The sequence below is a fragment of the Amblyomma americanum genome, chromosome 2, assembly GCF_052857255.1.
Source record: "Amblyomma americanum isolate KBUSLIRL-KWMA chromosome 2, ASM5285725v1, whole genome shotgun sequence".
In the NCBI taxonomy this organism is placed as follows: Eukaryota; Metazoa; Arthropoda; class Arachnida; order Ixodida; family Ixodidae; genus Amblyomma; species Amblyomma americanum.
Window position 1 is genome coordinate 27,672,931 of NC_135498.1, and position 143,172 is coordinate 27,816,102.

At 47.3% G+C, this 143,172-nt stretch overlaps 6 protein-coding genes and 2 long non-coding RNA genes across 11 annotated transcripts in view; 4 read left to right on the forward strand and 4 right to left on the reverse strand.

Annotated features, from left to right (window-relative positions):
- Window positions 1-3,378: 3,378 nt before the first annotated feature.
- LOC144118411 (protein D1-like) lies at window positions 3,379-4,735 on the forward strand. The gene has a single exon (XM_077651355.1). It carries the CDS (start codon window positions 3,597-3,599, stop codon window positions 4,236-4,238), a length of 642 nt encoding a protein of 213 aa, XP_077507481.1. The 5' UTR covers window positions 3,379-3,596; the 3' UTR covers window positions 4,239-4,735.
- A 9,834-nt stretch (window positions 4,736-14,569) lies between these two features.
- LOC144118412 (protein D3-like) lies at window positions 14,570-15,796 on the forward strand. Its single transcript, XM_077651356.1, has one exon. The coding sequence runs from the start codon at window positions 14,813-14,815 to the stop codon at window positions 15,440-15,442; it is 630 nt and encodes a 209-aa protein (XP_077507482.1). The 5' UTR covers window positions 14,570-14,812; the 3' UTR covers window positions 15,443-15,796.
- Window positions 15,797-19,956: 4,160 nt separating this feature from the next.
- On the reverse strand, window positions 19,957-63,025 carry l(2)gl (LLGL domain-containing protein l(2)gl). 3 transcript variants are annotated; one of them, XM_077653603.1, is made up of 23 exons: window positions 62,707-63,025; window positions 59,502-59,600; window positions 55,632-55,729; window positions 53,614-53,695; window positions 53,047-53,156; window positions 52,036-52,176; window positions 48,930-49,086; window positions 48,324-48,447; window positions 46,279-46,333; window positions 45,377-45,531; window positions 44,021-44,238; window positions 42,797-43,027; window positions 41,660-41,812; window positions 40,769-40,944; window positions 37,971-38,059; window positions 37,270-37,417; window positions 36,106-36,299; window positions 34,435-34,551; window positions 31,513-31,664; window positions 29,651-29,877; window positions 25,445-25,843; window positions 23,996-24,205; window positions 19,957-22,362 (listed from the first exon to the last, which is right to left on the reverse strand). In XM_077653603.1, exons 2-23 carry the CDS (start codon window positions 59,583-59,585, stop codon window positions 22,344-22,346), a joined length of 3,339 nt encoding a protein of 1,112 aa, XP_077509729.1. In that variant the 5' UTR covers window positions 59,586-59,600; window positions 62,707-63,025; the 3' UTR covers window positions 19,957-22,343. The 3 variants fall into 3 exon arrangements, with proteins under 3 accessions (XP_077509729.1, XP_077509730.1, XP_077509731.1); XM_077653604.1 differs by lacking the exon at window positions 62,707-63,025 and adding an exon at window positions 61,794-62,129; XM_077653605.1 differs by lacking the exon at window positions 62,707-63,025 and adding an exon at window positions 61,807-61,937.
- A 35,964-nt stretch (window positions 63,026-98,989) lies between these two features.
- On the forward strand, window positions 98,990-110,862 carry LOC144118414 (uncharacterized). Its single transcript, XR_013312019.1, has 4 exons — window positions 98,990-99,052; window positions 99,565-99,639; window positions 109,591-109,675; window positions 110,704-110,862. It is a non-coding gene; the product is annotated as an uncharacterized LOC144118414 (long non-coding RNA).
- LOC144118413 (uncharacterized) lies at window positions 105,435-108,689 on the reverse strand. 2 transcript variants are annotated; one of them, XR_013312017.1, is made up of 6 exons: window positions 108,494-108,689; window positions 107,915-108,400; window positions 106,243-106,580; window positions 106,000-106,173; window positions 105,757-105,923; window positions 105,435-105,694 (listed from the first exon to the last, which is right to left on the reverse strand). It is a non-coding gene; the product is annotated as an uncharacterized LOC144118413 (long non-coding RNA). The 2 variants fall into 2 exon arrangements; XR_013312018.1 differs by lacking the exons at window positions 107,915-108,400; window positions 108,494-108,689 and adding an exon at window positions 107,088-107,427 and having other exon boundaries at window positions 106,000-107,002.
- Window positions 110,863-122,191: 11,329 nt separating the features above from the next.
- Window positions 122,192-134,848, forward strand: LOC144120849 (monocarboxylate transporter 9-like). Its single transcript, XM_077653606.1, has 4 exons — window positions 122,192-122,618; window positions 126,220-126,363; window positions 126,949-128,085; window positions 131,845-134,848. Exons 1-4 carry the CDS (start codon window positions 122,360-122,362, stop codon window positions 132,042-132,044), a joined length of 1,740 nt encoding a protein of 579 aa, XP_077509732.1. The 5' UTR covers window positions 122,192-122,359; the 3' UTR covers window positions 132,045-134,848.
- A 2,083-nt stretch (window positions 134,849-136,931) lies between these two features.
- LOC144118415 (uncharacterized) lies at window positions 136,932-139,742 on the reverse strand. Its single transcript, XM_077651357.1, has 4 exons — window positions 139,619-139,742; window positions 139,239-139,456; window positions 138,705-138,906; window positions 136,932-138,183 (listed from the first exon to the last, which is right to left on the reverse strand). Exons 1-4 carry the CDS (start codon window positions 139,698-139,700, stop codon window positions 137,057-137,059), a joined length of 1,629 nt encoding a protein of 542 aa, XP_077507483.1. The 5' UTR covers window positions 139,701-139,742; the 3' UTR covers window positions 136,932-137,056.
- Window positions 139,743-139,828: 86 nt separating this feature from the next.
- Window positions 139,829-143,172, reverse strand: part of LOC144119591 (high-affinity choline transporter 1-like) — a 5,842-nt gene continuing 2,498 nt past the window's right edge. The window contains exons 2-6 of the mRNA XM_077652167.1: window positions 142,663-142,770; window positions 141,731-141,886; window positions 140,852-141,000; window positions 140,189-140,335; window positions 139,829-139,858 (exon numbers count right to left, since the gene is read on the reverse strand). Of these exons, the coding sequence (XP_077508293.1) occupies window positions 139,829-139,858; window positions 140,189-140,335; window positions 140,852-141,000; window positions 141,731-141,886; window positions 142,663-142,770 (590 nt within the window). The remainder of the gene's footprint in view (window positions 139,859-140,188; window positions 140,336-140,851; window positions 141,001-141,730; window positions 141,887-142,662; window positions 142,771-143,172) is intronic.

Here is a 143,172-nt window from a genome sequence, read left to right on the forward strand (position 1 = left end):
ACGGAAAGAACAGCAGGCACACGGAAGAAAGCAGAGGCATCGAACGCAGAGGCATCATGGTATCGATAAGATACAAGCCAGTACGCGATTCGATTGGAACAAATCCAACAAAGCGTTCGTGCGCTTTTCCTTTTAAATAGTATCGTAAAACAACTGACAGCTGATCAACGTGAGTAAGGCCTGGAGTCGAATCAACAATTAAAGAGGAGTATTTTGCACGTTTCACTTCGTCAACGAGACGTTCCTTGACAGCCTTTGCCATATGTTCGATAAATTCGTCACAAATTGTTCTTGACAGATACGATGGGTGACCTTTTCCTTTGTTCCCGTAGCGTTTGATGTGCTCCTCTAGAAAAGGATCAAACTTGGCAATGGCCTCAAGCAGTCCCATATAGTTGCCATTTCTCGGTGAACCAAAAATCTCCTCACTGCCCCTAAACGCTAGGTTTCGCTCAGCTAGAAGCTTAACTACAACGACTACGCGCTTCAACACCTCTTTCCAGTAAGCGGTCTCAGTGACAAGATGCTTAACCAGCTCCTTGCCAATTGTGTTGCTCGAGTTAGAGTGGGCGAGGCATGCTGCCACGCAGTTCCGGTGCTTGACGCTATTTTCATGTGCGCAAACCTTTTCTGCTGCTCTTTTCCAATCAGAAAAGCCATGCGTGGTGAAAGCACTGGGGTTGCTTGAAATCGAAAATGGTTTGCACATGAAACAGTAAACGGAACCTTTGGACTCCGAGTACATTAACCAGTGTCGCTCGTACGCCTCCCGATTTACAGCCTTTCGCACGATAAGATGAGGTGACATATAGCGTTTCTGAGTTTTGTATTGCCTTTCGGAAGACGGAAAATTTTCTGCCCGATTTTGAAAATACAATGGCTCTTTCTCAAGGCATACACTCCGAAAGCTGTCAGTAATAACGTCCGGCCACTTAGCTGGGTCACTTCGGAGAATCTCGCAACGTACCTCTTGCTGCGGGGTGTCTGTACTTCTCTGTTGCCTCAACGAGAAGCCGTCTCATTCGTCCTCTCGAGGCACGCTTTGTGGGTGGGAACATGATTATTGAAGCCAAACTAACAGGAAACAAGTGAGTCGGTTCTTGGAGTGTTGTTTCCTGGCGCTCGTCAGTAGAAGGAAGCTCATCGCGGAGGTTTGGCACCTGTTGATCAGCAGTAGTAGAAATCGGGCGTGGCGGACCGGACACCTGTAGCTCTGTGGCAGGGGCCCGGCCTAGTAGCATAGACGTTGCTGACTCAGGAACAGGACAGGGCTCGGTTAGCTTCGGCTTCTTGGCCCTACGGTGCTGGGATCTACGGGGCCCTATATGGGGCTTGGAATGTGGCGAGGGCTCCTTGCCACCGGTGACATCGGTTGCTAAAGCCGTCGTTATTTCGGCGAAAGCGGTTGCTGTTTTCCACCCATCACGAGCATAATTTTTAAGGCCTTTTAATGGAGGAAGAATCCTGTTGCAGGGAACAGTTTTTAGACCAAAACTTTGTTTACCATCCTTTGAACAATATAATTTTGTTCAGAAAAAAAGTCCGACTTGATGCTTGCATGACAAAGGCACTGACTGAACGCTGTCGTCGAGCACAGTAAGGCGCCCAGGTATACCTCCCGAGAGGAAGACAAACGTCACCGGTCGATTATTTAAAAGGCAAAGCGCAGGGCAGTGTGCTATCCTCCGGAAACCCCGCTCTCGTGCATGCCATGTGGTGCAGCACTTCATTTTCCGATTCGCGAGCCCGTAGCCGCAACTCTCGATGGTGGTCAGCTCACTGGTTTTATGCAAGACATAAGAGTTTTACACAGCCATACTGCTAATACGGTCACAACAGTAACGCACTGCCGCTGCTATACAGTTTCTATGCTTGCCCGGCCGCATTTGCCGTGCGACGGTGCTGAAAATCTTAATACTAAGCGCGCGCTTTTGCAGAGTGCCGGCTGTCGATTCTACACTCTTAACGTCGTACCTTTAACGGTCTTTAACATTTACCTTCGAGGTACACACGGTTGTACGTTTTTATGTTTTCTTTCTTTGGTAAGTAAGCTTCAAAGGTTACGTACTTGTTCGCAAAGGTCACAACTCACATTTAAAGGTACATAGTTCCTGTGTACCTCAGGCGGTGACCTCTATAGCTGACCGAGTGGGCGCCCTATATATATACGGAAACAGCACGTTAACTGACGTGACAAGTGCGAGACGCTGTCGCTCTAAAATGTTGCGATGTTCGGCGTAAGATTATTTCATGCTTTCACCTAAACCACGCACTCCACCTCACACTGCAACATGTTGTTCCATAACACAGTACCTTCGACCAACAATGGTGGCTTTGCTGCAAAATTTTTGCAAAACCTGGAGCCAGCTGTAGGAAGTTATGGTCAAAATAACACTGCATCTAATATAGCAGAGGGAAATAAAACGATACACCACATTTACCTCATCAAGCAAAAGCAACAACCAGCCCGCCATGTTCGACCACCAAAGCAATTTTCAAACACTTTATTTCAGAACTGGCCCTGTAAAAAAAGATGCTTCAAAAAGTTTGAAAGCGTTAAAAAAAAAAGCACCGTGTTGTACCACCATCACCAATATGGACATATTTCCGTGACATAATTCGAGGCATACTGTGGAAGTATGTATAAATGTGGCTGAATTCCTCGCAATAAATCAGTTGTAAGTCCAGCGGTGTTGTTTGTGTGCCTACTTGTTCTTCTGTGGGCGTTTCGCTGGTCCCACCATTCGCACTGTGGAAGGATTCTCGGTAAATTGCTGCCCTCATACACGCATACACACGTGCCGAAAAAACGTGCCCCGTGCAAAAATATGCGAATAAAACTTGTGGTGACGACCAAAATGAACAAGAACACAAAAAAGAGCCTTAAATACGTTATTATATCTATAATATGTATATACCTTTAAAATATGCAAAGACCGCCATTTGCTGCTTAAAAAAAACTTTTTTGTTTACTGGAAGGCTGAAAAGGGGCACTTTTTTGTTATGAAATTATTTACCCTCGTTTCCCTACCCACAGATAAAGTGACGATAGGACATGAATGAGAAGAGTTGCTGATTGGCTGAGGAGCAGGATGGGGGAAGGAGTCACAAGGAACATACACACACGCACGGACACTACCCCTAGATGCCGCGTCTGTGCCCAGGGAGAGAGAGAGAAGTAAACGTGGAATCTCTCGTTTGAGCAGAAAATGAAGGAATGCAAAAGTAAAGAAAACGCGGTGCCGCAGCTTCCACACAGCATGACACAGAAAATCATGATCATGATGCAAGATGCCGGAGATCATGATTCAAGGTAGATATGCAGAACCGCTCTTCTTTCGCATGACATTCCTCAACACAAAAGAAACGGGAGCTGTGCGCGCCGACGGGTACAAAGGCACACGTGAGCGGGAATCGCCTTTCCGGCACCGACGGTACATGGAAACTGAGCGACGGAAAGAACCGCAGACAGACATAAGAGCGCAGAGGCATCGCCATTGTCTCGCCGGCACCTGCCATACACGCATCAGGCAGTGGTCTCCCAGCAGGAGAGCAGGCCAGATCTTGCTGCCCGACTTCGCCGAAGGCAAGTGACGATGACACTCATCGGTCTTGCGACCATACTCCTGTTGATTCTGTTCGGCAACAACCTGGGAGAGGAGAGCTCCGCCGCCAAAAAGGCGGTCCCGGAACCGGCGAGCCTTTCGGAGGCCGACCTCAACATATGGAGGACCTCTGGCCTGGTGGACGACCTCACGCTGGACGGCGCTCCGCGCCTTCTTCTCGAGGTGAAGTACGACAGCAAGACCCTAACGAAACCGGGCGAAACGTTGACACCAAAGGAGGCCGCGAAGGCCCCGTCGTTGACGTTGAAGGGCACCCTCCACTGCAAGTCGCCGTACGCCCTGCTCATGGTCGACCCGGACGCCCGCAGCAGAGCGTGTCCAATGTACCGCAGCTGGCTCCACTGGATGGTGGTCAACATCGGCAACACAGCCACCTTCCAAGATGGCCAGGAGGCGTCGCCCTACTTGGGACCCGGACCACCCAACGGAACGGGGCCCCACCGCTACGCGTTTCTCGTCTACTGTCAGGGTGGCACGAGGCTTAACGCCGCTGAAGTGGCACCCAAGGATAAGAAGAACTTCGACGTCGACAAGTTTGCTCTGACAATGGCCTCAACAGTTCCCGATGCGGGCAATTTCTTCTACAGCGAATTTACCGCACGACGTGCCTAGGACAGTGCTTTCGAGCTTCTTCAGCTGGAAGGTCTGCAAATTCGTTACAAACAGATGGATCGACATCTAATCGAAGACTGACCAACCACTGATCTACAGCTTACCGGCGGCGGACGGACACGTGAGAACTACAAGGGATCGTATGTGGCCAGCCCAGCAGCATTCGTGTCATAGCGTCGCCGTCTTGGGCGTGTAACATCCAATGCCGTTGTGGCCGGTATGAGCATGTGCACTTTGATACATGCGACGTGGCGTATACTACGCAATGCTTCTCTTACGTAGTTTAACCTGTCAAAGTGCTGAGACTTATACGAAGTTAATATTGAGCTTTGAGCAAAGCTGCAAAAGCCATCAGCCATTGCCAGTAAAGTATGAAACGATGCTTTCGCTTGTTTTTTGTATACTTGCTTCAAGCTTGAGCCAAATAAACGGTAGAGCTTCAAAACTCGTACAGGGATGTTCCTGAACTTTGGGTACAGCTGCAAAATGCAATCAACAGTTGCCGGGAAAGTATGAAATGATGCTTTTGCTTGTTTTTATGTTCGCTTCATGCTTGAACAAGAAAAAAGTTGTGCGCATGTCTTTTTTAAGCTATGCTGCGCCTGACTGTATCCGCTCGCGCGGCCGCTCACATCACCCACCTGCGCCCCCATGGTGCATGCACACAAGTGCAGAACTTGCATCACTCTGTACACCACGGCAGCATGAGTGTGCGCAAAAGGTAAGGTAGGAGGTACAAACAGGACGGAGCCAGATATCCGCTGGTGCTGTGTTATGAAGTCAATGACGTCCGACATACGATCTCGCATTTTGCAAGCAAAAAAAAAAAAACATTGAGCAGGAGGGGACGGCAACACAAGGCTAGGAACGCCGAACTTAGCATTAACAGAACGTTTGTAGGCCTCCCAGACTCCCGATCTACATTTAAAGCACACCCTATCCTAAGTGCTACATCTAATGTAAGATATAAATTAAGCTTTGATATTGTAACCGAGGTAGAACGGAAGCTAGAATCACGAAAGAAGCGCTATATGCAGTACGAGGGCATTCGACAACGAGTTTGCTGAATAATGACACAATAAGCCACAATGAACCGGTGCAGCCTTAAGTAGGACGTCGATGCTCGGTGTTAAACCGTAAATTTTTCGGGGCGATGCAAAAGAATCAAACCTTGCAACTCGGAGCGCCATTAGGTTCTTTCCTGTAGCATACACTGCACTCGCCAAATACGACGTCAAAGACGAGGCGCAGTGCCATCGCATGCACCATATATGTAGGCACCCAAGAAATCCACATAAATCGCCTTAAACTATGTATGCACTATTATACTATGCAATAGTAATATCCTCTCATTGAAACGGCTACCGGACTGAGACTTTCCTTCTTCCTCTGGTTTATTTCGTACGCTTTCAAGAATTCAATCTTCCCTGCTTTCTGCAAACAGCGGAATATCGAAGGTAAGTTGAGCCTCCATGTTTCACGTAAGTCTTTCCTTTTTACTGCGAAAGCTGCTACGTTTAGCCATATATATAGTCCTGCATTCCACCGTGCCTTCTACAGCGTCAGACGTAACACCTTAATTACTTTGAGGGCTAATTTGATTCATCTTAATTAATGGAATTTAATTTAATTCAGTTAAATTCAACTGCCACCTGACACGGTTGGAAGATGGCAGTGTGAAGGGAGGTAAGTCTCTCTCTCCCCGTTTTCGGAAAAGCAGGGATGGGGAAAGTGCGAGAGGGCAGAGAGGAGGGAATAGTGACGGGTGACATAAGAGAGTTATAGCATATCGTTACCGTGTTTACGTTTCCGTTTACCGTGTTACCGGACTCCGGATTTTCCGGTTAGCGCGGCGCACGCCAGAAGACGTTTTAGCGTACCGTCTCTCACGTAACAAGTTACCGTAGGGTTAAAACGAGTGATGATGATGCCAGATGCCCAGCTTTTAATGATAAAAAAACGGATGCATTGCAATCATTTCTATGAAGTGAAATGCTACACTTTAATATTTTTCTCTGCATATAAAGACGTACCGACTACACTTCAGCTAACAGCCGACACAGCGGCTTTTCAAATGTTCCCGAGAAGCTAGACACCTTCGCCTACCCTGGCCAGTAGACAATTTCACTACGTAGACCTCAGTAAGCTTGCATACACAGTGCACGTTGCGTTGCGAGCGCTGTAAAAAAAAAAAAGCACAACTACGACACCTGTTCGCCGTACCGCAACGTCGCTTCTTTATGCGTTTGGATGTGAACACTGTGGCGCCATCTAGTGGCAGTAAGTTAAAGCGCGCCAACACCGGGCCAGAGAAACTTTTTTATTTTCTGAAATTACTGATGAATATACCAAGAGAATTACCAGTCTTTTTTTCGAGGAAAAAATCATGAAAATATAGAAAAATGTTAAATCGGGCACGAAACTGAAGAGCTGCAGTGTAGTCGTTGCTATTTGGCTATGTACACGACACATAGTCAGGCTTAACCGCTCAAAAATCGACAAATAATCTCAAAAACATGGCCTAGTTGTTACTCAAACCTCAACGTATGAGTGAGAGTTTTCAAATTAAAAGCGAATGCCTTCATGTATAGCGACAAATGGCGCCGAAGAACGCGGCGGCGGTGCTGTATTTGGTCCGAAGCGGCCGTGCAGGGCGCCGCCATGTTTGTTTACGAGCGGACCGGTAAGTGGCGGCGCATGCGCAGACGTCGTTTGCCGGGCCCGGTAAACGGTAAGACGGTAACGTAAACACGGTAACGATATGCTATAACTCTCTATAGTGGCCTGGGAGGTTACGGTGAGTGCAGAGTAACGAACAACCGCCGGAAAGTGGCTATCCCGGGGAGAAGCCAGAGGGTTGGGCTTCCGCGGAAGGAGGAGCTAGGTTATGACGAGGGTCGAGGAATGCGCAACCTGAGAGTGGTTCCACGGTAGAATGTGGGCTGTAGATGAACAAAAGTTATAACAGCTTTCGCCTATCATGCTATTAGCCGGTAAGTCTAGCTGTACAATTTTTTTTGCACGTTTTTTCGCTTCTCACACGGTTGTCTTTCATAAGCAACACTACGCCCCTGCGACTGCGCTTTGGACTGCCCTTGCGACTGCGCACTTGCGACACGACGGCCCTTGCGACTGCACCTAAAGACTGCGCTTTCATGTCGCAAGAGCGAGTGAAGTGCCATTGTGGTCATTTACGCGGTCCAGGAGAAGTCATTTTCTATCCGCACCAAGTCACATTGGAGGGTCAGGACGGAATAGGCCAACGCCGCCACCGTTATGCTGCGAGCGACCTCAATCTGGCCACCACAGGGAACACGTGGTCAGCTCTGTGTGGCTAATGAAGGTATCGCTTCCGGGAAGGTGTCCATCCCCGGTTCGTTTCAGTAGGTCAACCGCGAAAGCATCCCAGAACGTACACGCTGAGCACAGCAATGATCATGTATAGGGTAGCTGTGATTAGGTGGAGTGAAGCAAACGCTACCTAAGAGTTCAATGGCGGGGCTCCTGATCAAAAGTTTCAGCGAACGCTTTCAAAAACTTTCCGTCAAAAACATAATCAGCCATACAAGGCAGGCACATTTTCTGTGTCCCCACATATAACATATATGGTTGACTGGTCAAACTGCGCCTCAAAAGGTATAGCTGAGACTTGCGCTTATCGACTGTGAAAGACATACACCAAAACAATCTTGAAGCCCCAGCCTGTTACACTTGGGCATTGTATAGTTCTGGTCGCCCTCATTGTCGCTGTTGGAAAGCTCAGTGCCAACATTGAAGGCTTTGATAAAGAAATAGCTTGACAGGTCACTGAGGCCGTCGCCGTAGCTCAGTTGGTAGAGAAAAAATTCGGTGTTGGGGAAAGGAAATGGCGGGGTATCTGCCTCACATCTCGGCGGACACCTGAACCGCGCCGTAAGGGAAGGTATAAAGGAGGGAATGAAAGAAGAAAGGGGAGCCGTAGTGGAGGGCTCCGGAATAATTTCGACCACCTGGGGATCTTTAACATGCACTGACGTCGCACAGTACACGGGCCTCTAGGATTTCGGCTCAATCGAAATTCGATCACCGCGGCCGGGATCGAACCCGCGTCTTTCGGGTCAGCAGCCGAGCGCCATATTCACTAAACCACCGCGGCGGCGCCTTATAGCTGGAGTACTGCATGTCGTTACCATTATGTTAAATATCTGTGTAACGCTATTTGAATACCTTTGTACGCTGATAGTAGTAATATTCCCACATAACTTATTAAATGTCAACACTTGGCGAAGTTTTATTTTATTTCATTTTTTTCGGCCCCCTTGTCGTAAGTATGCCGGCAATCATTCGAATTTTCGTTGCTTGGAGTTCTACATCGCTATACACACACACTAACGTCTGGGAGAAGCCATCGGATGCACATATAATTACCTCATTGGAGCACGAGCTCTCGCAGATCTCAGTGCAGTGCCTATGATCTGGCAGTGTAATTTATTTTTTCTGCATCGTTACCGCATGCAGTCAGAACTCATCTGCATTAGTTATAGGGTAATAAGTCAGTAGTTCTAACCCGACACATCTTGTTGAATTTTGTCGAATCGCGTTGAATGTTTGATACGCCAGTGTATAGTTACCGATTCCACCGAACATACCCGACATGACTGACAACCTACAAAGAAACTTGTTTTCGAAACATGACACTTTTTGTGCCCAGTTTCGCGTGTATTTTTATGACAGGAAAGTGAGTACCTAGATCAAGAGCACGAATTAAACTGACGCGTCGAAGGTCGCAGTTTATAAATGTACAAGTCTACTGTGCGAGGCCAAGACAAGTGGGCGACCCACCAGCTGATCAATATGCACGGACGACAGTCGATCCGAATCGCCGTGCGCCAGCCCTGCATCATCAAATAGAGCAGCTCGAGTAGGCGCCGACCTCCACAATGGAGAGGGTAGACGCTAACAACACTCGCCAGGTTGCTCGGCCCAAAAAATCTGCCAGCACACCCAGCTCCACTGCGCCTCATCTCTACTGTCCTTGTAGATCGTCATCTCGGACGGAAACGTGAAAATTGGCCCAGAAAGCAGGAAGAACTCAGCGCCGACTGAAAAACTACGTGCTCTGTTTCCCAGAGGTATATAAACTATACACTAGGAACACTTTTTGGTCGTTTATTGCTTTCCGTAGATGTGGGCTTAGTACTTCTTGCTCTCTTCACTCTGTTGCATTCGTGATAGGGGCTTACCGATCAGGCCGAGACAACGGTTGCTATCGATGAAAAAAAAATTAGTCTAGCCCGCACTAAAGGAAGTTTCCAAGACTTATCTCTACGCCTCAAGGAAATGGTGGATGTTTACCGAGTTGCCGTGCATGTACACCTGAGCGTGCGCAGGCACGTCCAAATAGCATCGCCTATACTTACCTTCTTAGCAGAATAATAATAATAATAATAATAATTGGTTCTTGGGGAAAGGAAATGGCGCAGTATCTGTCTCATATATCGTTTGACACCTGAACCGCGCCGTAAGGGAAGGGATATAGGAGGGAGTGAAAGAAGAAAGGAAGAATTGGAGGTGCCGTAGTGGAGGGCTCCGGAATAATTTCGACCACATGGGGATCTTTAACGTGCACTGACATCGCACAGCACACGGGCGCCTTAGCAGAAAATTTAATGGTTTTTGGGGAAAGGATATAACGCAATATCAGTCTCACATATCGGCCGACACCTGAACCGCGCCGTAAGGGAAGGAGTAAAGGAGGGAGTGAAAGAAAGAAAGAGGTGCCGTAGTGGAGGGCTCCGGAATAATTTCGACCACCTGTGGCCTTCAGTGTTGTTTCATGCGGACCACGCAGATGACCGAACGGGCTGGAAAGCCAATTTGCTGAAATATGGACAATACACAACTTACGTCATCACCTATTCGATGGGCCGGACACATACCAGTCGTCTCCCGAAAAATATTCCTGGGCTTACCGGTGCTCCGAACCATATCTGACAAGAAAACTGTGCATGGCGAAATGCGGTCTGAAAATTCAAATATTAACTTGCGTGCATGATATAACCACCAGGAAAAAAAGAAAGAATCCGATATTATAGGCAAGAAATGCACGTTCAGTCTTCATGGAATTTCATGGAACATAAAAATTTAATATGTATCAGCCAACTGGGATCCAGACCAAGCCTATATCAAAACCGTGCTGAGCATTTCATTTTCTAAAATAATAATAATAATTGGTTTTTGTGGAAAGGAAATGGCGCAATATCTGTCTCATATGTCGGCGGACACCTGAACCGCGCCGTAAGGGAAGACATAAAGGAGGGAGTGAAAGAAGAGAGGAACAAATAGGTCCGTAGTGGAGGGCTCCGGAATAATTTCAACCACCTGGTGATCTTTAACGTGCACTGACATCGCACAGCACACGGGCGCCTTAGCGTTTTTATGGAGCCTACTCGCATGCAGCTTCACTGCCTTTAAAAACCGTACTGACTGATTTAAGTTCTTTCCGCGCTCTTTAGAAGTTTGCAATTCCGTTCCTGGCCCTACTCGTGCTCTGCCTTTAAAAGAAATTTTAATACTGCGATTTGTAGCTGAGATGTTTTAGAGCGGTAGCTCTACTCAACGCAAAAGTCGCTCACCATTCCGTGCTTTATTTTACCTTGGTTTAACCTTCAGGAGCACAGAGTAGCAACAGACTGACTCTGACAGCTTGACAGATTGACCTTGGCCAATTGGACCAAAGTCGATGTCCAACCATACTTGGCCGTGCCCGACGCGATTGTGACCTCCAAACTTGGCCCGGGTCATTTCCAAAAATTTGGCCCGGGCCACCCCCGAAATATGACCTCGGCCGATTTGGACCAAAATCTATGTCCAACCATAAGTGGCCGTGCCCGACACTATGGCGACCTCCAAATTTGGCCCCGGTCATTTACAAAAATTGGGCCTGGGCCACCCCCGAGATTTTACCTTGGCCGATTTGGAACAAAATCGATGTCCAACCATACTTGACAGTGCCGGACACTATGGCGACCTCCAAATTTGGCCTGTATCATTTCCAAAACCACCCCCGAAATTTGACCCGGCCGATTTGGAACAAAATCGACGTCCAGCCGTAACTGACCGCGCCCGACGCGACGGCGACCTCCAAATTTGGCTCGGGTCATTGCCAAAATGTGGACCTGGACCACACCCAAAATTTTACCTCGGCCGATTTGAACCAAAATCGATGTCCAACCATACTTGAAAGTGTCAGACACGATGGCTACCTCCAAATTTGGCCCGTGTCATTTCCAAAAATTTGGGTTGCGCCATCCTCAAATTTGACCTTGGCCGATTTGGTCCAAACGCGATGTCCAACCGTAACTGACCATGCAGACGCGACGGCGACCTTTAAATTGGGCCCGGGCCAACCCCGAAATTTAACCTGGCCGATTTGAACCAAAAGCGATGTCCAACCATAATAGACCGTGCCCGACACAATGGCGACCTCCAAATTTGGTCCGGGCCATTGCAAAAATGCTATCGCTCGACCTTTGGTTACAACTGTGTTAAAACCCTGCCTTTTTTACATTGCATTTCTGTACTTTCATATAGTGTCTCCTACACTGCTCATAGCTACCATTTGTTTTTACATTTTTTTTATCTCCTCGAGCCATTGCGTTATGCAAGACTGTAGTACAAATAAATAAATGACCGATTATTTAGCGTGTTTAGGCGAAATGCGAATTAGGTGCGCCAGCACTTCGGTCTTCACTACGGTTTCGGTTCGAGGCTCGGTTTCCAAGCTCAAGCAGTCTTCAGAGAAAGATAGGCGAAATCGGACTTCAGCTCCGCCTTAAGCATAAGACAAGATAGCGTCAATGGGTTAATGTCCATATATGCGCAATAGGTCATTCCCTACTTTACATTCATAGACCCCTGTGAGCCCTCATACCACTCCTGGGCCCTAGCGCAGTGGTACAGCGGTTAAGCGATGGCCCTGCGATGCAGGTGCTGCCACCTGTAGGGCTTGTGAGACACAGGTTGCACTTCCCGAGCAACCTCTCGCGACCAATAATTAAACTGCCACCTGCCACGGTGGGTAGTCTGCCAGACAGAGAACATTAGCCAGACAGCGGCGGAACCGGCGAGTGGGGATCTTAGTGCTGTGCACTATTGCTGTTTCTGTTCGTGCATTTGTGGTTTATGTAACATGGCTAGCGTTGGTTGCACCAAACCGCACACCATTCGGAGCTGCGTGGGTTGATGCCCATATATGGAGAAATGGTCATTCTCTACTTGGCATTCATTCATGGCGGCGAGTCCTCATAGCATTACCAGCGCAGCGGTTAAGTGATTCGCAACTGCACTGACAGGCGGCTGTTCCTGTCACATCCACCCGTATCCGGATTGAGCGACCCATGTTGCCCTTCCCGAGCAACTTCTCCAACAAGTTTCCTCCCATTTGTACAGCAAAACATATTTTCCTTCCTTTCTATTATTATTTGTAATGAACCACCACTCCACTACTACTACTACTGCTCCCATTGGCTGCAGCTTGCGCGGCGCTCCTCCGAGCTTACCGGAGTTACTACCAAGTTAACGATTAACTCGGGTAAGTGTTAACGCTTCCTGTTAACGCCACGCATGAGCCAAGTAATGCGTATGCATTAAAAAATAAAAATTGGCAGTGGCTTAGCTGAGCTATGCCAGCTGGGATATACATATTGGCGGTTTACATGATCCCGACAAAAGTCGGGTTAAGTCGGCTGTTGGGCAGAAAACCGCTTGTCGGGCTCATGTGTACGCTAGCGGGTCGAGCTAAGCAATCGTCGAGTCGAGCTGGGCCAGCCCGATTGCAGGGGGTGGGTTTACTCGTCCTGACTTTGGCCCGACCCTGTTGGAGGGAGCATGTATACGCTGCCGCGTCGGCTTAGCACCTCCTCTCCTGCCTCCTCTCTAGTCTGGCGGCACTGCGCAAGCCTTCTTCTTCTTCTCCTCAAGTAATATGGCAAGCCTGGGCGCTCCTCCTCCTCCTCCTCTTCTAGAATCCGCACGTGGTTTGCTTGCTCGACGCTAGGGTTAGCGGCGATCTCTGCCCGACAGAAAACGGGTCCATGTAAACGCGGTCGCGTCAGGCTGGTCAGCCCATCTGGCGCACTCCTACTCGACCTGCAACGTCGGGCTCATGTAAACAAGGCTATAGCGAGAGCTGCAGTTCTCCCCTGGTCTAATCACGTGGTCAGTTATACGACGAGCCTTTTCTCCCTCATCTTAAATTGTTGCTGACGATGTTGTTGCCATTGCTTCATCTTGATTTTCTTGCGAAGGAACCATGCGAGCTGCTATGCGCCGCTTGTTACACTCCGCCTCTTGGCGTCTCTGCTTGGCAGGACGTTCTTCTCTTTGCTCAGGCGTATGCGCCGCTCGTTTAGCCTTCTGATGTTCATTCTTTCTCTGCAGAGCGGCCAAGTGCCAGGCGACGTCCTCTGGGTCCGAAGAATTTATCTTCTCCTGACGATACCGCCGTATAGCGGCGGCTGGAGTCTCCTTTACGTCAGCCATACGAAGCGATTGTGATACACCGAGTCGTATCACCTCAACTTTTATACACACAGGCGCACATACGCAGTGTATCCACACGACCCCACACGCGGCCGCGGCCGAGCTCTGACGTCATGTGCCGCGCACCTACTGCCCTTCTATACGGTTGCCGCGCATGCGCATTCACGCGCGGCTGTGGCGAACTCTGACGTAATGCGTCGGCAAATGCTGCTTCTTTCTGGTTTCGCGCATGCGCACTATCGGTCTACCAGGCTCACGGCGAAATGCTCGGCTGGGTAGCGTAGTGTAGCTATCGCTACAAAAAACTCAGGCGATCGTCAACGGTAGCAGCCAAATGTTCGTTATATCCTAGGTTGACACACTAAAGTTCATTTTATCCGAGGAGATACACTTAGGTTCGTTATATCCGAGGTCAACATATTAAGTTCGTTACATCACAGGTGGCATACTAAGGTTTGTCATACCCTATGTTATATACTAAGTTCGTTCAAAGCCCGGTGGGCAGGTTGCCACCTGCCACTGACAGACAGCGTCGCCATTTCCGCTTTCTGTGGTTTTTCTAATACTAACGCATTAATAAATATCCAACTCAAACTACTGTTCACATTGCGCAGTAACAACTGCTATTAATACTCCACGCAGCTGGATGGCATTCCAAGTTGCTGAACTTCGGCAGCGTACAGCTTTGGGCAGCCGACAAAAGGAAGACAGCGTACGTGTGCGTACAGGACGCTCGCGTCCGGAGATCACGCTTACATGGCGCAGGATGGATATGCGATCCGCGCTGCTCTTTGGAGGAATCTGGTGACACGCAGTGCCGCACAAAAGAACCAGAACAGAAGCGGTACGTTAATGGTATGTGGAAACCCGATAGATCCATCTTTCCAGTGCCTGTCGTCGGCGAAAACTGAGCCGCCAATAGAAACCCAGACCCGCAGCACAAACCGGAGAGACATCGCCACTGTCTAGCTCGCTCCACCTACAAGCAGGCAGTGGTCTCTATAGGCAGCAGCTCAGATCAGGTCCATCCACCTTCACCGAAGGACGCGATTATGGCGCTCGTCTGGCATACGACGTTGCTTCTGCTGACTCTATGCAGCCACAGCCCAGCAGAGGAACGTCCCTCCGAGACTGACGAAGTTCCGAAACTGACGAAACTGTCGGCGGAGGACATCAACATGTGGAGGACGTCCGGCCTCGTGGATGACCTGTCTCTGGTAGACGCCCCGCACGCCCTGATCGACGTGAAGTTCGGAAGCACCACAGTGATGAAGTTGGGCGAAACGCTTGCGCCTGCACAGGCAGCCAGTGCCCCTATGGTGAGCCTCGACGGCTTCCTACACTGCGGCCCGCCGTATACACTCGTCATGGTCGACCCGGACGCGCCCAACAAGGGAAATCCCACGGCCCGAAGCTGGCTCCACTGGATGGTGATCAACGCCGAGCACAAGTCCCGCTTCCAAGATGGCGAGGTCGCGATGCCGTACAACGGACCCACCCCGCCCAAAGGTTCTGGACCTCACCGCTACGCCCTCCTGGTCTACTGTCAGGACGGCAAGCGACTGAATAGCGCAGACGTAGCTCCCCAGCAAAGGAACAACTTCCAGGTGACAAGTATCGCTCAGAAGGTGCCCTCGAGCATACCCGCTGCAGGAACCTTCTTTTACGCGGAAAACGCCTGAAAACGTTGCCTTCGAGCATGTTCCACAAGAACGTCCTCCATGGCTTAGTCATGAATGGGCCGGCGAGCAGACAACCTCGGTCACCGTCAGTGAAGAACTGAAGGTGTCCGTGTACACAGCCGCCTTGCCATTCCTCCTATGATCGATTCGACACAGAGCTTATCACCTTCAAGGCATTTGTCGAACTGGAAAACGCGTATTGTGATATGTGCGACGTTGTCTGTACCACGATTGTTTATGGCAGGCAACCAGTTAAATCACGCATTTTTTTATACTATAAAAGAAAAGGTTTAGGAACATGATTATAACCGCAAATATTGACCACTTAGAGGCAATAAAGTATATGGAATCACATCTTTGTATCATTTTTTTCACATTTGCACGAAGAAAAAAAAAGCTACAAGCACGCTTTCTGGATATATCAGAGTAACTTGGTTCTACCCTGTGTAGGAGCTTGCATGGCCAACCATAACCTTCATGTCATTTTCCTTTAAATCCATAAAAACTTTTTTTCACTTCACCTCGATGCCATAAATTGGTATTTTCCCTGATCAATAATTTAAATTTTGTAAAATGCAGAAGACAAAGAGAACTCAGAAGGGAGAGGGGAGGAGTATGCCGGTTTGAACTTCACCATGTTTTGTCAAAAAGAAAAAAGAACATTTCAAGTTAAGCATCCAGCAATTTTCTCGTGTTCGGAGCTGAAAGCGGCCATATCGCTGTCTCAATTAATTTAATAACTGCCTAAAATGAACAGGAGGTTTAACTAGGATGAAAAGAAGCAGTACCACCACAGTGTGCAAGGAAAGTCCATCCTGACAATTATTCCTTGTATTAAATGCGCTTTAAATCCAATTACTGTAAAGAAACAGCAAATTTTCAAGTTGCCAATATGTGCTAATTCAAGAACATATGCCTTTTCTTGTCAGAGTGCATCCTAGACACTGCATTTTGACTGCCGATTTCTGCGATTCCGTGAGAGAGCCGTGCACAAATCAAGGTTTAAAGAGAGGGCTATACATGCTGAAGAAAAACTTGGCGGATACGTAATTACCATAAGCTGTGGCAATGCGATAGCATAAGAAGCTCATTGCGAGCTGCCATGCACCACCACACAAGTGGAGAGATTTCCCTCTGTTCACTTGCCACCTGCCAACCGTGGCAGGTCGCAGCTGGCTCTTCCGTGTACCAAGCTTGACGGGTTTCTTTCCATGGCAGCCACTTTCCGGCATCTCCTAGACGTTCGGGATTTCCCTCTATCTACTTTGCCACCTGTGGCGGCAGCAGCTGGCTTTCATGTACCAAGCTTGACAGGGGACAGATTTATTTCCTTGGCAGCCACCTTTCAATTTCTCTCCCCTATATGTGAGGGGTACTACCCTCTACATTGCCACCTGTTAACTGTGGCAGATAGCAGCTGGCTCTTTCATTTACCAAGCTTGACAGGTGACAGATCTTTCCCTGACAGCCACCTTTAGGTCTCTCCCCACCTAGGTGAGGGGGATTTTCCCACTCTCTACTTTGCCGCCTGCCAACCGTGGCAGGTAGAAACTGGCTTTTTCATGTACCAAGCTTGACAGGTGACAATTTCCATGCCAGCCACCTTTTAGTCTCTCCTCCCCCTAGGTGAGGGGGTCTTCCCACTCTCTACTTTGCCACCTGACAACTGTGGCAGGTAGCAGTTGGCTCTTCCATGTACCAAGCTTGGCAGGTTTCTTTCCATGGCAACAACCCTCCAGTCTCTCCTCTCCCTAAAAGAGGTGAGGGGTATTTCCCACTCTCTACTTTGCCACCTGCCAACCGTGGCAGGTCAAAGTCATGGCGTTTACCATGACTGACTGCTTCATGTTTGTGCCATCAACCTCACAGGTAACCTAGGACCCATTCCCTTGCGACTCTCAGAAATACCACTTCAGGAGAACTCCATATCCCCTTGCCTATCCCCACCGAGGGGATTTCGAATCTTTTACACACTCGGTGGGGATGCTCCACAACCCAAGAATCCTGCACAAAATACACTGCTCAGCGCAATACATCCAAACCTTCATTCTACCTCCCTCCATGACTGGCTTGCTCCCTGTAACCAATCTTGCATCAACATTCCAGCATGTCCATAATGTGCTGGGCGAGATTAGAGGTGACATAGTAGGCAGCCACAGTACTGAAGAGCTCCTGACAGGGGGCTAAAAGTGCAATAAAATATATTCTCTCACAGTCACAGGTAACCTTCGTAAGAACTAGAACAATCGAATTTGACTACTTTTCAAATATCTTCCTCCCATACACGAGTACCACTTCAAGAACAGTATGCAGTTTCATTCACAGTAAATTCTGCGGGCCACAACATAAAAGTTAAAAACAAGAGGAGAGAGGTTTTTAGTTGTGAAGCTCATAAGGAGAACCGATTGCAAATGAAAATTTCTCAATTAGCAGTAAGGGCAGTTTAAAACAAAAACAAGCACTTTTCCATAAAGTGCAACAGCGAAAAGAGACATTGCAAAACAAATTTTTTTACCCATCATGAACACAATTCTTAAGGCCTAGCAGGCATTAATGGAGGAAGAATCATGTAGCAAGGAACAGTTTTCAGACCAATAACTTGTTTGCAATTCTTTGAACAATATAATTTTGTTCAGCAAAAAGGTCCGACTTAATGCTTGCACGACAAAGGCACTGACTGAACTCTGTCATTAAACATAGTAAGGTGCCCATATACATCCAGACAGGAAGGTTGATGTCAGCGATCGATTACTGAAGAAACAAAGCACGGGGCAATGCTAGTGAAATGAAAGAGGTCTCGCTAAACGAAAACAGCAACTTGAGCCACAAAGAGCGAAACTAAACCTCCACTCCCCCACTACAATGCCTGAATGCAGCGCGTTGGCCATGTTTGCTATCGTGTGTCATTTCGCTGGACTGCATTCCTGCAAAACCCCATGATAGTCCCTCACACGCTGTCTCGAACCAGAAGCTCAAAAACGAAACCACACCGCATGGTGGTTGGAGTCATTTCCCCTCCTGCGGGTTGCACTGTAGTTCGGCATGTTGGATTCAAGGGTTCCGATTTAGTCGTAATTTTTCTTGTCCTCTGTGGCCAAAGATACATTTCTTACTTTCTCATAGAAGACAATTGCGGATGGTGACAACGGTCACTGAGAAACAGTGTTGGCGGTAACGCGTTACATTTTTCGGTAACTTAGTTACGTACACATTACCATTTCGGAGCTGTAATGTGCTTACGTTAACATTTTTCGGTAACGTGACGTCTCACGTTACTAGTTACTTTTTGTTCCAATTGTGAGCCACTCCGGCTCCTTTTTTGGAAAAAAAGGCGCAGAGCACCTAAAGTGATGTTGTAAATAAACAAAATGTACAGGTGCTCTCGACGACCCTTGTTGCAGCTCGCATGCATGTCAACTCACACACACACTTCTCTTAAGAGTGGAAGCATTTCGGATTATCACATTTTTCAGTTACCTTAAATTTGTTGAGTTCAGCGATGTTTTCTTTGTGAAGTTAGAATTGATGATGAAATGACATCTTGTGTTTAATGTCACATCCAGAAAATGGCCTCACAATGTGCTACAGATTTAGAAGCCATCATGTGTAACTCTACAGGCAACTTTAGGCCACTATAACATTGCTAAGCTCCTCCACATTTATGTAAAGTATTCACATTAAATCAAGATTTCGCATAAAATCTTGTTTGGGTTAGAAGTTTTGTGAAATGCGAGCTTTATAAAAAATTATTGTGAAGACTAATTAAAATTAATGGCCATGAAGTAACAGCAAAGTAATGTGCAGTACTTTTTTTCGGTAACAATAACGCGTTACCTTCTTTAGTAGGTAACGTAGGGTGGTAACGAGTTCCTTTTTCTTTAGCGTAATGAGTAACATATTTATTCATTTTTTTTGGTTACGCCTACAACAATGCTGAGAAACAACCACAGAAGCACAAGTAGGCTGCAGTATGGCCCGTTCCGCTATCCTCTGGAAACTCCGCTGCCGTGCACACCGCATGGTGCTGCACTTCGTTTTCCGATTCACAAGCCGGTAGCAGCCACTCTCGATAACGGTCAGCTGACTGGTTTTATGCAAGGCATAGGAGTTTTACACAGCCATACAGCTACTGATGTCCAAAAACGTGGGTGATTTTGCAGAGTGCCAGTTGTCAATTTTGTGCAGAAAAGGCAAGTTAACCGATGTGACAAGTGCGAGATACTGACGCTTTAAAATGGTGCGATGTTCGGCGTACCATTATTTCTTGCTTTCACCTAAACCACACGTTCTACCTCACCTCGCAACATATTGTTCCCTAACTTAGCACCTTCACCCAACAGAGGTGGTTTTACTGCAAAGTTTTGCGAACCCTGGAGCCAGCTTTAGGAAGTTATGGCCAATATATTAACACAGCATCGAAAATAGCAATGGGAAATAAAACAATACACCATATTTACCTCATCAAGTAGAACCAACAACCTACCTATCACACTCAACAAATGAAACCACCAAGGCAATTTTCAAACATTTTATTTCAAAACTGGCCCTGTAAAAAAAAAAAATGCTTGAAAAAGTTTTAAAGCGTTAAAAAAAAAAAAACACCGTGTTGTAGTATAGCTGTTGTACCACCATCACCAATATGAACATTTTTCCGTGACATATTTCGAGGCATACTGCGGAAGGATTCTCGGTAAATTGCTGCCCTCATACACACATACACACGTGCAGCAAAAAGCTGCCCTGTATAAACATGCGAAGAAGACTTGTGGTGACGAGCACAATAAACAAGACAAAAAAAAAAGAGCCTTAAATACGTTATAATATATATAATATGTATAGACCTTTAAAAAAAATGCAAACACCGCCACTTGCTGCACTAAGAAAAAGCCAGGCAAAAAAAAAAAACTGCTGTGAAGTGCTCGCTCTTCCTCTCCCCATTTTACTTTTTTTTTTTTTACTGGAAGGCTGAAAAAATGGCACTTTTTGATTATGAGATGATTTACCCTCGTCTCCCTCCCCACAGAGAAAGTGACAATAAGACATGGACAAGTGTTGCTGATTGGCTGGGGAGCAGGATGGGGGAAGGAGTTGCAGGGAACATACACACACATACTCCCCCTAGATGCCGTGTCTGTGCCCAGTGAGAGAGAAGTTAGGACAACGTGGAACCTCTCGTTTGAGCAGAAAATGAAGGAATGCAGATAAGACGTTACGCACAGCAAAGAAAACGCGGTGCTGCAACTTCCACACAGCACAGCAAAGAAGTGCGCTGCATGGTCCATGTATGGTGCATGCAAGTGCAGTCACTCCTAGCCTGGTAAAAAAACGTGGGCAGGTGGTTTTACTCGCAGCAAAAATTGTGTGCACATCGCAGCAGCATGCCTTCTGTGCTAGTAGGGTCGCTACAACTAAGGCTATAATCTTACAAGGAGTAGACAGCAAGCTGCACGGCAAACACTTATCACTGTAGACAGTCTCTCACTTCCTACAATGGCAACAATGCACTGCAGAAAAGGCTGCAACTGCCCAGGCAACTAAAGAACGAAAATACGAAGGAAAAAAAAACACCCACAAAAATAAAAGCAGCCAGCCAAAACAGCAGTTCAGTCTGCACGCTGCTCGAGCCTCAAACACTGCACCAAAGTCCTTGACGGTAAAATCGCAGCACATATTCACACATAAATCAGTGCTGACCGCGGTTACAAAAGATACAAGAAACGGCTAGGGCCCACGGTTGGCAGCCAAATTACAAGGTGGGAATGCCCTGCTCTGGAAGTCATCTCTGCTCCGTTGACCCAAAATCTTAATTGTGGCATTGATATTTGTGCTAATCATGGAGCAGTACACATAGTGTGCATCATGGTACAGCAGCAGCGAGCTGCTCGCATGCTTGGGCAAAAAGGCACTTACGGTGCTCTAGAAGTACACACACAGCCCACCCTGGAATGATCTAATACTGATCAAAGTTACAAAAAAAAAACTGAGACCAAAGGCAGAGACAGAGAAAGAGAGGGGGGCAACCCCACCTAGTAACTTGGCACCGTAAAACAGTGAGATGAAATGGGATCAAGTGCTTGTAGACTTGCACAAGACAAAAAAATAAACAGCAGCAGTCAGACACAAGACTGAAGCGCGGCAAGCAGGTGCCCTTCCCTTCCAGCTACGTCCTTACGTGACTGTCCACATGAGACATGCCACTTCATTTGTTTCACGGCAGCTGACTTGGTAGAGATTGCATATCGGATGCAGAGGTGCAGTCATAGCCTACTTCTCCTTGCTTTACAAAACGTGGATACCGTGCAATTCCACCACTGCACTACAAAGGGGGAGGAGGATTGTCCGGAGCAGTGCTTCATGATGCAGTCCGCCACTCGCTGCCATCAGATGGCACTTTGTGGAAAGCCAGTAAAAAAAAAAAAAAAAGGAACACCTCCTTTCCTTCCACCCCTTCCTTTTTGCCAGGAAGGGAAAAGAAACAAAATACAAACAAATGCAGCTGCACTTTCCTGCTCTCCCACCTTCCTTTCCTCCCTCCCAAAATGTGTCCCTTAACCACAGTGCAGAGAAAATGCACATCCACATGCTGGGACGCACGAACTGAAAGCCAACATGCACGTGCACACACATCTGTGCTCCGCTATGCAACTGTGCTTTGTTCCTTGAACCGGAAAAATAAAAAAAAAGAACAGAGGACACGAGAGAAAAAAAATATGAAACAAAGAGACCAACAAGTAACAGGAAGACTTAAAAACCACCTGCTGCTATGAGGAACTAGCTGCAAAAATAAAACAACAGTGTGGAGGGAACGAAAAATATAAAAGAGGGGGGTGGGGTTGTAAATGCGCGTGGTGTGAAAACGATACAGTTCCAAGCGGCGGCTGCTAGCTGATGACGGCTGTCTTCAATTTGTTGGAGAGCTCCTGTTTTGAAAAAAAAAAAATGAAAAAAATGAAAACAGTGTCAAATGGCTATTGGTGCTTTCACAAGTAAGTCAACATCCGAGAAAGAAAATGACCCAGAATCACACAAACTGGCAGTGGCTAGCATTAAGTAGCACCTTCATAATATGAATTACATGGGGTTAAAAAAGATATCAACATCCCAAAATTTGTATCATCCGAAACGAGCAAAATCCACGTGCAGAAGCATGGGAAATGCATTCAACTAGACCTGTGTAAGGCTGACAGGATTTATTTACTGCCGCGCACACACTGTCGCTTGCAACTACTGCTCTGTGCAGGCTGTGCACCACCGCTCACTGCGCCAACTGCATCACGGCATCGGCGATGTGCAGGGGCGATGTGATGTTCAAGGGCGCAATCGCTGCTCGCACATTCGCATCATCCATAGCGGCACAGAAGAGCATTTGGAACACCTGCAATTCTGCACGTTTTACACAATCTAATGCAGCCAGTGTATTTCACGAATTCGTACCATCCCAAAATTCGCATAAACCGTGTTGGTATCACCGAGATTCTACTTATTATTATGCATGGGTGTTGCACGGACAGGAAAAGTGCTCTCCCCAAGTCCCTCTTGCCTGTCGAAAATGTTATCACGAATAACGTTAACGATCTGTACACATACAGCAGCTTACTATTTTTGTTTTTTACACTAGGCATCAGCACAGCTTTCAGAGCAGCTTGCTCCAATGCAGACAGCCCGAAAAGAAAAGGATTACATCAGGCGATTATAATTGTTCTAGTTCACTGCAAGCCAAGATGTCATAACATCCCTAGCATTCTCCTGATTTGCTTTTAGGCGAGAACTTGTCCCTGGCTGTTGTAATTTCTTTCTTTTCCAATTTCATGAATAAGGTTATAGCAGCGCCACACCACCATCACCATTGCTGCGTCTCATATAGCCTGTGGCACATGCCAGCGCCAGCTTCTGGAGCCTTGCGCCATACAGAATTAAGTCAGCTGGAATCTAGCACACGGCCTATTTGCATTGTCTACTGACGTGTCCTGTAGCTTGTAGGAAGCAAGTCCTGCTTTGTACAGGCATGCTAGTCTATGAAATAAAAACTAGTCAATTATCGAAAAAAAACATTCAAGAGTCACGTAGACAAACATTCACTGCTGAACGTATGAAAGGCAGGAATAACAGGAAAAAGACAACGAAGCAGGGACATTCCAAAGACAAACCTCCCCACTAGCGTAAGGACGGAGAGACGATCAGCTAGCGTCACGCAAAAAAGGGACACATGGAGGACCACATGTACAGTGGCACCTGATGACACAAAATACAAGCTTCATGAGGGATGGTCGAAAGGGCCACCAAGCACACTTCAAAGTGAATGAATATGCTCTAGAATAGGCTGCTAGGTGCCTCGCTGTGAATCACTGGTGGCACAAGAAATGCAACGAGTGGCTTCTCTGTCCGCCAGATGCCTCCGGGGTGCCAACAGCTCAAGAGCCCCGTGAAAATGCTTTCGACACAAATCGCACCATGCCAGGCAGCAGGAGTTTCCGTTCTCGACATTCCTGCTACACCAGTGAGTCAAACAAACAGCAGTAGCAGCGGGCTTGGTAACGAGAAGTAAAAGCTCACCCATTGACGAGGGTCTCCTCCCGGACGACGACGACAGTGCGCTTCTCGCGCACCACCTCGATCTTGCACTCAGAGCGCAGCTTTTCGGCCAGCGCTTCGTGGTCAGCAGGCAGCAGGTCCTCAAGCTCGAGCGACTTGAGGTCGCCCACTGTGCTTGTGGTGGTGGTGAAGTTGGACTCGTTTTTGGTGATCACCAGGCTGCTGATGCCACTGATGTGCAGCAATGAAAGCAGGCAGAGAAAAGAGGGTGGGAACATTTTGGTTACTCGGCATATGCACCTAGCTGCAAACACAAACTAGCGTTATGCAGATTAATGCATTGATTAGGCAACAGTGGCTCTTCTCACTCTTGAAATTTTCACAGAAAGACAAAAAGATAGCCTGTGCAACACTAGCTCAAAAGCAGAGGATGCTTGATACCCTTGGCAGTGTGTGAGCAGCTGAATCTATAATAAGAGATGCTTGCATGGTTTTCCATGGTTTCTTCACTGAACCCACTCGCAAAACTTAACCCCGAATGCTAGATGCAACATATGCTCCAAGGTGTAAGGCAACACAGTGCTCTACTGTTGACTGTATTTTGTGAGGCAGAAAAAGCGCAGTTCTGTACCATTTGGTTTCGTCACTGAATTCACTTGCAAAACTTAACCACGAATGCTAGATGCAACATATGCTGCAAGGTGTAAGGCAACACACTGCTCTACTGTTGCCTGTATTTTGTGAGGCAGAAAAAGCGCAGTTCTGTACCATTTGGTTTCGTCACTGAATTCACTTGCAAAACTTAACCACGAATGCTAGATGCAACATATGCTCCAAGGTGTAAGGCAACACAGTGCTCTACTGTTGACTGTATTTTGTGAGGCAGAAAAAGCGCAGTTCTGTACCATTTGGTTTCGTCACTGAATTCACTTGCAAAACTTAACCACGAATGCTAGATGCAACATATGCTGCAAGGTGTAAAGCAACACACTGCTCTACTGTTGCCTGTATTTTGCGAGGCAGAAAAAGTGCATTTCTGTACCATTTGGTTTCGTCACTGAATTCACTTGCAAAACTTAACCACGAATGCTAGATGTAACGTATGCTGCAAGGTGTAAAGCAACACAGTGCTCTATTGTTGCCTCTATTTTTCGACACTAAAAAAAAAGCGTATTTCCGTACCATTTTGTGGTTTAAATCTCTGACTACCAATACACCAGGGATCCAGCTGCAGAGAGAACCATCGATTGTCGACCCGTCATTAACCACAACACTGATGTTAAAAGGAAGCTATAACACTACTTTTGAATGCTCTAGGCGAAAGCCGCCAACAGTGACTCGAGCCATTTCACCATAAAAAGCATTCAGTAAAGAATGAGAAACCACTCTGACTGAGAAGATGGAGCAGAAGGCAATTAATGAAAAGGTGGAAGAACGAAGAAAAGAACCAAAATGAAAAGGAGAGCTCACCTGTCTGGCGGAGAGTCCAAGCCGCCCTTGTCGTCATCACCACCTTCCGAGGATTCTTCCTTGGGCGAGGTTGGGGATGTGGCAGGGGAAGAGGAAAGTTCAGGCTTCTTCTCCACCGACTCGACTGTTTCCTCAGCCTTGGCTTGGCTGGCTTCTACGTCTACGGCGACTTCCTTCTGGTCCCCTTCTGCGGCTACCTCGGTGGGGGCTCCTTCCTCCTCCTTTCCACCCTGGGGTTCCTGGGGCTGAGGTGGCTGCGGCCGCACGCCCTCTGGCAGGTCCACCTGGCAGTGGGGGGCCACCATCCGCTTGGCCGACAGGGAGAAGCGCTCAAACTCACACGGTGAGCTCAGGTAGAAACCCTCACCATCCTTGGTGAACACCAAGCTGCAGATGCCACTGCAAAGGACACACAAATAAAGGCACATCTGTGAGTGACAAGGACATGACTCAATGCCGTAACGGTGGCTAGAAAGAATAATGAATTTTTACACATTGCCGGGAAATTCTAACTAGCCAATAAAAAGCGTCAAATTCGTCACGTGGTACAAGGCAGCCAATCGTGAGGCCACGTCTCCCGTTGTTTGTTTTTGGCGTTTTTCTTGGCTTTGAATAGGCGCGAAAGAAAGCCGGCGAGCTGCATCATCAAACGAGACCAAACAGAGAGCATTATCGCAACCGGTTTTGAATTGCACAGGCACAGAAAACGGGCATGTTTCTGTGTATCCTCGCAAGTTCCTGCGCATGGGCGCGTCTTAAGGGGGGACGCGGGTCTTTCGGGCCGAAAAATCGCGAAAAAATCAGTTTTTAGAAAATGTTATTTTCGAAATCAGCAGCCATTTATCTACCTCTCTGTTAAATTTCTCGCCTCTAAGGTCAGTATTTTACTCACAATACCAATTTATATAATCCATGTCGCCCGAATTTGAGCTATCGGCGCCGAAACAGCAGTATTTCGCAAAGCGTAGCTCCCGTTTCATGCGCGGCACCGCAGCCATCTTGGTCTCATTTGAAAAAGCCGCCTTTCGCCTTCAATTTACCGCCACTACGGCTTCCGTTCGCCCATTGGTTGCCGAGAAAATAGCAAAAAAGAAAAGGTAGTATTCAAAATCCTATTTGCTGCCGCGGATCACGTGACACCAGGTCGTCATCCGATTGGTGGAGCTGGTTGGCAGCGTCTGCTTGATGCGCCCGAGCCGCGGGGAGACGCGACTCTCTGTGCCGGACCGTGCAGTGCAAGAAACGCGCAGCGATGCCTGGTTCAGCGCGCAAGGTGCACTCAAGGCATAAATTCGGCAAGAAAAGGAAGAAGTCGCTGGTCGATAACCTCAAGAGACGCCCTGCTGTGCGCCCCGACAATGATGAAACTCCTGCGCTGAACGATCGTGTCGGCGAGGCCGCGCAGTTAGGCCTAACGCGCTCCGCAGCACGGGAAGCTGTAAGCGGCAGCGCCCGCATCCGCCGTGATACAGTGATGCTGGAGCCCTCAGATGTGCTCCAAAATAAGACGAAGACTGAACAAAAACTGCGAGAACTCGCCTCAACTCCAGCAACGGAGCAGAAGTCTCGTTGTTTACGTGACGGCAGCGCGTCGGACTGTCTGCTCGACGAGGCAAGCTTCACGATCGTTTGTTTGGAATCGCTCAACAGTTTGTTGAAACTTGTGAAGTGTAAAGCGTGTGGCGGCAATGACTTGAGCTTCGTAAAAGATGAGCGAGATTACGGCCTTGCCGTTAAACTTTCTCTTCAATGTGCGAGCTGTGGAGACGCATCGTCTGCATTGGAGTTCGCCGCGGGTACGTGGCGATCAGAAGATCAACCCTTTTGTGGTGAATGTGCTCGCTGCTCGTGCAATGCAGAGCACTGGCAACCAGCAGACAGCTCTAAATGACATTTTTTCATCGCTGAACGTTTCGCACCGCGGTCTCCACAATAAAACGTGGCAAGACTATGTGAAAAAAAAGTTGACACCTGCAGCAGCTCGTGCAGCCGAAGAAGTTACACAAGAGTGTGCGCGGTTGGTTCGAGAACTTTATAATGAATTGGACCTTGGGAACCCCGGCAATATTGCAGTATCATACGACGGCACTTGGATGACACGCGGCCACACATCCCACATTGGTGTGGGAACCGTCATCGAACTGTTTACCGGGCTTGTGCTGGACTATGTTGTGCAACTTCTGTGCCGGCTGCGAGCGAGGCCCAAAAGAAGGTGACCCATCATACCAGTCCTGGAGGGCTGGGCACCTATGCCAAAAAAACTCAGAAAAAAAGGCTGGAGAGATGGAAGTTGAGGCAGCCCTTATTCTTTTTGAAAGGTCGTTGAAGAAGTGTGGCCTTCGCTATACCACAATGCTTTCGGACGGTGATAGTCGGGCTTTTCTAGCTGTGCAAGAGGCAGATGTGTATGGATACATCAAAGTAAAAAAAGAAGACTGCATAAACCACGTGCAGAAACGTATGGGAACAGCGTTGCGGACTTTGTTGTCCAAACACAAAGGTGCCGAAAACCTTGGAGGAAAAGGCAAACTGACAGGCAGCCTCATAACAAAGTTAAGCTCCTATTATGCCTGGGCTTTAAAATCCCATAATGGGGATGTAGAGGCTACGCAGAAGGCTGTGATGGCCACCTACCACCACATTACTTCTACTGATGAGGCATCAAACCATAGCTTCTGCCCATCGGGACTGGACTCTTGGTGCCAGCAAAATGCGGCAGCAGCCCGAGGCGAATCTGCTCCAAAGCATCGGTACAACATTCCACCCCATGTTGCTAAAGCATTGCTCCCTGTCTATGAGCAACTGTCGGATAGGAAGCTCTTAGAGCGGTGCCATAGGGGTAAAACCCAAAACAGTAATGAAAGCCTACACTCTTTGATATGGGCCTTGGCACCCAAAGAGCGCCACGCATCATTGTTTACTGTTGAGGCTGCCGTGGCTGAGGCAGTAATGCGGTTCAACGCAGGCAGCAAAAGAACTTCTGCAGCAATATTACCGGAACTGGGCCTCAATACGAATGCTATGAGCGCAAAAAGAATGCGAGAGAAGGATGAGCGCCGAGAGCAAAAGTGCGCTCGAAAGCATTCCATTGCGGAAAATATTCAAGGAGTGCTCAAGGAGCGGCACCTGGATACTACTGGCAATCAAAAGGACTACATTCCTGGTGGCTACTAGCCATTTCCTATTGTAAATATATTACTGCACTTGTAAATATTTATTAAACTGTCCCCTGCTTGTTTTTGGGGCTTTTCTCAAAATGCATATGGTTGACTGCTAGCAGTCTTGAGGCCTTGATATCTCAGCAACCAAGTCACATAGAGCTGAAATTTCGGTTGCAATGGAAAGCCTAATGTATGCTGTGTGAAATGTTGGGAGCAGATTTTTTCATTTTACCTTAAAAAAATAATTATTTTCGTTAATTTACCATTACTTGGTACACACATTTTTTATACTGAAATTCAGAAGGTTGTAAAATGAGTAATAATTGACATATCAAAAATCTGCTCTCAACATTTCATAATTCACTATTCTGGCTATCTAACCATGCCTTAAAATTAATTTTAGATGAAATCATTATTTTGCTATTTGGGCCTCAAACAATGGGCATTAATTGTTAATTATCTTGAAAACTAATTGGCCTACACTTAAAATAAATGCATATTTGAAATCAGCATAAAAATTTGAATAAGTCTATGCATTTTTATTAAGATTGGTCAAAAAACAACAAAAACTGCTTTAAGACCAGTGTCCCCCCTTAAACAGGCCATGGTGTCTTGGTCAAAAAAAAAGAAAAGCAACAAAATAAAGGAAAAAAAGAAAAGGTAACAGCAGCGGACAGCATTAAGTTACACAGAAGCACCTACCATCTCTAAATGAGCACAGTTGCCTGTTTCCTATTTTGAGTTCCCTGACAAACTGCAAGCATCATAGCTGTAACATTCACTCCTGCACTACAGTTATTGATCCAATGGCAACTGCAGTTTCAGACAATCTGATGCAACACGGAAGACGGATCAGTTGTCGTCACACAGTCATCCCTTCCACTTATGGGGTGCCAGACAACAACAGCGTGGACTGAAGCAAATACCCCAAAGGTATGGGCCTAGGAGTCTCAGTGGCGACAAAGTCAACACGTTACAAGTTTCCAGCATCTCCTTGGCCTCAAGCAACAATGGAAACTGAGGCGCCGTCTGCCCCGGGACTCACTTGATGTCCTCACGTCGGAGGCAGCTCTCGAGCATCTGGCGGCGCAGGTCAGGCAGTGAATGCAGGGCCACCTCGCCCAGATTGGACAACACCGCCAGGCAGTACTCAACGCGGGCAGGGTCGCTGCGGCTGTGGAAGCGTGCCACGGCAGACTTGCGCAGGCGGGCCCCCTCATGCGCCGTCAGTTTTAGCTTGCCAAAAGGCTTCAGGCTGGGCAGTGTGAAAACCTGCAGCGTGGGGATCACAGCACAGCACAGCGACAGTGTGAAAATGAATAGGCTTGCACAAATAGTTGATCATTTTAATTATTTCAGCAAATGTCAGAATGTTCAACAATTAATTCGGCCAGAAAACTTGCAAGTCCAAATCTTGTATTTGTCAAGGGCGAAGAACATGTATGGAACGCTTAAACTCAGTGCTTTCTTCAGAGTACTCTTTCCTTCTGTATGCAATGGCCTTGTGCGTCACAGAAATGGTTCTAAAAATGTTGAATTCTGCCAGTCATACCCTTTTGAGCACCAAGATTATTTGACATATTCAACCTGAAATAGTGTGAAGGGAATTATCATTGCTCATTTCAAGACGAAAAATCCATTTGCACAAAACTAAAAGACCAAGGCTTAGAGAGAGCTAGTTTACTGTGTGCTGCGTTACGCTGCTTTGCTTTTTATTTGCTTAGAGCAGAGCAGCTACACTAAGCACAGGCACATATGCTGTGCCAAATATGTACAATAAAAATAGGCCACACTTTTAAAACTTTTTTCCTTCCCTTTTTTTTGTTTGTAAGCACAGCAAGGGCTTCTCTGCAGTGACGACTTTTAGGCTGTTGAGTGCAACAGCAGGCGAGAAGTTCTTCACCTACCCCTACAGCAGAACTACAGCAGGTACACACACCACCATCTGCCTCTCCTCTCCTTACCTTAGGCCGCATTACAGCTCCTGCATCATGCTGTGCAAGAATTTTGGTGTCCTATCAAGTCTGGCTCCCACCACCTGCTTCTGCATGGTTCTAGCCCACCTTACAACACCCGATTCTCTTTAGTTCTATGTTAGAGAGTTTTAGTTTCACGTACGTAGAGCTCTTACGGGTGACTAATGCGCATGCGCAGAACGCAAAGTGTATGCGCGGATCTCACGTACGTACGTGAGATTCGGATTTTTACGTTGCAGTCTTTGCGTTGCTTGCGTACGTAGCATTGACAAACATGGCGGCGCACTGCCCGGCCGCTTCACAGCGATAACAGCTTCGTCGCTAATCCCTCGACGCGACATCATGTTCTAAACTGTTGTATTCGCCCATTCTTACCTCACATAAAGTTTCAAGCAACAAATAGCTTTTGTTTTTCAGATATAAGGGCGATTTCCCAGCAGTTAAACCTAACGAAGTAGCGCTCCGACGCAGTTCGACTGGCTTGGCTTTGACTCGTCTTGTCTTAGAGTTGCTGCAGCAGTGGCTGCATCTGTCAGTAGATGGCGCTAGGAAGAACATGCGGCGCCTGTCGCGTACGTGCAACTAAAAGGGTTTGAAACGACATGCACGTATGCTACGCAGACTTCTCACGTTTGCATACGTGAACTCTGTACGTACGTGAAACTAAAACTCTCTCCATTATCTTAGGCTGTGTGAGGGCTCTGGCATTGAGCCAACTGTACCATGGGATTACACTTAGGCTTGGCTCAGGGGGCTCCATAAAATGGCTCTCACCGCGAAATGATTCAAGCAACTGAAAAGCTACAATGTGCACCCAGCAAGTGCAAATAAGTAAGGTGGGTGCATGGCATTGAGCCATACATGCTGGCAGAGAAGAAACAGTTGCCCCCGAAGGGGTGCAGAGAGTACGCTTGCACTTGGCTGCTCGCACCTTCAGCTGCTCCTCGGAGCAAATGAGCACTCTCTGTGGCGGCACCAGGCCCTTGGGGTCTTCCTCAAAGGGGTCCGAGATGGGGTAGCCGCGGGCATCTATAATGTGGATGGATATCACAGGGGCCTTGTGCTTCAGGTGGATCTCCTTGCCTGCAAACACACCAGCAAATGAAAAACTGTCCGCTGTCTCTATCATACGTTTGATCTCAGCACATCAATGCAGACGTGGGTTGAGGGTAGTCCACACCATTCTTCTAAGTGCTTGTGTAAAAAGAAACCTCATATCGCACTTTTGTTTCCCTGTTTACTACATATGGCTGCAGCACGACTGGTGCTTTGATACAGCAGACACTCCCTTTTTAAGGCGAACTTGAAAAGACCAGAAAATTTGTTTCTCTGAACCAAAGTGCCTTAGGAAAAGGCTAGGTGTTCATATACATGTCACAAGAAAACAATGAATAAAATCACCTTTCAGAGAGAGGATAATTGCAAATATACTATTTATAGCACCATGCATAAAGTGTGCTGAACAGACAGCATAAAAAAGCTCACATTGTTGTACTTGAAAATGGCACTGGTCTAGTTTTTTTTTCCTCACCGCATCCCACAGCAGCTGCTGTTTGTGCATGCTTTTTTTCTGATTTTATACTTTTCATTTTTCTGATTTTATACTTTCCATCCCACTCTGAGAACTTAGAAAGTGCCCAGCACAGTAGCCGGTTTCCTTTTATCTAGCTCCTTCTGCAGCACAGCATCTACGAACTCCAAAGCAGGCACACCCCGCCAGTACACAGTTTTAGCTGTGCATACGCAAAGCGCTACGGCGCTGCGTGCATTACGCTGTCCACTCCGAAGTATAGTTTTAGCTGGCCGAGCCATAGCACCCCTCAAGCGCGCACGTAAACAGTAGCGCCACCTACTGTAAAGACGTCAAAGCACATCAACGCTCGGTTGAAGAAAATTTCATCCGTGATTACTGGTAACTAGGGTGAGTGCATTGGGAGCCTTTTTTCGTTCCAAGAAGAAAAACTATGCAAACCAAAGAAAATGTAAGAATTACCGTAAAAACCGGACTATAGGTCGGACCGGAATATAGGTCGACCCCCTAACTAACCAATTCTAAAAATGAAAAAGATCTTTTTCAATGGGAAAAGTACCGAAAGACATCCTTACTTTGAAACAAATGCGACTCGAGAGGTTGCACAATGGTGACAGTATTTAATTTCATTTAAATGCTGCTTGTATGTACACCCGGCAAATTTTTTAACAATATCGCGCACCAATCGGCCCGCGTGTTTGTTTCTGGCACAGGCAAGTACGGCGCCGTAGAGCAAAGCCCTCCTCTTCATGAATCGCCGCAACCAGGATGGCGAGCCTTTGAATTGCGCCCTCGTGAGTCTAGAGGCACGCGCGATCTCTGCCGCTTTCACGCAGATGCATTCGGCAGTCACAGGCAGCGATCTTGCTCGCAGCGCAACGTTTCCTTCCTATTCTCGATACACTACGGTCTGCCCACGAAATGATGTTTTCTTCTGGTTGCTGCAAGTTGTAATACACAGCTTCTGCCTCCGCCAGTACTGAATGCTCTTTTCGGATACTCCAAATTCGCGCTGTACCGCCAGGTTCCCGTGAGCTTCCTCGTACTCAATCGTGTTTTTCTTGAAGGCGACGGTAAATTGCCGTTAGCTTCCGCTTTGCATCTACTGAAACGCAAAATGGCGGCACTGCTGCTGATGGCGATGGTGATGGAGGCTGTTGACTTCAGCCACCCATTGTTGCAAGACTTCCGTATTTTTTCCGCCAATGACCGGTATATAAGACGGGGGTCGACTTTTCACCATGGTTTTTTGAAAAAAAGTTCGTCCTATATTCCGGTTTTTACGGTAACTAAAAGCTAGAAAACTGCTTCACCAGGTGTCGTTGCTACGAGGAAAACACACTGCATTTAGTTAGGCCTACGAGCTTGAAAATCACCAAATTATCTGAAAAACGGGCTAGTTATCGCATTTACCACTATGTGTGGGCAAGAGTAGGTGAAATAAAAGCGAACCGCTACCATTTGAGCGAGCTATTGCGTCGGAGAATCCAGCGGCGACATGTATTTATTCCGAAGTGGGCGAGCAGGGCGCCACCATCTTGTCAACATTAACGTACGCAAGCCACGCAAGCACCGCAACGCAAAGTCCGCAAACTCCTTGCGTATGCTAAACCGTTGTGTATGCACAGCTAAAACTGTATTATCTGGTCATCTCTGCACCACGATAACGTATGTTGAGATGCTGTGTCAATCTGAGGGTGGTGTGATGGTGACTCGCATTTTCTTCGCTGCAAGGAAGCTTCCCCCCAAGGAAGTACACTCCTGCAAGACAGCTTACCCGGAGTTTAGTGCGAAAGTGCACAGAAGTCATATTTCTGGGGTTGCATTTTCTTGTGTAGAAGCATTTTATGTTTTCTTTCCCCGATACAGCTGTGCGGATGTCCCGCAAGCGGCACTGCACAGGATCGCTCTCGTTCGCGGTCGCTGCGAAAGTTCGCCTTAACCGGGCTTTTTTCACACTGATTGCCATGGGAAAAACCAACCAATGGCACCATATTGATCATCTTATCCGAGAATTTGTTTTAACCAGAGTCTACTGTATCCAGTTTACCATCTGCACAAATAAGGCAGCACATTCTAAACAAAAGTTGACAAACCTGCCCAGAAAGGTACCCAGAACACTAGAACAAAGAGAATAAAAATTCGACTTTCAAACTGATTTTCAGTCCCAAGCAGCTGAGTCCCCATCACGGATATGCAAGATTAATGACAGAAACATTTGACCTTGACACACCACGTGATGACCAGAGAAGAAGTGAGTTAAACTAAGCTTCCCTGAAAGTACTAACTCGAGCAGGAATAACCACGGTGCCAAGTGCTTACCAAGCGTGCACTGCACTGGATCAGAGTCCCGCTTGTCACTGGGAGGGAAGGCAAGGGTGTAAACAAAGATGGCGCCAGCATTGGTGCCTGCCCAGAGGGTCGGTGTGGTCGCGGCACCTGATAAGGGAAGAAAAGCAGAGAGAGACAGAGAGAGAAGGAAGCTTTAGGGCTCAGGCAGGTAAAGTGACAAATGAAGTCGCCGTTAGCGACCACACCATGAAGCAAAATTTTCCAGCCAACTCAAGCTACAATGGCAGGCTTCCCAGAACAGTACAGAAAGCCAAAACTGCATGTTGCTGACTTTGTTCTCGCTACCTGCAAGAATAGTGAGCACATTCGAATCAGGGGCAGATGAAAATGCAGTAAATGCCACAAGCTCAACAAAAATAAAACTGCTTCTTGTATGTTCCCCTCACCGTTGCTTCACATTTTCCCAAATTCCCCATACGTCTGCGAAGCTACAAGGCTTGTTTTCAACTCCCTTCTGTTACAAAAGCATTAAAACACTAAATCACACTTCACTACAAATACAGTAATATCTCGTTACAAGAGACACGGTTACAAGAGACACTCAGTTACAAAGGACAACTTTTTAGGTCCCTAGAGTAAATTCTTCACTATTTAGAAGAGAGACAACCCAGATATGCTCATGCACTGCAGCCAACGTCGTACCAACTCGTATGCGCTGCACTTTTCATTCCCTTGGCTCGATTCGGTTCTGTTCCTCAGCTGGATGTCACACATAACATGGTTGCGATTACTGCCTCCCTGCACCAAAATTTCCGTCATTCTGTTTCTATAATAGCAGTCGTGCTGCTGCGCTGGCTGTTGAGTTGAATTTACATTGGGTTGGATTTCAGTCCCAGCTTCCGCAGTGCCGGTTGCTTTGTACGCGGTAATCTGACCCGTCGGACTCTGGAGCTGTTGCCATGTATACACGGGACAGTTCTGTTCGACGATTTATCTGCTATAGTTTCGCATCAGACACAAACTCAAATGTCTAAATGTCATGTTGAAGTGCAGTCATGCAAAGTCACATAAACAATTTCCTGTTAATGTGTGTGAACATGTTTAAACGCGCTAATATCCTGATATGCAATACACTGACCTAGTCCGACTCCTCAGTGTTTTTAGTTTTTGGTTGCAAAAGGCCTTGGTTACAACAGACATCTTTCTCTGGTCCCTTGAGTGTCTCTCATAACGAGGTTCTACTGCACCACATTTGGACTGATAAAAGTCACTTCAATACACTTCAAGGCACAACCCCCACCTGCTGCTCCCTCCTGCTCTTTGCTTTCTTCATGCAAGACTCAAGGACAAGATGAGAGAGGGAAAATAATTACAACTTTTCCAACAGTTACCACGCTTGTGTAACGCAACATTTTGTGACAGCAGTTTGCAGCAAGCCCTAGTTCGCACCGTTATACACCGGGCGCCACAAATCTGTGATGCGGAGCACAGTCCAAGCGCTAGTTTGCACCACTGCGCAACGAGGGCACCTCGGATCCGTGAAGCCCCGCTCTGTGCAGCACCCCTCATCATTCTCCCTCCCCATCCTGCTCAGTACTACGCCAACAGCGATACAGAACAGGGAAACGTGCTCTTAATTGCTGTCGCAATAAAAACAAAAATCTGAAGGGAGACACAACAAGCTCCTCGCCATGCACTCACTGTGGAGGATGAAGCTGCTGGAGAAGCAGAGGCAACGGACCATGGACGAGAGGGCATCGTCGGAGGAACGCGCCTCCACTTGGCGCTCCACGGGCTTGGCTTCCGAGAGGGGCGAGCCCGGGTCGATGGCCGACTCGTTGTGACGGGAAGCGGGGCTCGCCACAGCGGACGAGGGGCCCTCCTCCTCCCCTCTCCTGCAGCGGGAAAACCCAGCAAAAAAACAAACGAGCGCTTACCACCTAAAAATGCCAAGGACAGCACAGGGCACCAGTTAACGAAGTGCCGACAAAAAAACATTGGAAGACAAAATAATTGTAGCGAAGACTGAATTAAATTGAAGCTTTATTCCCCCCAAAATTAAGAACAAGCCACAGATAAAAAGCTCAAATATTGGCTTGAGGGAGTCCCTGGCCTTATACAAAATGCAAAAAAAAAGTAGAGGAAAGGAAGCTCACACACAAGCAATGAGTAACACAATTTCAAAGGTAAAAATAAAACAAACTCCACAGCACGATGGCACAGATGTTTTGCATAGTCCAGTGATAGCACACGCAGCAGATAACATGTTTAAATTTTATTCATCTTCATTTTCAGGACTGTGTCCAAACCTGAGGTACAGCAAACTTGTGGCATGGACATCAATGCAATAAAACTCGGCTGCTTGACAATCAGCTGCAGTAATCCCCCCTGGCACACGCTTCAGTCTGGTGCCTTGACTGAGCAAAATTAAATTTTTGTAGCATCACCAATTGCGATAAAATACAGTGCCCTAAACTGCTGAAGAGCTTCAGGTCGCTGCAATGTCTAAGTACCAGTGTTCCTGTGTTCTAGCCTTTGAAATGTACCACGAGCGACCTTAGTATTTTGACTCCGTATAGGCCACACAATGCATAGTAATGCAATAAGGAGCATGAGTGGTCACAACACTGCTTTGGCCAACAGCTACGACATATTGCTGCTGCTGTTCTCACCTGACCAGCTTGTCGGACTGCTTTGCTGCTGAAGGTGTTGAGGAAATGACTTCGCATACAGTACACCTAATAGAATTGTGTTACACCTTTCGCGATAGGCAGTGGCTTTACCTAAAGCGCTTCCCTCAGGAGGCAAATGTGAGAACATTTGTTTTTCCATCCCTGACGTGTGAAGCCAAGATGCACGACTTACCTGGGTCTCCGACTATCAGGTGATTTAGTCATCGACTTGTCCTTCCTGCCCCGCTGGGAACGGCCCTTGCGCAGACGTCGGAAGGACTCGCGCAGGGATTTCTTGAAGGACTTGCGGCGCGACATCATGTCACCCGAAGCAGCCAGGTCTGCGTATGCATGCCGAAGTGTCTTACAAGTTCTTACAAAAAGTTCTTAAAAGTTCTTACAACGGAAAAATACGGCTTGGGGTCACACACACTCCACTCCCAACAGCCTGCATGGGCATCATGAGCACAGCTAAGAAGCAGACTGAAAAATGTGAGTGTCATTCAGTGGTGCAAAACTTTTAAATGAGCGTTATCTGCTCTTTCCAGTGTTTCCATTGGCCTTCCTTTGAATCATATGCAAAGTTGTTAAAAATAATAATAATAATGTGGCACTAATGGCCAGCATCCTCACCCCAGAGGTAAAGGAAATCCGTTCTGGGAAAAATACGGGGGGTGGCGGGGGCTAACAAAGAGGCAGCAGCATGCGGTTTCAAGCACATCACAACAACACCAAAAAGAGAGAGAGAGAGAACCTTGGAGACTAATAAACAGCAGCTATGATAAGAAGAGGTTAAAGGGCAGTCCTTTGTTTTTTGAGGCGCTCAATTTCACAGATGCGCCGTTTCAGTGCCGGATCAACAAGCACACTTCCTCATAGCAGAGTGGGGCTTACCGTGAGGGTTCAGCGTGCACTTTGACACGACAACTTTCTTCTGTACAAAGTCCAGGACGCCAAATCCATGGGCAGTTCCAGCTGCAATGCTGTGGAGAGAAAACCAGTCAAAATGCCCACTCAGCACACCTTCAAGTCAAGCAGCTCTCCAAAAAACAGAGGCAGCACAATGCCTCGATGAGGCCATTTATAAAAAGAATAGACAATGCTACGTTCAACACATACATGATTTCATAAAAGTCTAATCTGTAGATGCTCTCTCATGCGCTGGTGATGGGGGAGAGAAAACACCTGCCTAACTGGCATGTCTCAAGGAGTTGCAATTGCTCACTATTTATAGGGACTGTGGGAAAGAGCAACTGTTGGATGGGAATTAATATACTGGTGCGGGCAGAAGTGAACGGAGTGCACTATGGCCTTCTAAACATATTTACATGCTGCCTTATCAAAATTTGAATATATGACGTCTGCCCACTGTTAGTGACAGCTGGTGTGGTATTTCCCGGGAACACAATATTACTCGATTACCACTAGGGCAGGCGTGACTACTATTAGAAAAAAAATGCCAAGCTCTGCTTACTTATGTCCACACTTTAAACTCAGCATATCCCGTCAGGGCATCAATTCTTATCTACAACAGGGAGAGGGGGGGGGGGGGGGGGGGTAAAATTTTTAAATTTTTGTGATAAGCATAGCAAGAATACCCAGAAAAAAAATTTCCACCGCTTCCAATGATTGATTACGCAATTTCTGCCGAGCCTTCATACATCCATGCAGTGAGTCAAAACTGCTTTCAAGGCCTCGAACTTTTCATTACAGTAGAATCTCGATAAACGGAAGTCGGTTAAACGGAACCAACGCTTAAACGGAACAAACGCCTCGCAGTTAGTTGGTTTTGTATTAAGGCAATGTAAAAAAATTCTCATTAACCGTAACAAAAATTTTCCGACCACCGTATAATCGGAACCGAAAACTGCAACCGCATCGCTTGCTTTCTGTCACGGTGTGCTTGCAGTTGTGTTCAGCTAGGCTTAAGCTTTACATGCGCTGATGAACTTCGTCTGCGACATTTCGTCGCGAAGTCAGCATCCGATGGCAGCGCAGAAGCGACCTCACAATTCCCTTACGTTAGAAAGGAAGGTGGAGATAACGACTTCGAGGGTGGTCGCTTCACAAAAACAGCGCTTTGCGATGAACAACGCTGTCCCCAAGAGCAGCCTCACAAGCATACTTCAGGACAAGGATAAGCTGCGGCAGGCTTTCGGGACGTCACGCTTGGCCCTCAAAGAAGACAACTGCGGGTGACCAACCACGAACATCTGGAGAAGTTCCTGGTGGTTTGGCTGCGGAGAGCCCGCAGTGAAAACATTCCGATCAGCGGGCTGCTCATTCACGCGCAAGCAGAAGAATTTGTTCTGCAGCTCGGCATCGAAGGTTTCTCGTGCAGCGAAGGGTGGTTGACGAGACTTAAAGATCGAAATGGCATAGTGTGTCGTGCCGTTTCAGGGGAGGCTGCCACTGCAGACACGACATCATGCGGGGACTGGCGAGCAAGACGGCTCCCCAAGATTCTGCAGAAGTGAGCAGCCTTTCTAGTATGAGTGGCGCCATCCAAGGAAAACGGTTGCGAGAGCTACAACAAGCAAACATGAAGTCCTTTTTTATAAATTGCAGTTCCCACTGATTTCCACGGAATAAGTGGACTATGGACATTTTTTTTAAACTTCAGTAGTGCTTTGAAAAAAAAAAAAACAATTCACTGTTTACTGCTTTTGTGCAATAAAGTTTGTGCCGATAGTGTACCGTTCTCTTTATTACCTAGATTTTGCATTTGAGATCCGCTTCCGCGGAGACTGCCAACTGCACGCACACCTGCCTCGTCGGGACCAAGCAGCGCGGAACGGACTGCGAAATCCTGAACCTTCTCTCGCTAAACGGAACTCCTGATAAACGGAACATATTTTCCCGGTTCCTTGAGGTCCCGTTTAACGAGTGTCCACTAATTCCAGTCATGTGAAGTCGTTATGCAAACAAATCAGGACATTTTACAGGCTTTAAAACACTTGCACCCGTAAAACAAACACACGAAAACCCACTCACTTGGGCCATATCAGAGGTACCATAAAACATGGAGGTGTCCATTTTAAAAACAATTTTCTGCGTTCACAGGCCTGGCGTAATGTGTTTCTGCACGATTTTTCAGATCTCGCCCCATTTTACTGCGACCACGTTAGAGGATATTGTTTTCGGGTTGTACCCACAAATGTGGATGCAACACCTGAAGAGGACATACAGAAGAGCCCAGATATATCAAACCTGCATATATCGAATTTTTCTTTATACCGAACAGCCCAAACATCTCTGAAAATCTCACGCAAAAGTAACGAACTCATGCTCAACGTCACTAGCATGGGTGCAACATACTCTTGCTACTACGTTACTGATGAGGTTGTTTATTGCCATTTTCTACATACCAAATTATGATATATTGAACTATTTCACGATCCCCTTTGAGTTTGATAAGCAGGCTTCGACAGTATAAGAAGATATTTGCATCTAAGAACGAACAGAAGCTCCCACAGAAGTGCCAATGCATTCTATTGACACCTCCTTTTTTTTTTCTTCTTTCCGGCACATTTGGACAACACTGTATTCTATCTCCTGTCCTTACCCACCTTTTGCAGCCACCCAGACAACATTGCATTCTATAAAGGCTACACCTAATACCAGCAAAGAGCCAAGGGTTGGCCCTGCAAATGCTCTGCATTTAAAAAAGTGACATGCTGCCTTCCACTTACAGGCCCCACTTAGAGTGCAATGCCAGGGCAGTGACTCCTGCAGGCGGCGAGAGCTGCAGCACCAGGTCAGGGTGGAAGCCAGCTTCAGACTTGAAGGAACAGCTCTTCACTTGCAAAGGGTCGTGGCCCTTCCACACGAAACTGTCACGGTCGCCCACAAAATTCAACTGCACAGCCTGCAATGGGACAAGGCAGAAAAAAAAGAGTACGTCAAACAAGCAGCTTCAGACTCAGCAGCACCAGGAGGCAAAAGCTGGCACTGAAAATTTGACAAAGCTCATGGCTTCAATAAAGCAAGCAGTCGCGCTTTCTGCAAGAGCCCCTCGAGTTTTACTCATGGCACAACTGAACACGGTAAGTGAAGCACCTGGATTAGGTATACGCAGCATGTTGTGAACCTGCTTCTTTACAGCAATGACTTCCTTTTCTGGGTCAAGACACTTGATAATTCCTCACATGGATTTCCGTTACATATTCTTTTTTTTATCTCATTTTCAGGTGCAAGTACTAAAATTAGTCAACTGTTGCATGCTGCTTTTGTCTGAAGTCGGGCCCTAGGCTAGACATAGCAGTAACGGCTAGTGACCCATTTACGTAGTAGTTGCAACTCGCATTGAAATTTGCAATGGTGATCAAACCTGCCCAAGTGCAGAAAAGCAGGCGAGGACAATAGTAAAAAAAAAAAATCAGGCTCCGCTGTTATAATGCCATTCACGCCGGTGACAACACCAAGTCGCAGTGCTTTCCTGTGTCACCCATCAGCAATGTTCAGGCACTGGTTCTGGTAAGCAGTGCTCAAGTGAAATCAAGCTGCCACGGTGCGCCACAAGTTAATTTTGGTCTGTGCTCGAAAGCATCCTGCCTTAATCAGTCTTGACGAGAGAAGCCCACCTCAGGAGTGTTCTCGGACTCTTCGGGGTCGAAGGCGAAGCAGACCACTTGACCTGCGGTGCCGGCCACCACGAGGCGCCCCGTTTGCAGGCAGAAGAGCACCTTCTTCACGGCCAGGCGGGGGTCGTCACTGTACGGGTCAAATGTGCCTACCTGCACGTGGCACACACAAAATACCCACCTACGATCATGTACCAGAGAAGGGGAAAACAAAACAAAACTGACACACGCTGCTTCCAACAACATGTGACATCAAGCTGGACTGTTTGCACAGCACTGAAAGACAAAAAAATTCGGACAGAATTTGCAACATTACAGCAACTACTTCACATTCATAGCTACTGCAGCACATCGATTTGCAAGTGTTTTCTTTGCAAGTGTTTCCCGGAATGAAAGTTGACTCTTTCCATGCACAGCAATACAAGCGTCAAACCAATGCAACAACAGTCTGCCGTATGTGCACTCAAATGTTGGCTGCTTCCACAAGTTCCAGGCCTTTTCAAAGCACAGTACGATCTAAATGATACAAATCTCACGGAGTTGTGAAAAATATTCGCATCATCAAAAAAATAAGCAAAATCCTTCTACTGTAGCATGAAAGATGCATCTAAGCAAACCTGCTCTCAGCTGAATGGATTTATTTCCTGGCGCACGCCAACGTTCAGTGCTTGCGGTGCGCACTGCATGACTAACGATCTTGACATAGGCGATATGCGAGCCATGCACCAGTGCTTGGGCGCTCACAGTACGTACTGCATAACTGGCCAGTGCAAGCCGTGCAAGATTAGGGTGTGGTCACGGCTACCACACTCGAGAATTCGTTTCATACAGAAATTCACATAATCCATGATCATATCATTGAGGTTCAAGAATACATTACAAAGCTCTACAGACAGACTCCTCTTTCATCTTCCGTAACAGCTTCAAAAAAATGTCACCCTACAGCAACAAATGAAATACAAAAGCACATTCGTAGGCCATCCCCCAATTGCCAACAGCCACTGAACCTGCCAACTAGCACAGCCACAGCAAGTGCTTCCGACCAACAAGCACAAAGCTCCTTGAGGGTAGGACTCGGAGACTGGTGGGCATGTCCATGACACACTGGCACAGATGGCACAATGAGCCACTACTCACTTTGTGAAAGTGCAGCCACTCCTCTTCCTCCTCCTCCTCTTGTGCCGAGTGGAATCCAGAGGGGCCGTCCCCCGCACCAAAGAGGCGCGCCGTCCGAAGAGTCAGCAGCTGCCTCAGGCATGACCCAGACGCGTCCCAGAAGCGCACTGACCCATCCTCGTGGCCAGTCACCAGCAGGTCGTGTTGAGTCGGTGCCTCTCCTGTCACTCGGCCACCTACCAGCGGCCAAGGCTGCGGCAACAAACCAGAGACAGTCCTCAAGATGTGGCAAACCATAGGGCGGCGCGGCACCACTGCTTCCACAAGAAATGCCGCCTTAACTGTTAACTGATCTGTCTCACTGATATCGTTGTTGTTCAGCTGTCAAGTCGCATTAGACTCTTCGTGACCCTATGCACCACAGCATGCCAGATTTTCCGGTACTCTACTGTCTGTTAAAGTCAACAGCTCGGCAATAAGTTGCAAAGCATAGCCAAATAGTTAAAATGTCTTCGCGCCGACTTATAACAACACCGGCACTGAAGGCTATGTAATTTACATACGAGAAAGTCCCCCATTTAATGGGCCGTTGTAAGAAATGGCAATCAAGATGAAACTTCTTTTTTGGGCATCTTCTATCCGTTCCCTATTATGTCCGATATCTTTGGTTCGTTCCCAGCAAAGCCCCTGCACTTCTGCCACTCCATGGTCCAGCACACAGAATGTCACAAGGGTTTCAAAAGTTTCGCTGAAAAGCTTGACCCAGATTCATAGAATACAGCTTCTAAAAACTTTTGGAGGGTTGCATTCAAGCATTCCAAGCTAAGCAACTACACACTTCCTGCTGCAGCAAGCATCCCAAACACATACTAGCAATGGCTGTTGATCAGCACGTGACTGCGCTAGCCCTTGGGGAGCAGGACAAATGGCCACTACCTACATGCTTGCATTATGACAGCCCCAGGCATGACATGCTTTGTATATGCCACTGGATTGCAGATGCCTACAAAGTCACTTGGCATCCAGAGGTGCAACAGGGCACAGACTACAGTACATCTTTCAGCCAAACAATTTTTTTCTCCCTAGCCAGCTACAAAAAAACAAAAGACTTCACAAATGTGGCTGCATAAGAATGGCAATGCTTTATGTCGAATACTATTAAACTGGGTCCCCGAATGCAGTCAGGCTTATCAAGTCCACATAAGCTGCTCACATGAACAAATACTCCATGCCACCTTGGCGTACCTTGTTTGAGCAGCTGACTGCCTGTTTGCGGCCCACATCAAGCAGCTTGTCCCAGACATCCTGCGGCACGTTGGCGAAGTGGTTGGTGCAGGTTATGGCTGACGAGTGCAGGCTTGACAGGCAGGGCAGGGCAAAGCTGGGCCACTCGTCCGAGGACAGATCCACCACCACTAGTTCCTCCTCGGCCAAGATCACCAGGGCCACAGGCTCGGCGCACTCTGCAAAGCCCCCGTGTCTGATCACACCAGGAATGTGCAGGATACCTCCCGTATACCACTTGTATCTATAGCCAGGCCCTGAAGAGGCCACCTATGGCAAAATCTGTCAAAAGATGAAATGCCAAGAGGCTGCATAGTTGAGGACAAGTGCATGCTCACTTATTACTGTCCCAGCTTTGAACTGTTTGCCACAGTTAAAAAAAGAAAATGGTTTTGCACCCTGTAACGTTGCCAGCACGACTCCTTGAAAACAATCAGTCCACATCTAAGTCAAGCTGCATTCCAAGGTTAGCATCTGCCTGCACACTTAGCGACCCACTTCTGCATCACCTATTGAGTACTGATGACAAAAACTCTCAAACAGAGCACGCAAGGTGTTTGCGTCTTCTCTGCATCGAACCACACTGGAAATACAGTAGCATTTCTCAAGTAATCAGTGCAATCCCATGAGCCTGTTCGAATTACACAGGGGTTTGCCTTAACTCATGCACGCTAAAGACAAGATGCACTTCTTCACTGAAACACTTATGTGCATTGAGCAATATAGCAATTTGTCAGCTGCACTCTTTGTGAAAAACAAACCAAAGGCACATGGCTGCACGCTTAGCTCAATCTAAACATGGTGGTGCTTTATTATCAACGCACAAAAGCCCACTCTTTGCGAATACCTTCGGTGCGCTCCTTCTGCTGCAAAAACACTGACATACATGAACCAGTAACATTGCTGTATTTTTGCATAAAACCCGCACCAAAAATTTTCAAAATGCGATCAAAAAGTAGGGGAATTTGAGGAGGGGTTTAGTTATCCAGTGAAAGCATGCCTCATGGAAAAGCATACAGCCAGTGCCATAACCTTGCGGTACAACTTTTATGGTTTAACCACAGGACATCTGCTTCGACAAGGCGTTCAAGGCACACGTGAAGCAGCTCTATGCTACGTGGATAGCCGAGGAAATCATGACCTCACACTGACGAGACGCATCCGAAGGCCAGACATCGCATGGACAAAGCCTCACAGAAGAGAGAAGCTAACAATAACTGAGTGAGGTGAATTGAGCACTGAATGCGGTGAATCAAAGATAATGAAAATCCAAGGCGCACGAAATAAGTTAAAGTGCAGGCATCGTCCTTAACATACCAGGGTCATCAGCCTCCTTGTCCACGGTGAAGAAGTCGACCACTTTGGATGTGAGATCCAGCACCTTAGACGTCCCTCCATGCTTCACTGAGACAGTGTGCCGTTCACCATAATTGGCTCGAGGCATGCCACCCGAGAATATGATGAAGTCATCCCTTCATTAAGAAAAAAAAAGGAAACAGAAGGAGCGAGTAAAGCACAAGCAAGCACATAACCAGGAAAATAAATATCCAATGGCACATTTCTCATGCACCTGCGTCTTCCTTTCCTCAAGCACTATTTAGGAGCTATAGCAGGTAAAGCCGGGCAGGTAGGCTGGTCTTCTTCGTAACACACACACACACATAAACCAGTTTTCGACCTTTACAGTGAATACACATAAGAACCATGTAGCTTCAGAACCGATTGCCAAATACTTTCAAGGACTTTAGCACGTATGGAACGGAGCAGACAAACAAAATAAAAGCAATCTACATTACATACCTAGGCAATCACTGAAATTAAATTAATTACAAAGAGGCAGCTCTAACCACCTTGTCACATCTGTTAGATTAGCCAAATGCTATTTAATAGATTGCAAAAACGTCTACCTATAAGCTTTTTGTAACTGTTGCTACACTGATAAAACCATACTATGTGTCAGAACCTGTTCAGAGAGCAGTGGAAACCATAAGTGTGAGGCAATCGCATTTACTCAATAACCGTGTACCCTATTTTGGCTGTCAAGAGGTACAGTGGTTCTGTCGATTTTACCCAGTATAATAATGCACCCATCTAAATTCCATTTTTTTTAAACTGTGTACATTGTGAGAGTAAATAACAGTGCTTGTGGAAGCCGTCATCTCGCGCTCATAACTTTCTCTCCACTAGGGAGGAGTTGTGGGACAAGGTACAGTACTCACTTTCCAGTGGTCCGCTTCCACAGGATCTTGTTGATAGCCTTGCAAGGGTAAGGACCTGAAAAAGTCCAAAAATATGTTGCCAGTGAGCCATTGGGCAAGCCAGGTCGTAGTCATGTACCTAAGCTGATGTTATTACACAAAGGATGCTCTTTTCTTTTTTATAGCAACGCTCATTACAAAAACATGCTCCACAATGCTCACTGTTCGAAATGAGTATAAAGCAGCTTGCAAACATGTCTGCCGTTGCCCTAGGAAACTGCCTCTTCGCCTCACTTTGCAGGCGCTCTCCGCCATCCACGCTCCGCCTGCATGTCTGCTGTCAGTGTCTGAATTGCGCAAGCAACCGAGAGGAGACGATGAGCACACGATTCTGAAGCTCACAGCTCTCGCACGTCAGGAGCGGGGACAGTGGAGTGTGCTCGCGACGCAAGGCAAAGAAAGAGTCCATTTCCTGAGACAACAGCAGCGGGAAGACCGAGAGAGTAAACATGCGGGAAGCAAGTGCTTCCTCGGACCCCCCCCCCCGCTGACTAAACGGGGGCATAAAAAAAGGCAAGCTGCAGCTCACTCGCAGTCACACCTGATGAAAGAACACAGTAGGTTCTGAAACAGTGCGTTATTTCATTTTTAGTTGGCATTCTTGCCTCAGGTGAAGTCCCACTCACTGTCCAATCACCCATCCAATCACCCTACAGCACCGTTTGCATGACAGGGCATGGCATTGCCTAGCTCTAGCAACTGTTCAGGTCAGAGCACAAAGCGCCCCAGGCGACTCACAGCACTACCAGCAGAACAGGCAGTTTAGCCTTCACGGTTACCAAGCAAAAGACTTAACTGGCCAATGCCCAACCATTTACAGTAGCCGACGGGTAATTCGGACTCCAATAATTCGGACTTGTAGGATATTTCGGACCTCGATGAGGCACCGTCAGTCACCCCATAGAAGTACATACATATTCGCGGCGGATATTTCGGACATCAAAAGTCTGGAAGTTACATTTTTCGGACTAATTTCAGTCGCCTGCGGGCCAAAATCAGCCATCTTATCGGCTTTTCGCGGGCACAAAAGGTGCCATATTGGATTGAGGTGGATTTACGCTGCAGTTGGATTGGCTTGACATACTTTCGGTGCCTCATTGTTTCCAGTAGAGGTACCTGCATCTCCGACACTTCAAGGTTGCAGCCAGATTGTCATCGCCGTCACTTGTTTTTGTCGCCAACGTTGTCGCGGGCAGTTATTGCTTGTCCCATACGTTGAAAATTGGTTGTTGGGGGAAGGAAATTGTGCAAGAGCTATCTCGCATCTCGGCCAGAAGGAATAAAGGAGGGACTGAGAGAAGGAAGGAAGAAAGGTGCTGTAATGGAGGGCTCCGGAATAGTTTCGACCACCTGGGGATCTTTAACATCGCACAGCACACGGGCGCTTTAGCGTTTCGTCTCCATCGAAATGCAGCCACCTCGGTCGGGATCCAACCCGGGTACTCTGGATCAGTAGCCGTGCGCCCTAACCACTGAGCCACCTCGGCGGGTCTCGTACGTTTGCCATTCGTCGTTTCGTCACTTGGGTTCCTCTGACCGCGTCGACCGAGTGGCCCTCAGTCTTCACAAAGTTACACCCATTCGCCGTTTTGTGATTGCGTTCAGCGGTTCCGCCACTTTGAACGAAAAGTGCCTTATCCTTGCGTGTGTTTGACAAATGGTGTGGTGCACACTCAGGTTGTGGACAACATGGCCCCGCCGGGTCCGTCAAAGAAGCGTGGGAAGTATTCCGACTAAATGCAGTGACCTTGCTCTCTAGCGTGTACAGTGAAAGCACAACTTTGGCGCAAATATAGGCGCAAATCGTCGCCAGCAAGAGAAATTTTTTGCGAGGTAAAATCAGTGACATTTTTAAGCCGATTTCATCTCAATAAAGTGTTTTTTTTTTTGTACTTCACGGATTTTTCGGACTGTTCGATTATTCTGACCCTTGTCCGGGTCCCTTCGAGTCCGAAAAATCGGTCGGTGACTGTACATCAAACACGATAGCAGTACAGAGAACTCACCGTAGCACTGCTCCACAGATTCGATTGCCTTGGAGGTGTTGACACCCCAGACAAAGTAGCTGCAGTCGTTGTGGGCACTCATGAACTTAGTGCCACTTCCATGCCACGACACTGAGTGGAGATCCTGGCACAAAAAAAAACACAGAAAGACACAGTCACTTCCAACTGTGATGGCAAAAACCATTTGTCAACTGAAAAGGCTGCGTAAATATCTAAGCTGCCGTCTGAAAGACTGCCGCAAAGATATCACCAATTCATTCTCCATTTAATCTCTAGGCAACCACCAAGTTTCCCTTGAATGCATGTGCACTGTTCAAGAAGAGCTCTATGATCTGTGCTGATTTTGCACGTTACTCAAACCCCACAATGGTCCGATATGCCACACGAGCCATTGAACAAAAGAATTCTGACAAATTTTGACAGGTAAACCGAGATGAGCATTAATGCAAGAACAAAACGGGAGGGTTTGAAATGCTGTAACACAAGTCAACAAGAAAACGCAAGTAGCAAGGTAAGCCATAGTGACACCATTAGTGTGCCGAAATATGTAGTGGTCATCAGTGTCTGTCATGGAACCATTAACTTCTGCCACAATAATCTACACACCTTGTTGCAGATGTATGTCTGGTCAGCGTTGAGTGATTGGTTATCCCACAGCACCATCAGGCCCCTTGAGTAACCAATGACCATCTTGTTTGGGTCCAAGGGGTGCTCCGCGATGGCCTCAACACCGCCAGGGTTGATCTTGTAGTCTTCAGGAACACTGTAAGCAGCAATGTTGGTAAGGGCCCAAACAAAGACTGCTATTGCTTACTTTTCTCATGGCAAAGAAAAGCAAAAAAATACAAATTTACCAAAAAGAGACCACTACAATAACAACTGCACACTGCTGTCCAGTTCCTTCTTAACAGAAATAGTGGTGCATTTTTTCGCTATATATGTATATATATATACAGTGAAAGCTCGTTAATTCGACCCCCGTTAATTCGGACAATCGGATAATTCGACCTGCACGCATGGTCCCTACAATTATATATAGGAGTCTATGGGGCAAAACTCTCGTCAATTCGGACAAATTTTACCACCCATCGGTTAATTCGACCTAGTTCCACGGCCCGCCAAGAGCGGCGCTACTGTAAAGTTGGAAAAAAAGAATGTAGCGTAGGCCATCCATACGGTCATCGTCATCAGCAGTGCGAGAGAGGGCGAGGGAAGCAAGGTTAGCAGTGGCCGAAGCGCCCGGTGTCTGTCTTTGTGCTTCGTTGCCTCTTGCAGACGTGCTCAGTCGTCGTGTTAACCCTATCTTCAGCAAGTCTCGTTTTGGCGTGTGTCGTCGTTGCCCCGTGTTTCTTGCTGCTACGATCGCGGTTATTGAACCCTAACACGCCTTTTCTGGAAGAAGCCGCAGAAGCCTTGTCCGTGCTGGAAGACTTCTGTGAACAAATTCCGGGTGGTTCGCGTACCGCGGAGCATCTGGCAGCTGTTAGAGCTATTGTAGCCGCTCAAATTCGCCCGAAAAAGCAGACGACAATAACAAACTTCTTTGCCAAATAAAGGTATGTCATGCTGGGGCAAATTTCATGTTTTTTGTGGTTCATTCGATATTTCAACATTCGGTTAATTCGACAATTTTTCGCGGTCCCGTCAGTGTCGAATTAACGAGCTTTTACAATATATATATATATATATATATGGCTGGCAGTTTAGCACTGCTAAGCAGGAAATATTGAGCGAGAACAGTTTTTTTTTTTCAGGTGAACATGATTGCCATACCTCAAAGCACGACTAAGGTGTCCACTGACCCAGGGAGCGTCTATGTGAAGCATATATGTACTGCAATGATCTGCTTATATACGGGCCTGGGGAACGCAGCTTAAAGAGACTATGCAATGAACTCAAAGTCACTTGTAAATGTTTACAATGTTCAGAATGCTACAGAGCATTCACGCTAAGTATGAGTCCTCAGAACGGAGCCGGCAATTTATTACAAATTTCTAAAACCACGCTTCTTTTAAATTTGCGGGCAAACTGGTGCGCTCGTAATTAATGAATTTGGAACTATTCATCCAAAAGATAGACGTCATGACATTAGTGATGTCAGCAGGCCACCACACACTGCCATTCACTGGAGCCACAACAGTCACGACATCACAGGCACACTTCTGGTAGCCGTGAAAGTCACCTGCTAATGTTGCTGCACAAACCCCACAAGCAAGCATGAGCCAGCTGGGTCCATTACTGCTGACAGATGAGAAGGAAAAGAAGCCGGCATGCGCACGAGAAAGCCAGGAATGCGAAGACCCACGCATGGAATAACGGGGTGCGACAACCGGAAGTCGCAAACCGAACGTCAGTGCATGATGTATTCATGGGCAAAGCCAGTGGGGTGCAGTCCCAGAGCTGTTCTGGTGCCTGGCATGTACAAGTTAAAGGGGAAGGGGAGCGTCACTTTTAATCACCGTTATCTCAAGTGTTATTGAAGCTAGCTCAAAAATTCTTGCACTGGGGTAACGAGTGACGGAATGCCTATCTCTCGTTTGCTTTACTTAGTGTCAATAAATTCACTTCATATTTCCTTTAAGAAACAGAAACGCTGCGACAGTAAGCTGTTATGGTGGCTTCTCCACAGCATTAAAGTGGAAAGGGGCAAAGCATCCAAAAATGACGAGGAATATGTTTCGGTTACTTCATCACTGTGATCGACGGACGGGATGCGTTATGAAGTTTTTTCCACCTTAAGACAATCACGCACGCGGACTGAATTCTGCGAGCACTAGGAAAGGATCTCTTCAGATCTTGTGCAAAGTAATGCTGACATTTTTATAATGTGGAATTGTCAATAAATGTCTTTTTACCACATTTGACAGTTATCATCATTATTATTGGTTTTTGGGTAAAGGAAATGGTGCAGTATCTGTCTCACACATCGGCAGACACCTCAACCGCGCCGTGAGGGAAGGGATAAAGGAGGGAGTGAAAGAGGAAAGGAAGAAAGAGGTGCCGTAGTGGAGGGCTCCGGAATAATTTTGACCACCTACGGATCTTTAGATCTTTAACGTGCACCGACACCCCACAGCACATGGGCGCCTTTGTGTTTTGCCTCCATCAAAACGCAGCCGCCACGGTCGGGTTCGAACCCGGGAACTCCGGATCAGTAGCCGAGCGCCCTAACCACTGAGCCACCGCAGCGGGGCACATTTTACAGTTATATGTTTTTGGAGAAAACGTGTCATCCAAACCACCTAATTTGAAAAAAAAAAAAAGTAAGAAATGTAACACTTGACAGGTACATTTTTTCCAAATTAGGTGGTTTGGATGACATGTTTTCTCCAATACTTTTTTGAAAGCATATCAATGATGTCATACTGTAATATGAAGCGATATTGATAATATGAATTCGACAATTCCAAAATCTGGTTGATTTGAGCTGCCACCTCTGTCCCACTAATGTCACGTGTAATGCAAAGACTTTGCTTAGTTTTGACCAATTTGAAGTTTCCTTTCAGTAATAAATTATCCAGAGCTTACTAGGCTGCCATGTGCTCTTCACTTATGCAGCAATCCTTTACTCAGACTCCCACCTGCCCCTGCCAAATGACAATGAAGTGTCGTTAGGTCTCCACCACTTCCTTGATTGCAATTCAATTCTCCATTCAATGAGAAAGCTCAACGTGCAATGCAAGCCGCCAAGAGAAGGAGAATGGCAGCTCACTTCTGTGTGACGAGATCTTGGTAGATGATAGTATCGGTCATCTGGAAGGACTTGATGTCCAGCAGGTGAATGTTGCCCCCTTCGGTGCCCAGGTACAGGTGGTCTCCAGAGGACTGGACGGAACAGGTGAAGATGCGCAACCTGCAGCACACACGCAAAAAAAAAAACGGCGTTGGTTACGATGATTAACACGTACCCCAGCTGTGCCCAAACCTGACAATATGTGAACATGGTGCCTGCTTTCTTTTGTTTAGCATGCAATATCTGAACATTGTGCTGAAAATACTTGATTTCTTTAATTTCCAAGGTCTGCTAGAATTACAAAGTGCATAAATGCATTTTGCATAATTCTATAGCTTCAAGGTTCTCTGTTAGGCCTAGTAGTGTTTTGGGCACATCAATAGTAATCTGCAATCCTGCATACACCAGTCCAGCCCCTCAGATTATTGACAAGGACACAGTAGCCAAGAGGCTTGTTGTAAGCACACCAAGTTATCCGTAATATGCCAATGGAACCTCACAAGCTCTGGCCTTCTTGCATACCACTGAACAGCTCTTCGGAAATGCTGACAAAAAGCACATGCCACAACTCTCAGCATGGAGACGCTTCCAGACTTTGTACACCTCAAGCAAGCATTTATTTCAAAAACAAATAGAAGCTCAGTACACACAAGAGAATTGAACAAAGAGGACTTCACAGCAGAGGACTTCACAATTAAACAAGACATGCACAGTACAGGTGCCTACAATATGAAAGGGGACAATCAGTATGCACCAAGAACGAATGGTGCAGTTAGTTATGCACTGAAGTTGAAATTATCCCCACAGAAAAAGACTTAAGCACAAAAGAAAAACCAGTTAGCTTTCCACTCATTTATAGAGGAACCTGCTTGAATGCGGAGAATGCGTTCCCATTCATACTGAAGCGATGCATACATCTGCCTGCTGTGCTATTCAACATGCTACTGCGCTCGGACATGTGGAGGAACTCATCGCCAAGCAAACACTCACTTGGAGTCAACAGTGCAGGACTCCACGTGTTCGAGTACAGACTCCGCGCCCTTCATGTTGATCTCCCACAGGTGCAGTGTGTTGTTCTCAAGGAGGGTTATCAGCCGACCCTGCAATGCAACAAGTGAGCCTAGTGAGATGCAAAATCCAGTTTATAACATTCAACTCCGCGCTCCCCTGTCCCGCACCATTCACCTTTCCGGTCAGTACCTCACAATCTGGCTGCAACAGTCTTGAGAAGTCAGCAATGACTATTAGTGGTAACAAGTACAAAAATAAATCACTTGCACAAATCTCTGGATAGGTGTGCTTTGGTGCCAGCATGCAGACACGCCTCATATATATATATATAGCACCACTGCACATAGTCATCAAGTCTTACCTTATCATTAATGTTTCGATACTACTGCATGGCACTGCAAAAAAAAAGCACTGAGCAACAACGCAGGTAAATGTCACAAAACACAAGCAGCTTAGCCTGCCGTAATTTCCTCCACATAGTTGTACCCCGCATGTTACTAATGAATAAGAAAAAACAATGAGAGCTTTTTTGCTGACTGCACTCACCTGCTTAGGCACAAAATGCAGCTCTATCACAGGGCTGGTTGCATCGTGCTCAACCACATATTCAACACCAGGAGCGCCATAGCTGGTGACAGATGTCAAGGGTGCACACACCTTGCACTTCATAAAAGTCTATGGGTTGCTAACGCAACAAAGGTCTTGATTTTAAAAAGCAAAGGCTCAGTCAAATAGGAAACAGGAGACACAAAACAGAGGCTCCAAGAGACCGCATCTTCTGGAGCTGCTCAAAGGAACCGAAAATTCAAGGGCAGTGAGGGGGTACAGAAAAGAATGGATGCTTTACCCTTATACCAAATATTACGCAATTTTCCAGTGCTAGAAAAAAAAAAAGAAAAGAAAAAGTCAAGGGTAGGCAAGACTGCCAAAGAATGCTGCTAAAAATTGTGCTATAATGCTGCTGCATGCCCACTGAAAGGAACACTAAAATTCTTTAACGCGATAGCATTAACAACCTCAGGTCGCAGAAAATCGGGCGTCATCAGCACCATTCGTCGTAACGAAAAATCCCCAGAGAAGCAGTCTAGGAGGCAGGTGGGCTACCTAGGTCACTGAAACTTGTGGCGCCATCACAACCTACCCACTCGATTGTGGGCAAACTGCGGACTGTGGCAGGTAAATTAATGATTGGTCGCTAGAGGTCGCTTGGGAAGAGCAACCTGGGGCACATAAGCCCCACCGGTGGCAGCACCTGCCATCGCAGAGCAGTGGCACATTGAACTGCTGCCTCACTGCGCCAGGAAGGGTATGAGGACTCCAAGGGATCTATGAATTAAGTAGAGAATGACAAATTCTGCATGTATAGGGTATTAACGCATTAAGCTATCGCATCATACCCTTCAGGTGGAGCTTAAGTGTCCTTTTCAATTTTTTTTTTCTGCTTCAATGACCTCACAACTACTGACACAGCAATGACTGCAAAGAACCTAGGTTGTGCCAGAGTCAAACTGCTGTCTTGATTTGAATGATGTCAAGAGCCCAGAATAGAACGCATGATGATGATGTCAAATGCACATGAAAGCACCACTAGTTTTCACGTGCACACCCAAACCGTTATGCTCCTGAAACGCAAATGTCCCAGACAAGCCACACAAGCAGGCTGGCTGACCTCTGACATCAGCAGCACTCAACAAACACTATGCTGTACATTGGGAAAGCCTCTCACTTAAAGGCGCTCCGACAGAGGCACTCAATAAAGTTGCTATATGCGTGGGATGTTAAAGGATGCCGCTTCACAAATATCCTCCAGAGAGAATTTTTTTATGCGCTTTGCAGAAGAATTATCTGTAGTCAAAATTTTAATTTCAGCATCTGCATGCCTTTCCCTCTCCTCTCATCATTCTTTGCACACGAAAGGTCTGTGTTCCTCTGCCGGCCCCACCAGAGACGTGTGCAGGCCTTCCCCAGGGACGGAGCTGCCTGAACCGCCACAGTGACAAGGCTGAATGACCGCGGCCATGGTAGCTGCCCGACATCTGTAAGAATCTAACCAATAGCCATCTCTTGACTGGCATATGCAGGAGTGTGCAATGGAAGCAGGTGCGAGCACGAAAAAGTCGCCGGAAAGGGCTCGCCATCTTTCGCGCGCGATTTTGCGTTCTCTGCTGTGTTCAGAAGTGTATTATTTGGCTCAGGTGTTCATGACAGCACAACATAGTGATTGAGTGAGTTGATCAGCTTTCCTCATAAGGTGTTCCAGAGCCCCTTTAATGCCGGGATTTCCAATTCAAAAAGCTGCACTTTAGTGACACTTGTCTGTGCAATCCTTGAAGCACAGCTTGAGCTCATTCTATGCTATAGCTACTCTTGATATTTTTGTGAAGGGCAAGGATGCATGCGCAGATATCAAGCTGTAAAGATGCTGCGGCTTCAACACATGGAGCAGGATTCCCCTCTATTGCTGCCCTAATAGTCCTTTGTCATAACACAATGTTCATTAGTCATATGAGCACCTGACACACGCTGCACTCGCAGTAAGCAATGCCTGCACACATCAAGGATACACCCTGAGTGATCCAGTCTTGGTCCCAATGGCAAAAAGCTCCAGAAATGGGTCCCAGGCCAGAGCTGTGGGGCAGTGCGGGAATCCATGGCAGGCAGTCTGGCACGAGTGAAAAACCAAAGCAGAGGGTTAATTAAGTACTTTAATTGCACTAAGGGCTAATAGCTTGTTCAGGAGAAAAAAACAAAAGGGTTTAGGCTCGCATAAAGGGCAAGAAATGGTAGATCAGATTTCTATACAAATCCAATCTTACCCACAGCTCTAGGAACTTTTCATGACAAAATGACAGTCATTCAGTGCCAGCTGATTCAATACCGTTTACATGGATATTGATCAACGACGACACAGAAACTGGGTCAGTGAGCGCAGACTATGCTATTGAATTTTATACAGTGGCAAATCACTTCTTGTGGCACACCGAATGATCACCTTATTTTGAGCTACATCACACAAGGCAAGAACAAAAACTAAAGAGTCACCCCTTTTTATCAAATCCTGTTTAGTTGGTGATAATTCTAGCTCACTGATCGAAATGTACACATTGCATTTATTTACCTAAAAGGCCCCTTTCAGGGTATTACATAAGGGGTGAAGTAATGAAAAGTCTTGTCACATATTGTTACATAAGGTAAAATTGGATCAAATCGCACATGCCACAAAAACTGACATTTTAATCAAGTATGCTGCTAAGACAATTCGTTAATTTCTGAAGCCAAGACTTGTTTCTTAATTCAACATATTAGCAGATCTACAGCTCACTCTATGAGAGGTGTTTCTACAGTCGTAGTACTGTTTACAAAACAGTACAGTAGTAAACAGTACAGTAACACAGCCCACGAACTATGAATGCTCTGCTCAGTAAAAGACGGGCAACAAATCCTAAGAGCACCATCCGTAAATTAGAGCAGACAGACCACACTAAAGGAGCAATCACCAGCTGCTAAGAAGGCCAGGAACAGCTGCCTTCGGACACTCTCTCAGGGGCCACAAATAAAAAGAAAACTAAAGAACATAACCATTCCCCTCCCCAGCATCCGTAGTGACTCACGCTGTAGGAATGCCTGCAGCCACTATTCGAGAGGTGAGCAAAGCAGCTTTTATACCAATTGCAGCTTAATTTTATGACTTATTTGTCATTTTTATGCTTAATTTCATTCTATTTTGTCAAGCACACGTGGGCAGCGGAACGGAATTTGATGACAGACATGTCTGCTGCTTTTACAACAGCAAACCCTGCAGACTGTAGATGCCCGACAGAATGTTTTAAAAAAATGGCGCATTCACCCTTTATCATTCATATGCTTGTTACTCATGGTTTAAAGCTGACTTTTATATCCAAGTATGATTTTGCACAGAGTCCCACTCAAAGGTTTAAACCAGCCGATGAGCCCAATGCTCACAGTTGTTTTTTAGGGTTCTTAGCACTATTGTTTTCGTACTTTTCATTCTTCTCTTAGTGTCAGTAAAGAAGCAAGCCCACAACGATAAAAAATTACTGCTTGTCCTAGCCTATCTGCGTACACTCCGTGAACTTGCAGAGAAACTGTAATACAATACCACCATGCCCTATTGCTGAGCTAAATAATTCTTAACTTTTTTTTTCTTCCCAACAGGGAGTGGGGGACGTTTATGTCAAAGGTTGAAGAACAAAAAGCACCCCCTATTTCAATCCTCAACAGCAAAGTGGAAACATTATAACGCATGGGGGAGAAAACGGTGCTAAAATCTATAACAACATTCTGGAGAGGAGAGGGAAAAGTCCCCTATCCCCTCCAACTGGTCACTACCGAAGGTTGCCACGAGACTTAAGTAACAGAAGCACCAACGCCCTTGAAGCATGTTCAAGAAATATATAATTTGCAAACACTCATCAAAATTTAATGCTAGCTACTCAGGGCACAGACAAGTGAGAATGCAGACAAGAACTTCAGGAAAGTGAAGCTGCATAACAGTCAGGTGATCGACGCTGACAAACAGTCAATATCAGATTCGGCAGCCTTCACAAGTGTTTTTCCAGGGACAAAAGACTGCTAAGGAATGCAATGTCTGTCAACAGCACAGCGCCCGCTGGAGTGCAAGCCTGCCGTATTTGTTCTATTGTCTCACTGTCCCTGCTTCCTTTGTTCTTCCCGCCTCCATGCAGAGAGCATTGAATGAGAAAAGAAATAAAAAAGAAAATATGAACACTACATCCTGGATAAAGCAGCTAGGTGACTGTGGCAACTACATTTTGACAGAGGCAAACAGAATAAAAGCCAGCAAGCCGCAATACCAGCATCTTTTAAAGAATACCACATAGTTCAGTTTAACTTTACGCTAACTAGAGACTGTAGTCACGTGTGTGTTCCCTTTAATTAAAAGTGGTTCTGTAAACACTAGACATAATGAATCGATGAGAACTCTAAAAAGAACATCAAAAAATTTTGAACATGGCACCACACAGTAAGTGAACATAACAAAAATGTGAACACGCTAACACTAGCACTACAAAGTAGTTAAAGCTGAAGAAGAAAAAAAAAAGAAAATGGAGGTGCCTGGCAACCACTGTCTTGCCCCGAAGCTTGGCAAAACAGCCTGGCTCTGCCTTCCTCATATTTCTACGCTGTTGTGTCTACTATCTGCTCACAGAATGGAACAAGCACAAAACCAGCCCTAGCGGATATACGTTTATCAGCAGCAGATTGGAGAGCAGAAATACCTATGTGACGGTCGTAAAACCACACCCAAGTAAGCTATTTCACAAAAAATGTGTGTGTGCGTGTGTGTGGGGGGTGAACTTTCCTCCACAATCTTCCACACAAAAAAAGGGGGGGGGGGGGGGGGTGAAAAAAGGGAACTGCAGCCCAAAAGTGCATGTCCTGCAGAGGCACGGATGAAAATTCAGTGACAGGCTCACCAAGACCTCTTGTAGCCATGTAACCTTTGACATCAGGACTGACAGTGTCGCCCTTACAGCACCGGAAAATCAGGTTACTCTGTGACACAGCAATTAGGCACTCCGGCAGCAGCAGCGGCCTTCACGAAACCGAGGAGGAGCCAGACTGGGCAGCCTGCCAATGCTAGCAGCATGAGCTGTCTCATCCGACGCCTGGTCTTCCTTTTATTAGTTTTTCTTTCTTGCCCTCCCTCTAAGCATTAGAAGCATCGTAACAGCACGCATCCTAGGCAGCGTCACGATCTTGTGTGCTGCTGGAAGGACTATTTGCAGGGTCTGCGTAACTACCCTTTACCCTTTACCGCTGGCAGTTTTCCTCCCCTGAAAGGTGGTTTTAGCAACTAAATGACACAAGAGAGTGCATACACTTGAAGAAACATGTTGACTCTGGTGTAAAAAAGTGGGACACTACAAAAGCAATAAAAAAAAGACCAGAATATACACCAAGATGCGAGACAAAAAATTTGGACAAACTCCGTAAAATGTCTCAAGTGAAGATTGTAAATTAGAGTTTGTTCATTTTCTTGAATTCTACAGAGCCCTATCCCGAAGGCTATACAAAACACAGAAAAAGACTTTTCCCTGATACCAGCCTCAATAATGCAGGAGCTGTTGTCAACACCTCAAGCTAATGAAATATAGTAAATTCAAACATCTTAAAACTACACAATATATATAAAATGCATGAAAAGCCTGCTTATATAAAAATAAGTGCACAAAAACCTTTCAATGAGAAGAAATATCATTACAGATGTAATTGCCGCACCCTGTATATGAAATCGAGGACCACACATTTATGAATGAATGAAATGGCAGCAGACTATCGAAATGACACTAAACAAACTAGTGAAAGAGATGAGAACTTCCATTAATTACCGGAAAAAAAAAAAAAGAACGCAAGGGAGAAACAGCAGCAAAGGAAATAAAAATCTTTACCTTGTTGAACGCAAACAGCTCTCGCTGGACCTTGAGCCGCTCAGCACTCACGTGCTGGGACTTTTTTGTGATGAACTTGAGCATCTTCACTATTCAGGCCTGCGCACAAGGAGTACACACTTTCTTAGAGCCAAACAAACGCTACACTCATACAAGCACTCCCAATGCAACGCAATGGCAATGCGAAAGCGACACACCACACCCAAAACTTGAAAGCCAGTATCAGCCTGGCCTTCCGACAGGTGCTCCCACAGTAAAAAACAAAACGTAGCAGAAAAAAAGCCCCGGTAACCAACCTGACCTGTCGAGAGCACTCGAACGTCGCAGACTTTGTGAGCGATGAACTCGACAAGGCGCCTCGCCTCGCCTCCTATCACCACCTCTCCTGTTTCTAATTCTGGCCCCCTACATCTCCCTCCCCCGTCCCTATGACAAGCTGGCTGCAAGGGATTAATAAGGAGAGTTTGAAGTCACATTAACCAACACGATACCCGTTACTCAAGCACAGCAAAAAAATTAATGAGAGACAAGAAACTAACTTTCAAATGAGAAACAATGGGTACAAAATAAGATAATGGGTCCAGCACGTGTGAATAAGAGGTTTTCAGCACCAATGGAGAAGTCAAGACTAACGACGAAACTGAATGATCTCGAATGTTAAGATGTTTTTGGTGGGTTAGTTAGTTTGGAACTGCCATGAAGCAAACAGCATGCACCCAAACATCTCAGCGCAGTTTATTTCTTGTTCGTCAAGCCTTCATGTGCGGACAGCACATTGTATCACGTTATGTCCTACGCACTTACACTGTGTAACTCCGGTCGCAATGTAATTTTCACGAGACTTCATTACACAAACTAAGCCATCCCCGAATGTAGTCAAGTCAGCACAGAAGGCGACATACAGTTACCAGCACACTTGTGGACTATAATCAGTCAGCTGTCAACAAGCACATCGAAAGAATCCTCATATCCTCTCTAAAGCGGCAGAACCTCCACAGACACGAGTCAACCTCTGAAGCGGCCAGACGTTGCAGTTTCTGCATGCAAAAACTAAGTGGAAGTGGTTGTAGCACCACTGTGCAAACAAGCTGCTTGAGAATGTTAGTACAGTAGGGAGTAGTGTCTCCACCATTCTTTCAGTCTGTTCAAATATGAGTGAACTTTTGCGGCTGAACGACAAATGCTCCAATATAAGGCAACTTTAAGTTCCATCATTAAGACTTAATCATGACATATTTTTCACAAATTTTTGCTCGCAAGGAACACATGCGCCATTTAATCAATTCGTGCTTACTCAGTGCGACGACTGCCAACTTCTACACACTGATGCGTATTTAATGCGAAATTTGCATGATTCTTCAAACAAAAAGAGGCTTTCTGCAAGAAACTGATTCGCAGCACTTCATGCAAGTTATACAGCTTACACCAAACTGCAATGCTGTGCCACAAAATAACGGCGAATTTATGCGGGTTAGTGAACTTGGCCTTCGGCTAACACACTCCATATCACTAAAGTGTACCTTATGATACAGCCTCAACATTCTTCAGCTGCCACATATGCGATAGTGCACAATAGAAGACCACCCACTCATACCCCTTTCTTCAAAACATGCCTTTGCACATTCGAGCTTTAGCATTTCAAGCTATCACGCCTGACGAGTTAACCTGGAAAGGGCCGGCGTTACAGCGCAAGACACTCTGCCTAACACCTGCCTTCTCGTGGCATGCCCCTGCCTTTGTAAACCGCAATCGGTGTCAGTTTCTATGCACAAACGCAGACAATTCTGGGTACAATGTTTTCTTCACCCCTCTCGCGCCACTAGAAAACCATGCGTAGCCTAGCCGCAAGGCGACGTCGCTGAAAGAGGCGCAAAATAAAGGCGTGCTGCGCGCGCGCACAATGCGAAACTGAGAAAAAGAATAAAATTAACAAAGAAACGCGACGCCGCTGCGGAAGGGCTCAATTCACTGAATAGCAGACGACGGAAAGCGCGCTCAACCAAGCAGGTCTCGGATTAATCTCATGTCGGGCAGGCACACACCGGCCGCCCTTGAATACGAGAACGTGTGAAAACTCGGCTGCAATGCGACGCCGAGCCGAAAAGGCATCAATGTCAAGGCGCGCAGATGCAGCAGCGTGCGATGCGCTGCACCACGCCAGACAATACACGGCGCCGCGTCCCTCCCTACGCCGCGGCTGCGCGAAACTGCGCGGCCTTCACCGAGGCAGCCAGACACAAGCAAAGAAACACGAGCGAAAAAAATGCGCTTTGCACGCTGCGTAGCACGTACAGGCATACACCACCTCGACAAGCGCTATGCCGAATGACGCTGAACGTCCACACAGGCGGGCGGTTTCCTCGCGCATACACACAAAAAGAAGAAAACAGTCCGGAATGCGGTTCCCAGTCGATGGCAGAAATTCTTTAGTCGCAGTGCTTGAAGAGTTGCCCACACAGAATAGCCCGAACAGGGAGACGACTACGAGAACGCGATCAGGCGTTGCCGAGATAGCGGAACTACGCTCCACACGGTATTAAAGCTGGACGAGAAAGAGAGAGAAAAAAAAAAAGAAGAGGAACCGCGACGCGTGACGCGCCTCGGCCAGCGCCTACACTGCCGATATCCATCAAAGAAAAATCCGCCTGGGAAGCAAAAAGGATAAGCAAACTTAACGCGGAACGCTATCGCTCTGGGAAGTTTGTGAAACACACTCAAATCAGCGTAGAGACAGCGAATCTTGAACACGCCTTTTTTTTCTTCCTAGCGCGATCTCCGCGAGTTGGGCGTTGACATCGCTTTTGACAAACCAGCCTCCAGCGCTCTTTTCTTGTTTTGTTGATGCGATGCCTGCCAGCTCGGGCACTGACAAGAGAAGGCATGCTGCTCAAAAACAGGAGGAACAGGGTGTTTTATAATCGCAACAGCAGCGCCGAATCGCGAAGCGATATCGGAAGCGGTTGGCAAGGTTAAATGCAAAAAATTTCAAGCCAGCGCAACGAAGTACTCGAAGGAGCGGTCAGCGGGCAGTGCAACGGAGAGAGCGGCTGCACCTGAAGGCCGGTTTTATAGGTTAGGCCTAACGTCGCTCGGAGCGACATTTGTGTTTACGTGACAACTCCGCGCGGAGTAGCCGACCACGCCAAACTTTGATCAAATGACCGTAGCATCGGACGTCCGCAAAAGAAAACGGCAGCGTACTTACAGTGAATGCTCTTCAAAGTGTAAACATCCTATGATGGACTCTCCAACACTTCAAGCAAACCGGCTACACACACACAAACGGCAAGACACTCGACGCATGTGTCCACACAGCGCGTACCTGCGCGAGACGGGGCGCTGTATTCTTGCGCTCCTGAAGAATTTGAGGTTCAAAATATGTTACGGCGTTCAAAGTTTGTCCGCATTGGTAAGTTAGCTTGCAATACTTGCATTTAGAATAACGCTCACGCGGAGTGTATACTATAATTGAGAAAAACGACGCTTCGAACAAGGCGGACTATTTCCTATCTCGGCTGCATGACGTCACCGCCCAGGGGCGCATCGCTTGAATAGGCCATTGACTCGTGCGCGCACCCAAGCTTTCAGTTTTTTCTCGGTGTTTATTGTTACGAGCTCCTGGTCACAAATACACGCGATTCGCGTTTTGAGGCCGCCCAATTTACAGCGCCGCTGGCGTTACGCCGTCGTCTCGACCGCAGTGCAATGACGGGTAGGGCGTTTTGCAAGGCCTGTTCGCATTAACCGGCGCGACGCTCGGCGGGCGCAAATGCTCGGCGCATAAAGAAAAGAGGTGAACGCGGGCGTGGCAAAGGCGACGCGGATGCTGCTGGCTGTTCCGTTTTGCCCGTGCCTGGTCTGGCTCCATAAATATTTGCGGTGTCGCGCTGGCAAACCGCAGGGCCCATAACGGGAAACCCGTCCCGACCCTGGACGAACTACCGGGCGGGCCGTCAAAAGGAGAAATGAAAACAACTCGCGCAAAATAGATGCACGAAGAACGCACTAGACTCCTCTGCGTGCGAATATAAAATGATGCAGAAATTTTGCGTGAGCTTACACATACTAACTCGCGCTCGTCCTTCGCATAAACCGCCCGCCTTGCGGCGCTTAATGTTTATTTATGTTCGCCGTAAGTTTTGTTTTGTTATTCTTGCGCCGCTTGCTTGCTCTGCACAATGCATTTCTTGTGTGTATGTGTCTGGATTTGTTCAACTCCGTTGCCGGTGAGCACACTTGATGCGAACGCGCTTCGACATAGAAGGTGTTTATTCCCATTCCATACATATACTGCCAGCTTCGCAGGTCATGGGCCTTGACATGCCAACAGCTCGTTTCCTGGTTATGCAAATACCCACTGCTATTAATCATAGATTCATTTCCACATAATGCGGGTCTGCAATTCGCCGTAAACACTTAATAGCTTTTTTTTATTTTTCTTCTCCGCTGGGCCTTTCAAATTACCGGAGCATGCATAATGCTGCGCTGCACATGCAGTGCATCAGACCAACTTTTTATTATCTTTTTTTCTGAGCGAGTGTTCCGTACGTGTGACATGAGTGTAATACTGGGCGGGGGAGCGTGGGGGGGCCGAGGGGAAGGGGTGTCAGCGGGAAGGAGAAGACTATAGGAAGCAAGTGTTTACACTGTTTTCGGCGCTAAACAAGCAAGCTATACCATTATGGCCTCATATATATATATATATATATATATATATATATATATATATATATATATATATATATATATATATATATATATATATATATATATATATATATATATATATATATATATAAATAAACGTATTTGGTTGCTAGAAGTAAAATGCAAAGTTGAGAAACCCTCCATTTAGACAGAGGTGTATTTTGAGTCGACGTTTCTCGGACAGGCTCTGCCCGAAGCGTCGACTGAATATATATATATATATATATATATATATATATATATATATATATATATATATATATATATATATATGTGTGTGTGTGTGTGTGTGTGTGTGTGTGTGTGTGTGTGTGTGTGTGTGTGTGTGTGTGTGTGTGTGTGTGTGTGTAACTTAGTAATTACTTATTAAGGAAGCTAACAGTCACTGAAACCAGGGAAAGCATTTTTTTATCGTGCTGTTCAATGGGAAATGTGTGTGTGGGGGGGGGGGGGGGGGGGGCTTGTAGAACTGCATGACCACGCACCGCCCACGGCCGCGGAGTATCGGAAATGAGCAGGCGCCACAGCGGGCGGCGCACATATGTTTCAATGCGAATGCGTCCGCTACCCAACATGTACGGGCTGTCTGTGCACGCTGCACTGAACAAGCGGTGACGGTCGATCGCTATTCGCCGCCCGGGCGGAGTCGTTGCAGGTTCCGCAGCGCCATCATCGGCAATGAACTGCGAAGAGCCGACCGGCTGGCTGCACACCCGGAGGTGGCGGCGTCAGTGGCTTGGCGCGTCGTTGGCGCAAACTGTTCGGTCGGAAACAGAGGCCATATAGTTTCCTTCCTTCCGTTCTCACGCCTCCCGTTCGAGCTTTGGTCGACTTCGTCTTGTTTCCTCCTCTTCTGTTGCTGCGTGGAAAGCGGATGCAGCATTTGCTGCCTTCTTCGAACGCCGCCTCTTTTCCTGCCATAAGACTGTCCACTTGATATATGCGTCGTAGCGATAAAGAGAGAGCGTTGCGGATACACAGCATATCGGATACACCGAATCACCGGACGCCTTCTGCGCAGGGGGCGTCCTAATCCGGTATACGTCGCAGCTATGCTAAATCTCTCTATATAAAAAACTTCCGTCTTTTTGCGTTCAGCGCAAATGTATACCAGACCAGCCGGGTGGCATACCTGCCGCTACACACGCTCAGATGTAGCGCTCAGTAAACAAGGCGACCTGCCTCTCGTCGGTATAGGTTTTAATAAAATACTGGTGGTCGTTGACATTCGATGGATTTCCACCTGGCCTCGGGTGGCATTCAACCGAGAGCAGACGAACGTTCATGGCGGCATGTGTGCAGCACACCTGCGTGCCGCACCTCGCTTTTGTTCGTACTCCATAAAACGAGATGGAGAGATCAAAAGCATATCAATGTGAACGACTGTCAATCATGCGTGAACTGTAAGAAAGTTTTAGCATATAGCAAGGCCACGCTGTTGTCACGACCGCCATTTGTTTACTGTGCATGGCTGTCAATGGCGTATACATCGTGACTACATTACAAACTGAATTCCCTAAGGTGTCATGATGCATGCGCTGTTTCTCATGCTTGCTGCGATAACATTCGGCATCCGGTCCCTACGCAGCGGTTTTGCCGATACAGAGAAGTGGACGATAAGTGAAAATAATAATTGGTTTTTTGGGGGGAAAGGAAATGGCGCAGTATCTGTCTCATATATCGTTGAGACAGATAATAATAATAATAATTGGTTTTTGGGGAAAGGAAATGGCGCAGTATCTGTCTCATATATCTTTGGACACCTGAACCGCGCCGTAAGGGAAGGGATAAAGGAGGGAGTGAAAGAAGAAAGGAAGAATAGGTGCCGTAGTGGAGGGCTCCGGAATAATTTCGACCACCTGGGGATCTTTAACGTGCACTGACATCGCACAGCACACGGGCGCCTTAACGTTTTTCCTCCATAAAAACGCAGCCGCCGCGGTCGGGTTCGAACCCGGGAACTCCGGATCAGTAGTCGAGCGCCCTAACCACTGAGCCACCGCGGCGGGGCTGAGACAGATGCGCTGATTTCGTTTACAGGGTCTGCACCCGCATCCTTCAATAGCTTTAAATTGTGACGGTTAATAATAATAATTGGTTTTTGGGGAAAGGAAATGGCGCAGTATCTGTCTCATATATCGTTGGACACCTGAACCGCGCCGTTAGGGAAGGGATAAAGGAGGGAGTGAAAGAAGAAAGGAAGAAGGAGGTGCCGTAGTGGAGGGCTCCGGAATAATTTAGACCACCTGGGGATCTTTAACGTGCACTGACATCGCACAGCACACGGGCGCCTTAGCGTTTTTCCTCCATAAAAACGCAGCCGCCGCGGTCGGGTTCGAACCCGGGAACTCCGTATTCACCGCAATCCGTCTTATTCTTTTTAGAGCTGAGGCGATAACAGCTCCCTGTGCTCTGACACCGGAAGAGAAACAATTGTTGCACCGCGCATAAATTCCAACTATATAACTCGAGCCTTTTCGTAGCGGGCTACCTCAACGCATCACTTGGTAAATGTGCGCGACCGGCGAGCATTTATACATATGCAAGAGCTTTTTTTTGTTATTTCCTTTTAACCAGTCGTCGTCATTTGGCAACAGCTGCAGATCGCACCTGTTCTCAAGTCAGGGGCAGATTGCCGTCCACATATGGGCTGACTCCGCGTCTGAATATAGCACAGCCCGCCGACGGAACAATATGATGGCGCATTTCCTTTCACGGCTTAGCCGTATATCACGCATGAAGAGGCGGGGGGGGGGGGGGGGGTAGTTAACGAGTATATAGCGGATAGCAGAGAACGATGGCGCACAATGGAAGTTCAGACTTCACAGATCATGCGAGTCGCTGTCGGTGTCACTTCACCGCAACGTTATGTTGCAAAGCACTTCGTTTGTGTCATTGAGTTGAGCAAGCCTGAAGGGCGGTACTTCCATTCAACTCAAATGATGCCGCTGTGAGCACTGTGTCGCCTGCAACGGCCTGTGGATGTATCACTCTGTGCAACAATTCGAAATTCCCACTTTACAAAATCGTTTTCGTTCTCTCGTGTCACGCATATAACAATTTTATCCTCAGTCTAGACCTTTTCTAAAGTTCGTTTACGGCACGCATCAGCATCGCCCCATTTTTTCATGTCCAGCATTCTTGGACAAATGTTTTGAATTTTGTAATATTGTAAGCTACTGTTATGAAAATATTGAAGATGCATTCTTCTCATGCGTAGCAAAATCTTTCTTTTAAAGTTTTTCCATCGCTCGCATCGAGCAGTTAAGACTGCCATAGAAAACCAATGGGGAACTTTTCTGACGATAGGAAAAAATTAATAGCAAAAACATGCAAGCCTGCTCACGGGAGATCTGCGGACATATTGATTGTTACAGGGAAATCTTGCAATATGTGAAAATTCTACGCTAGGCCTATCGAAATCGGATGTATTAAATCTCGATTTCTAATCCAAGCGAATGTTCAGAGAAGTGCAATATAGAGGGGAGGGGGGGGGGGGGGGGGGCAAAGAAAACACCGGGTGCAGTCGAACACCCGCAACAATTAACCTTAGAAATAAACAAAAACTTCTATATTCAATTGAGTCCAGGGTAAAAAACGTAGCGCAAAAAAGACAAGGATTCAAAAAGACAACAGAAAAAATGTCGCCCTGGAAAATCGCGCTGCATTAATGACGTAGGACGTTCACTTTTTATTTTATATAGTCAAGACATGCAACGTTATGCTCTTGAGAGTCGTTTTGGCGGTGTGGCTTCTTCCGTATAGAGATGGCGACTGAAAACAGATCCCAGATTTTACACAGCCGAAATTGCTCAAATCATCCGCAGCGGCTACAATAAAATGGGATAACAGCGATTGCCATGAGCCGCATCCAAGGCTACGACGTAGTACTCACTCTCCGAATGGTGGGGGAGATGTGCTACGGGCTGCGGTGAGGGGAGGGGAGGGGGGGAAGGTTAAAGACTAGATGAGAGGACATGGGTGATGCTGAAGAAGATTGCAAGGTCTGGCTAAAGAGGCGAAGGAGGAATTGAAGTTGAGGTCCGGGTGAAAGAAACAGACGCGGCAGTGCCCTATTAAATCATAAGCCAAGACGTACCGTCTTTGCCAAAAGTAACCGGGCAGCGGTGGTTTGCTTTTTAGCCGCGTGGCGAAGCACTTATGGCAGCCTTTAAGTTCTGAATCTGTGCAAAGTAAGGTGAACCCTTGTCCTCACGTTTTGACACCTTTCGGTCTTTATTGGTGTCGTAAGTTAAGAAGCAAAAACCTGCTGCTCGGTTACTTTTGGCAAAGGGGGTACGTTGTTCGGGAAAAGCCTCCTACTTACAAAACAACTTGATTAAATCAGGAGTTTTATGTACGACGTACGATTGATATTTTTAATTGGATGGTCATGTGCACTGAACATTAAGGATGTCAGCGTTGCTCCTGGTGTGCTTATGCAGAGGAGTTCTGCAGACGAGCGAACTGAGCATGTGTAGCGTTAATCAGAACAAGCTCGTCCCAGGATGGGTGCCATGTTATTACTTCAGGCAACTTTAGAGACGAATAAATGTGCAACTGCTTCATTCCACTAGAAGACCTTGCGGCAAGGGAATTTTCCTCGTCAACGCCCTGATGAAGCCATGTGCATGGCATCAGGCTATTCGCGACATTCGAGTAAAACTTTCCACTCTCTTTTTTCACGCCGTTTTAACTTACCCTCTGAACACCCAGAGTAAACTGTGATCTGTATAAGGTTTTTCTTTTCTTTTCTACAAGTGAAGATGAACTATGTGAATCACGGGAACCTATACAGACCATCAAAGGGAGGCACAGCCAGGGCAGCTGCTGAGCAAGGTGGAGAAAGTTAGATCAAGATGCTCTGCTGCGGTAAGGAGTTTGCGTCTGACGCAACTCGTGTAGGTTTAATGCGAAACCAGTGGCAGCGGCCTTTGTCATGTAGATGGCGTGACACTGCTGTTGTTGATGTTGATGATGATGATAGGTACAGTTTTGTCACAATCGATCCCTTGGAATACAAATGTCTTGCAGCATATATCAACGCCAGCGTCACGCGGAAGGACATCGATTTCAAAAACAGACAACAGTGATAAAAAAGTCTAGCGCGGCGCGCTGATCGGAAATAGGAATCTTGTCTGGTAACGCCTGCGGATCGCCTGCCGAAGGGGCAAGAGCCACGACAGCAGGCGAGACGCGACCGTTGGCTTTCCGTAATGGTCTGGCTTGGCCAGACACTGCCTCGCTAGCCGTACAGGGTTGAGAGGGCGGGCGGGGGGGGGGGGGGGGGGATATGTGTACACATGAACGTAGTAAAGGCACAACGCTGGTGCCCTGTGGTGTCTGTCGGCCGCGCAGCGGTGGCAGTGAGGCCGTGCGCTCTAATTAAGGGCAGCACACCCCCTCCGACCGACTCACCTCCTCCTAATTCTCACCAGACTGTCGTCCAGACTGCCGGCTACACGCGCACCCAGCCCCCTCTCTTAGAGGACGGCGATACCGGGATGTATGAGGTGGCCCTGTGTGCGTGCGCATACGGAGACGCCCTTAATTAAGCTCGCGCCATTCTCCTTCACCCCCCTCGTCAGCGCATAGATCACCCGTCCGCAGGACGCGTGGCCTGTCTGGGACGGAACTGCTTCCTCCCTCCCTGGCTCCACGGCCCGACAATGTGCGTGCATGCGCACGTGTGCCTGTGTTGTGCATACGTCTACGTCACGCGTGTGTCATGCACGTATACTGGGGATGTTGTATGCCCGTTACGGGCCTATGTGTTGCGTGTGCGCACTCATGGGTGCGGGCGTTTATCGTGTGTGTATGCATTCAAGTGTGCGCGTGTGTGTTCCGTGGTATACAGGGTGGTAAGACCAGTCTCAGTTTTAAAAGTAGGGCTTTTGATTAAGAAAAGCGCTTTTTTAGGCATAACATCGTCAGCGGGGTAGCATGTCAGAACACAGCTAAGACGTGCTAACTAGCAGGCTGGTTAACTAAGACTGGATAGTTAACTTTTTAACTGTCACTGTTAGGCTTTTAATTACTCAGAGGCGTGTAGGCCACCGTAAGCAATATCCGCATCAGTTTTTAAAATTTCGAAAATGCGGTTATCCTCGGCGCTGTGGCCAAACAAATTTTGGCTATTTCGACGAGCTACACGCACTGGAGAGGTTGCTTTGCTTGAGAGCTTCTCGAAAATGCGTGTATTTTGGCTCGACGTAGCCAAAATTTGTTGGGTCACAGCGCCTCTCAATAATTCAGAGGCCTAACAGTTATAGTTAGAAAGATAACTGTATTCTGATGGACTATACACCACTGACAATACTATGACGAAAAAAGTGCTCTTCTAACTCAAAAAGCCTTTTTTCTTTAATGTGTGAAGTCTTATGTGAAACGCCCCATATATACATGTGTGCGTGTGCGAACAAAGTTCATCTATTCCGGTGCAGCCCTCTACGAAGCATGGCCCGTTTCCATATAGTCCGAGGAGAGGCCGTGCGACTCCCGATGGTCGCTTGCACCAGTTTCACGACACACTTCCCCTCATTTCCTTCGCCCTCACTTTGCTCGCGGAGGAACCTCGCAGTGCCTTTTGTTCTCTTTTTCTTTGTCTTGCTTTGTTTTGCTTTGTTTTGCTTTGCTTTACTTTCACACGCCCTTTTCTCGATGCATATATATGTGGTCATTACGCAAGGGACGGAGGCAGCCTGACTGAGTCTTTTTTTTTTTTCCCCCCGCATGGTGGTTGATTATGGTTGGTTATTACGTGTACATATAAAGGTGTGTAAATGGGTGCGACCCGGAGTAAGTGGGTGGTTCGAGGCTATCAGAACTTGGGGCCGGGCGCGTTGGAAAGGGTCGTTAATTGAAGGCGTTAATTAACGAACGCCGCGAACGAAGTAAAAGAAAAAGAAAGACGAATGATTGAGTCTATATGTATTTATACCACCCACCTATACTTGCTTTCGCACCTTCGCACCTAGAGCACCTTTGCACCCACTTCGCGGTGAGTCACACCGGGTTCTTGTTTGCGAAGGTTGTAGATAGAAACGATTTATCTTTAAAATGTCGGCGGTGGTAAGTATAAAGCCATGGGCTTCGACTAATAATGTATGGACTAATGGTGTTGAAAGGGAAGCAGCTGCTTTTGTAGCTGGATTGTTGAGGCAGTCGAAGTAACTCACGGCGCCTCCTACTGGAAAAGACATGACACTCCAGAGTGAGTTGCATGCCCACCAGCAAGTAAAAAATAAAATACAAATTAATTCTAGTTGATTCATTTAGTTAAACCATTGTGGTGTACAGGAATGAACCTCCATGGCTATCAGCTCTCTTCTCAGCGTGACTTAGGAGCAAGGAATCACATATTTTGCCCCTGAGGACTTGATGGGCGCAGCAAAGTGACAGCTGTCTGGCATGTTGCTAGAAGAATTTAGTGCTCACTCCTGCAAAATTTTATTGCGCCCAGCCCATATACTTACTTTATGTAATTCTCACCTTTCCGTAATTATTTGCTCTTGTCCTTCTTCCACACAATACTAACATTTCCGCCTTTTACAGCAACCAGTATAAACGGGGGATAAAGCGTAGTAAATATGCATTATATGCTTTTTGAAGTTTTTTTTTATTTTATAGTTTCATATATATACTCCAAAACGGAGCAGGGTATGACAGGGTCAGATGGGCAGATGCGATTAGGAAGTTTGCTTGGATAAGATGGCCGCAGCTGGCCCAGGACAAGAGAAGAGATATGGGAGTGGCCTTTGTTCTGCAGTCGATGTAGTTCGACTACTGATCCGGAGTTCCCGGGTTCGAACCCGACCGCGGCGGCTGCGTTTTTATGGAGGAAAAACGCTAAGGCGCCCGTGTGCTGTGCGATGTCAGTGCACGTTAAAGATCCCCAGGTGGTCGAAATTATTCCGGAGACCTCCACTACGGCACCTCTTCTTCCTTTCTTCTTTCACTCCCACCTTTATCTCTTGCCTTACGGCGTGGTTCAGGTGTCCAACGATATGTATGAGACAGATACTGCGCCATTTCCTTTCCCCCAAACCAAGTATTATTATTATTATTATTATTATTATTATTATTATTATTATTATTATTATTCTTAGTCGATGTAGTTAGTCGCTGATGATAATAGCGATAGATTATTGCGTAATTGCATTTGCCGTCTATAGCCTTGCTAATGAGCCATGAAAGGCGGAAGTTCCAACAAGCCGCAAATCCTGCAGCGTTTTTTTTTCTGTCCCCGCAGCGATTTCTGTCTCTGAAAATAAAGGTCAAGCTCGAGCAATCTCTCAGTTTCCACTATACGGTCGCCTCCCCATAGACCGCGATAAACTCTGAGATTGTATGAATTTCGGAAGCTGTGCAAAATTTCATCCACTGCCCTGTGTCGGTCTGTCCTGTTCTACTCTGCTCTGGTCCACCTTGTTCGGTAGACTGCACTGTTTAGGTGTGGCCTGGATCAATGAATATTGGAATAGTTGGAGTCATCGGAGCGCATGAAAGCGCTGCACCGAGCACAGAGCGCTACACCAAACTCAGTTGGAAATTCCAACGACAACGCTGTTGGACGCAACGCTTTGTGTTGGTGAAATTCTGATGGAAGTCCGTTGGAAGCGGCGCTTTGTATTTTTGAAATTCCAGCTCCAACACCGTTGAAAATAGAGCTCTGTGTTGTCTCTGTTGTTTTCCTACGCGCCTATTCGTACTGTCACGTACCTAATCAGACGTTCTGGTTTGACCTGGCGTGGTCTGGTGTGGTCTCGCGAGGTCTTTCTTGTTCTATTCTAAGTTGTGCGCCAGGAAAGCACATAATAATTACCCTCCTTGGCTACTCCTTTCCTCAGAGGAAACTAAAAAAACAAAAACAAATAAAAAGAGCGCTACGACGGCTGGTACGTTCAGTAAGTAGCGGACAAAGCACTGTACACGGGTTCCATCACGCCAACCAACGTACGGAAATTCTATCCTACAGTTGTGGATGGATGGATAGATGGAAGGTAGGAGCGTCCCCTTTAAAACGGGGCAGTGGTTGTTGCCACTACGCTCAGTTTTTTTCCTTTATTTTTATTTACTCTGCTGTAAGTTGTTAATACAATTCGCCATTTCCTTTTTAAAAAAAAACGTCTTCCTACACTTTAAAACTTATGTCACCTCTCTGCTTTTGTGCCACCAATCCTCCAATCGCTTTTTGCTAATTTCCACCGCACATTTATTTACATGACTATTGTTATCTCTATTGTAGCGCCCGTACATAGGCGCCACCTATATACGGGCACTTCGCTAAAAACTGCTCGGTGCAAACACAGCCCCATGGGCACATGCTTTTTGCTCTGCGATAATTGCGCATCTAGCAAGGTTGGTTCAAGACCAAGAAATCCTTCAATACACCGATACTCCTTTGCATCAATGCTTCTTTTTCTCCTTTTTTTTTATCACAGTGCAGGCGTCATTGCTCAGGACAGGTTCTTCGTGAGTCAGATTCAGCACCCGATCTTCGGTCTCGTAAGCACTGCACGTGCCGTCCTCGAACGTGTCTGCAGGGAGGGATGCGAGACGCTCCTCCACCCTCGGCAAATTCCGCCGCCGTTGGCATTGTGCCCGCGCGACCGCGGCGGCGGCACGGAGCGCACTGCGACGCCGAACAATGGAGCCGCGCGCCGCCGAACAGCGTGCGTCGATCATATAGCGCTGTGCAGGTCTTCTTGTTTTGTGCATTGCTGCTCTGTTCTCCCATGTGAACCCGACTCCGGAGAGCGTAGACGGACCGCGACCTTGACTGTGGTTGCAACGGATGGATATCCGTGAATACTGCGATAGAGGTGAAAACACACTGTTCCGCACGGTGATGGCGCGAATGCTTGCTCGTTTATTTATTGGTTAATTCATTCAGTTATTCGTTCGTTTATTGACTCCCTTATTCCATTTTTTTTTTTCACAATCGCTGTGGGCAAAACGAACACAAAAAGCATGCAAAAAACCATTAGCAGCAGTAAAGAGTAAAAATCCCTCGTATTCGTTTGATGTTGACATTTGATGTTGACATTTCAAAGCAATTTGATGTTGACAGACTGATTGATTGATTTTCCCGTATTTTGGACGCAGTGATGATTGATTTATTGACTGATTGATTGATTGACTGACTGACTGACTGATTGGTCGATCGATTGATTTGTCTGCATTTTTGGTGCAGTGATGATTGATTGATTTGCCTGTATTTTTCGTGCAGTGATGATTGATTGATGATTGATCTGCCTGTATTTTGGGTGCAGTGATGATTGATTGATCTGTCTTTATTTTGGGTCCAGTGATGATTGGTTGATGGATTGATTGCCTGTATTTAGGGTGCAGTAAGCAGCACCTTCGCCCTGCCATGAAACTTCGGCTTTCTTCATTTTATCTTCATTTTATCAGCGTTAGATGCTTGGGTGGTGGCATCCGTCGAAAGCATGTCTACATGTTTGTCTTAGATTAATATGCTTAGCTTATTCTTGTCTCTCGATACATTGAGAAATATTTGCTGATCCCATCGCCCCTTTCTTTTGTACTCGACAATGCATGTCTGTCCGTTGTCCCTCGGAGTATCGCTCCTGAGTATCGATGCGGTGATAAGAGCTCACAGAACACACACGCACATGTCAGCAAAGCGTGAGTCCCGTCTCGTGCGATTCCTGGAAATAGGAACTAAAGCCGTAGCGCTCGAAAACATCCCACTCGGAAACCTTCACGTCCGCACGCCCTTCTTGCCGCCGCAGGTCGCAATCCTTCGTCGCGTGAGAAGTTTCACCAGGTCTACAGACTACATCGATCGGTCTTCGCGTCAGACGAGGCGCAGACAAGAGATTTTTCTCGGCCTCCTTGTGCGATAACGACGGCTTTCCTCCATTTTTTTTTATTAATTCTCTGCACGATATACAGGGTTTTTCGACTAAGACTTTACGCAGTTTTTAAAAACAGGCTTTTCGAATTAGAAGACCGCTTTTTCGGCATAGCATTGTCAGCGGTGTAGTACATAAAACTACAGAGCTAAGGCGTGCTAACTAACAGGCTGGTCAACTAATGGTGAAAAGTTAACCTATTGACTATTAATATTAGGCTGCTTAATTATTGAGAAATGTATAGCTTACCGCAAGCAATGTCCATATAAGTTTTTAGAATTTCGTAAAAGCGGTTACCTTCCACGTCGTGGCCCAACAAATTTCGGCTATTCCGACGAGTTACGTGCACTAGAGGGGTTGCATTGCCTGCAGGCTTCTCGAAGGCGCATGTATTTTGGCGCGATGTAGCCAGAATTTGTTGGGCCACAGCGCCGAGGGTAACCGCGTTTTCGAAATTCTAAAAACTGACATCGATGTTACTTACAGTGGGCAACACAAGACTCAGAAATTAACGACATGCTAGCGAACGCGAATAAAACAGCGTACAGAGACAGAGAAACAGATGGGACACTGTCGCAGGCAGTGTCCCAGCACCAACCAGCCCAAATTTCTTGTTTCCTCAGTAATTAACGAGCCTAACAACAATAGTTAATAAGTTAACAATTTAATATTAGTTAACCGGCCTGCTAGTTAGCACATGTTAGCTGTATTTTGTACTACACCACTGACAATGCCATGCCGAAAAGAGCGCTCTTCTAAATCAAAAGCCTATATTTAAAAATTCGTCAAGTCATATAGGTGGAACACCCTGTGCATCGATGATGTAACTTGATGAACGAACTGGCGGACTGGGAGCCGGCCACGTACATGGTATGTAAAGCGCTGCACCTGCACTCCCAGGAAACACCGGGACCTCGATCGATCCTTCTCGCGAAGCGTCAACACTCTATTATATCGAAGCGGAGGCCAGATTTCGCGGGAAGTGTCGTGCGGGGCGCAGCGGCGTGCCTTTACACAGAGAGCAGGAAGCTGCGTATACTTCGCTCGCTCTTGGATATCCCCCCCCCCCCCCCCCCCCCTTTCCACCCCAAAAGCCCTGTGCGACCGCCGTATATCCGTTGAGCGTCTGTGTCAGCGCCGACAGCTGACGCTACACACGAGTCGGAGTTGTGGCGCACGCGCGAGGGTTCCGCCGCATTTACCCAGTTATTGCAGACAAAGGCGGAAGGAGGATATGCTAAAATTAATTCGAGAAGAGTGCAGTCAGGCAAGGAGAGGAAAATGTTAGGGATAACATTTAAATCACGGAAAGAGAGCAGCATAGATTAAATAAAAAAATTTCCCCCGATTTACCTGGTTAAATGCTACTTAAGTGCGCTAGCACATCCGGCCTTTTTTACCTTTTGTGCAGCAAGTCAAGGAGAGGAAAATGTTAGGGATAGCATTTAAATCACGGATAGAGAGCAGCATAGATTAAATTTTAAAACATGCCCTCGATTTACCTGGTTAAGCTAAACGCTACTTAAGTGCGCTAGCATATCTGCCCTTGTTTAGCCTCTTGTAAGCTTAAAATCTGAAGTCGCACACATATATTCCCGCAGTCGTTCTTCGGTTTTCCTCTCGCGATATGCCGCCTCTGCTCGTTGCGTTTATAGTCGCCATTCCCTTTGTTCGGCGCCGTCTCTGAAGACGCTTGTACACACCTCTCGACTTCACGTTCCTGCGATGACTTCATCATTCGCCCCCTTTTTTCTCTCTCTTCGCGTTTCTCGCCATTCGTATGTTTCCGCATCCCATTTAGCGAGGTTAGACTGTCCTCTCCGCTCCTCTTCGGCTTGCCGTCTTCCACTGGATCGCTTGACTGTCTTGTTTGGCGTTGCTGCTTAGCCCGCAGTGCATGTCGTTCTGAATGAGTCGTACGACCGGCTTTTTCCATGATTTACCGTTTGCTGCACTGAACGTTCCTCTGCCGACTTCATCCTCCGCCTCCACCTCCCTCTTCTCTTCTCTCGCCCTCCTCCCACTGACTGCAGCTGGCGCCACGCTTCTCCGAGCTTACCCGAGTTTTTTTCTTTTTTAAAATCGAGATTTATTGCCTCAGGGCATCAATGATGGGAGAAGGTGTGATGGAAGATGTGATAATGATTAAAATAATGAAAAAAGGCTAGCTGATTTTATGAAGTCCAGTAGAGAGCGATGGTATTGTCCCTGCGTCCAGGCAATATATGAAGCAGGGTTTCTCGGTGAAAGACCCGCTACCTTCGCTACCTTCAGGTGCCGGATCCTTGTAGGCTTGTGAGCAGGGCAGTCCCACAGTGAGTGGTGGATGTCGGCTTCAATGTCCTCGCATTTACGTATCGGACATTCAGTCCAAGGAAAGAAACCTCGGTACTGAGGTCACTCCCGAGTGACGGCAGGTGTGAGGGCAACCCCGACCCGGATCCTCCTAAGCGCAACATCCTATGCACGGGTAAGACCGCTGGGGAGGGTTACCGCACACGGAGGGATGAGAGCACGTGTGCGGCGCCGGAGGAGATCCTTTCTTGATGAAAGGAGGGTGAAGTTGTCCAAATGAAGGAGCCGAGCCAATGATGAGCCTGGAGTCGCGAGGCGGGTCGCTAAATCTGCCTGGCTTTGAGAGGTCAGCAGAACCCACTCAATACGTACCGCCGGCGGGATATGTGCCGCGAGCCGGTGGATGTCCTGACATATCGTTGGACAGCGGCTAACACGTCGTAGTGACCGGACAACTTGAAGGGCGTCAGTGCGGATGACAACGCGGGCCGCAGGGAGCATAGTTGTGGCGGCCACGGAGCAGAGTGCTTCTTGAACTGCAACGAGCTCAGCACAAAAGGACGAAGGGGGTTCCGTAAGTTGAAACCAAAAGGATTCAGGGCAGACTAGACGGCTTTTTCGCCGGCGAGGCATGTAGTGCTAGCACACTAAAATGCCAGTTAACGATGCTTTATAGCTGAAAAAAAAAAGAAAGGAAATGGGCTTGGTAATGAAATGCAGTGCGGAGAAGAGGTTAATGACAATCTGCTCGGTGTTGATCCCGAGCACGCATTCCGCCGGGATCCGTGGAGACTATCGCCGTGCGCCCGGCATAGCGCAAAACAAGCGGCCCGGCCTCTCGGACATGTCGCGGCTTGAAGCATGACTCACCCTGGCTTGCCCGGCGGAATACCCCCCCCCCCCCCCTCCCCCCTTTCACTCCCTGGTCATCGCCGCGCTCCTTTGAGCGAGCCCGTTATGCTCTCGGCCCCTGTGCGGATTATGTAACGCCCTTGTATATTCTGCATGCTATAATGCAACAGTGGCAGCAGGCTGGGATGCCCAGTACCAACAGTGGTGGCAGCAGGCTGGGATGCCCAGTATCAACATCGAGTAACGGACGCCACCGAAATGACGAGAAGAAGAGTGTACGACGTCAAATGAGATTAGAAAATTTTCAGAGATAGGGTGGCCGCAGCTAGCGCAGTACAGGGTTAATTGGAGGTCAGTCTGAGAGGCCTTTGTACTGTAAGTGTAAGTATAACCGAGCTGATAGTGACGATGAAAACGCAGTAAACTGCATTTGTAACTGGCAGTAGCGGAGGTTTTGGTTCAATGGCCAGCCGTGCAGGTGGTGGCTTAATCCAATTCACCTCAGCATCTTTTTGGCCGGTGGAATTGAAAGATGGCGGCGTTGTTTCAGGTGTAACGAGCTTCGGGTTTCTTTCGTGGCACCATTAACGGTGAAGCTCATTGGAAACAGTTTTTTAAAGGAAATTATTGAAAGCGGCATCAGCCACGTTTCAGCAGACCCTTGGCCGGAAAATGGTGTTCCCGCAGTCGTGACTGACTGATAGAAACAAATTCTATCCCGACCACTGAGCCGAAATCGGGACTGCTTCTCGATACTCAGAAAGTGCTCAAGCTACTGAGTTATCAGCCCCTGCATTCTTTTCTCTTGATAGCTTATCAGTTACCGAAAGTGGAGGCTCGATGCGACTATAGAGTGGAAAGATCGGACGGCGTGGTGTAGGGTGTCGGATGATGATGAATAGTGATGACTGTGTAGCAGACAGCGACTACTCGAGCATCTGTTGAGTAACGAGATACAAAAGAAAAAAATGCATGTATGAAAGCCACCGAGCACTACCTCCTGCATTCACCCAGCAGCTCCTGCATTCACTACTTCATACACGTACCACAGTGGTGGCCTAGAGGTCCGAGCACCCGCCTCGCATGCGGGAGATGCAGGGTTCGATCCCCAGTGCCGCCGGGTGCCCACCGGTGATACAATGGGTACAAGCTTTCCCCTGGCCTGGTGCTCGGCTTATTTAGGGTGAAATGCTTGGGAAATGGGTGTTTGACCGTATACCTTGAGTGGAAGAAAATACCATGTGCCAAAACGCTCTTTAACACCAGATGCCCTTGCGCCATAACAATCCATCATCACTTCATACACGCTTCAAGCCATCACAACTGCTCCCATTGTGAATTCTCGTCTGACTTGAGCACACTCTTAACATTTCTCAGCAGCTCACCAAAGTTGTCACCATGTATCTCTTTTCTGTCTGAAAACTGGTACAGAGTAGAGACCCTCTTTACACCCACCTGACAGGCTGCTCTAGAGCTCCCGGAACTGGTGTGGTTGACAGCCCTGGACCATGGCTGATAAGGCCCATCAAGCTACCTTCGGTGCGACTAAATCTTTTCTCTCTTCCTGCAGATGCGAACTAATCAGTAGAAAAAGAAATTGTTCGTTCCCACACCCTGTGTTTGTCTTCTGCTTAACGTGTAAAAAACCGACGCACGGGCGTGTGTGCGTGGAAATGCCGAGTACAATGACCCTGCAGTCATGTCCTGCATGGTTTACTTTCGAGAGGGTTACTATTGTTCGGGCGCGAGGTTTTCCGCCACCCTTGCCTCTGTTTTTTCCACGTTAAGCAGAAGACAAACACAGGGTGCGGGGACGAACAATTTCTTTTTCTACTGGTGAGCTCGCATCTGCAGGGAGAGAGAAAAGATTTAGTCGCACCGAGGATAGCTTATTGAGCCTAATCAGTCATGGTTCAAGGCTGTCAAAAGAAGCAGTTCCGGGAGCTCTAGTGCAGCCTTTGAGGTGGGTGTAAAAAGGGCCTCCACTCTGAACCGGTTTGCAGTCAGCGAAGGGACACGGAAGCGCGACTGCAGGGAGTCTCCCGGGAGCAAAAAAAAAAAAAAAAAGAACCTGAAGACCGGTCGTAAATGTTCAAGGACAAGGGTTCTGGTACTGATCTCATGAGACAAGAAAAAAAGAGTCGCTGGGCCTGGTGGGGGTGGTGATTGTTGCTATGAAGGGAGGGAGGGGGGATACTGGTCCCGAGGTATGTTCGCCCTTTGGGCATCACTCTTGGGGAACTGGGCCTAGAGACACAAGACGGACTGAATCCTAGTGACGCAGAAGAAAGGGGAAGAGGAGGAGAAAGTACGAACACAAGTAATACAAACAGAAGTGAGCGTCTTTCCCAGTTCTCCTCACAAAACGGGAGGAAACACTATCGCTCGTCGGCACCTCGCCGCCAGTTAGGTGAAGAAGGGAGAAGCGACGCATGGAGGTTGAGTGGATCCGATGTTTTCAGTAACTGCAGGCGTAAGGGCGAAGCGCCTACTCGCACCGGCGTACACTGGAGCCTGTCTGCGCATGCGTGGGCTGTCTGGGGGGCTCTCGGTGACTCTTCTTCATGGCTTGAAGCCGGGACTTTTCCTCACGGTTTAAGTTGTCCTTTAAACGCCCCCCCCCCCCCCCGCCCCCCCGAACCCCTTCTCTTCACGGCTTGAAATTCTTTGCGTCGGCTCGAGAGGGGCAGCAGCCAGCACAAGGAGCATGTAGATGCATGCCCCTTTTCGACGTCCGTCGCGGCGCGGCGCTGGGCACGCAGACGTCTCTGAGTGCGTTGACATGCGTGTGAGTAACAAACTGTGTATACTGTTTTGCGTAATGCGGTCCTCATTCGGCGAAGGTAATGCCCAAGAACATATTGGCCTTCAATTAACGGCAACTCTCTGTGCTCACCGCCGGTTTTCTTTGAACAAAGCCATATGGACTGGTATGCCGCAGGCGGCGTGAGTCATGTCCCAGAAGTGATCGGAGGCCGCCACCACGTTCTACCAAAGAAGATAGAGTGGCTTTACGTTCGACTGGACCACGGGAGGCACCTGGTCGTACAACTGCTGGTGAATGTTGCACGAAGCTTCCGCGCGCTTTTCGCACCCCCTCCCCTAAAAAATAAAAATGAAAATCATACATCGGTTATGCTCTCCTGCGTAACGCGCCATATACAATCAGCGACAGCTCACTAGATGCTATTGAGATGATGACGCGGTTGAGCGGCGGCAGGATAGGAATGTCAGGAGATATATGGCTCCGGTTACGAGAGTATACCGGTGGTTGCGTGTTCAAGGTGTGAGGTCAGATTGAACAGACACACCCTAACACAACCGGGCTGTTTTCATAATTAAGGCTTCGGTTTGTGAAGTTCTTACTCATACATGGTTTAACAGTTCGGGAAGATGCAACACGAACACACATCACTGTGGATAATACAATACAAATCTCTGGATAATACAATAAAGCTGTCAAAGCACAACCGGGCTGTTTTAATAATGAAGACTTGGATTTGGGCAAGTTCGTACGCATTCATGTTTTACCACTGCGGGAAGATACAACACGAAGAACACACGAAACAAGCTCTGAATAATAATAATAAAGCTGTCAAAGCACATTTCCTCAGCTCAACTCCCGTGGACAATGCTCCTGCAAAGGCCAGTCCGCCATGCACTTTGCTGCGGTTAAGTGTATTGCAACTTCGAAAGAAGTGTTGGATCTATTTCTGCATTGTGGTTTTTGCTGCCGGCTTTTGCCTGACGGTGTTATTCCTGATGCGCACACCATCACATGCTTCGTGTATGGTTATCATAAGCAACATCCAAGAAAGATGTGCTTCAAAGATGTATTGAGAAACGTCGCACTTCGCTGAACGGAAAGAACAATACAACAGCAACAAATACAATAAAATGCAATACAATACACCACAACACAATATAGTACAATAGAATATAATACACTTTTATTCTGGGTGATGTACAGGACTTATCTGAGCACGCGGAAGCGTGGATCTCTTATGGGCGGGGCACATATTTTTTTCGTTGCCATTGTTGGCACCGTAGTTCGGGGGGGGGGGGGGGGGGGGGGGAGAGAACTGCGACTGACAGTGACGAGTTCTCCACAAAAGCAGAGGCAGAATCAAAGATAACATTCAGAAAGACACCATTAGGAGCTAAGAACTAGGGGAGATACGCAATACAAAACCATAAACGTTGGCGATTGCTGTATAAGCAGCGACAAGACTAGAATACTGAGGCTGGACACACCGCTTGAAACGAAAAAAAACAACAACGCGAAAATACCAGACACAAAACGAGGAGAAAGTACAGGAAGTGCAAGGGCGAAACACAACAACACAAACGAACAGTAATAGTCAAGGGAGTAAATAATAATAATAATAATAATAATAATAATAATAATAATAATTGGTTTTTGGGGAAAGGAAATGGCGCAGTATCTGTCTCATATATCGTTGGACACCTGAGCCGCGCCGTAAGGGAAGGGATAAGGGAGGGAGTGAAAGAAGAAAGGAAGAATGAGGTGCCGTAGTGGAGGGCTCCGGAATAATTTCGACCACCTGGGGATCTTTAACGTGCACTGACATCGCACAGCACACGGGCGCCTTAGCGTTTTGCCTCCATAAAAACGCAGCCGCCGCGGTCGGGTTCGAACCCGGGTACTCCGGATCAAGGGAGTAGCTAATGTTATTTCGGATGGGGAAGTAAAAGGTAAAGACATGACAAGTGCCGAATTGGGAACGCATGAACGCCGAATAGAACAACATATAGCAATTTTTTTACTTGAAAAGTAGTAGGACAAACGACAAATGATGAGCGACGCCAGTAATTAAGAGAGTAATGAATGGCTCAGTAAACAATACAAAGTTTCGAATGAAAGTATGGAAATGACAGAGTTGCAATAAATAGAACGCAGTGACAAAGGTGGTAATGCACTGAGAAAGGATGGCAGGACTACACACGAACTCCCCACGGCATAGACTGCTTGACGCATTGGGTAGACAGTGTGCAAAGGTAGAACGAAATGTTAGCATGCAGAAAATTAGGAACGCGAAAACTCTGTATGTAGGGAAGCGCTTCAAATAGAGCACACTAGATACGCGGTTTATAAATTCCGGGAAACTGATACGCACACAGTAACAGCATATTTCTCAAAAAAAGAAAAATGACGTGGAGGAACACTGGCAAAATTGTCGCGAAAAATTCTACTTTGCGAAATATTGTAAGACCCGCCGCGGTGGCTCAGTGGTTAGGGCGCTCGACTACTGATCCGGAGTTCCCGGGTTCGAACCCGACTGAGGCGGCTGCGTTTTTATGGAGGAAAAACGCTAAGGCGCCCGTGTGCTGTGCGATGTCAGTGCACGTTAAAGATCCCCAGGTGGTCGAAAGTATTCCGGAGCCCTCCACTACGGCACCCCTTTCTTCCTTTCGTCTTTCACTCCCTCCCTTATCCCTTCTCTTACGGCGCGGTTCAGGTGTCCAACGATATATGAGACAGATACTGCGCCATTTCCTTTCCCCAAAAGCCAATTATTATTATTATTATTATTAAATATTGTAATGTAAAGCGTTACGGAGATGATACTGAAGAAAAGAAGCAGAAATACTAAGCTGTGAAAGAGCGTGCTGATTAAAGAATTAGCCTCCGCGTTCAAACAGCCATAAACCAGTTCTTAATTTTGCTTGCTTGATGGAATCCAGGTTCAGGATATCAGAAGGTAGTTGGTCGAAATGGAATGGAGGTGTAAACCTTTGAATAAATCAGTTGTTAGTTGAGCTCGACCTGTCTTCTTGTGATTCTGTGCTGGCCTAGCGCTTGCACACCAGCTTCTCAGACATACACTATAGACGACTTTGCTATAGGCTCTGAGCCTCCGAATTAGTGCTGTCAAACTAAAAACGGCTTTCGTCGCTGAACTAACCCCGCTTTTGTGGCCCGCAAATAACAACTAATACCGTAAAATACTGCCTATCTTTCTTATATTGCTTGTTCTTTTGTTTCCTTCCGTATTTGTCTCTTCTTTTCTTACTTACTGATTTCTTTTAATCCTTTCACTAGAATGAATAAAGTTCAGTTTTTTTTCCTTCCGTCTTTCTCTCTTATTTTCTTGCTTACTGATTTCTTTTAATCCTTTCACTAGAATGAATAAAGTTTAGTTTTTTTTCCTTCCGTCTTTCTCTCTTATTTTCTTGCTTACCTCCTTCTCCGAACACAGACAAGTCTATCCCCCACCACACCGTAAGCTAACGGCGGCAGAGGCGAGGGAATGGCGACAACTACAGACGAACACCTTTCCTAACCTACACAAGTACCACATCATCTTCCCAGACAGATATGACAGCATCTGCCCCTGGTGTGGCGGAATTCCAACAACATATCATGTAACATGGGGCTGCTCCGGTCCCAAGCCCCCCGAACTGGACAAACATCACTCCGAGGAACAGTGGGAGTCTGCCCTGCTCAGCTCTGACTTGGCGACGCAGCGAAAGCTGATATTCCAAGCAAGAACAACTGCGGTGGACATTGGGGTCCTGAAATAAGGACTCCACCCAAAATCTGTATTTTCGCCTCTCTATCCTACCTTTTTGGAATAAATGTTTGCTACTACTACTACTACTGATTTCTTTTAATCCTTTCACTAGTACGAATATAGCTTCTTTCCTTCGTCCTTCTCTCTTCCTTTCTCTCTTACCGATTTCTTTGAATCCTTTCACTAGTATGATTTAGTAAACCATCCCTTTCCCTGAAACAAACGCGTGCGCTGTTTCAGGGAAAGGGATCACGGCCCGAACCCCGTGACTACGGCAGAGACACACATGCGCTGGACTTCAAGAAGAAGGAGGAGGAGAGGAGAGGGGGAAGGGAAAAGTAGACAACCACCGAGCACGCGAACAGCTGCGCGGCTTCGCTGTCGTTTCTGCGTTCCCGGAATAGGAACCGCGCACCGACAGAAGCACGCAACCGTCCCGCGCGAACCGCAATCGAAGAGGTATATACAAGAGAGCACTTCGTTTCATAGCACGCCCTGCACGATGCCGGCTACGCTGTAGCAAGATATATAGCGCGCGTGCAGCTGAGTTTCGGTGTGTCTCTGTGTTACTCTAACCTTTCACTCCGTTCGGCGCTGTCAATCCCTCAACGCGGGATCAGTTTCTCCCACACAATTCTGTTTTGTACAGTCGTCCTCACACCTGTCTAGATCACTCGAATGGCGCACCGGGGAGTTCACTTCTGTAATTTCCGAGTGGCCTAAGGCTCGAAATTTGACATTACTCCACATGCACATTCCCATGTATCGTGTTTAAATCCTCGTGTCTCTAAAAGCGGTATCGTGCTAACTATGGGCATCGACGATGGTCATAAATGCACTACAGATCGCGTCGGTAGAGCATTCTAGACAAGTCTGTGGACGTCCGTATGTAATACCTTGGTTACATAACATGTTCACAGGGCCATACGCTGTGTGAACTTGGTGTACAGGTGTGTGCTGCGACACCGCAACCGGGTTGGACCAGCCTCCGCGCACACCTTAAGATATATAGGCAGTGTACGGCGTGTGCAACTCTGCACAGATGTGTTTGGAACACGGTGACCGTTAATAAGTTTAATTTCTTCGCAGTGTAATCTAGGTATAGAGCCGGAGCCGGTATCTGAACGGCCTGTTCTGTTGTTCCCCTGTGCCACCCACACAGTGGACTCCTGAACTTCAGGCCGCGCCTCCAGGCACCTGGAAACTCACGCTTGTTTCACGCCTTTCCCTCTACTGCGGAAACACCTGTGGGCACCTGTGCATGCATTTGTATATCTCTGCCTCTTTTCACTCCGTCCATGGCATCCCCCACGACGACGTACAGGTGTCCACCCAGATACTTACCGCCCTTTCTCTTTCTCCACAATCTGCCCCCCCCCCCCCCCCACATCTCTTTCCAGGACCATTCCTCTGACCAGGTGGGAGCAGCGGTCTACTCTTTTGCCGGCAACGCCGAATTGAATTAACGCGACAAATAATAATCTGAGTCCCTTAGGTGCGCACTACTGGTGTTGTAAACAGCAGACAGAACGAGGCGAGATATGTACCGCGGTACGCCATGACCAGATGCATTATTTCCAAAACCTTGAACACTCCCACACTCGCCGCAGAGGCTCAGCTGTTATGGCGTCTGGCTAACGAGCTCGAAGTCGCGCGATCGAATCCTGGCCGCGACGATAGCACTTATATGTATGTTTGGGGAAGTAAATGGCGCAGTGCCTGTCTCATATATCGTTGGACACCTGAACCGCGCCGTAAGGAAAGGGATAAAGGAGGGAGTGAAAGAAGAAAGGAGGAGAGATGTGCCGTAGTGGAGGGCTCCGGAATAATTTCGACCACCTGGGGATCTTTAACGTGCACTGACATCGCACAGCACACGGGCGCCTTAGCGTTTTTCCTCCATAAAAACGCAGCCGCCGCGGTCGGGTTCGAACCCGGGAACTCCGGATCAGTAGTCGAGCGCCCTAACCACTGAGCCACCGCGGCGGGTACGATAGCACTTCGACGGAAGCGAAATGCAATGGACTGCCGCGTGCTATGCGATGTCAGCGCATGTTAAAAAAGTCCATGTCGGAGTCCCTCCCTCCTTTTATTCACCTCACCCAGTAGGTGACAGTTACTGTGCGTTGCTTTTATTTCCTCATAACCAGTTACAATGTTTGTTAAAGGTTTCTCGATCTGAGGAGACTAGACAGCTTTCATCAGTTCAGCGTAGAGCTTGTTTCAAAGCGTAGTATAATGGCTACTTGCCGTGCGTTTAATACACGCGCGACAAGTACTCCGCAAGTGCACAATAAAAAATAAACTACACCCCGTTTCCGTTCGTATACAGCTTCTGAATGTGCAAGGAGTCTCGCTGTCTTCAAAATCCTCCACAAACCGACGCCCGTGAAGCCGCTCTTGACCGTGACCTCATTCCTCCACTGCATACATCTCGTAACCGGAGGTGTCAAAGGCGCGCTTCAAGTGTCGCGGCGCCGTACGCCGGCCACGTCACTGCTGTTTCATCCATATATATATATATATATAAATTTCCGCGTGAGCCATCGAAATCGGCGAGGATCGAGTCATCCCCCACTTTCCCGTCGTTTCTTCGGTGGCGTCATGCAGCTCCGCGTACGACTGCAGTCACAGACGCGCGCTCCCTCCCTACACCGCCGCCGAACGTGCTGCTGCTGGGAGCCACGCACGCGTCTCGACCCGGCCAGCGTGCGCTTATATATTGCCCGTATATCCAGGCACGTAACAAAAATAAACAGCGACAGAAGAGCGGGCGACACATGAAAGCTGCGGGGAAAGCGAAACAAGCAAGCGAGACAGGCGCTGTTGCCCGGGGAACGAACAGCTGCCGACTACGGCAAGTGCTGCTGCTGCTGCAGCTGCCTGGAGAGGAGGAAGGAGAGAAAAAATGGGAAAGAGTAGGCGTACAAGGAAGCGTATGCGGAGGAAGGAGTGAGAGAGGGAAGGTGTGTGCGTCAGCCGGGCGTGATCGGTGCAGGCCTCGGCCCGGGCCCCGCACCTGTACTACCTGGGCCACAAAGCGGCGAAGGAGTCTATTTCAGGGCGCCCGGGGGTGGGGAACGCAGGAACGCGCAGAGAGAGATATATTTAAAAGGAAGAAAAGTGTAATTAGTTTAGTTTAGTTTATGGGGGTTTAACGTCCCAAAGCGACCCAGGCTATGAGAGACGCCGTAGTGAAGGGCTCCGGAAATTTCGTCAACCTGGGGTTCTTTAACGTGCACTGACATCGCACAGCACACGGGCCTCTAGAATTTCGCCTCCATCGAAATTCAACCGCCGCGGCCGGGAAAAAGTGTATTTGTTGCTATTTCAAGATGTTCATGCGGCAGACGTGATCTCCATATTTGCCACTATTTTTCTTTTCTCTTTTCGCCGACTGAAGACTAGGACGGGTCAACACGCTATCGTAATGGTATAGACCGTAAAGTATACAGTGAGAATCAATATGAAGGTGATCATTTTAGGCTTAACCTAATCAAGTGAACGGTTCTGCTGCACTTAATCCCCCTCTTCCCCAGTGCAGGGTAGCCAACCCGAACAGAACACCCTTCTGATTAACATTCCCCTCCTGCTGTTTTCTGCAGTGATTTTACGCATATAAAGGCGACGTGTTTATGCCACTTTAGGTGAGCAAACTAGTACACGAAGTTACGGTCTTTGGGAAAATTAACAAGGACGCGTGATGTGCTTCCCAGTCGTATAGTGGACAACTTATGCAGCATATCAAGCTATAAATCTCTCTAATGTGAGGAGAGCTTTTGTCTTCACTTGTCAAGACTTTTTTTTATCTGTAATAAGGCTGCAGGTGCTGTGCTGTACGAGTGGGAAGCAAACCATACATCCTGGATACTTTTGAGAAACACTGTACCTGAATTCGTGAACGCTTTCAGGGTGTGCGTTCTGCATTACTGTACCAGCATTGCAAAGGTTGTTTCTTGTTAGTAAACGTCATTTTCACCGTTTTCTTAAAAGGTAATCTCCATTTGTCAAGTTCTTCTCCAATCGTAAAAAAGGAGAAAACGCATCATTTAGTAAAACTATCATTAACTTATAAACGCTAGAATACAAAAAAGAATCATCCGCGAAAAAACGAAGGTTAACTGCAGTGTTAGCAACAACTTGGACAACATCGTTGATATAAATTTTGAAAAATGGTCACAGAACGGAACGCTGTCGATATACCCGAGGAAATATGAGCCGGTGATGACTGTTATGCTGCAAACCAACTGAGTCCCGAGGTGCAAATAATCTGTGATTCACCCAAGTAATTTATCTCCTTAGGAACCTGTAAAAAAAGTGCGAAGTTTGCAGGAAGTTGTCTGCGGCATACCTCGTCGAAAGTTTTTGAATGGTCAATGAAAATGGGGTCAACCTGTTCATGATTAGTTAAGTGACGATGCAATATCGTGCGTGAAATCAATTATCCACGTAATAGTAGAAAAACTGGTACGGAAACCATGCTGATGCCGTGGAAGATTATAATTAGTTAAGCACTGAGCAATGTTCTTGTGAATAATCAGTTCCAGCTGTTCCCAGCAGGTAGATATGAATGAAATTAGTCTGTTGTCAGAAATAATTTGCCCGCTACTTGATTTGTTAATAGGAGCAATATCAGTGACCTTAAAACTTCGCGGGACTGTTTCGGAGTAGGGTGATTTCTGAAATATTATCGTTAGATAACGCGCACAGCATTCTGATTAGCTTTTCACGAACATACATATGAAGGAAGCCAACAGACACCAAAACCAAGGAAAGCATATAGATGTTGGGAACACTCTCCGGACCAGCGCTTTTAGTAGTGTATATATTTATTAACAGGTTATGAGTTCCAGAATAAGTTATAGAGTGTTTAGCAAAGTTTCATGCCATTAACTCCTTGAACGTTACTAGTTTGGTGGAGCTGGTTAGGATTTTAACTCGAGGTCACCGAACAATAGCAGCCCTAATCGTGAACTGACACAGAACGCACTAAAAAACGCGAAAATGCACTATACAAGCAACTTGTCTTGCAGAACAGGGGGGGGGGGGGGGGGGGGACGAGATGTTAAGCGCACCTCTTTGGAATTGTCTGTCATGAAGATAATGGTCATGGAATATCATGACGAGCACCATAATGGAAGGCACCGAAGGCATTTCTTTGTGAACCTATTCCTCTGCATGCAATTTAAAGCTCTCGAAAAGGAAACTGCCATATAAATATTGTATATGTTGACACGCGCGAACACGGAAATAAATGCTATAAATCTGTCAGTATATTGCTACCTGTCCATGCTTATAACATCCTCCGTTACGTCTTTTATTTTTTTTAAATGTTATTTCCTGTCACTCGGTTACTGCTACACTGAAGCACAATGCTTTGCGTATAGGCGCCCGGCAGCCATCTGCCATTCACAACACATCATAACCTTTCAATCAACCTTTTATAACCTTTCCAGAGTTGTTAGCAGTGCTCAGACGCCCTGTTCTCTCGACGCGAGGCATATGAAACCCTTGGCGAAACAAAACCGTCAGACAGGCAGCGTGAACGCGACGTATTCAACTTCGAGTGCACGGGCAGCCTGCACCCGCAGGCGGCGCCACTCGGCGCGCTATCAGCGATTGTGTTGCGGTCTTCCGTAAACGTCTTTTGGCGGCCAACCCGATCGTATTTAGAAGCCCGAGATAACGAGACCGGGCAGGTCGTGAGCTATAGCAAACGCTCGTGTATGCTCGCTTGGCAACGGGACCCTCGGTCCTGTTATCTCTACGACAAAGCAAAGATAGCGGTGGGCTGAACGCTCTGTTTTTTCACCTGCCGTTGTTTGGAGCCCCGTGCCAACAAGCTTATATATGGCTCGGCGCCGAGCGGTCCTTTCTTCGCAGTTATGTGGACGCCTCGCCGTACTCTTGGTTTCCGCGAAAAAAAAAACAACAAAAAAAACGAAGAGGCAGGCGGTGCTGAATGCGTGAAAGATGGTGCACAGAAACATCCACCGGGGGAAATAGGCGCAGGAGGAGGACGCTGTTGAGGTTGTTTGTTCTGTAGTAAAGCAATTAAAACGCGGCCCGCGTATAACCTTAAAACGAGGAAAAAGGGCAGTTGGCAAGCATGTGTATAAAAATGTTAAGTATGTAAGAAATGGGCTTGGGCATGGCATGCAATGCGAAGGCAAGATAACTGCTCGTCCTTAACGTTAACGGAGTGGATTCCGAGAGAATGCAAGCGTAGCAGGGGGCGGCAGAAAGTTAAGTGACTAAGAAGTTTGCGGGTATACGGTGGCCGCAGCTGGCAAAGGACAGGGTTAATTGGAGAGACATGGGAGAGGCATCTGCCCTGCAGTGGGCGTAGTCAGGCTGATGATGACGATGATGAAGTAGCTTGAACTCAGATGAAAAAAAAAAGGCAGAAATATCTGTCAAATATACTTCAGGCTGAGCTGCAAGTTCATTTTGGCAGCAAGCTGAAAATAGACAAAAAAATGAAGGTGATAAGATAGGTAGACAGATGTCTAAAGCCGCAGCACGAGCAAATGAAAAATATTTATGCAGATCAATATTATGTAGTTTGCAGCTAGCTAACAATAATGAGATCTAGGTCATACAGCATTACTGAAGGCGACCTCTTTCCGTGGCTAACCCGGTTACAAACCACACACTTGATGGTTGAACGTTTCAAGTACACTAGAGCTGTCAAAACTCTCCTCTGGTCCCCTTCTTGATGTGCAAACAAGTACGAATGATAGGTAAGCGAACAGTTATTCTGTGAAGAAGGAAATGCATTCTTATTTTTGCATTACTCGTATATACCAAATTGTTTCGCTCTGACGCGGTGGCGCAGTGGTTAGGGCGCTCGGCTACTGATCCGGAGTTCCCGCGTTCGAACCCGACCGCGGCGGCTGCGTTTTTATGGAGGCAATACGTTACCGCGCCCGTGTGCTGTCCGATGTCAGTGCACGCTAAAGATCCCCAGGTGGTCGAAATTATTCCGGAGCCCTCCACTACGGCACCTCTTCCTTCCTTTCTTCTTTCACTCCCTCCTTTATCCCTTCCCTTACGGTGCGCTCCAGGTGTCCAATGATATATGAGACAGATACTGCACCATTTCCTTTCCCCCGAACCAGTAATTATTATTATTATTATTATTATTATTATTATTATTATTATTATTATTATTATTATTATTATTATTATTACTATCATCTTCATACCTGAGAAGTAATCGTTGCATTACACGTCAACCAGCTGGTATGGTATGTGTTTGAGAGACGCAGTAGTTGAATGCTGTGGATTAATCTCGACCACCCGGGGCTCTCTAACGTGTATTGGCATCAGAGAGCGCACGGGCGTGTTTGCTTTTCGCCGCCACTGCCAGGATTCGAACTCGCGTCCTGGGATCAGCAGCCGAACGCTGTCACCACTGCAAACTATCGCGGGGTGTGTACGTCACCAAAGTGTTCTCTTTCATACTGTTTCGACTTGTACCAAGCACTGCTTCGCAGCGCCGACGTGACTTGAGGGCAGTAGGCGCGCGGGGCCAAAGCCGACTCGCGAGTCCGCATCTCGACATGTCGTGGTTGATAGCTGGCCTTATCTTCCGGCCGGCAAAAAGACAGAGTAAGCTCAACTGATCCGCGCACTCGTCGAAATCGATGGTACGTGCGCCTTGAGGGGCGTGCGTGACGAGGGAGCTTTCGACCATTCGATTAGATGGAGGACAGGCATCGGAGTAAATGTACAGAACACATGTCACTCCTTAGTTTCTGTACTTGTATCATCAGAACATGCGAATGCGCCATAAAACTGGTAACTCGAAAAGTAGTAAGCTTTGCCTTTGTAACAGTTGCCGCTGCACTAAATGTCGACTTCGCCAATTAATTAGGGCTGCTTCAAAGTTGGAAATGACGGATGCGTGACATTGTCCCTACATGTGAGAGGTGCAACTGTATAACCATAGCCAGGAGGCTATGGCCCACAGTTACCCTATATCCGCCTCCTCACCCCACCACCACCCTTGCCCACCGATCACACGCCAGAGGTGCCATTAACCGCTCATCCCCACCCACCCAACTCTACCCTCCAGAACCACCACCCTCACCAACCCACCTACTTGCACCCTCCATAAGGCCTACGTCCACTAAGAGAAACAAAAAACCGACGGTGAAGTCGAATTGTAAGACGCGGTGGTGAAGCCAGCTGCCCTACACAAGCAGCACCCACCACCTGCCCACCCTACCCCCCTGGAAAGAGGGCGGAGACGGGACATCATGATCTCTCAGAAACGAGAGCGCCGAACCTTGGGACAAATCATTTATCGCACGCAGCAATGCGGTAATCGCAGGTGGACCAGCCAATGAAAGGCGAATGCATTACAACGGCAAGCCCAGGTAAGCCAGCATAAGGAATACGAAATGAATTGATTGAGCCCGCCGCGGTGGCTCAGTTGGTACGGTGCTCGGCTGCTGAACGAAAGACGCGGGTGTGATCTCGACTGCGGCGGTCGCATTTTTATGAAGGCGAAATGTTAAAGTTTTGTGTACTGTGCGATGTCAGTGCATGTTAAAGAACCCCAGGTGGTCGAAACTGTCCGGAGCCCTCCACTATACGGCGTCCCTCATTGCCTGAGTCGCTTTGGGACGACAACCCCAACAACTATTAACCAAACCGAGACGAATTGACGCAAGTTCCCGCATCAAAATGCGGCAAAATTTGAAAAATACCAAATACAAAATCATAATTTTTACAGACTTTAATCATAAATGAATTAAAGCAATATCATTACTGCTTACGCAGGATCGTCACATCAGATTGTGTGATCATCTGCTCATTTTTTGTTTGTATACTTTAACCATGACCACCCGTTACACGTATTTTGCTTTTTCATTCCAAGTGCGCTGCTGCAGCTCGTACTTCTTCGCTAATCATTTCTCACGCATCTAAGTTAGGTGCATTTCAGTGAAGCACTCCTTTTAACATTCTATAGTGTCAGTATAACTAGGGATTCTCAAACTGATGAAAAAATTGTTAAATTATCCTTGTTAAGATAGCCCTTAGAAGGGTTGTGACATGTCTAAAAATATTTTAGTTACCAATTCTTTCTGTTATGTTTGCCAAGCGCAGGTATTTAGAGGACAGGCTGAGTGAAGATTTTGGTTCTCATATGTGGCGGGCATTCAAGAATCGTCCTTCAATGTACAAAACATTTTTCGCTGTCACGTCATTACGAGAAACAAGGGAAGAAAGTATTAGAGCTCCAAGATATATAAGTAGCGTTTTGTTATAGCATTTCTTCTTCCTCACCTCAGTTATTATTCGCAGTGATTGCTGCTGTCACGAATTACCAATACATGCATGGTTCCACGAAAAAGTACGGCTTGTATAGTAGACTAAATAAGACACTCCTCCAAACGTTTCGGTAAAAAAAAAAAATTCAGTGGCCGTCTGTTGACTACACGCCGTTTCCTGCAAGAACAATGACCGCGATACCAAAGAAGCTCGTTCCAAGTCTGGGTCGCTGACTCATCCTGCGGCCTCGGGAGGACGGGCATTGGGCATCGCCTTACAACAAAGGCTGCGCTGGATGAGTGTGTTTGTCGGGTACGCGGGGTAGAAGAATAGCAAAAAAAAAAAAAATCTCGCACAGTGGGACGGCAGGCATCTGACACCCCTTTGCATGACATTCTGCTGGTCGGAGGTAAAAAGCTGTGCCTCCTTGATATTTTATTTTCATTCATTTATTTATTTACACTGACAGGAACTACTTTTTATGTTAACGATATCTATCAAGTTCAATAAAGTCGGCACTTGCAGGTGCCCTTGCAGGTGCCCTTGCAGGTGCCCTTGCAGGTGCCCTTGCAGGGCACTTGCACTTGCAGGCACTTGCTCGCCCTATGCAAACACAGTGTTTGAATAGGAACCGGGGGCGCGTTTATGTGTGGTTCTCGGTGCGAGGAGATGGGGTGATGTCTTATTTGCACAATACATTGTTCGTCCAAAAATTTCCGGCGAATACACTTTTTCGAAAAGAACTTTCTCGCTCGGTCCGCATTTAGACGGACAGTTAAAGAGACATCCGTTAGGATGGGCGATAAAAGTAGATGAGAAAATGAATGCCCGTCTATAGACTTTATATTGACCCTGTGCTGGAATCTCGAAAGGGTGATAGCAACTACGGACGAGTGTGCGCGTCGCTATCGACGCAACCCAGTTTCTTTCGTTCAAGGGCCCAAGCCTGCCCCAGTAAACAGTTAGACGCGAGTAATAAATAGAGTAATATAGAGTTAGAGTAATGAAGAGTTAGACGCAAGTCTGCTTCTCTCGATTTTGATCTGCAGGCCATCGACTCGAGATGACAGTGACTTCTCACTTGCGTTTCGTATTTTTTTTTCTCAGAATTAGTTTACAACTAGTCCACAATGTTTTAATGCATAATTGGCGTTTTCCTTGTCTTGATAAAAATAAGTGTTGCATTAGGAGCCTGTCTTCTTGCTTTATTTTTTTTGTCATGCATTCTATGTGTCTATTAGATATATGAACGCTTTAGCAGGCCACGCCGCTTGAAAGTTTACTTGTGATGATAGATTCCTACTTCGGTAGCTGAGCCGTTATCTGCTTATTGTTATAGAACTGTACGTTTATGTTAACACGTATTCTTTTGCTCGCATCCCCTTTCATGTGAAGCTGAGCCAAGTTTTCTCACCCCATATTTGCTGCCAGAAACAAGTCTCTAAACAGTAATTGTTCAATTACTTCGAGCAAAATATACGAATTCAAGCAGCGGCACGTTGTATAAGTGGTGGCTCTTTATTATAGAAGATACAGTGAAAAGGCAAGGCGACGAATTTGAACTATAGCACAAATTAAAGTTTCCCATATAATGCCAGCTTATTCAAAACTAACTAATCTGTCCGTTATGCTATCTACAGTAGTTATGCCAGTTCGTGTAGCACAATAAATTTAAAAATAGTTTCTTGCTTCAGCGTTGTTTTTTCCTCCTTTCCCTCTAACAAATTTTCTTTCCCATTGTGCAAAACGTGTTGCGCGACATTTGATGCGCTTGCTTTTCGCTAGTATTCGGAATTAATACAAACCTCAGTAACAGCTATACGTAATAGCCCGCCTTAAACCGCAAACCATAAACCAGTCAACTATTTGCAGTTAATTTACAGCACTTTATTATCTAGCCTAGCTCCCCCATTGCTATTTCTTTTCTTTTGTAGCCCGCAGTCATGCACGCAGAAGCGCTTCGCAACCATGACATCGTTTCTAGTTCATTTTTTCTTTCACTTTAACGTCCATGTCTTTTTATTATTTTTTTTTTGCGAAAGAACACTTATTCTGCCAAAAAATCGAGAGATGGGGAAGTCGGAATCGCTTCATGCTTTTATAGCTAAAAAAAAAAAACGACCCCACGAGCTGATGTCTCTTTTCCTCTCCCTGCCTTTTTGCGTAGCAAAGAGCGTAAAAAAATTCTGTCATGTAGCTGTCAGAGCGCTTATCTCTTATTATTACGATTTTTTGCAGCGCAGATGAAACTGCGTTTAAACACAGCGTTACTGATGTGTTTAATTTTTGCTTTAAATTACCCTTTTGCTTTCATAAAGGATTTCTTTTGTTTGAGGCCGAAATGCACGTTAAATACAGAGACGCGTATTTATGGAAACGGTTGCTTTGCAGCCTCTTCAGATAACACAGAATAAAGAAACACGCCTAAGGCAACGAAAAAGTTCAAACTGGGTCTGCTATATATGCACGCACCACATGTGGAACAGATCTTGCTTTGCTAGCTTTTTCTTGTGCAGTAGTCAACCTGGCAGCGCTTTTTTTTTATTCACTTCAGCCGTATTGAACTTCTATTTTTCTTAGTTACTTTCTGCATATACCCTTTCTTCTTTTTCTGTTTTGTAAACACCTCTTCCCCCGATCCCGGCCGCGGCGGTCGAATTTCGATGGAGGCGAAATTCTAGAGGCCCGTGTACTGTGCGATGTCGGTGCAGGTTAAAGAACCCCAGCCCCAGGTGGTCGAAATTCCCGGAGCCCTTCACTACGGCGTCTTTCATAGCCTGAGTTGTTTTGGGACGTTAAATCCCCATAAACCAAACCAAACCTCTTCTCCCGTGTTTGAAAATGTGCGTTTTCATTTTCATTTGAAATGCGTGCCTCTTAGGCTTTTACGTATTGACCTGCGGTTGGAAAGAAAATGAAAACAGCAGCGCTTTCGCGTCGTACGCGCTACCATGCAAGCGCACCGATATCCTCCCTTTTAAAACGTACGTCAGCGAATATTTTCGCGCACTTGACTTCCCGTGCGCAGCCTATGATTTCGCTTAGTAGACTGTCTTCTGCACTTCCCGTTCGTTTTTCTTGCCATTATTTTGTTCGTTTCCAGCCGCTTGTTTTTCCCCGTCTGAATTGCGTCCTTTCACTTTTGTAGGCCGCCCATTTCCTGCCTGGCCTCCCAGACCGCATACACGCCTCCTCATTCAGACAGATTTCGCCGCTCAGAAATAAAAAAGAGAAATAAATAAAAAAGGGCTGGTAGTAAAACCGAGCGTATACAGCGCGGCAGTTTCGTAACCCCTGCCACTCTAAGGACTGTCTTTTCCTCGTTTTTGTAGTGCTTCTTGTTTTCTTTAGGGAAACCGTGTTAGCGCGCTCTTCGGCACCCCACCGAGAGTGAACAGGGCATGTATGCTGAAGGGATTGCATTGTGCTCTCGCGGTAGCCATCTGTTATTCTCCTTTCCTTTTTTTTTAGCGCATATTTCTTTCTCTATATACGGGGCTCTTTGTTCGCAGCTGCCGCGTGCCTTTTCAAGTTCAGCTGGATAACCCAGCGGAATGTGTTTCAAGGTCGTCTCGCAACACCGACGAAAGAAACACGAAAGATCAGGTGGAGTGAGAGAGAGAACAGCAGCCTGAAAGGCGAAGTCTAAAATGCGGAAGCTCAGAATGCTCAGGTCGGGTCAGAAGCGCAGCGAATAACATGAAACATCTGTCGCGAGCGGCGAAGCTCGAGTATAAAAAAAGAAAGAAATTACATCTAATTGCATTGTGTGTTTATCGGATGCTACGTCACTTCCGGTCTGGTGACGTAATTTCCTTCCTGCCAATGGGAGAGTCTTAAGAACGACGACACATTTTTCTTTTTTGGCCAACGAGGCTTTGAATGCTGTCGTATTAAAGATCGAAGGTGATGAAACCGCTTAGCTTTATAGGAGAAACAAGTTTTGACAGGCGTCTATATGAACAGGCATTTTACTGTTCGATAAAAAATTAGGTTACTGTTTATACAGAAATATACAGCGTGTTTGTATTTCCGTATTAATGATATGTACTTGTTTACACTGTGTTACGTGATTTATTAGCGACGTGCAATTACGCTGGCTGTTATTATATTTTCCTCGCTCCAGTGCTTTGTGATGTCCGAGTATATGCCTATAACTAACTGACTTGTGCGCTATAACGAAGCGTTCGGGTATAGCAGTAAAGTAACGCTGTGAGTGCAAAACGGTGCATGAAAGAGACGGAGTTATGGATGCATACACTGACACGAAGCGGGCATGTCTGCTTCACTTTGCCTTCTCATTCGCTTTTTCTGCCCTTGCATCAAGCAGTCCGTTTCTAAACCCGAAACTATGGCGCAGACAGGAAGAAAAAAGGCAAGTCATTGAATTAAAGAAGTCTGCTAAGAGTGCAACAAAGTGGTGTTTTTAACTGAAGTCAAATTATTTCGTATAGGTGCCAGCTTTCTCGAAAGCTGAAGAAAACCTCGTCATTACCATCAGCTTGATCACGCCCACTGTAGGGCAAAGCCCTCTATCATACCTCTCCAATTATTCCGGTCCTGTGGCAGAAGCGACCGCCTTATCCCCCGCAAATTCCCTAATCTCATCCGCTCACCTAACTTTCTGCCGCCATCTGCTGCAGTTGCTTCCTCTTGGGATCCAGTCCGCTGCTCTTAAGGACCATAGATTATCTTGCCTTCGCGTTAAGGTCCCGCCTATGTGCCCATTTCATCTTCTTGATTTCGACTAGGGTGTCATAAACGCTCCTTTGTTCCTCGAAGAAAAACCTGTGACCTATCAAACCGGTTGACCAGCCTCCACTCGCTCCCATATGCCTCCCTGACATACACACTCCCAAGTACTTGTTTTACGAATAGAGGTATTATGGAGAAAAGGGAAATTAGTTTTTGTCTTTTTTTATTCTGTCTCTATGTCGGTCTCTGCTGACGCGGTGCCATAAGAGCCGAGGAGAGAATTCAAGGCTTTGCGGTCTCTCACGTGAGAACCATTGGTTTCAAAGCTGAAACTCCAGAACCCTCAAAAACCAGACCAACCACAATATACACTATAAAAGGAGTTCTATTGAATTTTACTCTGTGTACACTACAGTAGTTGATAAAAAGTGCGTTATAACACTCTATCCTGTATGTAAAATACTACGTATAATCCGTTGGGAATACATGCATTCCCTTATTTCATGTCCAACATATGCTATAAACACCAAAACGCCTATATGGGAACAAAAATGGAGTAAGTTGTCGTCTAGCGCACTCCCTTTTGCGCTTGATGGCAGCTTACCCCTTTTTTACTCCTTTCTGCTCAGAGTGTACACTCGTAGGAATCGTATGAGTGTGACTCAGACGCTTTACAGCGCCGTTAGCCACCCTAGCACCGTATCATTGGGGCTGCCATCTTTGATCACGTGATCATGCCTCCATTGCACGCCTCCTGACTTCTCGGCGCACGCCTCGTCGCGACGGTTGCTGCGTCTGGTGGTTCGGTTCCGACAGCCAGTGTTCCGGCTGATACGGTTGTGAAGGAGTGGGAAGACGACACTATGGTTTGGCCAAAGCTTCGAAGGACATGTGAGAACCATCATTTGTTTCTTAATAATAATAATAATTGGTTTTTGGGGGAAAGGAAATGGCGCAGTATCTGTCTCATATATCGTTGGACACCTGAACCGCGCCGTAAGGGAAGGGATAAAGGAGGGAGTGAAAGAAGAATAGGAGAAAGAGGTGCTGTAGTGGAGGGCTCCGGAATAATTTCGACCACCTGGGGATCTTTAACGTGCACTGACATCGTACAGCACACGGGCGCCTTAGCGTTTTGCCTCCATAAAAACGCAGCCGCCGCGGTCGGGTTCGAACCCGGGAACTCCGGATCAGTAGCCGAGCGCCGTAACCACTGATTCACCGCGGCGGATCATTTGTTCCTTTGAGGCGTGCAAACGTGATCGTATACTGCTTCATGTAGCGGGGAGCCGCTCAGCTCTCCTTCTTCGAGCCAATGGAGGGATCGCCTCAGTGCTTGTCTTTGCATTCGCTGAAGGCTTTGCCGAATGTTTTTTATTGTTATTATCTAAAACGGCAAGGTTTAGCGCTCCTGCGGCAGCGCAGGTCGTTGCCGTATTGTTTACATTCATGCAGACACCGCTCTAAACCGCTCACATGCACATCGTACGCATTTGTCTACAACCTGTTAACGGTGCTTAGGAAGCCGAAAATATTTTCTACTGGTTGATTAAACACAGAAAGGCGACAAAAATAAATAGACACACAAATGTTAACTATCATGGTAGCGATACCATGCACCAAGGAGCCTTCACGAGCTGGCGTGCAATCCTTTCGAAAGATTCCGCGATATAATTGTTGTAACGCACGCATAGCAACGCGTTCAAAGTTCACAATTATGTCAGCCTCACATATAAAATCGTGGTACGCTCCACGCTCGATATGCGGACATGAAAATGCTCGAGGTCTCATTGGTGGTAAGTAATCAGCTTCACTCTAAGCACTGGCCTGCGGAGTCCCTTTTAGTGACTGTCTCGCATGAATCGCGAGGAAGTGACAACCACCCAGCACAGCAGCCATAACGCAAACGCTATATTCCGAATACGGTCCACGAAAACCGCGAAACTTGGAGCGAAGTTTAACAGCAGCACCAAGACGGCATGCAATACACGGTCTGACAGTAAGCGTTGTCCGTTCGCACGGCTGTGCACTGCACAATCCACAGTAGCAGTATGTAGGAGCGTATGTCGTCCATTTCCATTCCTAATTCGGCCTCGGGCGCTCTTGTTACTAATGGGCGTACACCTTAATTTATGAGCAATGGGGTCTCGCTACACACTCAGACGCAATTGCAAAGCAAGTGAAAGCACGAAGTGACGGTATCGGTAGCGGAACAGCTGTTCATGCGGCTATGTTGTGCACTCAACCCTTGCAGATTTTCCAAGGTCAATACCTTTCATTCAATACTGGCGAACGTGTTTGTTGCCTTCGCCCGTTCAGAAAGGGTGCATGGCGAACGGCCGCGAACAGGGGCAATACGTCGTCTTTGTGCAGCTCGGCTACGTGAAGCTCGCAAACGGTCGTATACAGCACTTTTAACTCTCTGTCGCAATGCTTGCAAACCTCAACACAGCACGTATTTCTTCTACCTTTCTGCAGAAAGAAAACATTCGGCAGACACCCGCGATATTTCCACTGCTACGTAGAGGCGTACACGCCGGCGACTTACGAGGCCCGTAATGGCGCCGTGTTCCGAGCAAGTCTGTGGCGCCATCTGGTCTCAAACGGAAGAACTGCGCGCTGTAAACTGTCTATATAACCAGCTTGTCTAGCGCTCCTACATGAATCTAGAGGTGCTAAATTTTGTGCATTTTAAAGCCACGTCTACTCGGGGATAAAAATTTTGAGGCTCCCAGCTAAACAATTTGAAGAGGGGCAGACGTCCCCGGTCTTCTTCCCTTAGTTCTCCTCACTTCATTTGTGAATTTTGAAACCCTGGAGGCTTAATCGCGCACCCTCTTGAATTTATGTTGACCATCAATATAAACGTTAACAGAGAGTTTATAACTTTTTGTTTCCACGGAAGTCACTGTGAGAGAACCGTAACGGACACGCTCCGTAACGTAAATCTCGACGCCACGAACCGGATTGCGCCCCGGCAGACATGCACGCACGCGCTATACTCATTGCCTTTGTGTCCGCTTAAGCGGAGTGGCGTGTTTTTTTTTTCTGCAGCTCGTTCAGTTTCTTCTGATTCGAGATTGGGTTTTCCCACGAACGAGCACGCATGTACAAACAACCCATGCGTGCTTTGCGAATTGCACGCGCCGTATGCAACGCTTACTTAGTAGGTGGACCGACCGCGCCATCTGTGTGGGCACTCGAGAAGCGCCGCATGAAACCGCGCAAATTCAAAGCGTAACTCGGGTGTCGGTTCATGAATGAAGGGGGTTGCGGTGCTAATAAGTAGTGCAGTGCCAAACAGGTAGACGGATGTTAAGAGCAGCCCTCTGAAAACGGTGAAGGGATTTCAAGTTTGTCACGAAATTTCTTTTCGCCTCTCTGCCTGAAATCTGTTTGATCCAACACGGAGCTAGGCTCCTGTGTTCTTCAATCTGTTGGCGTTCCTTGCTCTGTGTGAACAAAAGCTCCATATCATCAGCTCGACGGAGTTATGCCTTTATTTTATAGTAGGGCGCACTACAATCACAGCAATTAATAGTCCAATAGACATCAAAACTCCCATGGACATCCTGCGAATGTTCAGGATGGGACGTCCACTGGAGTTACAGTGCCCTTTAGGAGGTTGGGTTACGAGTCTGCGCTGGTATTTTCTAACAAGTATAGACGGTTATAACCAGCAGAAGTTACTGGGAACACTTAGCAACCTTGAGTTGAAGGCGCCCTTTGACGCAAATCAAGCGCATGCTTTTATTTATTTCTCTATACAATGTGGGAAATGATGCCGTCATAACGTACAGCGAGGTCGCCACAAGCGTAATATTTAATGTGTCATCTTCTCCAGAAATGTTCGTTCTTGGTTGATAGTGGCTGATCGTAGTGGAAAGTTTCGACTGCGAATACGAGGTTGCATGCAACCAAAATCAGCAGCTGCCTTTTTTTATTAGTTCGGCGTACACTTCATACTTGATCACTTTGCATTCCACCCGCCGCGATGGCTCAGTGGTTCTGAAGTTCGATTACTGAACCGATACTCAAGGAATCGAATCTGGGTCACGGCGGCCGCATTTCTGTGGAGGCGAAACAAGGCATTTCAATGGACGAAATTAAAAAGCGCCCGTGGTCTGTTCAATGTAAGAGCTCGCTATAGTCCCAAGGCGGTAAAAATTTTTCCGAGGACTTCACTACGGCGCGTCTCTCTTAGTCCACGCACGCTCTGCTTCGGGGCTTAAAACCTGCCCAACAATGGTTTTGACAGCGTAATGTCATGAGAACCTTGTGCTGATACTACACCAAGAGCCATTTCGATGCTTCGCCTACACTGAGTTAAGACAACGCTACCAATTTGTGCAAGCACCTGGTAAACAATGGTCAACGGCCTGCATGGTGTTGTATTACTGCGCTTGTCCATGACAACATTAAGCGAGACCAGCTTTTTAATGTTTCATTGCATCAAGTACACCACAGGCGTCAACATTCTTGATCTTAATTTTCTTCTTGCGATTAACACCTTTTTTACAAGCCTACTTTTTTCCTTGCAGCAGAGGAATTCTGTATGTCGGTAGGGAATATGTGAGCAGCTTCACTGCATGACTATAGACACCAAGATTTTTGGTTGCGTGCTTTCTACTTTGGAATCATGCGTAACACATCACCTATGCTAAATCATACTGTTTTTTTTCCCTTTTGCACTGTTTCCGTAACGAAAAACGACTGCTGTGACGCCAGAGGCCAGAATAAGGTAACGTGATGCATGAAAAAACTGCGATATAATCGCTGCTCCGTCATTTTAATTCATTATAAGGCTAAAGCCAGCCTGACTCAAGGGCCGAAATCATAAGGAGTGAAGAAGAATCGATATGTTGCAGTTTTCTCGTGCTGCTTCACCTAGACTGACCTCGTATTTCATCATTCGACTGTTGAAACTCATAGCGACAAAACATAAGCGGAAATTCAATTATACATTATTAAGCTGTCATAGGCGAACTGCCGTAGCTGCCGTAGGCGAATGGTGATCCATGTACAGTAATGTCTTACGTGTCATTACAAAGAAGCAAACACGCAACCCAAATTTGGTGTCTATACTCCTTTAACCCTCTCTGTACTGTGCCCATTGTATGGAACATTGGTGACCCATAGATACTGCGTGCTACTTTAATGCTACCAATGAACTTTCCTACTCGTTACAATATCAATTAAGTAGTCCAAGAGGAAACTTTTCAGTTTCGAACTAATTCTCAACCTTGCTATGAAGTGGTGAATTTTGGTGCGCAAATGAAGAGCGCGGTGCGCAACTTATCTTCCAAGTCACCTTGGCTTTCCGGTATTTTTCTTTTCGGGCCGTTACAAAATTATTTTTTAGCACTAATAGTGTCAGTGAGCCTAAGGATGATGTCAGATAATGTTGTTTCAGTTTTGGCAATGAATATGCGTCAATAAATCAGCCCAAAACATGAACGGGAGCGCTACTTTCTACCTGCTACCGCTATATTAATGTTTTTGTTTTGCCCCCTAGGACGAAATAGGGATGATCGTAGTGCTTTGGCACTTATTTTCAGCCTGTATACATTATTTGGCCAAGATTTGGCATCGCCATCTCAACAGATACAGCCGTTGTGCCCGAAAAAATAACATTAATCATGCATCGAGTTCTGCAGTGAAGCCAATAGTCTCAGTGCGGTGAAACAGACAGGTGCCTCTTTTCTCGGGCTGTTTCTCTGAACAGCGGTAATAAGATTTCAGCCCACATGAACTAGCGTGTATGCATGCTGATCCTGAGCAAATAACTTCGTAGTAAATACGATGTCCTATAAAAAAATGTCGCACGTGCATAGGCGCGTCGTTCAGTGACTCGCTCATTTCTGAGAATGTCGTCGAGCTTATATGACTGCATCTCTACTGGAGGAATGCCAGCTTGTTTTCTGGTCCCTTTTCCGTCCGAGATTAATGTCAACTAGGCATTTTACCGCTCCCCTGTTTGTTGAATGTCTGTACACGTCTTTGAACACTGATGTTCAAAGACGTGCGTGATGTTCAATGATGCGCGTGGCTGACGCTCGAGCCTTGGTTAGTAGACTTTTCTTTTGAAGCTATATTTTTGCATATTTTGCTTACTTTCCAGCTATAGCACGCGGCACATAGGAGACAATTTTTTATTTCACGATATTGCATTTCATAGTTTCGCTGTCGCCTTCATTGGATTTTCAGATTTTACAATTTTCTCATGCGCTACAATTCTGCATGAATTTTTTAAATCTCTATCATTCAGAAGAAGATAATGTCAATTGACGTGCTGCACTTTCCAGTATTTTCAAATCAAAATATCTAAAAAAAGCTTTTGTAACACGTTGTCGGGTCAGCAGCCGAGCACCAAGTAGCCACCGAGCTACTGTGGCGGATTTTATGCTTACAATGCTTGCTATCAAAAAGCTCAGTTATGTACTTCCATTTTGATGTACTGCATTCTAATGTAATTTTGCAGTCAAAAATAAGAAGAACCCACAAAAAGTAACTATCCATACCACGGAAAAAAAATGGCTTAAGTTGCATACAACCATAGTTTGACCGCTTCGGCAATATTAATGAAACTGCAAGGACGACTGTAGCGTCAGTCAGCCTAAACAGGCTCAAACCAGCTAACGCCAGCGAGCACAGAAGCGGCGACAGGAAAAAGAACACATGGATGTAAAGACGTTTATTTTAGCAATTTAGGTCATCTTGTTGATGCCAGCAGGTCAGAGTAGCTGAAGTCGCAAGCGCCTTTGGGACAGCATAACGATTATGGCTTGAAAGAAGGGGGCATTGGTAGGCGGAATCCGGCACGACGACCCACTACTGGCTGGGGTCAAAGGTGAGCTGGGAGACGCTGCGCAGAGTTCTTTGCGCGCTGTCCCAGAGAGCACGTTCAAGTGACGTGTCGGGTACGGGGCAGCCGAAGTTCAGGCATCTGCGAAGACAAAAGCGGAGCTGTAGCAGAATGACTCAAACGCATAGAATTCGGGTACTTACTCGGGAGGCCTCCGACCAATAATCAGCAGGCAGGTAAACCGCTTGTGACCGGAGGATCAGGCCGGGAATACCATGTACGACGCTTAGCCCTGCCACGTCTGACCACGGCTTGCATAGTCTTCCATGATGACCGCATGAAGCACTGTAGAGTCCGGGCCCGCGAATATCTGGGGAAAAGGAAGAGGAACCGGCACACGACTGAGTATAATGCACTCAGTCTGGAAGGGAGTGATCGGTACCAACCCGTCAGCTGCAGGGCTTCCGACGGCAGGAATAGCAGCGCCCATTATAGAAGAGGCAAGCAGCATGGAAAGCACGATGCACAGCTGTCATAACGGGCCAGGTATCAGCTCGAAACGCGACACCGCAGCTCCCTCTTGGGTGTATGCACGGATAAGAACGGGAGCCCGCGTGCATCTGAAAATCAGAAAAGAGAAAGGCAAGCAGGCTTGCGCATAAACGCAAACTTAGAAGTGGTATACTCACCGGGGGGAGCAGTTTCTTGCTGAGGTCGAGGCGCGGAGACGGACGACGCTGAAGCTGTGGAATGCAGGAATGAAAAGTTGCCACTGACCTTGGCTGCAGCGGAAACACGATGTGCCACAGACCGCAGGCAGCGTCAGTTCTTCAGAGTTGCTGGACGAGGGTGGCGAGTATTTCCGAGCCCCGTACGCGGCCGCAAACCACATGTCGCTCAAGAGCACTTTCGCGCCCGGGCATTCCTTGACACGACATAGTGGCCGGGCAAACGACGGCGTTCGGAACGGGTGATTGTTCAGTGACGCAAACGCCAGCGGGCTCACTAAGCTCTACCGCATCCCTGCCTAGTGTCAGCTAAGCCGAAATCTACAGCGCGCCGCGAACCCTAGCCCGCCGCGCATCCGTCACTGAAGAATACCCGACGGCGATGGACCATGAAACCTCTACGCACTGCATTTTGGAACACAGTTTTCCAATGATTCTGGGAAAGCTGTGAAGCTTTCATTTGTAACCGTACGGCTACGCTGCGGTGAATGCCAATCAGTAATTACCCCCATATTACTCCTTGAAAAAGAATGAATGTATACTCGTAGCGAATTGCCGGTTTCATGGTCACAAATCGCCCTCGCCGCGAGGCTACAGCCCCGCTCCTACCTTGGATGCCGACGGCCTGGCTCGGAGATATTTCCCTCGGTAGTGGTCGGTCGGTCGGTCCGTCGTTGGCGTAACGGCTTCCAGGCACTTTCGGGGGATGACGAAGACGAGCCTGGAATCACCACCACCAATACGGAAACCGTAAATACACATATCTCCACCCAATATCAGCGAAGGCAATACGGCCGGGTGCTTACTCTGGAGGCGTCCGACCAACAGTCAGCAGGCAGGTAAACCACATGTGACTGGAGGCAGCATTAAGTAAGGCTGAAGAAGACGCGTGGCAGGCCGGGAACAGTGTGCGACGCGTGGCTGTGGCGCCTGACCCACACGGCTTGCATATTCTTCCGTGATCATCGCATGGAGCACTGTAAAGTCGGAGTCGCGAGCAATTGTAGAGAGGGAGGAGGAACCGGAACGCAAGTGAGTATAGTGCACATAATCTGGAAGCGACCGGAGGGCACAAAACCCTCAGTTGCAGTGCTTGAGACGGCAGGAATAGCAGCGTCATAGCTGCGTCACGGGCTACGCACCAGCTCGAAACGCCACACCGCAGGTCCTTCTTGCGTGGATGTGCGCATGAAAGGTGATGCGCGGGCATCTGACAAAAAAAAGCAAAGAAAAAACGAGAGTAAGAAGGCGGTTAGCGAGGAAACGCAAACTGGGAAGTGGTATACTCACCAAGGTAAGCAGTTTCCCGCTGAAGTCGAAGCGCAGGGAGTGATGTTTCCGAAGCCGGAGTTGTGGAATACGGGAATGAAAAGATGTCACTGACCTTGGCTGCAGCGGAAACACGATGTGCCACAGACCGCAGGCAGCGTCCGCTCTTCAGAGTTGCTGGACGAGGGTGGCGAGAAATTCCGAGCCCCGTACGCGGCCACAAACCACATGTCGCTCAAGAGCACTTTCGCGCCCGGGCATTCCTTGACACGACATAGTGGCCGGGCCACGACGGCATTCGGAACGGGTGATTGTTCAGTGACGCAAACGCCAGCGGGCTCACTCAGCTCTACCGCATCCCTGCCTAGTGTCAGCTAAGCCGAAATCTACAGCGCGCCGCGAACCCTAGCCCGCCGCGATTCCGTCAGTGAAGAATACCCGACGGCGATGGACCATGAAACCTCTGCGCTCTGCGTGTTAAAAAAACACTCTTTTCCAATGATTCTGGGACATAGAATAAACGTATACTCGTAGTCAAGAGCCAGATTCTGGGGGTTCAACTTCCCAAAGCGACTCAGGCTATGAGGGACGCCGTAATTGGGGGCTCCGGAAATTTCTATCACCGGAGGTTCTTTAACGAGCACTGACATCGCACAGCAAACGAGCCTCCAGAATTTCGCCTCCACCGACATTCGGTTTCATGGTCACAAGTCGCCCTCGCCGCGAGGCTACAGCCCCGCGCCTACCTTGGATGCCGACGGCCTGGCTCGGAGATATTTCCCTCGGTAGTCGCTGTTCGGTCGTTGGCGCAACGGTTTCCAGACACTTCCGGGCAATGGCGAAGACGAGTCTGGAAGCACACCGCAAATACGGAATAGGTAAATACGCATATCCCCTCCCTCAGCACCAGCAGCGAGGGAAATACGGCAAGGTGCATGCTTACCTGGGAGGCGTCCGAGCAACAATCAGCAGGCAGGTGAAACCACTTGATACCGGCGCCAGCAATAAGTATACGGCTGAAGAAGATGAGCAGCAGTCCGGGAATACTGTGCGCTACGCGTGGCCGTGACGCCTAGTCGCTAATACGGAAAGTACACTATCTCGTCCCCCAACACCAACAGCCAAGAAGGGAATAGGGCAGCCTCTGAGGCGGGCTGTCGCATTTAAAAGCGCGAAACGCCGCTGCGCACCCTCCAGTGCCGCTTGTAGAAGGTTTTCGAAGGCGATATCTGCTGGTGTTATCAGCGATCAGTGACTGAGCTTTTTCTACACCTCCCTTCTTCAATTAAGCCTTGGCGCTGACTTCTCTGCTTCTTTCCTATGCTCGAGCGGTTTGCACACGTGCCGGCCGGGAACTGTGACGGTGCAGTTCGCTGCCGCATCTTACAAGCGCGGACAGCGCTCACCGCTTTTCGCATTGCAAGATCTTTTTTTTCTTCCTTTTACGCCACAGTGCAGAATGCATGCTCACGAAGAAATGATATCAAGATCTTGTTTCAGACAGGAGAGTGGTTGGGCATACGTCCGCGCACTTGCAGACAGTTGCTAAGACCGCGTTTTCTTTGCTCTTGTCTCCGATATTAAAAAGAAACGGTTGCGGAGTGAAAGAACAGTATTTTTTCCCCCGAATACCTTCCTAGTAACAACTTACGAGTTCTAAAGCACAGAGAAAGAAATTTGTAATGAGCGGACGCTCGGCGAAATCTGGCCCCAAGAACTGCGTAAAGAATTAGTTGGTTGCTCTTCCATTTAGTGGCGCCACCAGCATTAGCGCGCATGCGCACGCGGGCGACCGGTTACGCAACTGACGGGCAGACGAGGCATAACAAAGCCGGGAGGCCATCACCTGCGCCTATGAGCTTGCGGCGTCTTTGCTAGCGCGCAGGCTATGTGGTTTAGGCCTATGTGGACTAGGCCTTTAGAAGCGGAACTGGTGCGGTTTCTGACGACCGCAAGGTGAGATATGTTTTTTTTTCTCAACTGCTCTGCATTTCAAGCAGTTCACGCTGACCACGTCGGCCGGTGCCTTGAATTATGCAGTTCGTGAAGAGGTGCGCACGATTCGTGGCCTGCCGGCTGTTCTGGCGCGGTTCGTGGCGCTCCTGCTGTTCGTGACAGTAGCAAGGTGAGAAGTGTTTAGTTTTTGCCCAACTACACTGCATTTCAAGCAGTTTCGCTGAGCACGCCGGTAGACGCAATATTGGACAGTTGTGAAAGGCCCGCCTACATGCTTACGCCAGGCCGGTCGATGCGCAATTAGCGAAGGTCCCACCAACGCGTTGTGCGCTTTGCCTTCCTGTTACTTTTGCATGGTTGGGCGTTGAATTGTACGGGAACGCGAATTTTTTTTTTAATGAGCCCCAACATTTCACGACGTCTTTCGAGTGATGTTTGTTCGCGGTTGGGTGAAATGTGGCGAACTCGAAAAAAATGGGCAAACGTGTCGAAAACGAGAGCTCTCGCGTTGTTAGTACGACGCGTCATTTACAAGACTGCCGCGGAAAAAAAAGTAACGAATGAAAAGCTCGAAAACTAGAAACTTGTGCGTCGAAGACTCCGTCGTCTGCTGTACAGTGAATACGCGCATTGTAACCCGCGTAGTGACAAGGGAATGCGCTTTTCGAAACACACTAAGCAGGATTACTCCTTTCTGTTCAGAGTGAACGACCGGAAGAAAGGTAAACACGTAGTACTTTCTAAAAGTTTAAAAGCCAGGAGCTGGTGTGCCGAAGAATGTTTTCTACATTTCTGAAGACATGAAAATTGCACCCGCGGATTTGTTCTCAGTGTTCCAACACATGTGCACTGTGAGCGACTGGTTGGGAGCCCGTGTTGTAGCCGTCACGCTGACAAACATTGGTGAAACAATACGCACAGTTGGCCGTGGAATGGGACCAATGGCTTTTAGGGAGCAGAGGATAACTTCGGAGAATGGAGAAATGAGCTTGTAAATCATTGGAAAATGTCTCCGGCGTGTAGTTTAGTCTGTGTATTGTATGTGGTGCATCAATGTTCAGCACGCGAGGTTAGGAAAAGCGTACTGACCCTGTTCGTAATTTCATTTTTACCCCGCCTTCGCACGTTTCGCCTGTTTATACACAGTTTCGGTTCCAGGTTTACTAGAATGACACCTGCTCGTGATTTGTTTTTCAGCTGACAGTGCCTGGTGGAAGCAACAACCACTGCTGTGAGCCGTGTTGCCGCCACCACGGACGCAGAAGAAGCGCGGAACGAGCTTAGTAATGTGCCAAGTGGCGACGGCAACTGTATCGGTTTGTTTTTGCGTTTATATGGAGCAAAATAAATGTTCATTTCAGAAAGCACCTGGTGCCTTTTCTCGATTGGCACTCCTTGACGAAGGCCGTGGCGCAGCTGCGTTGATGGCCAGTCAAGAGCGCCCTGAATGTAATTTTTGTGGACCGGAAATAAACAGATAACAATTGGAGAGAGTAAAGAACCGAAATAATGCGCCATGACGACGCGGCAGGCTGCAGTGCATGCTATAGAATTCAAATTGCGCGCGCCTGTAATCGAAGCCGGATGTTTCGCGTCCAGCCGCTTGGTGCGGTACAGTCAATTGGGCTGCTGCGCCCTATGGGAGTGTTCGCTCTTTGTCTTAAGCTTCCCCCCGTGGGCTGCCGAACTTTACGTTTGTATAGCCGGGCCACATCCGCTTCTTTAAATTTTTACTTCGGGGTTTCTGAAAGGCCATGATTATTTATTCTTAGTATATGCCCTATCTTGTAGCGCTGAAGGGCTTTGTTTCCAGGGGCGCTTGTCTTCCTCGACCGCAAATATTTAGTCGCGCCCGCCGTGAGAGCAAATAATTAGACAACTGGGAGAGGCGCGAAACTTATCTCTAGACGTGCTCCTGAGAGTTTCATGCCGTTCGCGTTTCGACTTGAAGTCAAGTATATAATCCAAAAGCGCCACGAACATAACTGACACGCACTGTTCAGTGGCGTCGCCTTAGAAAGGAAGCCCGGGAATAACCATGGGATGCCACTGGCATCTGAAACAACAGCACCCGTGAAAAATGATAGCGTGCTTAACATATGCAGCGCACAGTTACAACTACGACAGAACGCTTGATAATAGTTGCACCGATACAACGATAACATTTAGATTTTCGTAATTTTTATCAAACGAGGTGTCGCGGCCTTTCAGAAGACAGTTGTGTGCGTTCCTTGGCTGAGAGCTTTTTTTTTCGCACTGCCGATTATATTCAAAATGACCGGTTCAAAATGACAGATTGGATGAAATTGCAAAATCCTTCATTTACAGCACCCAAAAAGTTTCAAGCAGGTAACAGGGAGCCCTGGCTCTGCGGCAGAGCGCCTGAATCCGGCGCAGAGCGCGCGACCTGAAATTGCGATTGGAGTACACTTGCTCTGGCCAGAGCATGCAGGCCAACGCATGTAGGGCGCCGCTATCGCCGCTGAATAAGAACGTTACGCAAACTTCCGGTCGACTCCGCCGATTTCGGCGGAGCAGTCCCGACTGCTCCACGGAGCAATCTCGGCTCGGCAACCGCTCCCTGTCTACGATTGGAAGACGCGATCCGTGGTTCCGATCTGTGTTTGGAATACAGTTGCTCCGAAAAGAGCAGAAAACGTTGCTCCAGAAGTGCTCCAACTCTGCGATTGGAAATCACCATAAGGAGAGCCAGAGGACGCAACGGGACGCACGTAACGTAACACGGTTTCTTCAAGCCTGTGGTCAAGGTCTGTGGGCTTCTGTACCATTTTATTCCCTTGTATACAAGAGAATCTGACGTCAGAAGCTCGCCTATTGATTGCTCACCGGGAATCACAATTATCATGCGCTACTGTGTATAACCACTCTGGCCTGCTAGCCGCGTGGCCGAAAGGTGTTTCTCTGCGCATATGGGGGGAACAAAACGTCGTGGCCTGCCTGGAGTTTGAAGTTGCAATAAATGACAGTACGGCCGATGATTTAGCGCATGTTGGAAAAGTTGAGGTCCCCCGTTGTCATGATTGAAGGCTCCGTAGCTATTCGATAAAGCGAAAAGGAAACAAACACAAAAGAAAAATTCGGCAGAGAGACTTACAACTGCTTACGTGTGGGGATGCGAAATCATTGCTCTCCCTGGGTGCATTGTTTACGAGTTATGTTTGTACACGGGCGATGGAAAGAAACGCGAACAGAGCGGAGCCTAGGCGCTGCGCGGTTCGCATTTGTTTTCATCACGCTTTTACTTCGGTGGTAGCAAAAAAGACGCAAGAATCGTACGTGATGGAGTACTCTATTTTTTATTACCACTCAGGCAAAAAGCGCGATGAAAAGAAATTCGAACAACAGAGCGCGTAGGCGCCGAGTTGTTCGTACTTGTTCCCATCTCTATAGTACATGAATTGAAGTTCTTTTCTACGAGCTTACATCTTTTCGCGTACGACAGCACCCGGAACGCAGTACGACGAATGGTTGCAGATACGAAAGTCTGGAAAGGCATGCAATTGAGGCGCATATGTCGTCGGTTCGAATCCTCGTCGAAAGCTAGCCTCCAACTTCAGTGTATAGCGCATGTAAGCTGCATGCAACGAGAAATCGTAGGACACATGCACCCGGAACGCTGTGCGACAAACGGTTGGGTCAAAATTATGGTACGAATCTAGGAAAAAATTAATGTGGATTAGCTCAGCTAATCCAGGATATACCAAGCGAAAGGGAGATTGAGGTCTCCACTGACCCACGGAGCCGGTTGTGCGCGTTTCCTTTCGTGAAAATGAACGGCCTTTGCAAAGTTGTCAACGAAAATGAACTCAATGAACGCCATCGGCTCATTTGTTTTGTTTGGTTTTTGAGGAAAGGAAATGGCCCAGTAACCGTCTCACATATCTCGGTGGACACCCGAACCATGCCGTAAAGGAAGGGATAAAGGAGGAAGGGAATAATAATAATAATAATACCCACCGAAGGGAAAGAAGAGAAAACTGAAAACTGAAAGTTGCATTTTGAGGAAAGGCGCAGCGCTGCGCAGTGGTGGAACACCTGTGGCTCGGTGTGACTAGGGAGCGAGAGAGAGATGAAAGGCGACGGAGTCGGCGGCAGCCACCTGCGCCATGCGTGACGTCACACGTGCTCCGACATACGCCGGCTCGCGCGAAGCGCGGTGTCGACTAGCGTAGTGAAGCTTTTCGCTTCAAAACTGGCGCCACATGGAGGTCGGCGCAGGCGAGTGTATTATATAGACAAAAGAATGTCTACAGAATTTAGACAAACGACATGTGCGGAATTGTCTGTAGTGGCGATTCTCGGCTTGCTGTGTGCGTCATATGGCCGCCAGATGGCGTCACCATATTTTCCTTGCCATTTATGGGATTTCCCGTACCATCTGCGAGTACACACGCCCGCACGCACACAGACACGCCGCCAGCATTTCTCGTAATGGAACTAGTAATGCTTTCGCATTAGAAATGCGTCAACACAATGCGCCAACAAATGTGACAACAACGAATGCTGTATCTTTCGGTGTCCAAGTGCTCAGTGAAAAGCCTGCAAGTGTACTACTGCGTGCTTCAGAGACTTCCGGGTATCATGAAGTGTGGATAGAGAAATTTTGAGCAACCCTATACGCTACTGTCAGGGTTGAAACGCCAAGGTGTCACGGCTGAAATGGCCTGTATCGGTCGTATTTATTTTGAGAATGTGCGGATGAACGAATTACTGAAGGGATGAAAGGAACAACGTTTAATTTTAAGCTGTCTGCATATGTAGTTTCGTAGTGATGTCATTTAACAGCCTCGTTAAGTCATCCCCGTGTTATTAACTATTTAAGGAGAAATGCGCAAGCTTTCTTCTGTCCAATAAAACCGTTCTTTTCTTCTGGATTCACAGTATACTGATAAAAATAAAAGTTAAATTCTAGTATGCATATTCAAATGAAATAAATTCTTACGAAAATGCCTTCCAAGAACTGTTACACAAATATATAAAATAAATGACAGTGTTATTGCCTTCTTCAATATATCAGTACTCATGCGCAAGAAACAGAAACGTTTCACTGTCATTACTTACAAAATTCCGCGAGGAATGAGAGACAGCAACTGCAGAAAAAGTAGAGCTGAAAAAATCAACCTTGATTTTTATTTTGGCACATTTGTGATGAAAGCGTCTCATATGCTCAAAAACCCTTCTTGGCAGCGCGCCTCACTTAAGATCGGTGTGATAGCGCGGCAGCGAACGAAGGCCGTCTTGGTTTCTGTTGTGCTCTAGCTAACACATGAGCACTATCATAGAACCAATGACGCAAGAAGAAGCCGTTTGAGATGCAATCTTTCCTTCTTTGCCAGTTGCGCACTCTGAAGACCCTAAACCCGTCACCGAAGCAGACATATATTTCTGGGGTCCACAGCTGACGACAAATCCAACTGCAACATAACGTGAACGTGCCAAGCGTGGAGCCGATGCTTAAAAGACTCAGCCTATGGAACTAGGTGCATCCCTTGCAAAAATGTTCTATAAACAGTATATAGACTTCTCATAGACTCTATTGCCTTCCTATAAATATTTCTTTTTTGTCTATTTGTAGTCTATAGACTGTCTATAGAGAAAAGTCTACTAAAAATGTGTGGCCATGAATCTATAGACTGTCTATAGACTATCTATAGGATTTGTATTGCCTATAGACTGTTATCTAGGGTTTGTATGTAGAAAGTTTGTAGGCGTTATAGACAAAACTTTATAAAAAGTCTATCGACTTCATAGACAAAACTCTATGGAAAGTCTATAGACTGTCAACAAATTTTTTTGTACTGGCTGCTTTTTGGCTACCCTGCAACTCAAGCAGCCGATCGCAGCGCTACGTTTAATTGCTTCATTTCGATCATCTCGGTCACCCCTGCTTTTTCTCAGAGCGATACGACACTGTAGCCATATCTGCACACTGCTCTTCGCGGTGATACCAAGATGGCGGCCGTCGCTAGAAAGCCGCGGAATCCGCGATGCGGCGGTACGGTCAGAAGCACGATTCGGTCACGATTTTCGAAGACCGAACGTGCACTGCTGTTTTTGCCGGCTCTGATACAGAATAGCTAAAAATACATTGCGAAGATATGTTTTGAAAATTTATGCAAAAAATCTGCGACTGCCGCAGGGTGCCCTCCATTATTTTTGTAGATTTAATAAGTTATTTTTTTTTTTCTGGAATTAAGAAACTTTGAAGCGCGAAAGGTTACCTTTGGAGATAGCTTTCCGGACAGATGACAAAAAATATAATTTGTTATTCGGCATCCAAAATCTTGCTTGTTCTGTGGTTTCATGAAGTTAGATTGAAGTTAGAAGTTGCGATTTCGTTGTCATTAAATGTATATATCAATGAATTTTATATAGTTTAATAGATAACTATATGCTCAGAACGCACTGTAAACTGTTTTATTTGTATTTTCTTACATAAAGACTTCAAAAATTTTCAACAAAACACTTGTGTGCCATATTTGCGAAATTTCAGGTAGAGAACAAGACTGAGAAAGTGACTAGAATAATTGGGCGCATTCTACGAAATTATAAATGGCCTTTAAAGTTATTCAGGCATGCTACGGCAAGATATATTGCCATTCATAAACAATGTTGGCGGAAACAGCAGTATGCGTAAATAAAGGGTCACTTTAAGAAGCTGTATCTACTAGATCAGCAAAATTATGCGACATTCTTGTTATGCCTATGCATAGCTATGTGTGTACTACCTCGATGGAAAGAAACTCGAACAACGCGGCGTCAACACGCCCCGCTGTTGCAATTTATTTTCATCGCGCTTTTACCTGGGTGGTACGAAAAAGACGTTAGAGTCATCCTAGAATGTGTCATGGACGAGTCTAGGGTCTTTTTGCTATCACCGAAGTAAAACCACGGTGAAAAGAAATTGAAGCAGCGGAGCGTGTTGGCGCCGGCTTGTTCGCGTTTCTTTCCATCGAGGTAGTTCGCTATCTGGGCAGAATATCAATATTTCATTTTTTTTAATTGCCATCCAAATTTCTTGCGGTTCTGTGACTTCTAGGAGTTTGTACATTAATATTCTCTTATCCATAGAAATATGTCCGTGATCTTGATATCATTTAGTAGACAATTCGTGTAGAATGCAATGTGAAACGTTTCTGGCCACAGCAGATATATTCATTTAGACAAGTAACTCCATAGCTAGCAAAAAGCTTTCCTTGCGGCAAATGTGGCGAAATTTTACAAAAAAGAACTTTAAAAATCGACAATAATCTCCCGGCGCACTCTGCAGCAGTAATAAGTTTATTGTATTAATTCTCACGCATCTTCCGACAATATGTTTTGAGCAGTTCGCAACCAGAGTTGACCACAACAGCAGTGCTCATAAGCACTAAGTTCACATCTTCGCGGTCAACAGTTTTTTATGCTTGAAGATAACTTCCCAGAGAAAAATAATTACAGAACCCTCCTATCTGGTCCTCGAGCAATAGCGTATGAAAAAAAAATTAGGTAAATATAAGACGGCGACCAGCCTTCTATTGCATGATCTTACTGAGCGGGGGTCATGTTTCGAGGTCATGTGACCTTGCTCTGCGATAACATCTTTTTATACGGATGACAACCACGATGCCTCAAGAGGGATATTCTGGGTACAGTAGCTGACTCTGTGTGATGAAATAAAAGTTGCCAACAAAGCAGGAGTTAAATGAATTGGTGTTATCGGAACAGCGCAATGTCACGGACGAGCACGAAATCACACACAGCGAGGAACATAGAGCTCTGTGTCCCTACGCTGAAGCAATAATGTCGCGCCCAATTGTCCAAGTTTCCACCTCGGATCGGTCTTCATCACAGGGAGGAGGTTGGCGCGGCTGCGCTTTAAAGTAAGCCTGGAAACACGAACAAAAATTTGCGGTCGAGTCACAGCACGCAAAAAGATTTTCTGTCGCGGATTTCAGTTTTTATAGATGAACATCATGCTAAGTAGGTACTTCTACATTGGTTAAACAGGCAGATGCATAAATGATTTCCACCGCTAATATGCAAAATAAAGTAGAAGCCTTTTTCACCCGCTCAGACCGCAGCTGTCAATCGCTGTTTGCGGAAAAAAAAATCTTTCCAATTGCTAAATGTCGCAAAAAAGAAAAAGAAATTCGTTTTTTTTTTAAAATATCTGGAAGGCATTATAACCCCAGGACGTGCTTTCTTTCCTCCTGCCATTCGGGAATGAAATATAATTCATATTCTAAATCATGTCATATGTTTGAATTTTCCAGTAGTACCGTGTGGTATACAGCTCAGCCGCTTGCAGCGCTCAGTTCCTACAGAATGGATGAATATATGTTAACGGTTTGTGTCAGCGCAGCTTTGCGAGCAGAAGCACCAATCGCCCGTCGACGGTTCGCCGTCAGTGTGAAAAGAACGATAAGGAAAACAATTGAAAATAATCAATCCAACTGAAGCCAATCTCAAAGCAATTAAGTTAAACCAGTCAGGCCCACCAGCTCTGAAGAGGTGGCGGATCGGCTTTCACGGAGCCTACATCTTTCTATTGCGGCCGCCATTGGTGCAAATGACACCCAAAGCGACAGAACGAAATAAGTTTATCGTTTGGTTTATAGGGGTTTGACGTCCCAAAGCGACTCAGCCTATGGGAGACGCCGTAGTGAAGGGCTCCGGAAATTTCGACCACCTGGGGTTCTTTAACGTGCACTGACATCGCACAGTACACGGGCCTCTAGAATTTAGCCTCCATCGAAATTCGACAGCCGCGGCCGGGATCGAACCCGCGTCTTTCGGGCCAGCAGTCGGGCGCCGTAACCACTCAGCCACTGCGGCGGCTTAAACGAACTAAGTAATGTCAGCGACAGACGTCGCTAGGACGAGTGAGCGGCAACCGAACCCGACATCTCCGTTGATAGGCGGTGGCTAACAGCCACACTTGTAGAGGTGAACGTCGAACTGATATGCCGTAATATGTTGCTATCAAGGGAGTGATCTTTGGCGGATACGACCCTTTTTTTTAATTTCAATTTAATTTCAAGAATAGAAAGTGGCCCTTATATAGGAGCCTAGATCACTTTTCGCGCGTCCTGAGGACCTTTGCCCTGGAATGTGCATTGTGGCCACCACAGCAGGAAGTCTATAGATATTCTAAGACACTCAAGACTGTCCATATACCTTTGTCAATGAACTCTATAGACTTTCTATAGACGAATTCTGTAGACTAGTCTACAGACAATATATAGATTTATTGCCGTACACTTTAGTAGACTTGTCTGTAGACTATGTATAAACGGAAGAAAATATCTATAGGAAGGCAGTAAAATCAATAAGGTTCAGCTGTTATGGCGCTCGGCTGCTAACCCGAAAGACGCGGTTTCGATCCCGGCCGCAGCGGTCGAATTTCGATGGAGGCGAGATGGAGGCCCATGTACTGTGCGATGTCAGTGCACGTTAAAGAACCCCAGGTGGTCGAAATTTCCGGAGCCCTTCACTACGGCGTCCCTCATTGCCTGAGTCGCTTTGGGACGTTAAACCCCCACAAGCCTAATAGAATCAATAAGAAGTCTGTAAAAAGTAAATAAACTTTTTTATTAATATATGCGAAGTAAGTTGCGGTTGTTAATGCTGCAGTTTACGGTTCTTTCTCCGTTCTGAATTTTCGTCGTTCACTTTTGTTAAGCCATAGTTTTTTTTTTGTGAAAACTGTAACCTGACTATGTGTTCGTTTTTTTGTGTGTATGTAAAAGTTCTCAACAAAGTCTGCTTCTATGCCTTGAAACGGCTGCCTGGGCCTCGTCAAGCTGTATACCTACAGCTTTTAGTCCAGGCAGCCGCCAGAATTTTCTGGAAAATAAATGGAATTGAATTGAATTGAATTGAATAGTTCCGACCGTCAATTCGGAAGGCAGCGGCGGAGAGACTTGAAGGGAGGGGGACAGGGTTGAAAGTGTTCCTCGCACAGCACTTCCTGAAGGCTGATGGCCTTCCAACAGAAGGGTTACTGAGCGATAGCGCCTGTGAGGTGGCTGTTGTGGAGGTGTTTAGCAAGACAGAGCAGTTTTTTATCATGCATTGTTCCATGTCATGAGGCCGATAAGCAAACCTCTACCACATCAACAGCACCGTAATAAAATAGCCCGGGCTAGCGTTAACGTATCGCCAACCTGCGCGGAGCGCTGAACTCGGAGCGACTGCAGACATTCAGACCCAAAAGATGCGTGGAGGCGAGGGGCAGGTTATCATTGCTGTATGCAAGGTTGCGCGGTCTGTTTTTAAATTTTAGTTTCCAACGAAGTTCCATGGTGCGTGCTTTCTGTGACACTTGAGCGCTGAAAAAAATTATTTTCGTCTTCATGAACTGCTGCTTACGTCGATTTTAAGCTCCATGACTCTCGGCAAAGCGATGCGTCAGCCGGTAACATGACACCGTACATAACCATGAGCTCTGTCGCTTTCCTCCTACATTGCGCGACCTCCTCTCACGAGCATGACGATAAATGAAGGGGTGAAATTAATTAACTAAATAAACTATACTGGTAATAGTACTTATAACTTGTTCAACCTACTTGACTTATCGAAAGCAGGGAGCGCAGTCATCGACTTGGGCTGTAAATAAGCATCCTGACTGTATTAACGTTACATAGTGGGTCGCTTTGATGTGCACTTCTCTCCATCTGTTGCTACTTAACTGACAGTGCTGCGGGACGGTTGTCGTGACATTGACTGATTGATTGATTGAAAGACGTTTATTCAGGGTTTTGGTAATGGTGACATTAAAACACCGCATAAAACAAGGTTATCGAGAATCTTGTGGGAGCTCACAGTTAAACGAGGTGCTTGTACATTGCTTGTGCGAGCCGCCACCCTTGCAAAATATTTTTAGACAGTTTATAGACTTTTGTCTTTAATACATATAGAATCGATATAGACAAGTTCTAGAGAATAGTCTATAGACAATACAAATCATACAGGCAGTCTACATACAATCGATAGATTTATGGCCATACACTTTTACTAAACTTTTGTGTATGGACAGCTCTACAGACTGTGAATAAAAATGTATACAGGAAGGTAATAGAGTCTATAAGAAGCCTATAGACTGTCTAAAAACCGATTTTATAAGGGAAGTGTTTGTTGATCGCCGATTGCGTGCCAAATCGAGCGAAGCCAATAATCTGCACATAATTCGAGCTTCTTATGTTGTTCCTTACTGTCATGTATCATTATCTAATCCCGTGTACTGAACAAAATTCGCAACACTTGCTTAATAAATTTATAACGCCTACTTCCTTAAAAAAAAGAGAGAAATAGCAAAAAGGGAGTACGATTGCCTGTTTGCGACCTCCAGCCCCCGCTCACGTGCCTTTCGAAAGTATACGTACAGCGTTGGACGCTAAGTGCCCTGCGTACTTTAGCACGCCTCCCTGTTTCAAGATCGGTACCGGTGCATGCATCTCGGCGCATTCCAGTCCGCACTAGACGTTGCGATCGGATCGGATTACGGCCGCGTAGTACTTCGTTCTTTGCAACTGACTGCCTCGACCTCGATGTCGGCGCGGCTATCCGAGCTCCACGCCATTATACCATCTCGCACAAAAGACCCGATTCTCGGTAAAGCGATGCTCCGGCCTGTAACGTGACGCCATTGCACAACTGGGCTCTCTGCGAATGCGTTCGGCGGGAGATTTGCATGCGCGAGTGGCGGAGCGTCGATCGGTCCCGTGTAACTGCGCCGGAAGGACAACAGCCATCACCACTCCGAGGCGCGAGCAGGATCCCGGAAAAACTGGTTTCCCTCGCTGCGAAACTGGGTACGTCACAGAAACGCTCGCCCGGGATAGCGACAAGGGGAAGGGCGAGGAGAGTACGGACGCTATTCCGCGGTAAAAGCACTCGCCACCTGTGCTCGCTCAGCGCTGGCGCGCTCTACGGAAGGCATACCAAGTAAGCTGGGAACCGCTGCCGGTGTTGTGACTTGAGGTGTACGACGCATGCTTTCCCGACTGTCTGCATGCTGTAGCGAATGTCTGCGTGGGTGAGACAGCAGAGTGTGTTAGTGACGTGGTGCTTTAAGCTCGGAAAAGCCAGGATCGCGTTATCGTTGGCAGAGGGTCCTTGTCCGAAACGGCCGACCTCGTAAGAACGCTCACCGATACTTTAGTTTCATTTCTGGTTCGGTTAAAAGTATGGCAGGCCTCGTTGCTGCTAAACGACAGTGGCAGAATCATGGACACGCTGTTTGACCAGAAGCCACGGGAAACGGAAGGCAGTGCGATTCACGGTAATTCTCAGGGCCGCACAGCACACCGCTGGAAAGAAGTATACCGTTATGAAGACTCTTCGTTTCGCTTGATTTTGCCTCACTTCTCTCTTGGGAGGAAATAGCTGTAGTTAAAAAAAAACTTTATATACCGCCCCCAAGACCTTCTTGAATTAAGGAACTCCTCACACGAAAGCAAATTTCCACGGAGTGTCTTAGTGGAAGCTGCGACCGGCTGGCAAGCGCTTTTCTTAGTTCGTACTGACTGAAACATTCCTCATTGGGACGTTCGGTTCAAGTTCGCGCAGCCTTCACAACTCCGACGCTCGCCCAGTTGTCAGACGTTGGAGTGCTGTCCGCTCCAACAATAATTAGTTGTACCGCACGTTACTGAGCCTGTTAGGCAAGAGAAGAAACTGTGGCCTGCGAATGTCACTCGCGAATATAAGGAATCAAGGGAAGCAAACAGCGAACCCTCTCGCGCATCTTGTATGTAGCATGTGCCGTGCCAAGTGAAACTGTCCTGCAACGAATACTCGTTGCCGCCTGCGAGAAAGCGCCATCGCGAAGAGGCAGTCGATACAGGTCATGTGCACACCTAAGGCAGCAAGTTCAAATGGACCTGAAATGAAACGACGTGGATCTGCTTGGGACAACCGGCACCGCGGTCCAGATGGACCGTGGGCTTGGCTCGTGGCTTCGGCTGCGGCTTGGAACCTATTCTGGCTCAGCCTGCTGCGCCGTTCTGGTGGAGTGATCTTCGTGGCCCTGGTGGCCACTTTTGGCGAGAGCCGGGAGAGGACCAGCTGGGTCATCAGCCTCAACATGAGCCTCGCTATGCTGCTTGGTAAGCTGCACCTCCTGCACACGTTTCATTTGCTTATTTAATATGGCTGTATAATCTGTACAATACTTGCAGGGAATAGAGCAGATTACTTTGGTGTTAGCCTGTTCACCATAGCAACAGGCGGCCGCCTGGATTACCTCGTATTCTGCTACAAATAGCGCACGCAACAGTTATTCGGAGCCGCTCCTTCTTCATACGGCTTCCTAGACAAGCTCTTCATGCAAAGCATGTATTACACTTTACAACAAAATAAATTTTGCTCAAAGAAGGCTGCCAGTTAATAAACCCGACAAAGACGCACATTATTCTTTGCGATTTTTTTTTCTGCCGTTAAGAAAGCAAAAAAAAAATCTTGGCAGCAATCTACGACTGTCTATTGATCAAATGTCGAACGAAAGCACTAGATGAATTCTGAAAGTTAAATGTCAGCGAAGTACATGACGTGTTTTGGAGCGCCTTATAAACAATTAGCACCCACGGCTTTCATAGTGTAAAATTGATTTATCGAGTTTTTTTTTTTTCTAAGCATGTTGTTACATGCTTGTCCAGCGCTTAAGACAACTGACGTCACACCAAACGATGTTGGTGCCAGCCATTAACAATTAACAACTCTTTCCTCTGCGGAAATGAGGCACCCAGCGTGGCGAATTTCTCTCAGTATGTTGAATAAGTCGTTCTGCTATTCTTAAACTTTTTTTTTGTGACAAGAAATAACAATTTGCCTAAAAGATAAATGTGCACCTATATTTTTTATTATAACCTAAATATGCGAAACCATTGCAACGCCAGAGTCGCTAGACACCTTTCACCCAACCTTATTTACGCCCATGTTCAGAGCTACAGACGTTCTTGTCATTGTTTTCTATCACAAGACCTCGGTTGTGTTTTGCAAAAAAAATATACAAACTGAGAAACTACGTCTTAAGTATCGTTCTGTTTCAAAAGCTTTAGCTTATCAGTACCTCCACCTTCGCCGTACTTATCTAAGCTCAATACAATTCTAGTCTGTCAAGCCAAATTTCATCCCGTGGTTTTACTGATTCACTGTCAGACGCCTGCGGTAATTGTATCACGCCGACCAATAAACAGAAAACTAAAGTACATAACAGACGCACAGTGCAAAAAGGCACGTGAGTGGCGACACCTTCACATACGGCAACCGGAGATTGCAGTTAATTCCCAGAGATCGTGTCGCATAATGAACTGAGGGCAAGGAGGCCTGTAACAGCATTTGCGAGCGCGGGGCATATGCGGCCTTCACCTTCATCCAGCGTCGATTGCGAAACCTAGCAAGAAACGTCCTCCTCTCCGTAAGTGCCGGTAATACATCCAGAAGAGAACAAGTCTTTATTAACTTGTTTTTTTCTCCTTTCAAGTCGTCGGCGAGTTCCGAGCCGGCTGCCATGTGAGCAGGAAAATGGAAACCGCTTCGCCCAGCGATTGTAATCGCTCGCCACGGAACGGCAGATACGGCGTGTGTGCAGCCTTAGCTTCTAACTGCATCGAAAAACGAGCGACAGGTGGGGACGACGCCCACCTTATGAAGGCTAGCGATTAAGCAGCAGGTGTCATGGAAATCAGAGGTGTGACTGAGCTTGGTATACGCAAAAAGAAGAAGGTGTCATGGAAATCAGAGGTGTGACTGAGCTTGGTATACGCAAAAAGAAGGTGTCATGGAAATGAGAGGTGTGACCGAGCTTGGTATACGCAAAAAGAAGAAGGTGTCATGGAAATCAGAGGTGTGACTGAGCTTGGTATACGCAAAAAGAAGAAGGTGTCATGGAAATCAGATGTGTGACCGAGCTTGGTATACGCAAAAAGAAAGGCGAGCAACTGCCAGTTCACGGTGGACACCTCAAACACGCCGTAAGGGAAGGGATAAAGGAGGGAGTGAAAGAAGAAAGGAAGAAAGAGGTGCCGTAGTCGAGGGCTCCGAAATAATTTCGACCACCTGGGGACCTTTTAACGTGCGCTGACATCGCACAGCACAAGGGTGGCTTTTGCGTTGCGCCTCGTTTACCCCTTCCCTTACGGCGCGGTTCAGGTGTACAACGATATATGAGACAGATACTGCGCCATTTCCTTTCCCCAAAATCCAATTATTATTATTATTATTATTATTATTATTATTATTATTATTATTATTATTATTATTATTATTATTATTATTGCGCCTCCACTGTAAAATACCCGCAGCGGCCGGTTTGGAACCCGGACACTCCGGTTGCGTAGCCGAGCGCCCTAACCACTGAGCGACTGCGGCGAGTGTTTAGCGATAGAGGTAAGGCAACAAAACAGACGCGACCAGGCGCGGTTGAACTTTGCATTCTACTCCGAGTCGCCAACTAGCCCGTCTGTATGTGTTAGCTACACCTATAGCAGGATCATTCAAGTGCGCAACAAAGTATATATCTGAAAAGGGTCGCGGCGCACATATGTTGTATTGCTCTTTTCAATACTGCATGCTAGGAATTTTCAGAAGCGGCTGGTTGAGCGTGTGAGATTGACGCACACGCGTTGCGCGCTAGCGTAGGGTGGTGAAAACTACGCAGTTTCGTTACCCAGACGCAATTTCACGCCGGTGATGCAACTTCAGGCCGCTTCCAACCCTAAGTGGGCGCGCAAAGCGCGTGCATTGAGGGAGCCAATACATATTAGCGCACCTCAAACAAGGAACCACCGGCCGACCTCTCCACCTTTCACCTTATTAAAATTCCTTTCTCTCTCTCTCTCGAACAAGGGAGCGAAGATGTGAAAGCTACTATGTAAGCAGCCCTCCCGCTTCCTTCGCACATCTTGAACAAAAAAATTCCGAGACACTGGCTCGCACTGAAAAAAAAAAAAAAACATGCGTGCAGCGATAACTGGAGTGTCCTTCGTTAGCAACCTCGGAAGTCGCCGATGGAGATTGTGCAGTCATTGCCAAACGAGGCATTTGCTTCTAACCCGAGTATAAGTGCGTCTCTTGCGGCATTCATAGAAGGGCTAATGGTGTATTCCAATGAGCAAGATATCCGTTGCAGTCCAATTTGAGATCTTAATCCAAATTGCCGATTGAGACGCGCTCCGCTGTTCCGCGGAGCAAAAAAAAAAAAAAAACTCTCTCCGCACCGTCGACTGGAATACGCCATAAGCTACGGAAGGTCGATCGAGGACTAAAGCTCCACTCACCTTCGAGAGGTTTGGAACGCTGGGTTGGAACGCTGGGTTAGAACGCTGGCCGAGCAAGTGCTTCTTTGCACCAGTGCCCAGCATTGAATTCCTCAAATAAAATTGTTCTCCACGTCTTTCCCTTTCTTCTACACAGTGGTGAGTATAAAAGATAGTGCAACGAGCAGCGATCGTCACTGTGCAAAATTTGCTTGGCGTAATGCGAACAGAACGCTTGGCCAACTCTTCTCGCGCCAAACCTCCTCGCTACATTTGTGTAGATCCAAAGGTCAGCATTTCGATCTAAACGCGACAGATCACTGTCCTTACCTTTCTGCCTTTTCTTCGCTGCCACTTGTTACAGGGCCCGATTCAAGCCACTGATATGTTTTTTCCCCCTGAAATCAGAGGAACAAGGCTTACCATATGCTTCGCATTTTTTGACGCGCAGGACCTCTGTGGGGCCTGCTGACCAAGTTTCTGTCGCTCCGGACGCAGACGCTGTTGGGCAGCTTCATCGTAGCCGCGAGTAGCATTCTGTGCTACTTTGCCCGCAGCCTCACCGCCGTGATCATCTTGCAAGGAATCTGTGGGGGTATGTTAAATATCGCTTTTTACTTTTGTTAGCGGCCGCAAGACAACATTTTTGGGTTCGCAGAGAAAAATCATAAATCCTTGAAAGAGCGTAAACGATGTGCACATCATTGGGTAAAAGTTTTCATGGCACAGGGTGTGCTGTTAAGCCATTTAGCAGGGCACTAAATTTGCCGAAATTTGGAAGTTCAATGGTGTCGTGGGTGTCCTATCACGCTCTTCAAACGCAAACTATGCGGCCTGGATGCTTTGAACCAGGGACGTAAGTTTCAGTTCCTGTTCCCGCGCCTGGCACTTGACTCCTGGATTCTTACCTCATAGGTCAGAGGTTATTCTTGGCAGAAGTACGCGTACCTTAGCAGCCTTGTCTAAATGGGCGCCATATATTCTAATCGATGTACGGCGGTATGCCGCGCATGTCGCAAAGACCAGAAGGATATGTTGGTGCTTACGCATACTTGTATATCTGTGTCAATTTTATGTGCTTGCGAAGAAGCTTTCCTTGCTCAAGCCTTGCTTAAGTCATAACAGCGCTGCAAAGATTCTGTACTAAATAAGGAATCTGTTTTTTCGTCCGTTTTTGTAGGAATAGGTCAGGGAATCGTCATGCCGACTAAAGACCTGCTCATAGGCTACCACTTCAGACGCTACAGGGCATCGGCGATCGGCATCTACTTCATCGGCGGCACCCTGGCGGCGTTCATCTACCCGATGCTCCTGCTTTTGCTCGTCCAGGAGTACAATTTGGGCGGAGCGCTGCTCATTACAGGCGGCCTGCAGTTGCACGGCCTTGCGGGATCTCTTTTCTACAGGAAGCCACCCTGGACCCAAGCGCAGAACGAGATGGAGGCCAGAAGGAACAGCTCTGGCAGAAAGGGCAGTGCCGCGAGCAAGGACAGTCCCGGTAGAGAGGCTTTGAAGTCCGTGAAGTGTGCCGGGAGAGACACTATTTGTGCAAATGACAACGGCCACGTTTCTGAGTCTAGAGATGGTGATCGCATAAAAGAAGTGCAGTCCGGTGCAGCTGTTGCAGACGCTGGTGCAGCCGTTGCAGACGTTTCCAAGGAGAATCGCCAGCAGAACGAAGACGCTTTTAAGAATGGTGCCACGCACGGTAAGCACGAGCTCAACGGCTCTCCTGCCTCGGCCACTGCAGATGCAGCCCCACTGCTGAGCAGTAGCAAGGGAGCGGCGAACGAAGTGGAAAAAGCTGCTGTGCAGATGAACGTGACAAGGAAAGGTAGCCGACTAGCCAACTCTCGTGATTTTAGCTTCCTGAGGTACCCCGTCTTCTACATGATCCTAGTGACATGCTCGTTCTCCGCCTTCTCGATGATGACTTTCACTATTCTCGTGGACTACGTCAAAGAGAAAGGGTTCACCGCTCAGAACGGCGCCATCTTGCTCTCCGTGAGGGCCATCGGGGACGCCATCTCGCGGCCCCTGTCGGGCTTGCTGTCGGACAGGAATCTCATTGACCGGCGGACTCTCATGTGCGCCAGCAAGTTGACCGTGGCGTGCGTGTGCGCGATGGTGCCGTTTGTGGAGTCGTACGCTGCGCTCCTGGTGCTGGTGGTGTTTCTGGGCTGGGGCACCGGTACGGCGGTTGTGCTATTCGTGCCCATCATGGCCGACCAAGTGGGAGTCCGAAGCATCGGCCTCTCCATGGGCTTCTGCAGACTCGCCATGGGCGTGGGTCACCTTGTCTGTCCGATCATTATCGGTGAGCGGGGCAACACCTGTGCCACGACCTTCGCTGTAGCGATTTGGCGCGCCTATGCGGTACGCGCAAGGCAGGAGGCCTAGGCGGTTTTTTAAAATCGTGCGAATAATCTGATATCATTCTGTTTTTCCCTTATATGAGGTGGAGTCCCAGATTTATGCCAGGCTGTCGATAAGTGGGCTTGTCTTTACTCCGACGAAACGTCTCCGCTGGCCAAGCAAAGTCGTTTTGGCTGCGACTCCACCCTTCCTAGGCTTCTTACAGATATCAAATGTTAATTCTGCTGCTGCCCTTTTTATATAGTTTGAATGTTTACTTTCCTATAAGCGGTGAGCTGTAGGCCGTTCGTTGAAGAAGGAGAGATGTTCCATTCCCTTATACTTTTTTTAGTGGTGGCGGTTAAAGCGGTCAAACACTCAGCAGTCTGTAGGCGCCGAATTTAGCAGCTGCGGCTTGGGCTGCTTTCGATCAGTTAAGGTAACTGCAAGATGTGTCTAGTTGACCCAAGTGCAGCTTATTCTGAGAGATCATCAGCGATCACTAATTGATTAGCTGGCGAAGACCTATGCGGCTACTGAGGCAGGATGTTGACATACCAATGTGAAAGGCTTTCTCTTACTATCTGAAAAGCAAAAAAAAAAGGAATAATGCTTGTGGAATAGCACTGGCATGAATTGAATACTTGTACACGTGTGCTCTTCTGAGTGTCCCGCGAGGGCAAAACATGGTGGTTGCAGCACTGAATCAAGAAACACTCGTGCACATTTTACATTGTAATCGGCGGTTATCCTAAATCGGAAGTTCTATTGGTGTCCTTTATTTGTTCTGCAAAGCCTTTCGAGAAGCGGCCGATCACACCGGTACGGTTTCCCCTGTTTCCCCATGCAGTACAGCCTCCATTTATGGCCATTCACTATGTTTCATTTCATTTCATTTTATTACCTTAAAGACCCACGAGGGGTATTACATAAGGGGTGGGTACATATATTTTGGTAAGCAAGTGTTAACACAACGAAACATGATTGGTAACATCATTGGCAAAGTTGGATGAGCATGTGATGGCTGCGATGTCGTTGGGTAGGTTGTTCCAGTCTGCTGCCGTACGGGAAAAAAATTATGCGGCAAATGTGGTAGTTCGGGCACGAGGTCGGGAAACTCGAAAAGGATGACGAGTGGGATGAGATATGCGGGCCGGAGGGACGATATAGGGTGCGCGGCCGAGTGAATTATGGAAAAATTTATGAAACAAGCAAAGGCTGGCAATGCGGCGACGAGATGATAAGGGCATTAGGGCGGATTCAGCTTTTAACGCTGACACACTGATGTCGTAAGAATATGATGAATGAATGAATCTGGCTGCTCTGTTTTGTACTGATTCGAGCGCATTTATAAGGTAAGCTTGGTGCGGGTTCCAAATGAGTGAGACATATTCAAATTTTGGTCTGACAAGGGATTTGTGCGCTAATAACTTCACATGTCTAGGGGCTTGGCGGAGATGACGTCTTAAAAATCGAAGTGTTTTATTAGCGGATGAAATGACGTTCGTAGCGTGTGTGCTCCCGGACAAGTCGCTACACAAGGTAATGCCTAAGTACTTGTATGATAAAACAGGGTGTACAGGGACGTTAGCTATGACCTATGTCAAATGAAGTGGCTTGCGGCGACGCTTGAAGGACAAGATTTTACATTTTTGAGGGTTAAGTTCCATTAACCAATTGGCACACCATTCCTGGATGCGGTTAAGGTCGTGTTGAAGAGATGTTTGGTCAGAAGCGTTATTAACCTTGCGGTAAATTACACAGTCACCGGCGAACATGCGAATATTACTAGATACATGCGTTGGTCAATCGTTAATATAAATTAGAAACACATCAGTGCCAGAACACTGATTATTCACCTCCAAGGTTTGCAGGCAGGAATCATAAAGCTCTTCTTTGGAGCACAAGAATTTTATGCTGGCCTCATTTAATTAAAGGAAAGGTTGACGTTACAAGAAAATAAATCTGCGGGGATATTTAAATTGCTTTGAAGGAATGCCTTAAAGGGGCCAGGCCGCCTTTTAAGCATTCCTGACGTTTATTTCTTCCCGCGATGTTTAGTCTGGTGTCGTTTTTATGTTTTTCCACCGTGTCTAGTTTTGCTTCAAGTTAGCGCACTCCTATTTTAATATGCTGAAGTAAGGTCCTTGCGTAATAGGATTAATAGTGGGACAGCTGGCAGCTGACATAAAGCATGAAGTTTTATCTGGTGCCCGTGTCCCAATATAGGGAAACACCTGGTTGTGATTTAGCTATCTGGTCTTATTATCCATCCTACACTGCAGTAAGTGCACATATTACAGTAAAATTACGCACGATGATACTTCAGCGGTGGTGTGAGTTACTTGCAGCCCAAACAGAAAGGTCTGGAACAGATCAAGGGGCACTTTTACCTGCTTTCGCTTGCGCTTACCATAGTGCCATTAAGACCGACACAAAAGCCTAACATTGATTGCTAAACTGCAGGAAAATTCCCCCTTTTCCCGATATAGGAAGAGCTGCTCATTAAAAATTACAAATGTATGGCGTTCGCGGACTGCCCTGTGGACCTGTGTGCAGGATAGGCGCAGGTACAGAGCAAGGGAAGATTAAAATTAGCACAGGTGCATCTGTGCAGCTGTCTGGACGGAGGGACACGGGAAAGTAAAAATATCACGGTATATATTAACATACAGGGAAGCTATGCCATGGAAAAAAATAATCCAATATCAACCTTCTTGCCCCTTCTTCGTTTTAAAATTCCACTTCCACTACTCAAAGGCAACCTTGGTCACGCGACACGTGGTGGCCTGATTTCGAGATTTTTGGTCAGTACGTGAACGTGAGAGTTTTTGTCGACGACATACTACGCTGGTACCTTTTATTCAATAAAAAATGCCCTACATATTTCCCGCTGTAGGAAAGAAATAGCAACCATAGCAGGCAGCGCTGACCGGGATGACGACACAGCGCCTCGAAACTCGAATGAAGCGGCATAGAGCAGCGACAAGCAGAATCTTAAGACGTTCAAGAAGGGAAAATGTCAGACAAAAGGAATGAACTTCCGGAATTCCGTTGTTACAGGCCCCATTTTTTTTATGCAGAAACATTAAAAATATAAAACATTTATTAGAAAAATGTTTTGCGTCATCAGACAGAGAAAATAAGGTTAATTTGTGTACCTTTAAGAACAATGGAACAGCGCACATCTAGTCGGGAATGCATAAAAAAAAACCACAATGAAATTCAGTAGAATTCCGTCACTTTCAGGTTTAGCAGCAACCCCGTTGCAACTTTAGGTTGCTGTGCCGACAGCGTGAGTTTCATGCATCAGCTATCTATGTGGATGCCTTCTCCATCTCCGGCATATGACGCATTGACATTGTCTTGGAAAGTATGATGGAAGATGCTGTTCGTGCAATACTGTTAAGGCTGGATACATTTTTGGCCATAATAAACGAAAACAACTGATGTTCTTACAGCGTGTCATCCGTGATACGAAGTGGGTTGGAGGCGTACAATTTAAATTCCTGCCTAACATTTAGTGTTGGAATAGTTAATTTCTTATTCTTATTACGAAGGCATGCAGTGCGCCACAGATGCGATAAGAGACCGATGAACAGGGCAAGCGCCTAATTCTCAAGTCGTTGCAGTCATGATGAACTGCACCACTATTCGTGACCTTTCTTGCGAAGTCATTCTGCTGAAATTTAACAGTATTTGGTCGTTCGTTTCTTCCCAGGACATTTCAAGGATCAGCTAGGATCTTACGAGGGCATCTTCTACCTCAGCAGCACCGTGTCTCTCCTGGTGGGATCCATATGGCTGGCCGAAGCCATTCGCATCACTGTGCACCGGAGGCGACGAAGACGCGCTTCGACCACGGTTCGCTGGGCATCCGTGCCCACAAGTGATCAGCAATCGACGACGGCGCCTTCGTGACTGTTTTGTCGCCATTCATTCATCGCTTTCGAATGACTCAAACAAAGGCCTGAAAAACAAAGTATTTTTCAAGTTCGATGCGCTCCGCGCAACAAAACCACTCCGTCAACCAAGCACTTAATACGCGGTACAGATTTAGGGGTGGCTGTTGCTATTGCAAAGAGCAACGAATACTGGCGTGAATCTTAGAGATTATTGAGCAATCCCTTAAGGTGCGAGCGCCCAGAGTCTGCACGGTTTTACTGTTCCAAGCGAGACGCGCTGCGGCAGAGAGTGAGAGCTGCTAGGGCAAGGGGCCAAGGCTGCTTGCCAGTGTACACTGAAAGCAACGCATTCTTTTCTGTTGCGGCGTTCGGCACACACTGCTTGTTGTTATCCGGAAGCACAGAACAAACGTACAGAGAACATTCCATACAGGTGAAAATGTTCCAAGAAAGGTGGCATGGAGGTTCAAATCAGCAGAAAAAAAAAGCGACATTTAGGGCAACGAAACGGCGTGTAAGATGGCGGTGCCCAGACGAGCATTTACAATTTGCCAGTAGTCATTTTCCAGCGTGACCTCTACATGCCGCGATCCATTTATTGAGGAATGAGCCTTGAGGAGAGTCGCATCAGCAACTATACGTGGCCCTGCATGCGTCGGGAAGCCTGGGGTCTTCCTGTGCAAGCGTGAACAAGGTGTGTTAAGAGATTTTAGGAACAACTGTAGCGATTCCTAGACATTTCTTAATCTACGTGGTGATTACGGTGCCTTCGTGCACTTATGTGGAAGAACGAAATGTTATCCAATCTTTGTTAAATGAATAAAACATAGCAAATACATTCGAGAGGCAGGCGTAGGGGAGGACGACGGATTAGGTTAGGCAGAATAGAAGGACAGAGACGAATTTGTTCATTGAGTACCACTGGTTGATGATATGAACTCGTATTTTGACTAGGAAGCTTCTTCAAGATTCATGTCTTCAAGAAGTCCTTCGTAAAACTAGTTGATGGCTGTGAGGGCAGTTTAGTTCTATGGCTTAGAACTTAGTTTTCTCTGTAGAAAAGTAGCTGCTGATGGCATGGAGCCACAAAACGGTCCATGTTACAGCCGTTGATTGGCTGACGTTTAGCCTTGCTGTTTGTGCACCTTGAGACAAGCAGCGGAAGAACATGAGAGAGCGTAAACGGTTTCTGTACAATGCGTCACCAAATAGCCCCCGTTTTAATGCTTTGTGAACATACACATCTCACAGCGCTGGCTCTAAACATTTGTAGTAAAACGTGGGTCAAACATAAACATAATGACAACAGTATAAAAAGCGCACGTTGCATGGGCTAGAAAGAAATTAATCTACCTAAATGCTTAAGCTTCTTTTTTCGTCACTGACACGGAATGCGTGTTGACGCATGCTTCATGGGCATCTGACCTCCAAAGCTAAATGCCAGCATGATACTGAGTAGACATAAAGATCGTTTAATGCTTGAAGTTGCTCAGGCAAAGTAACTTGCGTAGGCTTTATGTTTCCCATTTTATTCCTAACCTATCCTATCTTAAATGTTTTGTGTTAGCACGCGAATAATATTTTCGCGCGTCACAGCTGCACTGCACATGCAGTTGTCACAATGTATCTATTGGCCGCAAGCGCGACTCCACGCGAATGTTGTTAGAAGCCACAGATGTGTATTGAGGATGGTTTTTTATGCTCTCTCCTTTTCTCCTTTTCTGCGCTCATGTCATTTCAGCTGGCTTCAGCGATGTCCTGCCTTATATGGTGGTCACAAAATGTTGCATATGTGAAAAAGAAAGACCCTCACGTCGTCATCTGCAACAGAGGACCACGGAGACATATGTTGTCTTTATTTTGTCGTGCACTAACGTTGTGCCTTCCCCTAAGTGTTCCTGTACGCCACACCGATGACGACCTTCTCCGTCTACTCGCATATAATCCTGGAGTGTTCGCCACCTTGCTGCGACAGGAGACAGTGTTTGTAAGAAAGAAATCTGTGCCCGTGCCCCACACTGCCTTTTCCCGCTTGCGACGCTGTTAGTGCCGTAGTTTCGACAGCGCAACAGTGAAAAACCACGCGCGTGTTGTGCACGGCTGTATGTGAGTGTGAGTCATGGTCATGGCCGTGGTTTGCGGGTACTGTGTGGCGTCTCGTTTGCCAAGCACTCTCGTGACCGTGTGTTGCTGTCATGCTATGCAATGCTGTGACGCGTGAAGCAGTGTGTCATGGACAGAGCGCGTGATATGTTCAGTAGGCAGCAGTATTTTCACACATGTTGAAAGCTGCGTGTTGACTCAGTGTCTCGCTTTTCGGCTCCCTCGCCTGCGTTGGTGGCGTGCATCGTTGCTTAGTCGTCCTCGGGAGAGCTGCGCAAATGACGCGCCTTTATTTTTTGTTTGCGACGCATTGTAATGCAGTGACCGTGCGCAGCGTTAATGTGTACAATATATTTCGCCTGCCTTAGTGGTGTGCGCATGCGCAGACTGCAAAATTAGCGCTTATATTGAAGCATGCAGTTTGTTCTCGAGCCGCTTGAGTAATCTCGTGGTGGGTTGCTTCTCGTCGTCCGATACTCATCATTCTGCTCGTGAAAGTGTTCGCGGAAGTGATCTCTACGCATATTTGAATGCCGCGTAAGTGTTCATGGCATTGACTTTGCAAGGCGTGGCTGTTTTGTTTAAAGACCAAGTGAAAAGAAATTGCTGCGATATGCAGCTTGAAGCCGACAAAGACTCTCTTATTTCAGTTATTCAATTCATTAAAAAAGTTTTTCCGTGATGTTTGGTTTGGTTTATGTTGATTTAACGTCCCAAAGCGACTAAGGCTGTGAGAGACGCCGTAGTGAAGGGCTCCGGAAATTTCGACCACCTGGGGTTCTTTAACGTGCACTGATATCGTTTTTCCGTGATGTGTGTGTCTGTGTGTTTGTAACCAGCCAGTGTAAAAGCGAGTTTGTCAAATAAGAGAATAATTATAGTTAACATCCAAGTTGCGTGGAGCCATATTCAAAAGAAAGCTGTCCCGATTCGTTAAAAATTTCTACTTTAAGAATTGTCTCAGACCTAAAAAATGCCTCTTCGCCAGGGAAGTCACTTAGTCAACTAGGCTTATCAGAATGGCTATAGTAGATGGCATAGTGAGGTCGAACTGATTAAAGTTATTGTATAGGCTCCTTATGGAATATACAATCACTCTAGAATTAACAGCGCTAGCTCAAAGGGGGAAGGAAATTAATGCCGATGTGCCGAACATAGATCCCCCAAAGTGAATGAGATTCGAAAGTTCCACGAGATAACGATGTTTCCGCGTTCTGTTGTCAACTTTCTACCGGATGTCGCGTAACCGAACAGATGACACGTTGGCCCGTCGACATCGACAAGCGATAAAAAATATGTTCGCTCTCTGGGCAAGTGTGTATCCAGCACCACACATATGACGGCACTCTCAGCACTGAAAAATATTAGGCATGCAGCCAAGAAGTATCAGTACATATTCGCTGCTGGTGTTGTTCTTAAGAGGAAAAAAAAACAATTTAGTTGTTTAAAGCTTTGGTGCCAAGCAACTGCGTTTGTGCATCTCGAGAAGGTACGTAAAGAGATAAAAATTGAAGACATCTTGCGAGGCACATCTGGTGCTGCATAGTTTCCGTTAAATCCAATACATTACATCCGACATGTGTTGGCAACACATATGTGATGTTCTGGCGCCTGCTTCTCTGACAGACATTTTATTCTATTCGGCAGGAAAGTTGACGCTTTTAGTCGACTTTCGCTCGTCACAACACAGTTAACAAGCACAGAAAGTGCCGAGGCTGATTCAGAGCGAGGCCTGCATAGAAAACCTTCGCCGTCGAAGCACGTCGCAAGCAAACATTGCTACCTCGGTGTAAGTTAGACAAGCGCCGGATCGAGCACGTTGCGGTGTATTCGACACACGGCAAAAAGGTGACGCGCTCAGCATTTCTCAGTCCCCTTTTTCTCCGCTCTCCTTCCTCACGCCTACGAGGCTCTGTGCACGATTTTTCTCTTTCACAGTCCTTATCATCCGACAGACATGATTTTACGATGTAGTCCACGCGCCACCTGCCGACATTGCTGCGAAACGAAATGCAACAGTGAGCGGCGGCCGGAAATGCGGCAGCGTTCTACCAGGGCCTCCGATTCCTCCGATTAAGTCGTGGCGCCATCTGTTGGACGCGCTATGAAGCTACAGCGCAATTAAGCACTATCATTCCCCATGTCTACTACGTTTACTTGCTGATTAGAGTCACTCAGGCGAGCCACGGAGCGGGTTCTCCGGACAATGTGCCCGCTGAGGTCATATCACCAAAATGAATGGAGGGTAGTCCTTGTAATCTACCCCTAAGAAAAGCACCCAGTTCGGAAGCCATTCCCTAACTTCTGTTCAGAGAGAACATTTAAACAGCGTAGGCGACGTCCGAAGGTAGGTGCGTTTTAGTGATTCCAGAGTTGCCTACACAACCACATAGTCAAACCGTTAGCAGCACTATGGCGTCACGGACGTCGCCACATTTCGAACATTAATTTTCGTGGTCACAAAGACCTCGAAACTATTAAGTAGAAACTGGTCACCGACGTTGCCTGCTCGTCGGTTAATATGAGAGCGCAGAGGCCACCGCTGTATACTCGCGCGGAAGCTAAGTGGTGTGCCGGGACCCGATAATGCACCGTCATGCTCTTAATGAACCAAAGCGACGTTTAAGTGCATGCATCTTAACAGCACACTACGGCACATGGCGTACCTAGCTTTAGGCGCTGCATGTAGCGCCGTCGCAAGCATGCTACAATTCCACTAACAAGCAGGAGCCACAGAACAGCTCACACAAACGCTTTTCAGGTCGCCAAGCATCTTATAGAGTTTTTCAGGTGTGTCGAGTTTGCGAAGCTCAGAATAGCGGAAACGGCGCGATCGTCCAAAAAAACCCCCGCATAGTGCTGGGAATGCAAATCAATACAAATTAAGCGGTAAGAAAAATTCTGCGTCTCGTCGCGTGACTGCCGTCAGTGCTGTTGACGCTTCTTCGGCTTCTTCGGGCGCTCCGACCGGGCCTGTTTCTTCGAGCGTCGTTTTTTATCTTGCGTCCGATCCTCGGTGGCAGAGGAGGTGGAAGAGATCTCTGCCTGAGCGCTGCTTAGCGTCGTCAACGAGACAGACGACGTTGCCGCGTTCTCAGCACCATCTATGTTTCTATCGGTCACGGAGGACTCGCCTCCTTGTTCCCCCGTCGTTGTGACTTCACACTTTTTGTGACGAGAGGCATCATCTTGTTTGCTGAAACCAGAGAGGACGTCGCTCTTAACTTGATTATCGGCGGAACGTTGAACGGCCGCTGCTGCGTCTGAGATGTCTTCAGATGACGTGCGAGTGAGCACCGATAAAATTTCGCGGCCAGTTAGAGTGGTTGATATTTGCGGGCTCTCTCCTACCAGCGATGGAGGTCTTCCTATAAGCAATGGCGAAGCACGGTTGGGTCGGGTCTCGTCTAATTCTGCACTCTCGTGTCTGTTCCCCACCGAAGCCACTGGCAAGTCCTCGGGCCGCGGCCGTACTACTTCGCTGGCTGTCGCTGGTGTCATCGAGGTTGGCTCAGGACCGCGCGATATGTCTGTGGCTTTTCGTGCGCCTGAACGTAGGGCAGACGGGCGTGGTACAGGATCCTGGCTCGGTGCGCGAAGAGAGCTGGGTGCGCTTGTGCTTGGCTTCCTAGAACGTTCGCTGTTTAAGAGCCGGATGCCGTCGACGATGGTCACGGAGTTCCTCGACGCCGGTTTAATAATGGAGGCTGTGTCGGCACCTGCAGCAACGACGGACCTGCAGCTTGCACGCGTGGGCGTGATCGCACGCGAGCTCACGTGCATGCTGGAGATAACGACGTGCTCAGTAGACGTTGGAGTTTCATGGAAGCAGTGACACACGTCGAGGCCCCTGCGTAGCCAGCCCTTGGAGAACAGGACCTCCGCGACCGCCGAGCCCAGCACAAGGGACACGAGGCTGATTATGGTGCACAAGGTACGGAAGGGGAACCGCTGACCGTAGTCCTGGTCGTACATGGGCAGCTGCAGGAGAGCGGGCAAGCCAATAGACGGTTCCCCGCACAGGAGACGGACGACGGTGCCAAGAACGAAGCCTGCATTGAACAAAGCGTCGTTTATTGTAAACAATGGTCTCTGCGTTATGTGACAGGAGATCACAGTTCTTTATGTCAAGCTCTAGCGAGGGCCTTCTTAGGATACAGCAAGCGGCATGAACCTGTTGGCTGCTTTTATCTGAGAGCGACATATACTCCCAGGAAAGAGACTTTCAGTCACTAGAGAGCGACTAATGTACCTCGTCACACTGGCGAAAAAACAGCGCTAAAAGTGACAAGGACGGTAGGAAGCCACAACACTGCCTTCCTCGTTTCCGCCTTGGGCGCCTCCTGTTCCTCTCTTGGACGCATGTGTGCCGCCTTGACCATTAACCGTTAACAAGATAACCATTAGGTATTAACAAAAAAAAGAACTGTGGAAGCAGACGCGTTGCGTGTTATTCGAAGGTGGCGACGGCACGTGTGGCAGATCGAGTTTCCTGCACGAACCCGTCGTCATTAAAGTTATCACTACTGACACCAAACCGCGCCCCATCAGCAGCGACCGCTGATCAACGCACCGACTATACAGCCGTAGGAGTTTGTCCGTTGTGGCAGGTAGAATACGCAGAGCAACTGCGGAAACAGCACCACGTAGACCATTTCCGTTGAGAGCGTCCACAGCGCAAACACCGAAGTCGCGAAGAGCGCGACGCTCGTGGCGGCGGCGCTGGCCATGCAAACCACGCATCGCAGCACCTTGGCCATCTCCTGGTCCGTGGCCTGTACCATAAGGAGGGCACGGCACATGTCGAGTCAGATGCGGCTACAGAGTCAAAAGGAGTGGCATAAATCTAGTTGCTAGATAGCCACAAATCTTAAACGGCGAGCAAGCGACAACGCGCCTATTCGCGGACAATGGTTACCATTCCAGGAAAGAGTTTTGATGTCAAGGGGAATGACAAGCACTGCTCTCTTGGGCTACCATGTCTGGGATATCGTATCGACGGCTGTCGTGATTGGACACGGCTATGGAATCGGGCAACCAGGCAACCAGGTTACGCATCGCCAATCGTCGTACTTACAGAACGCACGTGAAGGGAAGGTGACCTTACCGTCGGTCTGTAGATGATCTGGTAGACGTTCCTGGTGATGAGCGTGGAAGCGCTGAGCGCGGAGGAGTCAGCTGAAGACAAGACTGCTCCGATGATGGCGGTCATGCCCATCACAGATATGACATTTGGACACAGGTAGCGCAGGGCAAAGGGCAGCACACTCGGCTGGTCCTCGGGTCGCAGATCAGAGGGTCCCGGGTAGCCGGCCGACGTGAAATCTGCAAAGTTACCTCGTGGAGGAACGGCCTTGTGCGGCGCTCATTCGCTGTGTGCTGCGTTCGACAAGTGCCGCAGTCTATCGCAGCACACTTTCATCACAGGCACTCTCTAAATTAGTGATTGTCATGACCTTAGACAACAGATTATCTAGGGCCTCTCACTGGTGTTCCTGGAGATAGCTCCGATGACGACAGGCGGCGCCGCGAGGATGAGGCAGCCAATGGCCGATGCGTAGGACATCATCTGGGCCTCGAATGCAGTGGCGCTGCCCAAAACACGCTGGAAGTATACCTGGCGAAGAAGAGCCATTTACTCTCGGTACTGCGTCACTTACAGGCACTTGCCAAGAATACGCAGACTTTTAGTAATTTTTAGCCGTTTGGGGCCTTTTTGTTAGGCACCTGCAAAGTTGTTATTGCTCCGAGGTCTTTAAAAAAGTTAGAAATATAGAAATATATAGAACTGTAGAATATATAGAAATATATATACAGCTTCACAGAATCAAAAGGGATTCGCAGAGGTGGCTCAGAGGCTATGGCGCTCGGCTAGTGAGCCAAAGTAAGGACGCAGGGTCGAATCCTGGCAGCAGCCTTTAGACTGGCATTCGGTATGCCGATCCTACATCCGGTATGCCTCTCTTCCGTCTTTTTTGCAACAATTAATGTCTTAAAGGCGGAACAGTGTTTACGGCGCAGAATCTCTCTTCATTGGAAACATTTGCACCGTCTCACCTGCCATGGAATCCCACCGTACGCGAGGCTGAGGAAACGGTCCACCGTCTCGGGTAATGGCGGGAACATCTCCCTGTCTTGCAAGTTCAAATTTGGCTTCAACGAGCTGGCAGTCCTGCTGTTCAGGCAGAACGGCACGCAGAGCCACTGCACCATGGAATGAACGGAAAGTGTCGGGTGTTCGCCGGTATGTTAAGTGACGTTCCCTAAAATTTTTGTACACTTCGAAATATGACATTCCATAACAACCATATTGAAAAATGTGTATAGGTTTGAATAGGTCGGCAAATAGGATTATGACACATTTCGCTTGGCTTTATAGGATTAAGCTCCCAAAGTAACTCAGGCTTTGAGGGACGCCTTAGTGGAGGGCTCCGGATAATTTCTACCACTCACGCAAGACCTATATAGTCCTCTGCAGCCTTGTGACCAGATTATCTAGTGGGTGCTAATAGGACGAGATTGCGCTATCGCAGTTCAGTCCCAATCGTATCATTAGGCACAGCGAAAAACAAAAAAAGAGAAAGAAGCGATAAGTTGGGGAGTGGTTTTGATACTTATTGCCCATTTGAGAGGTTTCCCTAGCACGTGAAAAGAAACGTACAATTTTCAATAGCGCTTTTGGCAAGCTGCCGTACTGGCCATAGTCATGACGCTACTCACAAGACCGACGAACGCTGTCCACAGCTGAAAGGTATCCGTGTACACCAGTGAACAGAGGCCCCCGAGGCAAGCGCAGAAGGCGGCGATAACCGAGGACACGATTATGCACTCGGTGCCGTTCAAGCCCACAATCACTTTGGCCGTCTGACCTGTGCAGGCGGCAAATAAAAATCCAATGCGCGCTTCTAAGTATAGTAAAGTGTAGGGTAAGTATAGGCGACAATCATTAGGGCGCATGTCATTTCGGATTTGTTGTACTCGAACTGGACTACGCACATAGAGATATATGCGAAAAGTCTGTCTGAAGGGGTTGCGGTAGTCTAGCGACGCGATTCCCGTCTGCATCGTTTTCGTGACGCATTTCTGTGTATTCAGTCCAACTGCAAGTTTTGATCAAAATAACGTTCTTTCGTCTGTCTTGCTAGGGACCCAACAGAAGGTGCTAAACAGCCCGGCTTGGTGATGGTTTTGGTTGCGGTCTCGAAGTGTTCCGGAAACTTTAGGAAAGCTTGGTTCCTTCGGAGCGGCATTAAGCACAATTTCCGGTGAGCGCACACCGCGAATTTTCGCGCATTTTGAGGCTCGCCCGCTCAGTGAGGAACTTCAGTGTCCATGGTTACAAAGCACACTGCGGTGATTAATCCTTCAGTTCGCGACATTGATCACAGCCCATTCCTGAGATAAATGCTTCAACATGAAGGATCCTGTGTCCAATGCGCTCTCAGCTGTGTTGCAGAGGAAAGCCGAGGAAGCCACTTGTCGCTTTTCTACCAGGCGCTGCCATACAAGCCCCACTGAGACCTGGGCAAGCCTGGCCTTTGTAAACTGCCTGTTCGGTGAGTAATTAACTTATAATTACAATAATTAGGCAAAACTCACCGAGTGCGGCGAGGACTGCGGCCGCCCAGAAGATCTCTCCGCATAGGGCCGGCACGCTGAGCAGAAGGCCCATCCACCGCCCGTACAGCTGCTGGAACGGGTCCAGCATCGTCAGCGAACGCGTCGAGCGCATCTTGTTCGCGAAGAACAGGCCGCCTGAAAACGGACGCGGGAGAGGATACCCGAGGCGGCTATCGTGATGCACCTTCTTTCGCTTGCTTTGTAGCTGCGTTGCCATTAGTTCCGGTGAGTCTTCTTCGCTATAGCTATGCACCAAAAATGGCTACCGCATTCTGCTAGCATCCTCAAGCCCACGGAAAAATCACTGGGCGGTTTTGTGTAAGGAAACAAAGAAGACGGCCCCCAGTCCCCGCTGGACTTCAACCACACAGTCAGGGATTTGAGATTATAATCGAAACAGCGCTGAAACTCTCTGTTAACGTACTCAGTATGTAAATGAAACTTCAGAATTCTCCTCCATCGGGAGGAAGAGTGAGATCAATAGCTGTAAACCTCATCCTACAAATTGCCCCCTTGGATGCAGACAGCTTTAGACTCGCATGACTTCATGACTGCATGACCTGATGACCACAGGTGGCGAACTCTCGAAATCACCCAATCCCTGGCCCATACCTCCCCTGTCGCTTGGACCCACCTGGGAAAAACAATTTCTCTGGGCACCGGGTGAACGTAGATAGTTATTAATTACGATATGCAATAACGGCGATGGCAAAAGAAATCTGACTCCATGTACCTTGGAGAAAGCCCCTCATAAACAGGCCGCTGTGTAGCGAGACGGTTGCAACAAGCACGACCTGCTTCTGGCTCTCGGAATAGGGGATCAAGCGGTATCTCTCCGAAGTAAAACAAGAGTGCGAAAGTTCGGTCGAGTTAGCGCTTCACTGCTACGGCTCGGTCATCTCGCAGCTCACCCAGCGCCAGGCTCATCGCGTAGCCGATCGGAACCTGAGCGTTGAGGAGGCCGTGCTTGAAGACGGCCTCGGCGGTGCCGTTCAGGTAGCCTCCTCCAACCCAGGACGCTGCGTGGTGGGGATTCAGAGTAGGACATCAGCAGAGGAATTCGCTCCCCGCGAATCTTCTCATCTGCACACAAATTACACCTGCAATCATAACTAGGTGGATTAGAGAGTGAACACGGGTTAATTACGCCCATGTCGAAATCAAGAAGAGAAAATGGGCGTGGAAGAGACGTGCAATGCGAGCTACTGATGTCGAGCAGTCCATCAAGATAATAGAAATAATACCAGTGAAACGAAAGCTTTTAGAGTGGTAAGGCACATCAAAGCGGGTAGAAGGGGTTAGGATTCATAACGGCAGCAAAGAGGAACAAACACAAGAGAAGAAACACGCACTTCTCTTGTGTTTGCGCCCCTTTGCTGCCGTTATGAACCAAGGAAGTTACCAACTAGCCCCAAAACTTG

Bases quoted from the DNA above. Each gene is read 5' to 3' on its own strand.
- LOC144118411 (XM_077651355.1), top strand. From the start codon at position 3,597: ATGACACTCATCGGTCTTGCGACCATACTCCTGTTGATTCTGTTCGGC.
- LOC144118415 (XM_077651357.1), bottom strand. From the start codon at position 139,700: ATGATGTCCTACGCATCGGCCATTGGCTGCCTCATCCTCGCGGCGCCG. The intron at 139,457-139,618 runs GTGAGAGGCCCT...GTAACTTTGCAG, and splicing joins AGCTATCTCCAGGAACACCA to ATTTCACGTCGGCCGGCTAC. The intron at 138,907-139,238 runs GTAAGGTCACCT...CTTATGGTACAG, and splicing joins AGATCATCTACAGACCGACG to GCCACGGACCAGGAGATGGC.
- LOC144120849 (XM_077653606.1), top strand. From the start codon at position 122,360: ATGTGCACACCTAAGGCAGCAAGTTCAAATGGACCTGAAATGAAACGA. The intron at 126,364-126,948 runs GTATGTTAAATA...CCGTTTTTGTAG, and splicing joins CTTGCAAGGAATCTGTGGGG to GAATAGGTCAGGGAATCGTC. The intron at 128,086-131,844 runs GTGAGCGGGGCA...GTTTCTTCCCAG, and splicing joins TGTCTGTCCGATCATTATCG to GACATTTCAAGGATCAGCTA.
- LOC144118412 (XM_077651356.1), top strand. From the start codon at position 14,813: ATGGCGCTCGTCTGGCATACGACGTTGCTTCTGCTGACTCTATGCAGC.